Here is a 144,179-nt window from a genome sequence, read left to right on the forward strand (position 1 = left end):
AAATTATGTGAAAAATGACTATAAATTTTGCATCATTTCGCCTCTGTAAAAAATAAACCTCCAAGGGAATATTTTAGATTCCACACGATTTTGAAAAGATTACTTGCTTTTGGATGCCTGAATTTTTGTTGTTCAAATGAGGGAACATACCACACCATCGTGTTCCCTACGAAATTCTAGTTCTTTTGAATATAAAGTTGACATGTTTCGTCACTGTGAAAGATCACCCCCACTAGGGAATCTTTTAGATTCCTCAACGCATCAAATAATATTTTGTGGAATATTCTAGGGTATATCCCCATTGAATATACTTGCCTCAGTAATCATGCCCATCTTGGGCCAGTTCCACATGCGCACTGTTCTGCTCCCGCTTCGGTCACAGCTCCATTGACTTGGTTTCCCAATCAAATGAGCAAAGAAGGTTTAAATATGTGTGGGATGGGAAAATGTCACAACACAAGGCCCACTTGGGCTACTGGTGGGCATCAAAAATAGGAAGGAAGAGGTCCTAATGTCAAACCCTAGCCCCACCACTTAACACAATTTTTTTGTTTTGTTTTAAAACAATTTTTTTTTGCGGTTAGATTAGGTGGTGGTTTGTTTAAACATAACCGGTTGGCGTGAAGTGTGATGTGTTACAGTGGTTAAATATGGTTGCGGAGTTTATGTTTGGAGTTTTGTGGGGTTACCGTGAGGGGCAAGCTGGTCACTAGCCGATGTGGATTCAAGTCTCATTGGCTCTAGTTTATCGCTCATATATATATATATATATATATATATATATATATATATATATATATATATATATATATATATATATATATATATATATATATATATATATATATATATATATATATATATATATATCTATATATATATATATATATATATATATATATATATCATATATATATATATATATATATATATATATATATATATATATATATATATATATATATATATATATATATATATATATATATATATATATATATATATATATATATATATATATATATATATATATATATATATATATCTATCTATATATATATATACATATATAGATATATATACATATAGTGGCTGGGGTGGCGGCCCTCCATCCCACCCATATTAGCCAAACCAATTCGATCGGTTTTTGCGGGTCATTGGAAAAATTAACGAGGCAATAAATTCTCCCATTCCGGCGACCAGAAACCAGCTACTAAACAATTTCCCAGTTGTTGCCTCGTTAGTGGCTACCACTAGGCCCAGTTTGGCCAGAAATTTGACCGCAAATATCTTGAGCATAAATACTCGGATTTGAGTGTCACTTTCACTGTTGGAAATAGGATGATGTGCACTATGATCTGGTCCTGGTTTCACTTCAATTTGAGGACTTTGATTTTTGAGCTTTTCCATAGCCATTACTGAATTTTGAGCGTGTCTGGAGCCACTTTGATGACCTTCTTTGAAAGATTTTATCAATGATGGCACATTGAACACTTTTAATAGATATTAGATTTTCATCTATTCCTAGCACACAAACCTTCACAAAGGGTAAGGCATACACATCTAGTGAATTCTGGAAAATTATTTGTTTCCAACAGTCGGTTGAATGCTTCTTGTCAACGCCCTTAGTGCAATAATTCAGTCCACTTAGGTATTTTGTTCCCAAGACATCCGTTGTTATCCTGCATGGAGGGAAAGATTTCATACGTTCAAAATAAAAACAAGTATACAATCTAGAAAAACAAAATATATACATGAACAAGGAATGTAATTAAGAAGCTTTGCAATATATAAGAAGGCACACACTCATATAATGACTATAAGTTATAACATATGAATTTTGAATTGTATAACTACATTATGTTACACTTTCTATTATAATAAATAATTAGGGACAAATAAATTATGCCTGGACTTTAACTTGATGACAAAAGCGGGTTCCACAATTCATACACCTAACTGATTGGGTCTTCAGTGGTGGCCCTGGCTTGTTTTCCTCAACCAATTCTTTCCAATCATTCTTATGTGGTGCAACATCTCTATATGCAAGACTCTCACTCTCATATTAGAAAACCATGGTGCTTCACTACATTATATATTTTTGTAGGTCTTTGTGCCACCACTTTTTGTTCACTTTGTTGAAAACTAGATAGAAATGTTAGCACCATCACCAAGCCATCACACTCAACATTTATACAACTTAATATTTGATGACATTGTCAAATCATTTGAAAGAGTCAAGGATTTTATATGGTGGGGAATATTTGATGATGATATACATGTTATACGATTGAAATTAAAATAAACAAAAAATGAGTTGAAGTACATGAAAATGTATCTTCTAAGCCCTGTCATTTTTTTATGTTGATTTGAAGCAATTTTTCTCATCCTATTCAATTTATTGAAGGCATGTTTCTTCATCCAATTAGCCTCCTATGCTTCCTTCACAATATTCCTAGCCTTCATTTCTTGCAACACCCTTTTTTAGTATCATGGGAATACTTTCACAAACTTTGGGAGGAAAGCTTCAAAATCAGCAAGGACATCTCTTGCTAGCTAACGGTTAGAGTGACTAATGAGCCTCATAATTGGGTAATTATATGGGCCTTAATTCACCTCCTAGCTTAGTCAAACCAACTATTCTCACAAATTATTGCATACTTTTGATTATATTTTGTTTATGAGATGAGTTAGAGTTGGATATTTTGCTTTGTGGTGTAATGTGCATTTAATGCAGGATTAAAGGATAAAAACAAGGAATTTTGGCAAAGACCTTGGTCAAAACTCGAATGGGACAAGGGAGAGGAATTATAGGAGGTAAATCCTCCTCATTTACTACCCCCCATTCGAATATTCCTCCATCAGCTCGGAGTGCAAACAACCAAATCATGAGGACTAGAAGGCATCCGAGCAAGTGAAAGTCTGATGGGCCTCGAAAATGCCCATGTTTTCATCATCCAATATCACCATTCATACCCTAAAACCCTAGGTCTTTAACCCGTTCCGTACCCTAATTATATCATTTATCGCCAAATCACATCCTATGCCTCGTTGTTGATTATCATTGGTTTTATTAGATTTTATATGATTAAAGATGATTATGCCATGATTTACTAATGATGGTTTCGCTAAGCTCATTTTCATAGGGTTCCATCACCAAGTTTCTTCACGGGCCAGTAAAGTACAAAAATGGCCAATTTGGGGCTTTTGACACTTTTGGCATGCTTCCTGAGAAATTGAGAGAGGTTATTGTAAAAACTAATGTTGTAATACGTTTCTATAACCTGGATTGTACCCAAGTCACTTCTGCGGGTCTCTAGAAGGAAATTCACAAATTTGCCCAAATCTATAATAATGTTCAAACTGCAAAATTCCACCTCGATTTTCGTGCAGACGAAGGCAAACAAAGAAAATCTGGCACATGGGTTTTGGTCCCCACTATAGCCAATTTACTAACCCTAAAATATTTTTCTAAATTTCCTTACGGTTTAGAAGATATGTTGAGTTCTCTGAGGCCAATTTATATAAAAATAGCCAGATTTGTGCTTAATAGTCAAATTCGGATCTTCCTATTTTTATGCCACAGTTACGGTTTGATAAGTTATTTTCCTCCATCCATGCATTGATCAACATCAAAATAAACCATTAGCTATTCGAAGGCCATCTAGAGAATTCAAACACGACATGAATTTGTTTGTTGTCCCATTTCATTTGGAATGTAATTAATCTACAACATGTATAAAAGCAGAGCGGCAAGCATAAGAAGGGAGGCAACAAACCGAAGTTAAAGACTGTTACTGTGTATCTCTTGAATTATTATTTTTGAATCAAATATGTTTCCAATGGTCATGCATTGAGTTCGAGTTAACTGTTCGATGGTTTCTCTGTGAATGACGAGTTAATTGTGATCAACATCTTTCACTTGCTGTAAGTTAACCAACTCCCAGGTGTGGTTGGGCCCACCCATCTGCGTTTAAGCTTTGTAACATTGCGTAGAAGTACCTCTGTGTGATAGATATTTCTTCAATTATATGTGATTTCTTATTAATTTACATGCTGCATGAAGAATTTCTGAGTTTCAAATAATTGCATTGTGATGATGTTATGATGTTTTAAAAACCATCTACTTTAGAAATCCAATCTAAATCTATAGTGACCATCGCTATTGCTTTCTGGATAGGGACCTACTTTGTTCATAAACCTTGCACATCGTATTGGACTGTGATTGTCATAAGTGTACATGAACTTTATCAAATTACATTATCACCTAATGCTTATGAAGAGTTAAGTTATTTATTGATAATGCACAGCTACTTTCAAATACTTAAATCAGATAATGTATTCATAGATCAGAGATGAATGGAGTCTAAGTTAATTTAAATGGGATCAGTCAATTTCAACATCGTTTTCTCTTGTTTCCTCTAGTGATTGAATCGATTGACTCTCTTTTGGATTGTTCCTGTAGGTGTGTGCGACATAGGAATTACTTGTTTTAAGTTAATCATTTGAATGATGTGATTGGCATGAGTTTGGTTTAATGTAAATCGATTGGTTTGATGTTAGGATTTCTGCATGAATGTATATACAATAGGAGCACTGCTTTCAGAGTATTGATTGGAGTAATTTGTCATAGCTTCAGTTAATTTCCTTTGTTAGATAGATTTCTTGATTCCTAAGTAGATTGTGTGATTAATTTTAGAACACAAAAGATTGATCTAGTGCTAGTAGTTAAAGCAATTTCATTTGTCTCATTCAGATTGTTGATTTCTCTATTTTGTTTGAATGCTTGGTTATGTTTTTCATAGCTTAGATGCCTAAGTGGATTTCAAAAATAGAGTATTAATTTGTTAAGATTTCAAATAGGGTTATTTTCAGTTTGAAGGTTGATGCGACTGTAGGGTAATTTAGAGTACAGTTTCTAAGAGTTATTCATTGATTGCCATGTTTGAGTAAGATAGTGCTTGAAGTGTTCTCATTGCCATAATCAATTAAGGACCTGTATGCATTTTGATTAAGAATACAAGTCAAGTTGGTAAGTTAAAAGAGAAAAAAAGTGTCCAATTTAGTACTTAACCTTAAGATCTTTGGTGTTGACAAATTAGTTAATGAGTTTTCAGTACAGTTTAGCTTGTCATTGCAAGTAGTAGATCTTCTGGTGTGGATTGTAAGAATTCAAACTGAAGTGTTTTGATTGATTGAGTTTGTATACAGTATGTTTAATTAAGTATTCATTATCATAACCTGGGATTTGTGGTAAAAAAGGTCAAGTTATTTGTTAAAGTCCATATTTCGGCTCAAATTCCAAATAGGGTAGTTCATAGAAGTTTGAAAGTTTTTAAATCAAATTTGATTTTTGAGTCTGCTTGTGTTAGCTAGATGTTTGATTTCTTTTAAGTTTTAAAGCATTACTAGATTTATTACCCAGCTGATCATTATACAGGAAATGTTAAAACTTTGACTAAGAACTGAATGTAGAAAGTGCAATATAACTCATGTTTATGACCCCAGATTGATAATTAAATATTAGGAGGATTAATTATCGATTAAAACTCCCAACATTTCAGCACCGTTGTCATAGAAGTTGTCATCTCTTATTTAGGTAACCATTATTATCAGATTTTCAGGATCTTGTAGGACTATCTGAGGGAGGAGAGAGTATGGTAAGACGTGAGTGAAGAGCCACACATCCACTTTTGTTTGGGTTGCTCCAAAGTATGACCAATTACTGCTTGTTCTTGAGTTTTTATTTCCTTTATCTTTATGCGTAGAAGTAGAAGCAATTTAATTTCATTTCCACATCTCATGTAATTCGCAAAAGTTTGTAAATCTCACAGACTTAGTAAGACAAATCTACAGGAACCATAGCTAAGCATCATAGGCCTTAGAATAGTCTAAAACACTTTGTGAGATATTTAATTTCCAAATTGTTTTGATTTTAATAGATTAAATAGTATTCTGATTCGCTCTCAAGTGTGGTGAGTTTTATTTCAGTCAACATAACTTTTAAATTCATCTTCAGATTCCAATGTTTTAACGTTATATCTCTTTGGGGTGTTGTAAGAACCCCTGTTACTAATATGTGTGTGGAGACAGGGACTATCAATCAACCAGATGGACTTGAAGATGATAAATATGAAGGACCTCTCACAATCTCTAGCAGCAACTGGGATCTTGACCTCTACCTCTCAGGAAGAGAACTTCTTGACAATAGTCAAGAAATTATCCATTTCTCCACCACCACAAAAGGATTTGGAGGTATCTTTTGATTTCCATGACCAGTCATCTAAGGAAACAAATGAATCATGCACTACAAACAATGGAGAACATCCAGTAGAACCTAAAATCGAGGAGTTCTTAACATGTCTATTAGTAGATATGGAATGTAATCAAGAGACTACTCACCCTACGGAGAACAATCAACATGACATGGAAGAAGAGGATGAGCAGCATGGGCCAAATCAAGAAATGGACCAAGAATACCATGATTACATCAAATATTAGTTCCGAACAATGACTCAAGCGAGGCAATATTCTCCTCTTCTAAAACTCTTGTTGTCATATCAAGTACATTTGTTGGTTTTTCATGCTCATGTACACTTCCAAGTTTATATGTTAAATCTGAGCATGAATATCTATTTGTACCTACTCTGCACATGGCTTCATTGGAAGTACTCCTTCACTTGAAGGAGTTTATCTCCCTTTCTTTAGCATAATAGGAAAGTTTGTATTGTAAATAAATAAATGAAAATAGTAAAGAGAAAATAAGTCCTATTGTGAAAACTAGCTTGTCTGGTGCAACTGGGTAGGGACTTTGCTTGAAAGCCAGGTAACTAGCGAGAAAAGTTCCCAATAATGTTTGTAAATTTGTATGAGTTATTAAAATAATGTATATTTCAAATCATTATGTCTTATAATCGTGGTTGTTGATGTGGGATCCCTTAAGGCCCACCTGCCAACAAGCTTTGTCCCATCGACGTCAAAAAATTATCTGGGACCAAGGCTAGGGTTAGATAAGGTACTTAGGAGCCCACATGCCTTAATGGAAGGTATCATTGTCATCTACCAAGTGAATACATTAATGTTTCTTGGTGAATGAGTTTTGTAGTCCATTCGACTTCGATAAATCTATTCATGGCTAGTAGAATGTACTTAGTGCCTTGATTCCCATTGACATTACAGGTGGGATATCTCACATTGGTTAACAACTTCTTCAATGGTCGGTAATCCAATGATTCTTTCTTATGTTCGACATTGACACCGTTTATTCACATAAGTAGGATTGCACATGGTGTGTAGCAGTTAAATACTATATGGTTTTGTTATCTCAGTACAGATTTGCAGTAGTATGGACATTTGTAGCAGCATTTTCTTTTCTTGTAGTAGTCATATTGTTTGAATAAAGGTTTCCATATAGCAGCTTGATCATCATTTGCAACAGTCATATTCCTTCTTTGTTTGGGGACATACAATTCCTCAGGCATGGGGGGAGAAGGGGACCTTCATTTTTCAGCCTCCTTTATTATCTCCAGTTCAGCCTTCTTCAATAGATCCATATACACATTAGCAGCAGTCATTCCAACTCCAGCCTTCAGCTGTGTTCCAGTTCGTCTTCCACTTCATCTTGTAGCACAAGACACACCAATGATAAAGTTAAAACTTGAGGTAAATTTAGCTTATGATTCTCTAATTCATTGGAAGGTTAAAGAAAATTAATGATTCACCACTTCTCATTCCATGCATTTCATATTTCATAAACCATCATCCTTTTATTATCCTTCCATTCACTGTGCATATACTCTGATTACAAGACCATGTTAAAAGAAAAAACTGTATGGTGCATTGATAAAGAAGCCTCTATGATGTCTTCTCCTTCCATGATGAAAAACATTAGGATGAAGTCATTACTGTTATAAAATGATAAAGGAAACCGCCTATAGACATTGGTCTTATGAAGACAGAGTATCAATCACCCATTCACCATCTCCATCACTCATCTATCCTTCACTCGTCCCTTTCTTGTCCTCAATTTGTATTGCTCAATAAATTAGTGTGACCTATTAAGTATGAAGAGTGTTGCACCATAAGAACCAACACCTCCAAGCATTTAAGTAAGTGCTACTCTACAAGAACCAACACCTGCAAATATCCAAGTAATGTTGTCCCACAAGAACCTATATATGAGCAAAGTATTTGTTTGCATGAGGACATGTAAAATCTCAGGCATGGGGGGATGATGGGCCTCGAAGATTCCCATGTTTTCATCATGCAATATCACCATTCATACCCTAATACCCTAGGTATTTAACCCGTTCCATACCCTAATTCCATCATTTATCGCCAAATCACATCGTATGCCTCATGGTTGATTATCATTGGTTTTATTAGATTTTAGATGATTAAATATGATTATGCCATGATTTACTAGTGACATTTCGCTAAGATCATTTTCACAGGGTTCCATCGCCAAGTTCCTTCATGGGCCAGCAGAGTTCTCTAAGGCCAATTTATATAAAATAGCCAGATTTGTGCTTAACAGTCAAATGCGGATCTCCCTATTTTTATGCCACAGTTACGGTTTGATAAGTTCTTGTCCTCCATCCATGCATTGATCAACATCAACATCAACCATTAGCTATTCGAAGGCCATCTAGAGAAGTCAAACATGGCATGAATTTTTTTGTTGTCCCATTTCATTTGGAATGTAATTAATCTACAACATGTATAAAAGCAGAGCAACAAGCATAGGAAATGAGGCACCAAACTGAAGTTAAAGATTCTTACTGTGTATCTCTTGAATTATTATTTTTGAATCAAATATTTTTCCAATGGTCATACATTAAGTTCAGTTAATTTTTCGATGGTTTCGCTGTGATTGATGCGCTAATTGTGATCAACATCTTTCACTTTCTATAAATTAACCAGCTCCCAGGTGTGGCCGGGCCCACCCAACTAGGTTTAAGCTTTGTAACATTCCATAGAAGTACCTCTGTGTGATAGATATTTCTTCAATTATCTGCGATTTCTTATTATTTTACATGCTGCATGAATAATTTCTAAGTTTCAATTGATTGCATTGTGATGATGTTATGATGTTTTAAAAACCATTTACTTTAACAATCCAAATCTAAATCTCTAGTGATCATCGTTATTTCTTTTCATATAGAGACCTACTATGTTCATAAACCTTGCACATCGTATTAGACTATGATTGTCATAAGTGTACATGAAGTTTATCATATTACATTATCAGCTAATGCTTATGAAGAGTTAAGTTATTTATTGATGCACAGCTACTTTCAAATACTTAAATCGGATAACTATTCAGAGATCAGAGATGAATGGAGTCTGAGTTAATTTAAATGGGATCAGTCGATTTCAACATCATTTTATCTTGTTTCCTCTAGTGATTGAATCGATTGACTCTCTTTTGGATTGTTCCTATAGGTGTGTGCAACATAGGAATTACTTGTTTAAAGTTAATCATTTGAATGATGTGATTGGCATGAGTTTGGTTTAATGAAAATCGATTCTTTGATGTTAGTATTTCTGCATGAATGTATACACAATAGGAGCACTGCTTTCAGAGTATTGATTGGAGTGATTTGTTATAGCTTCAATTAATTTCCTTTGTTAGATAGATTTCTTGATTGCTAAGTAGACTGTGTGATTAATTTCAGAACGCAAAATATTGATCTAGTGCTAGTTGTTAAAGCAATTTCATTTGTCTCATTCGGATTGTTGATTTCACTGTTTTGTTGACTGATTGGTTATGTTTTCCATAGCTTAGATGCCTGAGTGGATTTCAAAAACAGAGTATTAATTCGTTAAGCTTTCAAATAGGGTTATTTCGGTTTGCAAGTTGATGCGACTGTAGGGTAATTTAGAGTACAATTTCTAAGAGTTATTCATTGATTGATTCTCATTGTCATAATCAATTAAGGAACTGTACAAAGTTTGATTAAGAATACAAGTCAAGTTAGTAAGTTAAAATAGAAAACATAGTGTCCAGTTTAGTACTTAACCTTAAGATCTTTGGTGTTGACAAATTAGTTAATGAGTTTTCAATACAGCTTGGCTTGTCACTGCAAGTAGTAAAGCTTCTGGTGTGGATTGTAAGAATTCAAACTCAAGTATTTTGATTGATTGAGTTTGTATGTAGTCTGTTTAATTGAGTATTCATTATCATAACCTGGGATCTGTGGTAAAAAAGGTCAAGTTATCCGTTAAAGTCTAGATTTTGGCTCAAATTCAAAATAGGGTAGTTCATGGAAGTTTGAAAGTCTTTAAATCAAATTTGATTGTTGAGTCTGCATGTGTTAGCTAGATGTTTGATTTCTTTTAAGTTTGCAAGAATTAGTATATTTATTACCCAGCGGATCATTATACAGGAAATGTTAAAACTCTGACTAGGAACTGAATGTAGAAAGCGCAATACAACTTGTGTTTACGAGCTCGGGTTGACAATTAAATATTAGGAGGATTAATTATCGATTAAAACGCCCAACAAAGTCAAAGCACCTGTTTATCTTGAGTTTGGGAGCGAGCCTACCTAATTTTAAGGGAGGCATTGGAAACTTCAGATGTATAAGTAGAGAGGCCTGGGACCTCAGTGGGATTCATATTTTTTATTGTAAAACTTTACTCTATTTTCGAGCTCAAGACTTGTGATAGTTTTTGATGTAATCCATTATTTTGATAATAAGAATGAGTTTTGGGGTGAGCCAGCGTTGAGTTAACTCAGAGGGCTGAAGCTCTTGGGTTAGGGCCCAACCCTAGCAGCCAAGGCTCCTCTTTATTGTACATGTATGCTAGCATAGATTCATGGTTTAATCGTTCATTTTCTTAAGTAGTTGCATTTCCATTACAAAAGTGGAGTGTAGATTGGTTTTGTTTTAGTTTGCTTCCATTTCTTCCTTCTTTCAATTAGCAGGTTAGGAAGGAGAAAAAGATCACCATAAGGTTGTCAGTAGGTGTCTCAGCCTCACCTCCTACCTCTGGGACCATGACTTCAGGAAGAGACCCTTCAGCAACCCCCATTTCATCATTATCTTTTTCCATCACTCTCTTTCTGTAATAAGATCTCACTCATATTCTCATTTGCTTCAGCACTTTCTTCCTGCATAATATATGTAGAAGCTAATAAATTACATCTTAATTAGATTATACCCATAGATTTCCTTACCGTCTGATCCACAACAACCCTGACCAATTTCTGTCAACCACATGTCGCATATTCATTTCAAAGTTTGACTTTAGGAGTTCCAAATCTCCACCATTGATTTGTTTTGCTTGATCCAATGGCTATCATGTCACCCACTCGCTAACTAGCTTGGCCGATATCCATCGTTGATCAATCCTACATGATCCAATGACTATCGTGCAATATCGCATGAATTCTTGCACAACCGATATCCGACTGAGAGCACACGAGAAAAGTGGTTTTCCCATGCTACCTGTCACCCACTTAGGCTAATTGCGTAAAATTTAGGAATTCCACTTACAACTTTGAGGGCACGCAAGAAACTGCCTACCACCTACGAAGACCGCTCCATTATTCTGTACGTTTTCCACCCTTCTGCCGACACGTGACTTGATTTGATCCATCAATCTATTCACTTAATCTCTGTGATAAGATCTTCGCCGCTCATCTTCCGTTAATCTTGTTCGTTGATCAATCCATCCATCTATTCACTTAATCTCTGTGATAAGATCTCTGCCACTAATCTTCCATTAATCCTATTCATTGATCAACCCATTCATCTATTCACTTAATATCCTACCATAAGATCTTCGTCGCTCATCTTTTGTTAGTCCTATCATTGATCTGCTTGATCCAACGGTTCCTATGCACTGTTGCTTCATTATGTCTCCCTTTAGCTAATTTCGATCTTTGATTTCTCTTCTACTTGACTCCTTCCTGAACTTTGTTCTGCATATTATTTAAACATTGCCACTCTTGAGCTTTGATTTTGTTATTCAATCAAACTCCAACATTTTCTGATCATCGCAAACACCAAAAAATCAAAAAAGTGAAAACAGATTTAGTTTAGTTTCCTTGCTGACAGATTATTATGGTTTGATGCTATTTACTTTTGTAACTTACATAGAAGCATTAGGTTAGCGTTGATTTAGCAATTAATCTTAGCATAGTTGTTTAAATGGTTAATTACGATATGGTGTGATTTAGCATTACATGTTGTTTTCTTTATTACTGCAGTAGTGTAGCTGATGAAAAGTGATTTTGGGGTAAGGCCAAAACCCCTTTTCTTTATAATATCGATCCTTAGGCCTGTGGGTTATGGACCCACAAACCTTATCGGAAGAATTTATTCAGTCGCTTAGGCCATAAGCCTTTAAACCCACGGACCATACAACTATCGGAAGATTTTAAATATGCGTTTAAGCCTCGAAAACCCTGGCAACACATATATCGGAAATACACGGGAATAATGGAAATACAAAGGAAAAACCCCACTAGAACACAATAGCTAGATCTAAAAATAATTAAAAACCCCACTATAAATCATCGGGTCCACTCCTTCAAACCATTTTGTAGTGCCACTCCAATCTCCGATCTCCTATCGGAGAAACCTCTGATCCATCGACTATTGACGTATCACCATATCGCTTAATCAACCGTCAAAGTATCGGGCCATCGGCAATCAACACTTCCTCTAGCCAGACCTCTTCCACTTAAATGCACCGATCTGATATGCCTTACAGACCCGATAAGATTAACGGTTATGTTTGATAAGGTTTCGGGTCTGGCTACCAAATCTCATATCGCTCTTTCTTTTGGCCAAGGTTCATTCCTCCCTTTGGCTGATTGTGATGCGACATTCTGGTTCTTTGATCTCGGCCATTGATCTCCCAGATCTAACAGTACCTGTGCATCACTTCTTCATTTCTCATTCCATTAAGGGATTTTTGTGTTCTAACACGGATATCTGCCATACTCTATTTATGCACGATATCACTCCATACGTAATTCGCTTAATATTGGATCGCCATCGATCCTTAAGTGATCGATGGTCGATCAACAATGCAACATTGAACATTTAACTCTATCATATAAATGATAATTAGACATTACTCAAACATATAGATATCCACACAATGCACACATATATTCACTATACACAGTACGATTACAGCTAAGGCATTTAAGCCTTAGAACAGGTTCTCCCTTGACAACATTTTAATACTCTCGGTTTTACAGTTTCTATCTATCACTCTATATTCCTCCCTATCTCTCATTGAACAATTAGGCTCATAATATATATAAGGAACATTGGATCGGATCACTGTCAAGGATCCGATCATATCCTTTCCACAAAACTCTCAACTAATCACATACATGGTAGATTACATTTAATTTATGTCTTATCACTTCCATCATTTAAGCTCTATTTTAACATAAATTCCCTGGTTTTGCTCTGATGGTCCACGTCCTCTCATTCTCCGCTTTGGATTCCACTTTTGATTAAGGGGGGGTTTAGATGCTTCTGCATCAGACTCTAGAGGCGCAAAAATTAATGACCTCCTGGTCATATGCTTCTCCTTGTCCTTAGCAATTCTACCCACTACTCAGTGGAATTGCCTTCATGATCTTCTGTGAGTTGCAACCAACCTCTGTAGTAACAGTCTTCCTTTGCTACATGATACCTCACCAAGCTCTCCTCACTCAGTCTTTTGGCATCCTTCTAATTGTCTTCTCTGGAACCAATTGAGCACTCCTTGCTCTAGGTTGCTACAAATCTTCTCACCTTTCACTGTCGCTATCTGCACGATAGTAAGATCATAACTCTCCAGCTTTATCAACTGTACCTCGTCTACTTCTGCTTGTACTATTCTTCCTTCTCACAGGAAATCCTTTCCCTGCGCTGATACCATTTGATGAAAAGAGATTTCGGGGTAAAGAAAAAACCCCTTTTCTTTATAATATTGATCCTGAGGCCTGTGGGTTATGGGCCCACAAACCTTATCGGAAGCATTTATTCATTCACTTAGGCCATAAGCCTTTAAACCCGTGAACCATACAACTATTGGAAGCTTTTAAATATGTGTTTAAGCCTCAAAAACCTGAGCAACACATATATTGGAAATACATGGGAATAAAGGAAATACAAAGGAAAAACCCCGCCGTAACACAATAGCCGGATCTAAAAATAATTAAAAACTCCACTATAAATCATCGGGTCTGCTCCTTCAGACCATTCTACAGCACCACTCCGATCTCCAATTGCCAATTGAAGAAACCTTCAATCCATCGGCTATCGGCATATCACCATATCGCTTAATCAGCCATTCGAAATCGACACTTCCTCCAGCCAGACCTCTTCCACTTGAATGCGCCAATCCAATATGCCTTATGGACCATATAAGATTATTGGTTACATTTGATAAGGTTTCAAGTCCGGCTACGAAATCGCATATCGCTCTTTCTTTTGGCCAAGGTTCATTCCTCCCTTTGGATGATTGCGATGAGACATTCTAGTTCTCATTTGATCTGCCTGTTTATCTCCCAGATCTAATGATTATTGTGAATCACTTCTTCATTTCTTGTTCCATTAATGGATTTCTGTGTTTTAGCACATATATCTACCATACTCTATTTATGAACGATATCACTTCATATGTAATTCGCTTAATATTGGATCGCCATTGATCCTTAAGTGATCGATGGTCGATCAACAATGCAACAATGAACATTTAAATCTATCATATAAACGATAAATAGACATTACTCAGACATATAGATATCCACACAATGCACACATATATTCACTATACACAGTACGATTACAGCTAAGGCATTTCAGCCTTAGAATAGGTTCTCCCTCGACTACATTTGAATACTCTCGGTTTTATAGTTTCTATCTATCACTCTATATTCCTCTCTGTCTCTCATTGAACACGTAGGCTCATAATATATATAAGGAACAATGGATCGGATCACTATGAAGCATCTGATCATATCCCTTCCTCAAAACTCTCAACTAATCGCATACATGGCAGATTACATTTAATTTACGTGTTATCACTTCCATCATTTAAGCTCTGTTTTAACAGAAATTCCCTGGTTTTGCTCCAATGGTCCACATCCCCTCATTCTCCACTTTCGATTCCTCTTTTTATTAAGGGGGGGTTATATGCTCCTGCATTAGACTCCCGAGGCACAAAAAGTTATGACCTCCTGGTCATATGCTTCTCCTTGTCCTTAGCAAATGTACCCACTTCTCAGTGGAACTACCCTCATGATATTTTGTGAGCTGCAACCAACCTCTGCAGTAACAATCTTCCTCCACTACATGATACCTCACTAAGCTCTCCTCACTCAGTGTTTTGACATCCTTCTAGTTCTCTTCTCTGGAACCAATTCAACACTCCTTGCTCTAGGTTGCTGCAAATCTTCTCACCTTCCGCTGCCACTATCTGCATGACAGTAAGATCATAACTCTCCAGCTTTATCAACTGTACCTCTTCTCCTTCTCCTTGTACTTTTCTTCCTTCTCGCAGGAAATCCTTTCCCTGCTCTGATACCACTTGACGAAAAGAGATTTTGGGGTAAGGCCGAAACCCCTTTTCTTTATAATATCGATCCTAAGGCTTGTGGGTTATGGGCCCACAAACCTTATCGGAAGCATTTATTCATTCACTTAGGCCATAAGCCTTTAAACCCTTAGACCATACAACTATCCAAAGCTTTTAAATTTGCGTTTAAGCCTCAAAAACCTGGGCAACACATATATCAGAAATACACGGGAATAATGGAAATACTAAGGAAAAACCCTGCCGGAACACAATAGCCAGACCTCAAAATAATTAAAAACCCCACTATAAATCATTGGGTACGCTCCTTCAAACCATTCCACAGCGCCACTCCGATCTTCAATCACTGATCGGAGAAACCTCCGATCCATCAGCTATCGGCGTATCACCATATCTCTTAATTGGCCGTCGGAGTATCGAGCCATCGGCAATCGGAACTTCCTCCAGCCAGACCTCTTCCATTTGAATGTGCTAATCTGATATGCCTTATGAAACCGATAACATTATCGGTTATGTTTGATAAGGTTTTGGGTCCGGCTACCAAATCGCATATCGCTCGTTCTTTTGGCCAAGGTTCATTCCTCCCTTTGGATGATTGCGATGTGACATTCTGGTTCCGATTTGATCCCAGCCATTGATCTCCCAAATCTAATGGTTCCTGTGCATCACTTCTTCATTTCTCGTTCCATTAATGGATTTCTGTGTTTTAACAAAGATCTCTGCCATACTCTGTTTATGCATGATATCACTCCATACATAATTCGATTAATATTGGATTGCCATTGATCCTTAAGTGATCAATGGTCGATCAACAATGCAACACTGAACATTTAACTCTATCATATAAACAATAAATAGAAATTACTCAGACATATAGAGATCCACACAACATATATTCACTATACACAGTACGATTACAACTAAGGCAATTTAGCCTTAGAACAGGTTCTCCCTCAACCACATTTAAATACTCTCGGTTTTATACTTTCTATCCATCACTCTATATTCCTCTCTGTCTCTCATTGAACATGCGAGCTCATAAGATATATAAGGAACATTGGGTCAGATCACTGTGAAGAATCTGATCATATCCTTTCCTCAAAACTCTCAACTAATCACATACATGGAAGATTACATTTAATTTAAGTCTTATTGCTTCCATCATTTAAGCTATGTTTTAACATAAATTCCCTAGTTTTTCTCCGATGGTCCATGTCCTCTCATTCTTCACTTTGGATTCCTCTTTTGATTAAGGGGGGGTTAGATGCTCCTGCATTAGTAGCTCTCTTAGAATATATTTTCTCTCCCTTCATCAAATAATTAAGCTTCTTCTGAAACTATATAAGTTTGGCTTGGAACCCCTAGGGTCTCTTACGAGATGAACAGTGACAACAGGCAAGACCTTCACTTTTACTTGTGCATATAGCATTGTCACCTCCAAGTCTGTACGAACCCTGAGTTGATAAGTAAAGCTAATAGCCCAGGAGTTGCAGCATCCTTGCTGCAATACTAGCGCTCATCACTTTTTGGCACCGTTGTCGGGGAGGTGCTTGGTTTTCTTCTATTTCTAGTCTTCAATTTTTTGCCATTAGTTTATTTCTGCAAAAGTAATCTAGTAGCTTCCTTTCTTTCAGTTTTCATTATCTGCTTTCCTTTCCTAGTTGATTCATTTCTTTTTACTTTTTTCAAAAACAAAAAATATTTTCATTAGGCATATTTAATTTCAAAAGTAGAAAATTTCATTGCATTATGGTTTTCATTCAATCATAAAAACAAAACAAAAATTCTCCAACACCAACCCACCCCCCATTGGATCACATGGTGTAGTAAGAGCCACATCACCATTCACTTTTGCAGGTAGAAGAAGAATATGGCAAATAATGTAGAAGAAATGGTTGGAGATGATGACAATGAGGAAGATCCTCTTGGATCTCCCATTCAAGATATAGATGGAAGTGTGCACATGAAGAACATCTCTCCATCTTTTCTTCCAAAATTTCATGGTCTAAGGTCAGAGGATATGGAAACATTTCTCTTTGAATTTGAGATTGTTTGTATATCTTATGGTTACTTATTAAAAACTCAAAAATTGAGATTGTTTCTGGCAACATTAAAGGATAGAGCTCTTGAATGTTTCATGAGTTTAGGGACTTATCCATAAGATATGGAATGATATCCAAAAGATATTCCTAGAAAAATATAAAGATCATGATCTTAAAGAAGAAATCTTTAGAATGAATCAAAGAGAAGATGAGAGCCTTGAGGATCTAATATAGAGGTTCATGTATAATGTTAAGAGGGAAAAGCTACACCATTTAGGATCTGACACACTAAAAACCCTCTTACTTAGAAAAATTAGGGATGAATGGACTAATCTCCTTAATATCATGAGTAGAGGTGATGTATACCTATTACCATTTGATGAAATTTGTGAAAAATGGAAACACATATCAAGAGGAAAAGAAAGAGTAGGAAAATTAGCATCAAGATCAGTAAGTCAAGCTAAAATTGGAAATTTGTTGGATGATTTTAAAACAGAAATTATTAGCAATCTAACCAAACAAGTAGAAATGTTAAGAATACAAAATGAGCAAAAAGAATATGTTTGTGTTGTCCATGCAAAATAAAATGATGTTAAATGTTGTTTCTCATTACCAAGGTCAAAGTAAGTTCACCAAGAGGACAATGGCGCAAGTCAATTTCCAATGCAGCAATGTTATGTAGCCCCAAGAGTACCATGGCAGCCTATTCAGCCTGATATGATGCAAGCACCTAATTCACAATTCCAAGGTTATGCATATCCACCTCAAAGTAATTGGAACACACCCTTTCCTTGGCAACATTGGTCATATCAACCCCAAAACCAATCTTGGCAACAAGGTTGGCAAGGAACTTATGGGAGCCATCCATAATATCCTCAGTATTTCCCTCAATATCCTCCATACCAAACTCCATGTTATCCTTACCATTCACCTCCACCACAACCACAACCCCATCCACAACCATCTCAAATATACACTCCCACTCAACTAGTTGTTCCACCATTCCCAAGCCCACACATTGAAGTAGTTCATCCCACTTACAATGCTGAGGTAAAACAATTCCAAACATCTCCTCTTGAGATCAATGGTATTCACCATAGCTCAAGAAGATTATTTCAAAAAAGAGTTCATCTTGATATCATTAAAGGACTACATCCAAAAGAAGAAGATTCAAATAAGAAGACCACAGAACCATGGGCTATGATTGATGAAGAGCATACATCAAAATCAGAGATCGAGAGAACTCCCTCATGGTTACCATCAAATCCTATATGTATTCAAGAGAGAAATCATGAAAAAGAGGAAGATTTGAAGGTCATGGTAGAAGAAGACATGAAGAATGATCCATATCAGCAAAAGGACCAAGGACATCACAACTATATTGAAATATGGTTCTATACAGTCACTAAGTTGCAGCATCACTCTCTTCCTCAACTATGCTTGATCCTTTCAAAGGTACATGTCAACACATACATTTCGAACCTCCACATCATTTTTTCTATCATCTTGATGTGCAAATGGCTCCATTGGAAGTATTCTTATACTTGAAAGTGATTTTTGTTTTCAAGTACGGTCGTGTAGAAGAAAAAAAACACACAAAATGAAAAATAAGAGAAAAAAATAAAAATCTCAGGTGAAAACCTCCTTTGAGGCCCCTCAGATTGGCTCATTGATTGAAAACCTCCATGAGGCAACCAATGGGTTGGGGAAAAAAATAAAAAGAAAAAAGAAAATATCCTAGGTGAAAACCTCCTTTAAGGAACCTAGGCAGACCTATTAGTTGAAAATCTCATTAAGGTGGCTGGTAGGCCTAAAAGAAAAAAAAATAAAATAAATCCTTGCTCCATGCATCTCTTTGATAAATGCATGTACTCTCCAACATATACAAGCAACAAGAACAAGTTTGTACCAAAAGGAAAATTGGTCAAGCCTAGTCAAAAGAAGTCAAATTTTGACTTTCTCCTACTTCGCTCAAATGCTCCAACAAGGCCAAGGCCATGTCAATCCATCACCCTCATCTATTTTCACCATCCACCCATCATTCTCAAGCTTCTACCACTCATTTTCCTTGTTGTCCTAAAAAACTACAAGATGCTTTGTTTTACTACAGGATACAAAAATACATAGAGCATAAATTTGTTTTGTCATGACTTGAAAACCATGCATCCATTTGCCAAGTTCTTTTAGGGGGAGATTCATATGGATGATGGTAACATGCTTAAGCAATTTCAACAAATTTTAGTGGATGGTTTCCAAGAAATTGGCCTCCATCACCTTCAGCCATTTTTAGATTTTCTCGAGATCTATGCAGACTTTCTATCTAGGATGAATCTGCTTGCAGGTGAAGAAGGAATGGTGGATGACCAATTACTAGATGAGAATTTGTTTGATATTTCAGTTATCTTCCCATGGTTTTCTGATATAGAAAACTATTTGGTATCAGCGCAGTTCCCACCAAACTTTCCCTCCAAAGAAAAGTGCAAGATGGCTAGGAAAAGCGCCCCCTTCACCTCAATTTGGGACAATCTTTTCAAACTTGGCCTAGATCAAATCTTGAGAAGGTGTGTAAGGGAAGAGGAATTTTTTTACTTCCTTCTGACCTGTCATGATGGGCCTTGTGGAGGCCACTTTGTAGCAAAGAGGACAACATTCAAAGTGTTACAAGAAGGCTATTATTGGCCCACTCTTCATCAGGATGTGAAAATGTACATTAGTGAGTGTGATTAGTGCCAGAGGATGGGAAAGCCTACTCCAAGAGATGAAATTCCCCTACAACCTCAAGTGACTTTCGAGCCATTTGACAAGTCGGGCATGGACTTCATTGGACCTATCAACCCTCCTTCAAATAAAAAACAATACATTATTGTGTGCACTGATTAGTTGACTAAGTGGGCTGAAACCACAAAGATTAAGGCAGCAATAAAAGAAAAGATGGCGGAGTTCATAAGGGAGAATGTATTCAAAAAATTTGGGTACCTTGGAGATCTTCAGTCATAGACACCTGTAAAAGCCAAGAAACCATTAGAAAACAGCAGAGGAGGAAGAAGAATGACCATGCAACAAATAAACAACGCAACACCTATGATCTTCGACAACTGCAGCATGGCATCGAGACCACAGGTAAGTATCCTGCTCACTTGCTCATATGAATCATTTGATCAAAAATTGTAAGGGTTACGAGGTAGTTGGTTTATAAGTGAAAAGGTGGCCAGTTAACTTGGCTTGCGTTCCTATATTTTGTTATGACAAAGCGATCCTTAATTGAGGCAGGAGCATAGCTATAAACCAATCACATGATGACCGTATGTGAGATTCATATTGGCTTCGCAGATTCTGCACTTCAGTCTCTGATCTAGATCTCAGGGTGTTTCACTAATCCTCATCATGATTTCCTTGAACCCCACTACCGATTGTGTTTCAGACTTAGGCCTATCGAACTCCTTGTTTAGAGCAATCTAAGTGCCCACTAATGATGCCACCGGATTATCCGTGCAGTACTTAATGTACCATGTCAACGTGTGATATTTTAGAGTAGTAACCAAATGCACTTTCTTCATATGATGATCTGTAATATTCGTTGTTTTCCACACGGCCTTCACAATGAACAAAATTTGCTCTGGGTTGTCATTTCCCAAGCCCTTGAAAATGGGCAATTTCATCGTATTCAACATATTGAGCGGTGGTGGAGGTGGTGGTGGTGTGGGCGACAGTGTATGCTATGGAGTGAAGGTGGAGGTGGTGTGGATGGATAAGGTATTCGTGGAAACCCTTGCCTTATTATCTGGACAATGCTCTGGGGTGAACCTATGTTGCTCACTCGTTGTCACTCAAAGGAGGCTCGATCAACGGACTATATTCAGGGCCTATCCCTGAAGAACTTTCGACTTTGCGTAGCTCCAAACATCAAGGTAAAGGCATAACCCTATTTTCACACAAGAGGATCTTAATCCAAGTATTCAAATATCTTAAGTACTTACGTCGTAGTCCCTTGAAAAAAAGTCGCTCTGCTTCATTGTAACTGACTGAGGTATTGACCACGAATTCTGTCATGAATCATCCTATGACTCGATCAAGCCAGTGATCGAAGACATGTACGATATTATGTTCAGAAGCTTCCAATCTCCGCGGTCCACACTATTGGACCGTCAAGCCTCCACCTTCCTCGACCGTCTGCCAATTTAGCGATCCATTCATATAGTTCGATGGGGAAGGTGCAGAAGAAGATTTCATGTATCTCTGTGTATAGGTATCTTTCCAACCACTGTTCTTTCCTCACGTGTGGACTTCTGTATCTTGCGTCGCAAACTCGTGGATCTTTCTATCCAACCACTCAATTTATTTCTTGGTCATATTCCAGTAATGCAACATCACACATCGCTTATGAAGATCCCTATCCCGGAAATAGAACCATTTGTTGGCCTAGTGGGTCCTGACCCAGGTTTAGAGTTAGTTTCGCCAAACAAATCCCTACACTATTGGCACTTTCGGCATTAATCTATGGAGCGTGGATTGAAGCCTCATTCGAAACAGTATGGGGGAATGCTAGAACCAAGTTTTCACACCCAGAGATGAGCGTGATGTCATTTTATGCCCTAAATCTTCCTTCACGCAGATCAATAAGCCTTTAGGGCTTATCTATGTAACTACCCTTAATCAACTTCTATACCTCTGTGAATGATTATGACTGTCTTCCACAGACCCTAAATAGGTGAATCCACTACTTACACGCATCAAACATTACTTATAACCCAGCAATGAATTAGATCAGATTAAATGTTTGATAACTTCAACATACAACAAGATAATCTTCACGTAAACAGTTAACAGTAATTGCGTTCATATAATAGTATAAATCATGGAAAGTCATGTATCAATACATCATTATTTCATAAACCCATTATAACATAACGCACATTCACATAAACAGAAGTAAAGAGATAAACACAAGTATTTCGGAAAAAATATTCTTTATTAATACTCAGTTCTATTTATAGACCCAGAACTTCCCTGCGCACTCAGCTGCGGACTCTACTCTAGGCCTCTATGCACACAGCTACAGAGCCTTTCTTCCTACTCTTCTTTGCTAACTCTTTAGACTTCTCTCATAATCCAAACTTCATTACTTCTCTTCTTGTTTTTTAGACATCCTAAGACACATCTATTTATACAATCCCATGGTCCGTGGACAACGAGTAAATCTTCAAAAGCCGACTCAAATTACATAAAATAAGGGTGAAACCCTTTACGACTCTTTAATTATCTACACTGTCCATGACCACAACTTGCGTAGACTTTACATCTTTATACAATAAAACTTGGCCTTTTGCCCCAAAATTGACCCTAGGAGACCCCATCCCAACACTTTACAAGAAGGGTACCTATGCGTAGAGTCAGCCGATGACAACATCATATTGAGAAATCTTAAGAACATCAGGTTGAACATTGCATCTCTCCCCAATGAGCTTCTTCATGTGCTGCAGGTAGGGGTGATGGAGGAATTGAGAGCCAGGGAGCAGCATGCTCTCAACTTGATCAGTGAATACAGGGTGAACAATGAGCATATGTTCACCGAGAAAACAAAAGCTTTAAAGGACAAGGAAACGCTGCAAGCACAGAGTTCTCGGGTGGAGTCAGAAGTTGTAGAGGCATGTAGAACAGTGCTGGAACTTCACACTCCAAAGGATGCACAACCGGAAGCCAAGATCCAGAAGTTAGCTGCAGGAGTGCGGAAGGCAAAGGAAGAAGTTGGATGAGTTCAATTCGAGCTCAATATGAAAATCACAGAGCTAAAGCTCAAATTACAGCCAACGACTACACCCGAGGTCAGAGAGCAGGATGGAGCCACCATCAAGGAAGGGATGACCACTTTTCATGCCACAGTCACTGACTACTCGGCCTTATTTGAGCAGGCAATGGAATTGGTGATGACTCTGCAGGAAGACCCAAACCTGCAGATATTGAACATAGAGGTTCGAGAGCTGTAGAAGATTCCACAAGATTTTACAAATTTTCCTTGTTGTTGGACACCTGAATTTTGGTTACTCAGATGAGGAAATAGACCACACCATCACGTTCTCTTTGAAATTTTGGTTCTTTTGAGTATACAGATGACATGTTTTTGTCACTATGAAAAATCACTCCCAAGAAATATTTTAGATTCCTCACTGCATTAGAGAATATTCTATGGAATATTCCAAGGAATATTCTCCTAGAATATAACCTCCTTGGTAATTGTGCCAAACCTGGGTGTAGTTCCACATGCGCACTATTCTGCTCCCATTCAGTCACAACTCCATTGGCTTGGTTTTCCTAGTCGAATGAGCAAAGACAGTTTAATTGTGTGGGATGGGTAAACGTCACAAGGAAAGACCCACTTGCGCCATTGGTGGGCCTCAAAAATAGGTGGGCGGAGGCGCTAAGGTTGAACTCCCACCCCACCCCTTAACCATTTGTTTTGTTTTGTTTTAAAACAAAATTTCCAGCGGTTAGATTAGGTGGTGGTTTGTTAAATGTAACTGGTTGGAGCAGAGTGTGATGTGTTACGGTGGTTACATATTATTCTCGAGTTAATATTTGGAGTTATTTGGGGTCGTCCTGTGGGGCGAGCCGATCACTGGTCGACGCGGGTTCAAGTCTCATCATCCCCGAATTATTGGTCAATGTCCCAACAACCTAATCATTTTAATATATACTTATATGATATATATATTTATAGTGGTTGGGGATGGTGGCCCACCACCCCACCCATATTAGTCAAACCAATTCGACCAGATTTTGGGGGTCACCGAAAAAATTAACAAGGTGTTAAATTCTCCCCTAGTGGCCAGAATCTGATTGTCTGAAAATTTCCAAATTGTTGCCTCGTTAGTGGCTGCCACTAGGCCCAGTTTAGCCAAAACTTTGAACATGAATATCTTGAGCATACGAACGTGGATTTGAGTTTCATTCACACCGTTGGAATTAGGATGATGAGCACAATTATCTAGTCCTAGTTTCACTTCACTATGAGGAATTTGATTTTTTATCTTTTCCATAGTCTTATGAATTCTCAGCATGTGTGGAGCCACCTAGATCATTCCTCCCCACTGAGGATGTTTTGGTCCTCCAAAAGCATGAACATAATCTGCAATTGTTGTGTTAAATTGTCTGCACCACAAGTGTCCTGACATGCCACACTTCCTTCTCCTTCACCCTTTTTCTTCGGAGCCATAAGTGATGAACCAACATCTGTGTCCTCTAAAAAACTCTAGTACAATATTCTACAAACTACATGCTCAATTACATGACCAATCATGAACCAAGCATCCCCATACTTGCCAAGAGTTTATAACACACACTCTTTGGTCAATTTTACATCAGAATAGAAATCAATACCCAAGCTATCAATAAAAAGGGCAAAAACATCATCATTTCTTTAACAAACGATGGAAAACACATCATCACTTTTACAAGTATTCACAACACATGATTTATAAAATGCAACCATGACAAGCTACCATATCTAATAAAACCACCTCTCACTCATCAAAGTGAATGGATCATCATCTCCCTGTGGTGGATTTTCTTGTTGAACAACATTTTCAACTGGTTCCTGCATGGGCACTTTGTCCTTGAGCATTGCTTTGGATGGAGCCTCTAACACATGGCTCTTTGATGTCCACCTCTATTGCAGTGATTGCAAAAATTCTTCTTCCTCTAGACTTGCTTAACCTTCTTCCTTCCCTGATGTGGAAAAGGCCTTTAACATCTTGTCCTCTTTCTTATTTCCATTCTCTTCCAACACTCAAAAACCACAAAAGCTACATGGTTTTCTATGCCATGATTTCTGCTCATTATTAACAATATGCTTGTAATCAAAATGAACTTTAGAATACTGAGACTTTTTATAACTCTCTTGGTTGTCTCTGGTGCAATCATGGTGATGAGAGCTTGCCTTAGCTCTTCCTCTCCAATGTGCACTATCATGGGAGGGTTGTGATGAGTTCCAATCATCCTCTTTCTCTAATGGATTCAACAATGTCTTGGAATATTTTGATACCTTTGAGCACTCTCCTTCAATGTATCCCAAACCTTGAAATCGAGGTCTTTGTACAATATCTAATGACTGAGTCATTCCTTGTCCATTAAAACCAAGTCCTCCCCCTTTATACCCCATCTTGGTAAGGAGTCTCATGCCAGTTCTTGAAATGGGTACCTCCATGTTTCCAACAAAAATAATGTCATGTAAAAATGAAACTGAAGAATTATCAACATAGTTTACCTCAGCTTTCAATTCTGAAACAAGTGATGATGACTTTGCTAAGCCTTCATTGCACTTCAACTTTTCCAAGGCCTCTTCTATGGCTTGTAACTAAATTTGAAATCTATGCTTCTCCTCTTTTTCTTCTCATAGAAGTCTCCTTAATTCAGCATTCTCTGCTTAAAGGCTCTGAAGAATCTCCTCATCTGAATGATGAGAAGACGATGAAGAAGATGAATGTTCACTCGAGGGGGTAGATGGAGCATTGTCCTCCACTCTTTATTTCTCCTATTCCTCCCTTTCCATATTCTCCTTATAATCTACAGACATTATTTCCACCATGTGTGCCATCCTTAGGAGGTCCTTGTAGAGATCTCTATTTTTCTCCATTCACACTCGCAATTCACATCAACGAAAAGATCTCTTGATACCAAACTTGATCTGAATCTCTTCAGCTACCTGAATTAACCAATATATTTTACTTCTATGACATTAATAGAGTTGCATATGAAAGAGTATGAAAAACCACATGTGCATACTGTAAAGAGGATGAGACATAATAATGACCATCAAATCAAAGCACACACAAACACATTGATAACGGAATTCACCCAGTGTGGGTTATGTATCCGAGCCCGATGTCAAAAGTGGAGAGGCCACTTCATTAAATGATGCAAGGTGATGATGGGTACATAGTACATTATTTTTCATTACAAGGATAAATTCCCTCAACCAAAGTGGCATGTCTCTCCATGAGACATTCTACCTATAGGAAAGCTCACTCAGATGGGCCCTCGTTCAACATGACAAGGTAACAAATTCTCGCATGAAGTGGCATACAAGTATCCGTCAACATAATGATATCAAGGATCTAGAGAAACAAAACATAAACTCTACAAATTAGAAGAAAGACATGGCATAACTTCATCATATACCTCCACTTTTGGGATGGCCCGAGAATGCAAAGCTTAACTGATGAAATGGACTGCACCATTGAATTTGTGGCACAAAATCATGTCAAAGGACTATAAACTTAGCCCCTTTCTAACACTATCAAATTATGGACCCTCGGGAATCTTGAAGATTACCTCAAATATTCTTTATGAAGATCACTGAATAATGAACTACTTGGATCAATATTTTGAGCACACCATTGTGCTCCCTGTGAAATTCTGTGAAAAATGACTATAAATTTTGCATCATTTCACCTCTGTAAAAAATAAACCTCCAAGGGAATATTTTAGATTCCACACGATTTTGAAAAGATTACTTGCTTTTGGATGCCTGAATTTTTGTTGTTCAAATGAGGGAACATACCACACCATCGTGTTCCCTACGAAATTCTAGTTCTTTTGAATATAAAGTTGACATGTTTCGTCACTATGAAAGATCACCCCCCTAGGGAATCTTTTAGATTCCTCAACGCATCAAATAATATTTTGTGGAATATTCTAGGTTATATCCCCATTGAATATACTTGCCTCAGTAATCATGCCCATCCTGGGCCAGTTCCACATGCGCACTGTTCTGCTCCCGCTTCGGTCACAGCTCCATTGACTTGGTTTTCCTAATTAAATGAGCAAAGAAGGTTTAAATATGTGTGGGATGGGAAAATGTCACAACACAAGGCACACTTGGGCTACTGGTGGGCATCAAAAATAGGAAGGAAGAGGTCCTAATGTCAAACCCTAGCCCCACCACTTAACACAATTTTTTTGTTTTGTTTTAAAACAATTTTTTTTGGCGGTTAGATTAGGTGGTGGTTTGTTTAAACATAACCGATTGGCGTGAAGTGTGATGTGTTACAGCGGTTAAATATGGTTGCGGAGTTTATGTTTGGAGTTTTGTGGGGTTACCGTGTGGGGCAAGCTGGTCACTAGCCGATGTGGATTCAAGTCTCATTGGCTCCAGTTTATCGCTCATATATATATATATATATATATATATATATATATATATATATATATATATATATATATATATATATATATATATAGTGGCTGGGGGTGGCGGCCCTCCATCCCACCCATATTAGCCAAACCAATTCAATCGGTTTTTGCGGGTCATTGGAAAAATTAACAAGGCAATAAATTCTCCCATTCCGGTGACCAGAAACCAGCTGCTAAACAATTTCCCAATTGTTGCCTCGTTAGTGGCTACCACTAGGCCCAGTTTGGCCATAAATTTGACCGCAAATATCTTGAGAATAAAAACTCGGATTTGAGTGTCACTTTCACTGTTGGAATTAGGATGATGTGCACTATGATCTGGTCCTGGTTTCACTTCAATTTGAGGACTTTGATTTTTGAGCTTTTCCATAGCCATTACTGAATTTTGAGCGTGTCTGGAGCCACTTTGATGACCTTCTTTGAAAGATTTTATCAATGATGGCACATTGAACACTTTTAATAGATATTAGATTTTCATCTATTCCTAGCACACAAACCTTCACAAAGGGAAAGGCATACACATCTAGTGAATTTTAGAAAATTATTTGTTTCCAACAGTCGGTTGAATGCTTCTTGTCAACGCCCTTAGTGCAATAATTCAGTCCACTTAGGTATTTTGTTCCCAAGACATCCGTTGTTATCCTGCATGGAGGGAAAGATTTCATACGTTCAAAATAAAAACAAGTATACAATCTAGAAAAACAAAAAATATACATGAACAAGGAATGTAATTAAGAAGCTTTGCAATATATAAGAAGGCACACACTCATATAATGACTATAAGTTATAACATATGAATTTTGAATTGTATAACTACATTATGTTACACTTTCTATTATAATAAATAATTAGGGGCAAATAAATTATGTCTGGACTTTAACTTGATGACAAAAGCGGGTTCCACAATTCATACACCTAACTGATTGGGTCTTCAGTGGTGGCCCTGGCTTGTTTTCCTCAACCAATTCTTTCCAATCATTCTTATGTGGTGCAACATCTCTATATGCAAGACTCTCACTCTCATATTAGAAAACCATGGTGCTTCACTACATTATATATTTTTGTAGGTCTTTGTGCCACCACTTTTTGTTCACTTTGTTGAAAACTAGATAGAAATGTTAGCACCATCACCAAGCCATCACACTCAACATTTATACAACTTAATATTTGATGATATTGTCAAATCATTTGAAAGAGTCAAGGATTTTATATGGTGGGGAATATTTGATGATGATATACATGTTATACGATTGAAATTAAAATAAACAAAAAATGAGTTGAAGTACATGAAAATGTATCTTCTAAGCCCTGTCATTTTTTTATGTTGATTTGAAGCAATTTTTCTCATCCTATTCAATTTATTGAAGGCATGTTTCTTCATCCAATTAGCCTCCTATGCTTCCTTCACAATATTCCTAGCCTTCATTTCTTGCAACACCCTTTTTTAGTATCATGGGAATACTTTCACAAACTTTGGGAGGAAAGCTTCAAAATCAGCAAGGACATCTCTTGCTAGCTAACGGTTAGAGTGACTAATGAGCCTCATAATTGGATAACTATATGGGCCTTAATTCACCTCCTAGCTTAGTCAAACCAACTATTCTCACAAATTATTGCATACTTTTGATTATATTTTGTTTATGAGATGAGTTAGAGTTGGATATTTTGCTTTGTGGTCTAATGTGCATTTAATGCAGGATTAAAGGATAAAAACAAGGAATTTTGGCAAAGACCTTGGTCAAAACTCGAATGGGACAAGGGAGAGGAATTATAGGAGGTAAATCCTCCTCATTTACTACCCCCCCTTCGAATATTCCTCCATCAGCTCGGAGTGCAAACAACCAAATCATGAGGACTAGAAGGCAACCGAGCAAGTGAAAGTCTGATGGGCCTCGAAAATGCCCATGTTTTCATCATCCAATATCACCATTCATACCCTAAAACCCTAGGTCTTTAACCCGTTCCGTACCCTAATTATATCATTTATCGCCAAATCACATCCTATGCCTCGTGGTTGATTATCATTGGTTTTATTAGATTTTATATGATTAAAGATGATTATGCCATGATTTACTAATGACGGTTTCGCTAAGCTCATTTTCACAGGGTTCCATCACCAAGTTTCTTCACGGGCCAGTAAAGTACAAAATGGCCAATTTGGGGCTTTTGATACTTTTGGCATGCTTCCGGAGAAATTGAGAGAGGTTATTGTAAAAACTAATGTTGTAATACGTTTCTATAACCTGGATTGTACCCAAGTCACTTCTGTGGGTCTCTAGAAGGAAATTCACAAATTTGCCCAAATCTATAATAATGTTCAGACTGCAAAATTCCACCTTGATTTTCGTGCGGGTGAAGGCAAACGAAGAAAATCTGGCACATGGGTTTTGGTCCCCACTATAGCCAATTTACTAACCCTAAAATATTTTTCTAAATTTCCTTACGGTTTAGAAGATATGCTGAGTTCTCTGAGGCCAATTTATATAAAAATAGCCAGATTTGTGCTTAATAGTCAAATTCGGATTTTCCTATTTTTATGCCACAGTTACGGTTTGATAAGTTATTTTCCTCCATCCATGCATTGATCAACATTAAAATAAACCATTAGCTATTTGAAGGCCATCTAGAGAAGTCATACACGACATGAATTTGTTTGTTGTCCCATTTCATTTGGAATGTAATTAATCTACAACATGTATAAAAGCAGAGCGGCAAGCATAAGAAGGGAGGCAGCAAATCAAAGTTAAAGACTGTTAATTGTGTATCTCTTGAATTATTATTTTTGAATCAAATATGTTTCCAATGGTCATGCATTGAGTTCGAGTTAACTATTTGATGGTTTCTCTGTGAATGACGAGTTAATTGTGATCAACATCTTTCACTTGCTGTAAGTTAACCAACTCCCAGGTGTGGTTGGGCCCACCCATCTGCGTTTAAGCTTTGTAACATTGCGTAGAAGTACCTCTGTGTGATAGATATTTCTTCAATTATATGTGATTTCTTATTAATTTACATGCTGCATGAAGAATTTCTGAGTTTCAAATAATTGCATTGTGATGATGTTATGATGTTTTAAAAACCATCCACTTTAGAAATCCAATTTAAATCTCTAGTGACCATCGCTATTGCTTTATGGATAGGGACCTACTTTGTTCATAAACCTTGCACATCGTATTGGACTATGATTGTCATAAGTGTACATGAACTTTATCAAATTACATTATCACCTAATGCTTATGAAGAGTTAAGTTATTTATTGATAATGCACAGCTACTTTCAAATACTTAAATCAGATAACGTATTCAGAGATCAGAGATGAGTGGAGTCTAAGTTAATTTAAATGGGATCAGTCAATTTCAACATCGTTTTCTCTTGTTTCCTCTAGTGATTGAATCGATTGACTCTCTGTTGGATTGTTCCTGTAGGTGTGTGCGACATAGGAATTACTTGTTTTAAGTTAATCATTTGAATGATCTGATTGGCATGAGTTTGGTTTAATGCAAATCGATTGGTTTGATGTTAGGATTTTGCATGAATGTATATACAATAGGAGCACTGCTTTCTGAGTATTGATTGGAGTAATTTGTCATAGCTTCAGTTAATTTCCTTTGTTAGATAGATTTCTTGATTCCTAAGTAGATTGTGTGATTAATTTTAGAACACAAAAGATTGATCTAGTGCTAGTTGTTAAAGCAATTTCATTTGTCTCATTCAAATTGTTGATTTCTCTATTTTGTTTGAATGCTTGGTTATGTTTTTCATAGCTTAGATGCCTAAGTGGATTTCAAAAATAGAGTATTAATTCGTTAAGATTTCGAATAGGGTTATTTTAAGTTTGAAGGTTGATGCGACTGTAGGGTAATTTAGAGTACAGTTTCTAAGAGTTATTCATTGATTGCCATGTTTGAGTAAGATAGTGCTTGAAGTGTTCTCATTGCCATAATCAATTAAGGACCTGTATGCATTTTGATTAAGAATACAAGTCAAGTTGGTAAGTTAAAAGAGAAAAAAAGTGTCCAATTTAGTACTTAACCTTAAGATCTTTGATGTTGACAAATTATTTAATGAGTTTTCAGTACAGTTTGGCTTGTCATTGCAAGTAGTAAATCTTCTGGTGTGGATTGTAAGAATTCAAACTGAAGTGTTTTGATTGATTGAGTTTTTATACATTATGTTTATTTAAGTATTCATTATCATAACCTGGGATCTGTGGTAAAAAAGGTCAAGTTATTTGTTAAAGTCCATATTTCGGCTCAAATTCGAAATAGGGTAGTTCATAGAAGTTTGAAAGTTTTTAAATCAAATTTGATTTTTGAGTCTGCTTGTGTTAGCTAGATGTTTGATTTCTTTTAAGTTTTAAAGCATTACTAGATTTATTACCCAGCTGATCATTATACAGGAAATGTTAAAACTTTGACTAAGAACTGAATGTAGAAAGTGCAATATAACTCATGTTTATGACCCCAGATTGATAATTAAATATTAGGAGGATTAATTATCGATTAAAACTCCCAACATTTCAGCACTGTTGTCGGAGAAGTTGTCATCTCTTATTTAGGTAACCATTATTATCAGATTTTCAGGATCTTGTAGGACTATCTGAGGGAGGAGAGAGTATGGTAAGACGTGAGTGAAGAGCCACACATCCACTTTTGTTTGGGTTGCTCCAAAGTATGACCAATTACTGCTTGTTCTTGAGTTTCTATTTCCTTTATCTTTATGCGTAGAAGTAGAAGCAATTTAATTTCATTTCCACATTTCATGTAATTCGCAAAAGTTTGTAAATACGACAGACTTAGTAAGACAAATCTACAGGAACCATAGCTAAGCATCATAGGCCTTAGAATAGTCTAAAACACTTTGTGAGATATTTAATTTCCGAATTGTTTTGCTTTTAATAGATTAAATAATATTCTGATTCGCTCTCAAGTGTGGTGAGTTTTATTTCAGTCAACATAACTTTTAAATTCATCTTCAGATTCCAATGTTTTAACGTTATATCTCTTTGGGGTGCTGTAAGAACCCCTATTACTAATATGTGTGTGGAGACAGGGACTATCAATCAACCAGATGGACTTGAAGATGATAAATATGAAGGACCTCTCACAATCTCTAGCAGCTGCTGGGATCTTGAACTCTACCTCTCAGGAAGAGAACTTCTTGACAATAGTCAAGAAATTGTCCATTTCTCCACCACCACAAAAGGATTTGGAGGTCTCTTTTGATTTCCATGACCAGTCATCTAAGGAAACAAATGAATCATGCACTTTAAACAATGGAGAACATCTAGTAGAACCTGAAATCGAGGAGTTCTTAACATGTCTATTAGTAGATATGGAATGTAATCAAGAGACTACTCACCCTACAGAGAACAATCAACATGACATGGAAGAAGAGGATGATCATTATGGGCCAAATCAAGAAATGGACCAAGAATACCATGATTACATCAAATATTAGTTCCGAACAATGACTCATGCGAGGCAGTATTCTCCTCTTCTAAAACTCTTTTTGTCATATCAAGTACATTTTTTGGTTTTTCATGCTCATGTACACTTCCAAGTTTATATGTTAAATCTGACCATGAATATCTATTTGTACCTACACTGCACATGGCTTCATTGGAAGTACTCCTTCACTTGAAGGAGTTTTCTCCCTTTCTTTAGCATAATAGGAAAGTTTGTATTGTAAATAAATAAATGAAAATAGTAAAGAGAAAATAAGTCTTATTTTGAAAACCAGCTTGTCTGGTGCAACTGGGCAGGGACTTTGCTTGAAAACTAGGTAACTAGCGAGAAAAGTTCCCAATAATGTTTGTAAATTTGTATGAGTTATTCAAATAATGTATATTTCAAATAATTATGTCTTAAATCGTGTTTGTTGATGTGGGATCCCTTAAGACCCACCTGCCAACAAGCTTTGTCCCATCGACATCAAAAAATTATCTGGGACCAAGGCTAGGGTTAGATAAGGTACTTAGGAGCCCACATGCCTTAATGGAAGGTATCCTTGTCATCTACCAAGTGAATACATTAATGTTTCTTGGTGAATGAATTCTGTAGTCCATTCGACTTCGAGAAATCTATTCATGGCTAGTAGAATGTACTTAGTGCCTTGATTCCCATTGACATTACAGGTGGGATATCTCACATTGGTTAACAACTTCTTCAATGGTCGGTAATCCAATGATTCTTTCTTATGTTCGACATTGACACCATTTATTCACATAAGTAGGATTGCACATGGTGTGTAGCAGTTAAAGACTATATGGTTTTGTTATCTCAGTATAGATTTGCAGTAGTATGGACATTTGTAGCAACATTTTCTTTTCTTGTAGTAGTCATATTGTTTGAATAAAGGTTTCCATATAGCAGCTTGATCATCAATTGCAACAGTCATATTCCTTCTTTGTTTGGGGACATACAACTCCTCAGGCATGGGGGGAGAAGGGGACCTTCATTTTTCAGCCTCCTTTATTATCTCCAGTTCAGCCTTCTTCAATAGATCCATATACACATTAGCAGCAATCATTCCAACTCCAGCCTTCAGCTGTGTTCCAGTTCGTCTTCCACTTCATCTTGTAGCACAAGACACACCAATGATAAAGGTAAAACTTGAGGTAAATTTAGCTTATGATTCTCTAATTCATTGGAAGGTTAAAGAAAATTAATGATTCACCACTTCTCATTCCATGCATTTCATATTTCATAAACCATCATCCTTTTATTATCCTTCCATTCACTGTGCATATACTCTGATTACAAGACCATGTTAAAAGAAAAAACTGTATGGTGCATTGATAAAGAAGCCTCTATGATGTCTTCTCCTTCCATGATGAAAAACATTAGGATGAAGTCATTACTGTTATAAAATGATAAAGGAAACCGCCTATAGACATTGGTCTTATGAAGACAGAGTATCAATCACCCATTCACCATCTCCATCACTCATCTCTCCTTCACTCATCCCTTTCTTGTCCTCAATTTGTATTGCTCAATAAATTAGTGTGACCTATTAAGTATGAAGAGTGTTGCACCACAAGAACCAACACCTCCAAGCATTTAAGTAAGTGCTACTCTACAAGAACCAACACCTGCAAATATCCAATTAATGTTGTCCCACAAGAACCTATATATGAGCAAAATATTTGTTTGCATGAGGACATGTAAAATCTCAGGCATGGGGGGATGATGGGCCTCGAAAATTCCCATGATTTCATCATGCAATATCAACACTAATAACCTAATACCCTAGGTATTTAACCTGTTCCGTACCCTAATTCCATCATTTATCGCCAAATCACATCGTATGCCTCATGGTTGATTATCATTGGTTTTATTAGATTTTAGATGATTAAATATGATTATGCCATGATTTACTAGTGACGTTTCGCTAAGCTCATTTTCACAGGGTTCCATCGCCAAGTTCCTTCACGGGCCAGCAGAGTTCTCTAAGGCCAATTTATCTAGAATAGCCAGATTTGTGCTTTACAGTCAAATTCGGATCTCCCTATTTTTATGCCACAGTTACGGTTTGATAAGTTCTTGTCCTCCATCCATGCATTGATCAACATCAACATCAACCATTAGCTATTCGAAGGCCATCTAGAGAAGTCAAACATGGCATGAATTTTTTTGTTGTCCCATTTCATTTGGAATGTAATTAATCTACAACATGTATAAAAGCAGAGCAACAAGCATAGGAAATGAGGCACCAAACTGAAGTTAAAGATTCTTACTGTGTATCTCTTGAATTATTATTTTTGAATCAAATATTTTTCCAATGGTCATACATTAAGTTCAGTTAATTTTTCGATGGTTTCGCTGTGATTGATGCGCTAATTGCGATCAACATCTTTCACTTTCTATAAATTAACCAGCTCCCAGGTGTGGCCGGGCCCACCCAACTAGGTTTAAGCTTTGTAACATTCCATAGAAGTACCTCTGTGTGATAGATATTTCTTCAATTATCTGCGATTTCATATTATTTTACATGCTGCATGAATAATTTCTAAGTTTCAATTGATTGCATTGCGATGATGTTATGATGTTTTAAAAACCATTTACTTTAACAATCCAAATCTAAATCTCTAGTGATCATCGTTATTTATTTTCATATAGAGGCCTACTATGTTCATAAACCTTGCACATCGTATTAGACTATGATTGTCATAAGTGTACATGAAGTTTATCATATTACATTATCAGCTAATGCTTATGAAGAGTTAAGTTATTTATTGATGCACAGCTACTTTCAAATACTTAAATCGGATAACTATTCAGAGATCAGAGATGAATGGAGTCTGAGTTAATTTAAATGGGATCAGTCAATTTCAACATCATTTTATCTTGTTTCCTCTAGTGATTGAATCGATTGACTCTCTTTTGGATTTTTCCTATAGGTGTGTGCGACATAGAAATTACTTGTTCAAAGTTAATCATTTGAATGATGCGATTGGCATGAGTTTGGTTTAATGAAAATCGATTCTTTGATGTTAGGATTTCTGCATGAATGTATACACAACAGGAGCACTGCTTTCAGAGTATTGATTGGAGTGATTTGTTATAGCTTCAATTAATTTCCTTTGTTAGATAGATTTCTTGATTGCTAAGTAGACTGTGTGATTAATTTCAGAACGCAAAATATTGATCTAGTGCTAGTTGTTAAAGCAATTTCATTTGTCTCATTCGGATTGTTGATTTCACTGTTTTGTTGAATGATTGGTTATGTTTTCCATAGCTTAGATGCCTGAGTGGATTTCAAAAACAGAGTATTAATTCATTAAGCTTTCAAATAGGGTTATTTCGGTTTACAAGTTGATGCGACTGTAGGGTAATTTAGAGTACAATTTCTAAGAGTTATTCATTGATTGATTCTCATTGTCATAATCAATTAAGGAACTGTACAAAGTTTGATTAAGAATACAAGTCAATTTAGTAAGTTAAAATAGAAAACATAGTGTCCAGTTTAGTACTTAACCTTAAGATCTTCGGTGTTGACAAATTAGTTAATGAGTTTTCAGTACAGCTTGGATTGTCACTGCAAGTAGTAAAGCTTCTGGTGTGGATTGTAAGAATTCAAACTCAAGTGTTTTGATTGATTGAGTTTGTATGTAATCTGTTTAGTTGAGTATTCATTATCATAACCTGGGATCTGTGGTAAAAAAGGTCAAGTTATCCGTTAAAGTCTACATTTTGGCTCAAATTCAAAATATTGTAGTTCATAGAAGTTTGAAAGTCTTTAAATCAAATTTGATTGTTGATTCTGCTTGTGTTAGCTAGATGTTTGATTTCTTTTAAGTTTGCAAGAATTAGTATATTTATTACCCAGCGGATCATTATACAGGAAATATTAAAACTCTGACTAGGAACTGAATGTAGAAAGCGCAATACAACTTGTGTTTACGAGCTCGGGTTGACAATTAAATATTAGGAGGATTAATTATCGATTAAAACGCCCAACAAAGTCAAAGCACCTGTTTATCTTGAGTTTGGGAGCGAGCCTACCTAATTTTAAGGAAGGCATTGGAGACTTCAGATGTATAAGTAGAGAGGCCTGGGACCTCAGTGGGATTCATATTTTTTATTGTAAAACTTTACTCTATTTTCGAGCTCAAGACTTGTGATAGTTTTTGATGTAATCCATTATTTTGATAATAAGAATGAGTTTTGGGGTGAGCCAGCGTTGAGTTAACTCAGAGGGCTGAAGCTCTTGGGTTAGGGCCCAACCCTAGCAGCCAAGGCTCCTCTTTATTGTACATGTATGCTAGCATAGATTCATGGTTTAATCGTTCATTTTCTTAAGTAGTTGCATTTCCATTACAAAAGTGGAGTTTAGATTGGTTTTGTTTTAGTTTGCTTCCATTTCTTCCTTCTTTCAATTAGCAGGTTAGGAAGGAGAAAAAGATCACCATAAGGTTGTCAGTAGGTGTCTCAGCCTCACCTCCTACCTCTGGGACCATGACTTCAGGAAGAGACCCTTCAGCAACCCCCATTTCATCGTTATCTTTTTCCATCACTCTCTTTCTGTAATAAGATCTCACTCATATTCTCATTTGCTTCAGCACTTTCTTCCTGCATAATATATGTAGAAGCTAATAAATTACGTCTTAATCAGATTATACCCATAGATTTCCTTACCGTCTGATCCACAACAACCCTGACCAATTTCTGTCAACCACATGTCGCATATTCATTTCAAAGTTTGACTTTAGGAGTTCCAAATCTCCACCATTGATTTGTTTTGCTTGATCCAATGGCTATCATGTCACCCACTCGCTAACTAGATTGGCCGATATCCATCGTTGATCAATCCTACATGATCCAATGACTATCGTGCAATCTCGCATGAATTCTTGCACAACCGATATCCGACTGAGAGCACACGAGAAAAGTGGTTTTCCCATGCTACGTGTCACCCACTTAGGCTAATTGCCTAAAATTTAGGAATTCCACTTACAACTTTGAGGGCACGGGAGAAACTGCCTACCACCTACGAAGACCGCTCCATTATTCTGTACGTTTTCCACCCTTCTGCCGACACGTGACTTGATGTGATCCATCAATCTATTCACTTAATCTCTATGATAAGATCTTCGCCGCTCGTCTTCCGTTAATCTTGTTCGTTGATCAATCCATCCATCTATTCACTTAATCTCTGTGATAAGATCTCCGCCACTAATCTTCCGTTAATCCTATTCATTGATCAACCCATTCATCTATTCACTTAATATCCTACTATAAGATCTTCGTCGCTCATCTTTCTTTAGTCCTATCATTGATCTACCCGATCCAACGGTTCCTATGCACTGTTGCTTCATTATGTCTCCCTTTAGCTAATTTCGATCTTTGATTTCTCTTCTACTTGACTCCTTCCTGAACTTTGTTCTGCATATTATTTAAACATTGCCACTCTTGAGCTTTGATTTGGTTATTCAATCAGACTCCAACATTTTCTGATCATCCCAAACACCAAAAAAACAAAAAAGTGAAAACAGATTTATTTTAGTTTCCTTGCTGACAGATTAGTATGGTTTGATTCTCTTTACTTCTGTAACTTAGATAGAAGCATTAGGATAGCGTTGATTTAGAAATTAATCTTAGCATAGTTGTTTAAATGGTTAATTACGATATGGTTTGATTTAGCATTACATGTTGTTTTCTTTATTACTGCAGTAGTGTTGCTGATGAAAAGTGATTTTGGGGTAAGGCCAAAACCCCTTTTCTTTATAATATCGATCCTTAGGCCTGTGGGTTATGGGTCCACAAACCTTATCGGAAGAATTTATTCATTCGCTTAGGCCATAAGCCTTTAAACCCACGGACCATACAACTATCGGAAGATTTTAAATATGCGTTTAAGCCTCGAAAACCCTGGAAACACATATATCGGAAATACACGGGAACAATGGAAATACAAAGGAAAAACCCCACTAGAACACAATAGCTGGATCTCAAAATAATTAAAAACCCCACTATAAATCATTGGGTCCACTCCTTCAAACCATTCTGTAGTGCCACTCCAATCTCCGATCTCCTATCAGAGAAACCTCTGATCCATCGACTATTGACGTATCACCATATCGCTTAATCAACCGTCAAAGTATCGGGCCATCAGCAATCAACACTTCCTCTAGCCAGACGTCTTCCACTTAAATGCACCGATCTGATATGCCTTACAGACCCGATAAGATTAACGGTTATGTTTGATAAGGTTTCGGGTCTGGCTACCAAATCCCATATCGCTCTTTCTTTTGGCCAAGGTTCATTCCTCCCTTTGGCTGATTGTGATGCGACATTCTGGTTCTTTGATCCCGGCCATTGATCTCCCAGATCTAACAGTACCTGTTCATCACTTCTTCATTTCTCGTTTCATTAAGGGATTTTTGTGTTTTAACACAGATATCTGCCATACTCTATTTATGCACGATATCACTCCATACGTAATTCGCTTAACATTGGATCGCCATCGATCCTTAAGTGATCGATGGTCGATCAACAATGCAACACTGAACATTTAACTCTATCATATAAATGATAATTAGACATTACTCAGACATATAGATATCCACACAATGCACACATATATTCACTATACACAGTACGATTACAGCTAAGGCATTTAAGCCTTAGAACAGGTTCTCCCTTGACTACATTTTAATACTCTCGGTTTTACAGTTTCTATCTATCACTCTATATTCCTCCCTATCTCTCATTGAACACTTAGGCTCATAATATATATAAGGAACATTGAATCAGATCGCTGTGAAGGATCCGATCATATCCTTTCCAAAAAACTCTCAACTAATCACATACATGGCAGATTACATTTAATTTATGTCTTATCACTTCCATCATTTAAGCTCTGTTTTAACATAAATTCCCTGGTTTTGCTCTGATGGTCCACGTCCTCTCATTCTTCGCTTTGGATTCCACTTTTGATTAAGGGGGGGTTTAGATGCTTCTGCATTTGACTCCAGAGGCACAAAAATTAATGACCTCCTGGTCATATGCTTCTCCTTGTCCTTAGCAATTCTACCCACTACTCAGTGGAACTGCCTTCATGATCTTCTGTGAGTTGCAACCAACCTCTGTAGTAACAGTCTTCCTTTGCTACATGATGCCTCACCAAGCTCTCCTCACTCAGTCTTTTGGCATCCTTCTAATTCTCTTCTCTAGAACCAATTGAGCACTCCTTGCTCTAGGTTGCTACAAATCTTCTCACCTTTCACTGTCGCTATCTGCACGATAGCAAGATCATAACTCTCCATCTTTATCAACTATACCTCGTCTACTTCTGCTTGTACTATTCTTCCTTCTCACAGGAAATCCTTTCCCTGCGCTGATACCATTTGATGAAAAGAGATTTCGGGGTAAAGAAAAAACCCCTTTTCTTTATAATATCGATCCTGAGGGCTGTGGGTTATGGGCCCAAAAACCTTATCGGAAGCATTTATTCATTCACTTAGGCCATAAGCCTTTAAACCCGTGAACCATACAACTATTGGAAGCTTTTAAATATGTGTTTAAGCCTCAAAAACCTGAGCAACACATATATTGGAAATACATGGGAATAAAGGAAATACAAAGGAAAAACCCCGCCGTAACACAATAGTCGGATCTAAAAATAATTAAAAACTCCACTATAAATCGTTGGGTCTGCTCCTTCAGACCATTCAACAGCACCACTCTGATCTCCGATTGCCAATTGAAGAAACCTTCAATCCATCGGCTATCGGCATATCACCATATCGCTTAATCAGCCATTCGAAATCGACACTTCCTCCAGCCAGACCTCTTCCACTTGAATGCGCCAATCCAATATGCCTTACGGACCATATAAGATTATTGGTTACATTTTATAAGGTTTCAAGTCCGGCTACGAAATCGCATATCGCTCTTTCTTTTGGCCAAGGTTCATTCCTCCCTTTGGATGATTGCGATGAGACATTCTGGTTCTGATTTGATCCACCTGTTTATCTCCCAGATCTAATGATTCTTGTGAATCCCTTCTTCATTTCTTGTTCCATTAATGGATTTCTGTGTTTTAGCACATATATCTACCATACTCTATTTATGCACGATATCACTTCATATGTAATTCGCTTAATATTGGATCGCCATTGATCCTTAAGTGATCGATGGTCGATCAACAATGCAACACTGAACATTTAAATCTATCATATAAACGATAAATAGACATTACTTAGACATATAGATATCCACACAACGCACACATATATTCACTATACACAGTACGATTACAGCTAAGGCATTTCAGCCTTAGAACAGGTTCTCCCTCGACTACATTTGAATACTCTCGGTTTTATAGTTTCTATCTATCACTCTATATTCCTCTCTGTCTCTCATTGAACACGTAGGCTCATAATATATATAAGGAACAATGGATCGGATCACTATGAAGCATCTGATCATATCCCTTCCTCAAAACTCTCAACTAATTGCATACATGTCAGATTACATTTAATTTATCTCTTATCACTTCCATCATTTAAGCTCTGTTTTAACAGAAATTCCCTGGTTTTGCTCCGATGGTCCACATCCCCTCATTCTCCACTTTCGATTCCTCTTTTTATTAAGGGGGGGTTATATGCTCCTGCATTAGACTCCTGAGGCACAAAAAGTTATGACCTCCTGGTCATATGCTTCTCCTTGTCCTTAGCAAATGTGCCCACTTCTCAGTGGAACTACCCTCATGATATTTTGTGAGCTGCAACCAACCTCTGCAGTAACAATCTTCCTCCGCTACATGATACCTCACTAAGCTCTCCTCACTCAGTGTTTTGACATCCTTCTAGTTCTCTTCTCTGGAACCAATTCAACACTCCTTGCTCTAGGTTGCTGCAAATCTTCTCACCTTCCGCTGCCACTATCTGCATGACAGTAAGATCATAACTCTCCAGCTTTATCAACTGTACCTCTTCTCCTTCTCCTTGTACTTTTCTTCCTTCTCGCAGGAAATCCTTTCCCTGCTCTGATACCACTTGACGAAAAGAGATTTTGGGGTAAGGCCAAAACCCCTTTTCTTTATAATATCGATCCTAAGGCTTGTGGGTTATGGGCCCACAAACCTTATCGGAAGCATTTATTCATTCACTTAGGCCATAAGCCTTTAAACCCTCAGACCATACAACTATCGAAAGCTTTTAAATTTGCGTTTAAGCCTCAAAAACCTGGGCAACACATATATCAGAAATACACGGGAATAAGGGAAATACTAAGGAAAAACCCTGCCGGAACACAATAGCCAGATCTCAAAATAATTAAAAACCCCACTATAAATCATCGGGTCTGCTCCTTCAAACCATTCCACAGCGCCACTCCGATCTTCAATCGCTGATCGGAGAAACCTCCGATCCATCAGCTATCGGCATATCACCATATCTCTTAATCGGCCGTCGGAGTATCGAGGCATCGGCAATCGGAACTTCCTCCAGCCAGACCTCTTCCATTTGAATGTGCTAATCTGATATGCCTTATGAAACCGATAAGATTATCGGTTATGTTTGATAAGGTTTTGGGTCCGGCTACCAAATCGCATATTGCTCGTTCTTTTGGCCAAGGTTCATTCCTCCCTTTGGATGATTGCGATGTGACATTCTGGTTCTGATTTGATCCCAGCCATTGATCTCCCAAATCTAATGGTTCCTGTGCATCACTTCTTCATTTCTCGTTCCATTAATGGATTTCTGTGTTTTAACAAAGATCTCTGCCATACTCTATTTATGCATGATATCACTCCATACATAATTCGCTTAATATTGGATTGCCATTGATCCTTAAGTGATCGATGGTCGATCAACAATGCAACACTGAACATTTAACTCTATCATATAAACAATAAATAGAAATTACTCAGACATATAGAGATCCACACAACATATATTCACTATACACAGTACGATTACAACTAAGGCATTTTAGCCTTAGAACAGGTTCTCCCTCAACCACATTTGAATACTCTCGGTTTTATACTTTCTATCCATCACTCTATATTCCTCTCTGTCTCTCATTGAACATGCGGGCTCATAAGATATATAAGGAACATTGGGTCGGCTCACTGTGAAGAATCTGATCATATCCTTTCCTCAAAACTCTCAACTAATCACATACATGGAAGATTACATTTAATTTAAGTCTTATTGCTTCCATCATTTAAGCTATGTTTTAACATAAATTCCCTAGTTTTTCTCCGATGGTCCATGTCCTCTCATTCTTCACTTTGGATTCCTCTTTTGATTAAGGGGGGGTTAGATGCTCCTGCATTAGTAGCTCTCTTAGAATATATTTTCTCTTCCTCCATCAAATAATTAAGCTTCTTCTGACTCTATATAAGTTTGGCTTGGAACCCCTGGGGTCTCTTACAAGATGAACAGTGACAACAGGCAAGACCTTCACTTTTACTTGTGCATATAGCATTTTCACCTCCAAGTCTATACGAACCCTGAGTTGATAAGTAAAGCTAGTAGCCCAGGAGTTGCAGCATCCTTGCTGCAATACTAGCGCTCATCACTTTTTGGCACCGTTGTCGGGGAGGTGCTTGAGTAGAATGTGAATACTGCTTTCTTTTCTTCTATTTCTAGTCTTCAATTTTCTTCCATTATTTTATTTCTGCAAAGGTAATCTAGTATCTTCCTTTCTTTCAGTTTTCATTATCTGCTTTCCTTTCCTAGTTGATTCATTTCTTTTTACTTTTTTCAAAAACAAAAAATATTTTCATTAGGCATATTTAATTTCAAAAGTAGAAAATTTCATTGCATTATGGTTTTCATTCAATCATAAAAACAAAAACAAAATTCTCCAACACCAACCCACCCCCCATTTGATCACATGGTGTAGTAAGAGCCACATCACCATTCACTTTTGCAGGTAGAAGAAGAATATGGCAAAGAATGTAGGAGAAATGGATGGAGATGATGACAATGAGGAAGATCCTCTTGTATTTCCCATTCAAGATACATATGGAAGTGTGCACATGAAGAACATCTCTCCATTATTTCTTCCAAAATTTCATGGTCTAAGGTCAGAGGGTATGGAAACCTTTCTCTTTGAATTTGAGATTGTTTGTATATCTTATGGTTACTTATTAAAAACTCAAAAATTGAGATTGTTTCTGCAACATTAAAGGATATAGCTCTTGAATGTTTCATGAGTTTAGGGACTTATCCATAAGATATGGAATGATATCCAAAAGATATTCCTAGAAAAATATAAAGATCATGATTTTAAAGAAGAAATCTTTAGAATGAATCAAAGAGAAGATGAGAGCCTTGAGGATCTAATAGAGAGGTTCATGTATAATGTTAAGAGGGAAAAGCTACACCATTTAGGATCTGACACACTAAAAACCCTCTTACTTAGAACAATTAGGGATGAATGGACTAATCTCCTTAATATCATGAGTGGAGGTGATGTATACCTATTACCATTTGATGAAATTTGTGAAAAATGGAAACACATATCAAGAGGAAAAGAAAGAGTAGGAAAATTAGCATCAAGATCAATAAGTCAAGCTAAACTTGGAAATTTTTTGGATGATTTTAAAACAGAAATTATTAGCAATCTAACCAAACAAGTAGAAATGTTAAGAATACAAAATGAGCAAAAAGAATATGTTTGTGTTGTCCATGCAAAATCACATGATGTTAAATGTTGTTCCTCATTACCAAGGTCAAAGTAAGTTCACCAAGAGGACAATGGCGCAAGTCAATTTCCAATGCAGCAATGTTATGTAGCCCCAAGAGTACCATGGCAGCCTATTCAGCCTGATATGATGCAAGCACCTAATTCACAATTCCAAGGTTATGCATATCCACCTCAAAGTAATTGGAACACACCCTTTCCTTGGCAACATTGGTCAACCCCAAAACCAATCTTGGCAACAAGGTTGGCAAGGAACTTATGGGAGCCATCCATAATATCCTCAGTATTTCCCTCAATATCCTCCATACAAAACTCCATGTTATCCATACCATTCACCTCCACCACAACCACAACCCCATCCACAACCATCTCAAATATACACTCCCACTCAACTAGTTGTACCACCATTCCCAAGCCTGCACATTGAAGTAGTTCATCCCACTTACAATGCTGAGGTAAAGCACTTCCAAACATCTCCTCTTGAGATCAATGGTATTCACCATAGCTCAGGAAGATTATTTCAAAAAGGAGATCATCTTGATATCATTGAAGGACCACATCCAAAAGAAGAAGATTCAAATAAGAAGACCACAGAACCATGGGCTATGATTGATGAAGAGCATACATCAAAATCAGAGATCGAGAGAACTCCCTCATGGTTACCATCAAATCCTATATGTATTCAAGAGAGAAATCAGCAAAAAGAGGAAGATTTGAAGGTCATGGGTAAAGAAGACATGAAGAATTATCCATATCAGCAAAAGGACCAAGGACATCACAACTATATTGAAATATGGTTCTATACAGTCACTAAGTTGCAGCATCACTCTCTTCCTCAACTATGCTTGATCCTTTCAAAGGTACATGTCAACACATACATTTAGAGCCTCCACATCATTTTTTCTATCATCTTGATGTGCAAATGGCTCCATTGGAAGTATTCTTATACTTGAAAGTGATTTTTTTTTTCAAGTACGGTCGTGTAGAAGAAAAAAAAAAAACACACAAAATGAAAATAAGAGAAAAAAATAAAAATCTCAGGTGAAAACCTCCTTTGAGGCCCCTCAGATTGGCTCATTGATTGAAAACCTCCATGAGGCAATCAATGGGTTGGGGAAAAAAATAAAAAGAAAAAAGAAAATATCCTAGGTGAAAACCTATTGGAAATAATACTTCGCTATCAGATCCGACCCTTGCCAAGCGTCCCGAACAGATAACCAGCAATACCAGATCTTCTCACTTCGTCAGACACACAATGCATACCTCACTTTACCTAATGATCTTCTCCTTATATAGTCTTAGGCACTTCACAATACCACGGACCAAAACCATAGTAACACAATACCATCAACTTCAAAACTAGGGATCGACACGCCCGTCTAGACACCACGGTCCAAAACCATAGGCACAACTTCCAAGGACTAACCGCCACGGACCAAAGGTACTTTTCACATGTACGCGCATTTACTGAAGCCAACCTGCGTGTACACGCTGGTTTTCCTTAATGAACCTGCGTGTATCTCTTTCTTGTCCTGCTGTACTGAGATTTGTCCTCTGATCAAGTTGCCATCACTTGTACCTGTCTCTGAGTGAGTTGCCATCAAGGACAACACTTGTATCATAATGCCAACAATCTCCCCATTTGGACTTGATGGCAACCACCACACCAAGTCACTCTCCCCCTTTGACATCAAGGGCAAAGGGCGGACCAAGATATTCTCTTCTTTGGTATACCTTCTGCTGTCTATACTCCCCCTGAGTACCTGCAGAAATCTCCAAATGTGCTCCCCCTTTGTGTATGCCAAAGTGTACCAATCTATCCATGCTCCCCCTGAGCGGATGCAGGTTCTAAGACCAGCAATAACTAACATTTATATGATCTGTACCATACGCATAAGCCTGCAATACCATTTCAACAAGATGTATCATTTAATGCCAACAATGAATAATTTGAAGTATATGCTCCCCCTGAGCGTGAGCCAACCATGACTGAACCATTTCCTGAGTCTGTTATGGTGCCTTTTATGCTTTCCCTGAGCCTGAGCCAACCATGATTGAACCATTTCCTGGGTTTGTTCTGCTGCCCTTTCTGCATATACGCAACTTTGCAGCCTGTAACTCGCGTATATACGCGACTTGTCTTCATTATATCAGCGTATGCAAGATGGAATACTGAAATTCATCACTTTCAGATTCCCCTGTGTCTGTTGTGTCAGCTGTCTGAATTATGCCACACCTTTCTGTCTCTGTCTTCTTTAATTCCTGGAACTGTGATGATGTATGGTCCTCTTGTTTTGAATTTTGAAATCTGCTCCTGCATTCCCTTGCTTTATGCCCATATTTGTTGCATGCATAACATCTTACATATTTCATGTTCCTTCTATCGCAATCAATTTCTTTGTGTTCATATGCATTGCAGGCAAAGCAATATCCTCTGAAATACCTGGGATGTGATGATCTTTTGTAATGGTCTTGACCCATTCTACTTCTACATCTGGCTGCAACATGTCCAAGATTATGACATACATAACATTCAACATTATTCAGTGGAGGAAATAATCGTCTATCACTTCCATAGTTAGGAGTAAAGGATCTTCCTTGAGGAATTTCTTTCCTTGGTTGTTCCTTGTTCAGTATTTCAGATTTCTCATTAGAATTCCTTGCCTCACCTTGTGCACTAGATTCACCTTCAACATATTCATGAAAACCAAGACCAGTTTTGATAGCAGGAGACCTTTGACTATTAAGAATATCGTCCAAGACTTTAGTACTATCTTGAAATCGTAAAATCTTATCCTTTTCTTCTATTTTACCTTTCAAGATATTTACCTCAACTTGATGTTGTTCTTCCTTTTTCAGATACTGATTCCTTAGGTCTTCTTCAGCTTTTCTTCCTTCTTCCACTTGTCGCTTTAGTTTGATCACTTCATGTTCTTGATATTCAAGATCTTCTCTGTTATGTTCTCTTGATTTTTTAAGATCTTCTTTTAGAGAGAGAATCTTTGATTCAAGTCTCTGAATAGTTGTGCTTTGATCCTTTACTATATCCTGTAATTGCTCCCTTACCCCGGTTTCTGTCTCCAATTGTTCTTTTAATTTGGCAACTTCTTCAGTTTCTGCATTCTTCTTTTCATGTGCCATGAGACTTTTAATATCTTCACTATCATTGAATGAACTTTTAATATGGGTATAATAGCTTCTACCATCTTCTTCAGATATCTTTCCTTTGTTATGAGGGCATCTAGCAGCATAGTGACCAACTCTACCACATAGAAAACATTTGAAAGGTAGCTTACCTTTGAACCGTCCAGTTCCCCGTTCAAGATTCTTGACAAAATTTACCTCATCTTCTTCCTCTGACACTTCAAAAGCGGCTTCTGGTGGTACCTCTTGTCGCATTTCAAAAGCAGTTAAGATCCCGTGAAGCTGTGACATGGTGATTTTCTGCACATTCTCCTTTTCTTCTATGGCAGATACTTTAGAATCAAATTTAGCAGACAGAGATCTCAAAACCTTTTCAACTAAGACAACTTCCTCAAATTCTTCACCCAGATCCCTCATACAATTCACAATCTCATCCATACGCAGGAAATAATTAGCTATGCTTTCATTACTATGCATCTTAAGAGTTTCATACCGGATTCTGAGAGTTTGAAGCTTTGCTCTTTTTACCTGATCATCTCCTTCGTAGCTTGTAACGATTTTGTCCCATATTTCCTTAGCTGATTTGAAATGCATGATCTTCATAAATTCTGATTGTGTCAAACTACTCAATAGGACAGTAACAACTTTGGCATTGAGCTCATATTGCTTTTTCTCTGCTGGATCTGTAGGAGTTGCTGATGGGAATTTGTATCCTCCTTCTACGATTCCCCAAACTTCTGCTCCAAGTGATTGTAGATATGTAGTGGTTCTTATCTTCCAGTGAGTAAAATTGTTCCCGTCAAAGACTGGTGGCCTGATGTGTGCCTCTCTTTCTGGATTAGCCATTCTGATGGATCTTTTCCTTCAAGCGATCAAGCTTCCTCTGAAGGACCTGCTCTGATACCAATTGTTGGAAATAATACTTCGCTGTCAGATCCGACCCTTGCCAAGCGTCCCAAACAGATAACCAGCAATACCAGATCTTCTCACTTCGTCAGACACACAATGCATACCTCACTTTGCCTAATGATCTTCTCCTTATATAGTCTTAGGCACTTCACAATACCACGGACCAAAACCATAGTAACACAATACCATCAACTTCAAAACTAGGGATCGACACGCCCGTCGAGACACCACGGTCCAAAACCATAGGCACAACTTCCAAGGACTAACCGCCACGGACCAAAGGTACTTTTCACATGTACGCGCATTTACTGAAGCCAACCTGCGTGTACACGCTGGTTTTCCTTAATGAACCTGTGTGTATCTCTTTCTTGTCCTGCTGTACTGAGATCTATCCTCTGATCAAGTTACCATCACTTGTACCTGTCTCTGAGTGAGTTGCCATCAAGGACAACACTTGTATCATAATGCCAACAAAACCTCCTTTAAGGCACCTAGGCAGACCTATTAGTTGAAAATCTCATTAAGGTGGCTGGTAGGCCTAAAAGAAAATAAAATAAAATAAATCCTTGCTCCATGCATCTCTTTGATAAATGCATGTACTCTCCAACATCTACAAGCAACAAGAACAAGTTTGTACCAAAAGGAAAATTGGTCAAGCCTAGTCAAAAGAAGTCAAATTTTGACTTTCTCCTACTTCGCTCAAATGCTCCAACAAGGCCAAGGCCATGTCAATCCATCACCCTCATCTATTTTCACCATCCACCCATCATTCTCAAGCTTCTACCACTCATTTTCCTTGTTGTACTAAAAAACTACAAGATGCTTTGTTTTACTACAGGATACAAAAATACGTAGAGCATAAATTTGTTTTGTCATGACTTGAAAACCATGCATCCATTTGCCAAGTTCTTTTAAGGGGAGATTCATATGGATGATGGTAACATGCTCAAGCAATTTCAACAAATTTTAGTGCATGGTTTCCAAGAAATTGGCCTCCATCACCTTCAGCCATTTTTATATTTTCTCGAGATCTATGCAGACTTTCTATCTAGGATGAATCTGCTTGCAGGTGAAGAAGGAATGGTGGATGACCAATTACTAGATGAGCATTTGTTTGATATTTCAGTTATCTTCCCATGGTTTTCTGATATAGAAAACTATTTGGTATCAGCGCAGTTCCCACCAAACTTTCCCTCCAAAGAAAAGAGCAAGATGGTTAGGAAAAGCGCCCCCTTCACCTCAATTTGGGACAATCTTTTCAAACTTGGCCTAGATCAAATCTTGAGAAGGTGTGTAAGGGAAGAGGAATTTTTTTACTTCCTTCTGACCTGTCATGATGGGCCTTGTGGAGGCCACTTTGCAGCAAAGATGACAACATTCAAAGTGTTACAAGCAGGCTATTATTGGCCCACTCTTCATCAGGATGTGAAAAAGTACATTAGTGAGTGTGATTAGTGCCAGAGGATGGGAAAGCCTACTCCAAGAGATGAAATTCGCCTACAACCTCAAGTGACTTTCGAGCCATTTGACAAGTGGGGCATGGACTTCATTGGACCTATCAACCCTCCTTCAAAAAAAAAACAATACATTATTGTGTGCACTGATTAGTTGACTAAGTGGGCTGAAACCACAAAGATTAAGGCAGCAATAAAAGAGAAGATGGCGGAGTTCATAAGGGAGAATGTATTCAAAAAATTTGGGTACCTTAGAGATCTTCAGTCATAGAAACCTGTAAAAGCCAAGAAACCATTAGAAAACAACAAAGGAGGAAGAAGAATGACCATGCAGCAAATAAACAACGCAACACCTATGATCTTCGACAACTGCAGCATGGCATCGAGACCACAGGTAAGTATCCTGCTCACTTGCTCATATGAATCATTTGATCAAAAGTTGTAAGGGTTACGAGGTAGTTGGTTTATAAGTGAAAAGGTGGCCAGTTAACTTGGCCACCTTCGTTCAGCCATCACATACAAAATCGAGTGTCGTCTCACACGTGGCTGCAGTCAACTCAAAGACAGAGGAGGAGTAGGAAAAGAAGTGGTTAACTTCTACAGGATACACAAAGGAAATCTATAGGATAGGAAGAGAGGGGTTCAAGATGGAATATCACGATAATTGACTACTGCCACCATTCTAAATAGGGAGGATCTAAAAATCCATCCCCATTTACAAGAAAATGAACTAGAAATGCTCTAAAAGCTAGTGGATATAACAACCGTGGGAGGTGAATTACATACATAGGAAACTTTTTTTTCTCCTAAATTTATAAGTATTGTGTCAAACCTCTCATTTCCTCCTCAAGCCTCACAAGCAAGATGGCAGGAGGGTTTAATAGGAGAAAACCCACAAACACTGTGAGGATACAACAACACCCCCAAGTTCTTGAAATCTTTATAAGACACCAGTGGATGAGGTTTTTCGAAAAATTCACAGGGTATGATGATGAGGTGGCTCAAGAATTTGCTCATTCCCTCACTCCACACAACAAAATCCATGCCACTGTTATAGTTAGAGTGCTCACTATAGATCTCACCCCAGAGCTCATAAGTAGGGTCACCACACTTCCCCTAAAGAAGACAAAGCAGACAGTCAGGTGGAAAAAAGGAAATTCTTTTTAGAAGGTGAAGAACCCACAGAGGACAAAAATGAAGGAGGGATAATCTACCATACCCATGGAGTGAGGTAGGTTACCAACTCATCAAATATATCTCATGTGAGGGTACATACAATGTTGTTTATGGCTACCATTTTAGGATGCTTGAAGAATTAAGATTCGGGGTAGAAAAACCAGTTCACCAAAGACTCAGCATACCCTATTTCTTGATGCAATCACTCATAGACTCCAACGACAAAATAAAGAAAGGGAAACCCAACTAGAATGTATGGCTAGCCTCTCCTTGGATGCCATCCAGTGTTGGATGCCAACTAAAGCCTATGCTCTTTACCTCACAGAACAATGGCCACAATTTCAAATTAAAACACTAGCATAAAGGGGCACCATGCCATTTTAGGAATATAGGTAGTTTGTTGATCTTTGTGATCAAATTACACTAGAGGATAAGGTCAAAATGGTTGAGTTTTACTTTCACAACATGGACCTCACAGACATGAATGTTTGGGATATTAATGTCGAGCTAAGAGATCTACAATTAATGGCTTTGGCATCATGGATGAACCATGAGGAGTCAAGGGCTGCAGAGATGAAAATAATATTAGCCAGAGAGAAAAATGAACCTCTTTTCATTAGATTTGAACAATCAAATACCATGGACCTAATCAACACCCATAATCTAATTACAAATCATCCTTAGCTGTCACCTAGATATCTTGCTACCTAAGAGAAAGAAATTTCACATTTTGAGGATATGTTTAAGCTGCTAGGAGATGATAGTATACATGCCTGCTTAAGGAGATGGAACACACTACCACACAGCTTGAAGATCAAAGAATATCACTCCCCTCAAAGGTTAAGAGAGGCACTCAACAGGACACCTATGTATAAGCAATCAATGCAAAGGTTGAAGGTCAATTGCATAGGCCTAAAACTTAGTCCACCACTACTCATAGGGATGCTAGAAGGGATAAAAGAAGAACAAGAAAAGAGGCCATGGGAAGAAGTAGAAAGGAAAGCAGGCTTCTATGAACAAGAAGAAGAGACCAAAGCAGAGGCATGGGATGTCAAAGAGGCTACTAGAGCCATGAAGGACATGAACATTGACTAAGTTGCTCAGAGGATGAGAAACACTTTCAATAGGGGGGTGATGATGAGCCTCATCATTGGGTAATTATATGGGCCTTGATTCACCTCCTAGCTTAGTCAAACCAACTATTCTCACAACTTATTGCATACTTTTGATTATATTTTGTTTATGAGATGAGTTAGAGTTGGATATTTTTCTTTGTGGTCTAATGTGCATTTAATGCAGGATTAAAGGATAAAAGCAAGGAATTTGGGCAAAGAACTTGGTCAAAACTAGAATGGGACAAGGGAGAGGAATTGTAGGAGGTAAATCCTTCTAATTTACTACCCCCCATTCGAATATTCCTCCATCAGCTGAGAGTGAAAACAGTGAAATCATGAGGACTAGAAGGTAGCCGAGCAAGTGAAAGTCAAAGCACCAGTTTATCTCAAGTTTGGGAGCTGAGCCTAACTAATTTGAAGGAAGTCATTGGAGACTTTATATGTATAAGTAGAGAGGCCTAGGACCTCAGTAGGATTTAGATCTTTGATTGTAAAACTTTTCTCTATTTTCGAGTTGTAAGACTTGTGACAGTTTTTGATGTAATCCATTGTTTTGATAATAAGAATGAGTTTTGTTGTAAGCTAGCACTGAGTTAACTCAGAGGGCTGAAGCTCTTGGGTCAGGGCCCAACCCTATGAGATAAGGCTCCTCTTTATAGTACATGTTTGCTAGCATATATTCATGGTTTAATCGTTCATTGTGGTTAAGTAGCTACATTTCCATTACAGTAGTGTAGCATAGATTGGTTGCATTTTAGTTTGCTTCCATTTGTGCCTTCCTTTAATTAGCAGGTTAGCAAGGAGAAAAACATCACCATAAGGTTTTCAGAAGGTGTCTCGGCCTTACCTCCTCCCTCTAGGACCATGACCTGAGGAAGAGACCCTTCAGCAACCCCCAAAAACACAAATTTCTAGTTCCTACATGAGCTATGGAGTTTGTCGTCTTCATTCAGTACCTAGTTCATTTCATCGTTGTCTTTTTCCATCACTCTCTGTCTGTAATAATATCTCACTCATATTCTCATTTCCTTCAGCACTTTCTTCATGCATAATATATGCGGAAGCTAATAAATCACGTCTTAATCAAATTATACCCGTAGATTTCCTCACCGTCCGATCCACAACAACCTTGACCAATTTCCATCTACCATGTGTCACATATTCATTTCAACATTTGACTTTAGGCACTCCAAATCTCCACTGTCGATCTGTTTTGCTTAATCCAACAACTATTGCATCACCCACTTTCCAACTAGCTTCGCTGATCTCCACCGTTGATCAATCCTGCATGATCCAAAGGCTATCACACAATCTCGCGTGAATTCTTGCACGACTGATATCTGACTAAGAGCATGCGAGAAAAGTGGTTTTCTCGTGCTACATGTCACCCACTTAGGACAATCGCGTAAAATTTAGGAATTCCAATTACAGCTTTGAGGGCGCACGAGAAAATTCTTACCACCTATGAAGACCACTCCATCATTCCGCACGTTTTCCACCCTTCTGCGGACATGTGACTTGATGTGATCCATCCATCTATTCACTTAATCTCCATGGTAAGATCTCCACTTCTCATCTTCCCGTTAATCTTGTTCGATCAATCCATCCATCTATTCACTTAATCTCTGCCACTCATCTTCCGTTAATCCTTTTCATTGATTGACCCATTCATCTATTCACTTAATCTCCTACAATAAGATCTCCGCCGCTCATCTTCCATTAGTTCTGTCTTTGATCTGCTCAATCCAACAGTTCCTATGCACTTCTACTTCATTACATCTCCCTTTCACTGATTTTGATCTTTGATTGCTCTTCCGCTTGACTCCTTCCTGAACTTTGTTCTACGTATTATTTAAATGCTACCACTCTCGAGCTTTGATTTGGTTATTCAATCAAACTTCAACACTGTCCAATCATCGCAAACACCAAAAAACCAAAAAATGTGAAAACAGATTTAGTTTAGTTGCCTTGTTGACACATCAGTATGGTTTTATGCTTTTTACTTCTGTAACTTAGATAGCAACATTAGGTTAGCGTTTATTTAACAATTCTTCTTAGCATAGTTGCTTAAATGGTTAATTAGGATATGGTGTGATTTAGCATTACATGTTGTTTTATTTATTACTGCAGTAGAGTAGCTCTCTTAGAATACATTTGCTCTTCTTCCATCAAATAATGAAGCTTCTTCTGACTCTATATAAGTCTTTCTTGGAACCCATGGGGTCTCTCGCCAGATGAATAGTGACAACAGGCAGGACCTTCACTTTTACTTTTGCATATAGCACTATCACCTCCAATTTTGTACGAACCCCAGGTTGATAAGTAAAGCTGGTAGCCCAGGAGTTGCAGCATCCTTGCTGCAATTCTGGCACTCATCAGTGACACTGGTGTTTTTGTATCATCATCTTCAGTGTCATGACATCATCTTCCTCTTGAACATTTTCAAGGTCTACCAACTCGAGATGACACCTTAAATCAAAATTTCCATCAACATTAAGAGCTTCGGAAATACTGCCACTCATTCCAGTTGCAAAATTCCTCCCAGTTTATCCCAAGATGACCACAATTCCACCAACCATGTATTCACATCCAATATCTCTTTCTCCTTTGACCACTGCTTTCACACCTAAATTCCTCACATAAAAACTCTCTACTACCATACCATTGACGTATGCTTCTCCACCTTTTTCCCCATATTGAGCAACATTCCCAATGATAATGCTTTCTTTAGGACCAATGTAACACCCTCCTCCCCCAAAGTAACCAGCCAATCGAGGTAAATATGTGACAATAAGTTACTATGATATGATTCGACTCTGTATGTGTTAGTTAAGGAAGTGGAACTAACGGAACACATCACAAAGACCTTCCACATCAGCAAAAAAAACTCCCATGAGCCATCCCAACCACTTAGGTAACCAACCCGTGAGACCAATGGAAGTTTTAGTGCATCAAACCCTTGGAAGATCCCTCGATATGGACAAGGGTGCCTTTGGGAGGCTCCAAAATCTCTAATAGCAAGGGCAAGGGAGCTTCTTTGGACTTTTTCCCCCAATGTTGTGCCTGCAACTCTAGGATTTGTGCCACTTTTTCAGGCCCAGATCCCAGGTCACTACCCATAACTTAATGACAGGTTTAGAAATGAAATTTCACAGTAGAACAAAGATACATATTCAAAAACATTAACAAGGACTACACTAGACCCCTACCATCCATGACAGGAATTTCATCAAACATGTCACAAACATGAAAGCTACAGGTCTTAATAATAGAACTGAGCATAGGGGTATCATACTTATTTGAAGATTGCTAAGAAGCATTGATCCATCAACATATTAGCTCCAATTTGATATATTAAGCCATAGATACATTGTTCATTCATTTACAAGTAAAAACATGATATGAGGCAAACATCATGATAGTCATAAAACTCATTCATAACCAAAATATTAACATTAGAGATGATAAGCATAGAACAATCATATAGGCCACATAAAAATAAGCATATTTACCCATCAATACCATAGGAAAGATCTTTTATTTCCACAAGAAAAATGCAACCAAGTCTGGGACTTCGACGTACCACCGAACCATAAGCATGGCTGAGCCAAATCTCTCTTCAGCCAGTCACCCTTGTGCCATATTCCAAGCATGAATGTGGGATCTCATGGAACAATCTATCAAAACTAAACCAGGGCTTCCATATGCCAAACCACCTCAATCCATTAAATAGCGATTCCACCTCACAGTCGAACATCACAAACCATCCCCAAATTGGTCTCTACCTAAGCATTATATGGCTCCAGATCATTTTTTCGACCCAAGGCTTCCAAGACTAGTAACTCAACCCACAACTGCCACCAGGATTCCAGAGAGTTTGTCCAACCAGGGATTCCCAAACTAGTAACTCAACCCACCAAGGGCTTCCAAAGAATTTGTCCAACCAAGGATTCTAGGACTAGTAACTCAACCTAAGCTGTAACAGGGCTTCCAGAGTGTATGTCCAACCAAGTCTTCTAGGAATTAGTAACTCATCCCAAGCTAAAGGAAACATGAGAACCAACTAGAAAAACAAAGAAATGAACCCATAACACCATGGCTATCCTTGGAATGGAAAGCTAGGAAAATCCACTATCAATCCAGGAAATCCTCCATGCCAATGATAGATCATGACCAATAAGCCACATGCATATGCCATGCATGCCAAAACTAGTGAGGAAAACATACATGTAACTCGGTACCTACAAGAAAAACTCGTTGTAGTTTTTGATCCCCATGCCCTCTTATGCTTTCATGCTCTTCCTTTGCCTTCTCGCTCCAAGCATCCAAGTATGCCACACTCTCTAAGAGTGCTCCAATAAAACTCTAAGTGTCCAAGAATATGAGAGAGAGAGAATAGAATGAGAGCTCCTAAACTAAATTGACCAAAAGCTACCAATTGATACTCAGAAGCCTTTTTATCAAATAGGCCTCTATTTTCCTTCATTTTCCCATTATTTTCCATCATTTTCCTCCTCACATGCAATATATGATCTTTCACCTCCCTTTTCTCCTAATTTCCATTACTTTCATAACTAAATGTGCCAAAATTCCACGTTTCCTTTCCAAATATTTTTCCATTGCCTTTGTCAATTTCCTTATCCATTAATCAATCATGAGTGATACCCATCACTATGATTTTTCCCAACATTCTGCTTGCAATATGTGTCCATGACCTTGGTAATTATTTTTCCTTTCTTAACTTTTACATGGATTTTTGATTTGGGCTATTACAAAACCCTCCCCCTTGGGGGAACATCGTTCTTGGTGTTAAACAACACCTACAACCAAGAAGGCTACTATAAGCAAAACATGTTTCCCATGGATCTTTATAACTTAGTTTGTTGCAATATTTACAATGATCATCATGCTAATAAGCAAACCAACATGACAACATAACAAGTATAACATCATATTGACATGACATCCATATCTCTTATTGGAGCTTTATAACATAGCTCATGGCGGTATTTACATCCATATACAAAAAATCACCAAAACATGTACCAAAAACATATACCAAATGCATATACCAAAACATCCACTCAACCAGTGAATAAGGAAGGATACATAGTGCACATCTAATCTACCATATCCCATGTAGATTCATTAGGCCCAAAGTGCTTCCATTGCACTTTAACCTGCTTGATTGCTCAGTTCTAGAGCATGATATTTTTTCTATGCATTATGCACTGCGACTCCGGTTGGAATTCTCCTTTTGGATCCACCTACAATATAGACTAGTTAATCACATGATCAACATATTTAACATACCTCTTAAGCAATGACACATGGAAAACATCATGGGCTTTCACTGTCGGAGCCAGTGCAACTCGATAGACTACTGAACCAATCCTCTCAATAATCCTAAAAGGTCCACAAAACTGGGGTGCCATCTTGGCACATGATCCAATTCACAAGGATCTCTTCTTCAGTTTGATGCGCAAGTACACTTGTTCCCCAAATTGGAGCTCCTTGAACTACCTATTCTGATCTTCATAAATCTTCTACCTATCATGCGTTGCTTCCAAATTCTTCTTGATTACCTACATTTCCCGCTCCATATCTGTCAACATGTCTAGTCCAATCAACACCCTATTAACTCGATCACTCCAACTGATGGGAGTATTATAACTCCACCCATACACTGCCTCAAACAGAACCATCCTTAGTGACTCCTGGTACCCATTTTTGTAAGAGAAATCTACCAGTGGAAGGTACTCTTCCCACTTCCACTGCTAAGGCATCACATACATCCTCAACATGTCCTCCAATATCCTGTTGACCCTCTCTATATGTCCATCTGTGTGTGGATGATAAGATGTACTGAAGGCCAAATCTGTGCCCAAACCTAAAAATAACTCCTTCCAAAACTTTGAACTAAACTTCACATCCCTATTTGACACAATCTTCTTTAGAACTCCATGCAATCTGACCATGTCCTTGATGAAGATCTGTGCTACATCACTCACTAAGAATGTAGACTTCACTGGAATGAAGTATGCTACCTTTGTCAACCTGTCTACCACTACCATGATGGAATCATGTTGTCTCACTGTCCTCACCAAACCTGTGATAAGGTCAATGGAAATGACCTCCCATTTGCACTCTAGAAGTGGAATCGATTGTAGCAGTCCACTTGGATGCTTACACTCTACCTTCACCTACTGAAAATCCAAGAACCTAATTGAAAACTATAATGCATCTCTCTTAAAATTCAGCCAACAATATAATTTCTTCACTACTGTTAGCATATTCTGATAACCTCGGTGACTTGAATATGGTTTCACATGAAACTCCCTCAAAATCACCTTCTTGAGCTCACTACAACTAGTACATATATAATGTCCCCAAATCTAACCAATCCATCTGTCATGAGATGATAGTCCGCATCTTGTGCACCTTCATATGTACCTGTGATGTACCACTACATGTACCTGTACTTGTACTCTGTTGCATCTGTGCACAATCTCCATATACATGTCATCCTGCTGACCTTCATGCAAGATCCTATGTTGTAAATATGTCCCATAGGAGCTCATAGATGCTATGTGATTTACCTATATCAGCCTACTAAGGTCATCTACCACCCTGTTCTCTTTACCTTTGATATACTTGACCTCAAAGTTGAACTCACTAATCGTGGCCAACCACCGAGCCTGCCTACCATTTAGATTCAGTTGGTCAAATAGATACCGCAAGCCACTGTGATCACTCATCAATACAAACCTCCTACCAAGAAGATAGTGCCTCCACATCTTCAATGCATATGTGATCATTTCCAAATCAAGATCATGTGTTAGGTAGTTCTACTCATACTCATTTAGTTTCCATGACACATAGGATACCACCTATCCATCTTGCATAAAGACTCCATCAAGTCCTCTCTTGCAAGAATTTGTACATAAAACAAACTCTTTATCCGAATCCACAATATTTAACACTAGTGAATGTGTTAGCAACTGCTTGAGCTACTCAAATTTGGCCACACAATCCTTTGTCCATTCACAATTCTTACCTTTCCTTTGCAATGAGGTGATAGGATAAGAAATTCGATAGGCATTCTTGATGATCCTCCTATAATAACCTGCTAACCCATGAAATATCTCACCTCATCCACATTCCTGAGAGTTACCCACTCCATGAAAGCTCTTAACTTTTTTGGATCCACTGCTATGCTATCCTTGGAAACCACATGTCCCAAATAGTGTACCTTAGTCTGAAAGAAACTGCACTTTCTAAGCTTAGCATACAACTCATGCTCTCCCAACGATCTCAAAACTGTCATTAAATGCTCGTCACTCTTGTTCATTTTTTGAATATACCAATATATAATCCATGAACACAATAACAAACTTGTCCAAATACTGATGCAACACACTATTCATCAAGCACATAATGGTAGTTGGAGCATTAGTTAAACAAAATGGAAATAAAGCGAACTCATAATGCCCATACCTGGTCCAGAAAGTTGTCTTGTATATTTCCTCTTCTTTAATGTGTACATGATGATATCTAGATCTCATATCAATATTCGAGAACACTGATTCTCCCTTCAACTAATCGAACAAGTAATCAATCCTCGATAATAGATATCTATTCTTCATGGTCATTTTGATTAACTACCTGTAGTAGGTGCATAGCCTAAGAGTACCATCCTTATTCTTCCCAAATAATACCAGTGCTCTTCATGGCAATACACTTGGCCTAAGATACCCCTTGTCAATCATTTCCTTCAACTGTAGCTTTGACTCTACTGACTCAAGTGTACTGATGAGCATCAATATTACAGCAAGAATGCTGCAACTCTTGGGGATACCAACTTTACTTTATCAACCTGGGGTTTGTACAAAATGGTAGGTGACAGTGTTGTATACACAAGTAAATGTGATGGGTTCACTCTTTTTCACTACTAAGCTAGCGATAAACCACTAAGGCTTTTCAATACAAACTTCTATTGATTTAGAAGAAGCTTGACTACCAATGAGGAAAAGAGAAATCTACACTAAAAGAAATATTGTCTACTGTAATAAGGAAAAAGACTGAAATCAAATGCTTAAGCACACCATTTTTCTGACTAACTACTAAGGGGATTTTCTTCAAAAGAATGCTAAGTTAACACATATGCAATCCTACTATCCTGAGCATGCAAATTCAAAACATCAAACATTCTACTACTGTGCATATAAATGAACAAAATAACTATGTTTTTCTTTTTGTCTTTGTTTTATGTGAAAGTGTGTAAGCTAACTTCTTTCGGTGATGTGGCAAGTGTCTTAGGGATGATTTTGAATGGTTAGAAGACTTGGGAGGCAAGTACAGGTCCTTTTCTAGCTTCCTAGGGGCCTTTTCCTCAATTCGGCCTCAAACAAGGCCACTATAGGTCAACCTACAAGATGTCCTAATGTGTTCTATAGGATGTCTTGAATTCCTATAGGATCCTTTGTATTCCTACACGATACAACCAAGAGCAAAAGGAGGGATGTTGAAGGTGATGGAATGCTTACAAAAGGTGGATGGTGGATTAAATGAGGCAAGGGAGTGCCAAAGACACCTGCAAAGCTCAAAACCAAAGTTATGAGATGGCTAGATTTGCTCAACAAGCTTGTAGAAGTATTCTTGTGAAATGATGAAATTGGTGAGGGTTTTAGTGAAAGGAAGTGATGACCATGGATGGATGAAGTCGGAATGAGGTTGTTGATCATGAAATCTCTTTGTACTTTTGAAACTCCTGCACTTCATCAACCATTGATGTTTATCCAAAAATCATTTAAACAAGAAAGATTTCAATTAACCAAGGAAAACATAATTTCATGAGTTAGATGCCTATTTCATGCATGGGAAAAACTTGCAGAATAATATGAAACATTGATGAGATCTAATGTAAGATTGAAGATACAAGAAATGACAATTAAATCCTATTCTTGCAAACTGAACAAATGCTAACTTGAGTAACAAAAAACCCTAAATTCCATGAGAAATCAAAATTCTGTCATTTTGGGGCTGCATAGGGGTTCTTTCCTCAAACCATGATCCCTGAAGGAAGGAATGAGGCCAAATACACCTACTGACACCTTTTTTCTATTCCTTTATCTCTTCTAAGCTACTGCTAAAGTAAAGCACAAATGGAAGCAAACTAATCAAATCCACAACCACTTGTAATGAAGTAATGCTAAAGACAATTCAAACATTAATCTATGAAAGCAACTAAGCATACAAATACAAGAAGAAAATCCTTTGCCACTAGGGTTGGGCCCCAACCCAAGAGCTTCAGCCCTCTGAGTTAATGCAATGCTAGATCAAGGAAATGATCATTCTCATTATCAAAAAAAAAAAATACAAAACAATGTCTTCCACAAGTCTTAAACAAGAAAATGACTAGTGTTTTTACAACAAAAAATGGAATCCTAATGAGGCTATAGGCCTCCTTATTTATACAACTGAAGTCTCCAAGTACTTCCTTAAATCTAGGGAGGCTCAGCTCCCAAACTTGAGATAAACTAGCTCTTTAACTTTCACTTGCTCGCCTGCCTTTTGATCTCCATGACTTGGCTGCTTGTAACTCCGACCTAGTGTGATTGATGGAGAAATATTAGAATGAGTGAGGAGTAAATGAGGAGGATCTACCTTCTACAATCTCTCCTCCTTGTCTCGTTCGATTTTCAGCCCTTAATTAGCCAAAATTTCCATGATTTTCTCTCAAAAACCTATAATTAATGCACATTAGTCCACTAGGCATAATATCTCACTTTGACTCATCTCATTAAACAAAATACAATCAGAATATGTAAGAAATTATGAGAAGAGTTTATTTGAATAAGTTGGAGGTGTATTAAGGTCCATATAGTTACCCAATGATGAGTCTCATCATCACCCCCCTATTGAAAGTGTTTCTCATCCTCTCAACAACTCAATCTATATCCATGTCTTTCATTTCTCTAGTGGCCTCCCTGACATCCCATGCTTTTGTTGTAGTTTCCTCTTCCTATGCATAGAATCCTGCCTTCATTTGTATCTCCTCCCAACACTTTCTTTATTCCTCTTCCTACCTCCCTTCCAACATTCCTAAGAGCAATGGTGGACTGAGCCTCAAGCCAATCCAATTGATTTTGAGCCTTTGGAGAGCTTGCTTGTACATGGGTGTCTTGTTCAGTGTTTCTCTCATTCGCTGAGGAGAATGGTACTCTCCGATTTTGAAGTTGTAGGGAAAAGTGTTCCATATTCTTTGAGAAGATTTCATGTCATCATCCCCTAACAGCCTGAACATATCCTCAAAGTGTGCGATTTATTGCTCTTGGGAAACAAGGCACCTAGGTGCAAGTTGAGGGTCATTTTCAATCAAGTTATGGGTGTTGATAACAACCATTGGATTTGATTGCTCAACTCTTATTATGAGGGGTTTTTTTTCTTCCCTTGCCATTACTTTCTTCATTTTGCAGCCCTTTCTTCCTCATGATTCATCCATGATTCCAAAGCCATCAACTATAATTCCCCTAGTTTTGAATTAGGGTCCCACACATTTAGTTCTGTCAAGGCCAAGTTATGTAGGTAGAACTCAGACATTTTGGCCCTATCCTCCAATGTGCTTTGATCATAGAGATCGATGAATTGTATATAATCTTGGAATGGCATAGTTCCTTTCTGTGCTAAAGTCTTGATTTGGAATTGCAACCATTGCTCATGAAGATACAATGTGTAGGACTTTGCTGGCATCCTGCACTAGATTGCCTCTAAGGATAGACTGGACATGGATTCCAATTGATTCTCTCTCTCTCTTATAGTTGTCCCCTTAACCATGCATTTTCTTCCTCCAATTGATCTTTCATCATTGCCTCTCTGTCCCTTAGGCTGCTCAGTTCTCTCCTCATCTCCTTTACTTTATCCTCCATGTGACCTATATCCTCCACCCCTTTAGATTTGGAAATTTGCATCCATCTATGTGTTATTTCCCTTTCTTTATCAAGCTCAAAGAATAAAGGGATGGAAAATTTATGTGGAATGACCCTACCCCCTTCAATGAACTTGTAGTAGGAGTCAAGGTTAGGTTGAGGACTAGGTTCCCTCAACTCTGGATCCTCCTTCTTTGTTTCTTGTTTCATACTCCCTTCTTTGTCCAATTTATGAGTTTCATGTAGGTTTAGCAGATTTTCCTATAGGATTGCCTCTGCTTCTTGTAGGTCCTTATGTGTCTCCTATAAGAGGCCTTTTCCTTTGGATGAGGTAGATCTAGTGACAGACCTCCTAACATAAGTGATAGGAGACTTGGGAGAGGCTTGTCCTGATGATCATTCTCCTTGATTTTTCATAAGAGGAGTTATCTTTTCCTGTTGTTTTGGTGAGTCTTCAATTACAATAAGAACCTTGGTGGGAGTTTGAGGTTTTCCTTTCCTTATTCTTGTACTTTTTATTGTCCTAAAGTACAATGGAGCTTGTCTCTGTCTCTTCGCTTTTTGCTTGATAGGGGCACTAAGGGTAGTGAGGGCAGCTACTGCCTCTTTCTCAGTGGGTTCTGGAGATACTCTGGGTGATTCCTCCCCTTCTTTTCCTTGCATTGTAGACCTCTGTTATTCCTTGTATTCTATTTCCCCTTTTCCATTTTCCTTTTCACTCTTGTCTTTCTCCTCTTCTTCTCTCTCTAGTTCCTCACTCTATTCATCAGTTTCCTTGTTTTCATCTCCTTCTATCTCTTCTCCACTTTCCTTCTCCTTTTCTCCCTCTTCTTCCTCCTTTATTTCCTCTTCATCCTTATCTATTTATTCTTCATCCCTCTCTGTTTCTTCTTCCTCCCTTTCACTAGTAGTGGGGCTCTTGTCATATTCAAGGGATTTTATTTCTTCCTCTGTCTGCATGTCTTTGAAATTTGCCCATGTGATTGGGAGTCTCAAGTTTTGGAGGGAATCTTCTATGATATTTCTAATTAACCCATGATGGGCTAGCTATTGATGTTTCCTTCCTGCACCTTAATACTCATATATATCACTGATTGAAGAAGGAAGTGGGGTATGCTGAGTCGGTTTTGAGGAGGTGTGTCTGCTCCAAACCTCAACTCTTGGAGAAGCCTAAAATGGTATCCATATAGCACATTGTACCTACCTTCACATGATATATACTTTATAAGGTGGTAGCTAATTTTGATCCAAGGCTTTCTCTTTTGACCCCATTTTTTTCTTCCATTGCTTCCTCTTCTTCTAAAAAGAATTTCTTCTTTGCAATTTGGCTATTACCCTTATCCTCCTTTCTCCAAGGCATCCCTAAAGGAATGGTGGTGATTTTGCCTATGATTTCAGGTGTGAATTCTATAGAGAGGCCTTTCACCACAACAATGGCATGGGTCCTAGTGAGTGGAATGAGGTAGAGAGAAAAGTCTCTGGCCACTTCATCATCATATCCCCTCAATTTTTCAAAGAAACCAATCCAATTGTGCCTTGTGAATATCTCTAGCACAGGAGGGTGTTGATGAATCATCACTATGTTGATGGGTTCCCTCTAATTAAATCCTTGTCATGTTTCTATGATGGATGTGGAGGATTGTATGTGTCTGATACCAAATTTAATGGATGAGGAATTTTAAATGAAACTTATGTGTTCAATTCCCTTAGGCTGCAATGTTTTCCAACAAAATAGAAGGCTTTTCTATATGCTTTTCACTTGGAAAATGTGGGAGAGTATAGAACCTACCTCCTTATCTCTGCCTGAGGAAGCCAACCTCTAGTTTTTCCCTTTAAAGCTGCTCGTTGCCAATCCTGTAGGTGTTGTTTTGTATCCTGTAAGATCTCATGTAGGATCTTGTAGCATTTCCTATAGGATCCTATAAGTGCTCCTGCACTAGAAAAAATGAATTATGTCTTTCTTGTAGACTGTTTTGGGGCCGAGAGAGACTGTGCTAGTGTGTAGCCTCAAGAATGTGAATGCCTCCAATGCATGAGAATCAACGTTTTATTCCTCATATGGGTGATTTTAGTGTGATGTTGTGCTAGCATCCAAAGTACAAGTATCCATTTCTGGACCGTTGGTCCCACTACCACATCATCATTCTCCTTACCTCATAATCAACTCCCACTTTGGGAATCCGTAGCTTAACCACTTTTGACCTCATCTCTCTTTTTCCTTGACTTGATTGTTGCCACATGTGTAGGGACTAATTGTCGTCACCTCGTTGATTGAGTGAAGGTGGCCAAGTTAACTGGCCACCTTCTTCTTATAAGACCAACTCTTTCAAACTTTACATGTTTGATCATATTATGCTAACGAGAGAGTGGAAGTGAGATAAATACCTGTGGTAATGATGCCTTGATGCTATTTGTTGAAGAGTAAAGTCCTTGCTGTGTATTTGCTGCATGGGTTTCTCTTCCTTTTTTATTGTCCTCTAATTTTTTTTCTTTGATGTGTAAGTACTTGTATGGTGATGATAATGATCTTGATGTTGCTGCTAAGCTCTGGAGGAGCTTCTTTGACCTTTGGATCTTCATTCTGAAGTTGACTGCAACCTGTGATTTTTTGTTTTGTGGGATAGGCTACTACAGGAGTTCCTACAGGATGTCCTATTGTTTCCTCTCCCTCAAATGTTTTAATCATTTTTTCACTTCTAGAGCATGAGGATGGTTGGCATGGGTAGAGAAGGGGTCTAGGGATTGGTGAATGAGAGGTAGAGCTTTCAGGTGTTGTCCCCTTGTTCTTTGTCTTCATCCTCGTTTATCTGTGTTTTTTTCTTCTGAAAACTATAATTTTTTTGTTTTTGAAACTGACTTTATTGGATAAATGCAGGGGTGATCATGGTGGAGAGAGGCATGATGATGAGATGGTGAAGTAGAAATTTATTTTCTTGACATGAACAGGTCATCCCCTTGCTCTAGGGTTACTTCCTTTGGGATTCCCAAGCCACTTTAATTTCTATAGGATCATCCTGTAGGTTTTCAGGGAATCCTGTAGGTTTATAGGGAATCCTGTAGAAAACACAGAACCTTTGCAAACTGATTTAAATGAGTAGAAAAATGGAGGGAATGATGGAATGATGAAGGATAATGAATGGAGAAATAAAAGCATGAACTGGATATGTCCCTTTTGATCCTCTCTTATTGCTTCGATCGTCCTCTTGATGACCTGCAAACAATATTTTTACAATTTTTTATTTATTTATTTTTTGAGAGCAACTAGTCTCCCTCCTAGAGGCTTTCATCCTAGCTGCTTTCCCTGGGCACCTCAAAAGATTTTTTCACCTAGAGATATTTTTATTTCTCTCTTTTATTTTTTTTGACACCATTGGGTTGCCTCAAGAGGTTTTCAACCCAATAGTGGGACTCAAGTGCCTCATGGAGGTTTCCACCTAAGTCTCCCAATTTTCTCTCTCTCTCTCTTTTTCTTTTTTGTTTTTTAGTGACTTGATGAGGTAGAAGATGAGACTTGCTCCACCACCATCACTGTCTTTTTGATGCCATTAATGAATTCTTGCTTTGACAATGGCTTCTTATAAACCTTCAATTTGTGCCCATTAACAAGTAAAGGAATAGCCTTTGCATCAATGGTTCTAATCTGTACTGAACCATTATCATGACATTTCTCTATGACATAAGGCGCTAACCATCTAGTCCTTAACTTTCCTTTAAAATATTTATATCTAGAATCATATAACAAAGCCCAATCACCTTCTTTAAATTGTTTGTCCTTGATGTTCTTGTCATGCTAGATCTTCCTCTAAATTTGAGTCACCTATGTGTGCAGGAGGGCCTGCATTCTAAACTCATCTAACCCATTTAGCTAGAGAAATCTCTCCTTTTGTGCATTGGTGAGATCTAGATCTAGTTGGGCTGCCATCCTCAATGTATTATACTCAAATTCAATGGACAATAGGGCCTTCTTCTCATAGACCAACTCATGGGGAGTGAATCCGGTGGTGGTCTTCTAGGTGGTATTGTATGCCCAACTGGCCTCAACTAATCTATTTGCTCAATATTTTCTGCTGCTGCTAACCACTTTGGTCAGAATTCCCTCCAGTGTTCCGTTGGTCACCTCCACTTGCCCATTAGCTTGTGGGGGATAAGGAGTGGATGTTCTATGCTTGACCTTGTGCTAGCTTAACAAGTCTTTAATCATGTTAGATGTAAACTACCTGCCTTGATCTGTGACCAGTTCTCTAGGGTACCCAAACTTATAAAACTCATTTTCCCTTAAGAACTCAACCACTTTCTCCTTTGTTTCTACCTTGATTGCCTTGATTTCAGTCGACTTGGTCAAATAGTCAGTGGACACAATGATGTATTTTTTTTCCTAGATGGAGGGTCAATAGGTCTAATTAAATCCATGCCCCACCTTTCAAATGGCTCAAAAGTCACTTGAGGTTGCAGATGCATTTCATCCCTTGGAGTAGGATTTCCCATCCTTTGGCACCAATCACACTAACTAGTATACCTCCTCACATCCTGATGAAGAGTAGGACAATAATAACCAGCTTGTAACACCTTGAATGGTGTCCTCTTCGCTGCAAAGTGACCTCCATAAGGCCATCATGAAAAGTCAGAAGGATGTCAAAGACTTCCTCGTCCCTGACACATCTTCTCAGAATTTGATCTGGGCCTAGTTTGAAGAGGTTACTCCCAATCCAAGTGAATGGAGTGCTCTTCCTCAAGATCTTGCTTTTCTCTTTAGAGGATAAGTTCGGTGGGAACTGTGTAGACACCAAGTAGTTCGCTATGTCAAAAAACCGTGGAGAGAGAACTGAAATGGTGAATAAGTGTTCATCCAGTAACTAATCATCAACCATTCCTTCCTCCCCTATAGGAAAATTTAATCTGGATAAAAGATATGCAACAAAATTCTCCTTGCCAGGCTTATCAATACTTGTTAGATCAAACTGTTGTAATAAAAGTAACCATCTAATAATTGAGGCATTCACATCAGGTTTATTCATCAAATATTTAATTGTAGCATGGTTAGTATGTACCAATGTTTGGTGACCTGTAATGTAATGCCTAAATTTGTTCAATGAATGCACAACAGCTAGGAGCTCCTTCTTGATCACTATGTAGTTCAGTTCAGCCTTTGATAGATTCTTACTGATGAAGTAAATGGCATAAGGTAACTTGTCATCTATCTGGCCTAGAGCTACTCCTACGGATTTGTGTGAGGCATCAAGATGTATATGAAAAGGAAGGGCCCAATTTTGGACTCGGAGAATAGGTGCAATGGTCAACTTGTCCTTCATGGTGTCTAAGGCCTCTTGACAGCTTTTTAACCATACAAATTCAGAGTATTTGGCCAACAACCCAAATAAAGGAGAAGCTAACTTGCTGAAGTCTTTTATAAACCTCTGATAGTATCCATCTAAACCTAGAAAACTTTTGACATCTCTTGGTTTTTGCGGAGGCAAGACCCTTTGGATTATGGCTATCTTATGAGGGTCCACCTGCAGTCCTTGTTGGGATATTGAATGACCTAGAACAATCCCTGCAGTCATCAAGAACTCACATTTTTTGGGACTAAGGAACAGGTTCATTTTAATGCATTTGTTCAACACCTTACCTAATTTGGACAAAGCCTCCTGGAAATCACACCCATATGGTGTAAAATCACCCATATAAATTTATACTGCATCATGGACTAACTCGACAAAGATACTCAGGACTGCTCTCTGGAAAGTGACAGGGGAATTACATAGGCCAAAAGGGAGGACCCTATGGGCAAAAGTACCCCAAGGACAAGTGAAGGTGGTTTTATCCTGGTCTTTCGAGATGATCTAGATTTGATTATACCTGTTGAACCCATCTAGGAAAGAGAAAATATTTTTCCCTACCAGGCCATCTAGCATTTGGTCAATGAAAGGTAAAGGGAAATGTTCCTTATTTGTTGCTTTGTTTAACTCTTTGTAATCAACACAATTCCTCCACTTCCAATTTTTCTTTGGAACCAACACTAAAGGAGAGACCCACTCACTATCTGAGATAGGGTAGATGAATCCTGCATCTAGCAGCTTTTGTAGTTCTTCTTTAACTATATCCTTGAGAGCTGGATTCATTCTCCTTTAGGGTTGTTGGAGTGCTTTGCAACCTTATTTTATATAAATGTGGTGAGTACACACCGAGGGGTGCACGACCTTCATTTCCTTGTAACTCCAAGTAAAGGCATCCAGGTGTTCCTTTAGCATGTTGCACAACTTTTCTTCTTGGTGTACAAAAAGAGATGGGTTGATTTTCAAAGTTCTCTTAGGGTCGATTTCTATGGTTTTGACAGGGGTAGGGTTTGAATCAGCTAAGCATAGATCAATCTGATTGTTGTTATTGGTTTCCTTTACTACTTCTTCTAAGGACAATGTACTGGGAGTTGGACTTTGGAGTATGTGTTCAATCAAATCATCCTCATTCGGTTTTCCTCCTCCCATGGTTGTTTCTAAGGTATAGAGTTGGGCTAAGTAGACTTCATCTTCTTCCTCCTCTTCCAACCATAAAGGTAAGTCATGTTCTAGAGATGGCTGAGCAGGAGGGTATAGGACTAATTGCTTGGACATATGCCCATTTTTTATAGTCATATTTCCAGCCCTGCAACTGATGTAGGCATTGGCAGTGGCTAACCAGGGCCTCCCAAGGATGAGAGGATAACTAGTAAGCTTGGCCTTAGGCTGGAGAACTAGGAAGTCTGCAGGTTACTCCAAAGAGTCAATGGAGACCATCACATCCTCCACAATCCCCTTAGGGGTCACTGTGGAATGGTCTGCAAGTTGCAAGACTGTTGTGGTCTTTCTCAATGAACCCTAGAGATTGAGCTTGAGCATGGTGTCCTTAGTCATTACATTAATGGTAGCCCCAAGATCAATCAAAGTGTGTGGGACAATGGTTCCATTGATGTGCACATCTACTACAGGGATTCTAGGGTCTAAATACTTCGAGCAAATTACCTGCCCCAGCATTAAGTTGGACAGTTGTCCAATGACATTAATGGTAGGTGTGTCTCTTTTTTGCCTCCCTGGATGTTTGAAGCACTTCTCCTTAATAAATGTGTTGTAAATAGGTACATCCTTTATGGCTTAGAGAATTGGAATTTTGACACATATTTTTCAATTCACCCAGAAGTTCATTCTCTTCTCTGGTAGGCTAGACTAAATGGGTTAATCTCTCAAGAAAGGGTGGTGGATTTACTTTAGGCATGCTTTCCTCTCTTCCCTCCTCACCCTCCCTAGGTGGAGGTAGAGTTTGGTTTTCTGGGAGTACTCTCCCAAATCTCAGGTTAATTTCCTAAATCTCCATAGCATAAGCAAGATAGGATGTATCTCCATTGTATACTTGTTGTGCATGTCTGTTGTTCAGGTTTGAATTTGGCTAGGCAAGCATCTCGGGTTGTTTAGGTGGATCAGGGTGTAAAATATGTGGTTGAGTAGGTGGTGAAAGAAATAAATGTGGAGCATTGTTGTATAGGGGCCTCCACCCCTAGGGCGGTGCATTCCACTGAGGCTGTGGTGCAACATATGGCTGAAATGATTGGTTGGTCGGCTAGGAATGGTACTGGGGTGCAAAAGACCAAGGAGGAGGTGTAGACCAAGAAGGATGAGCAGGGGGTCCCCAAGAGGGAATGGATGTGGTGTAGTTGGGTTTGTAATAAGCATGGGATGACCCTTGCATGCCCTGCTGGTATGGCCTAGGCCCATGAGGTCTCCTTTTATTTATGTAGCAGAGTTGTTAAGTCATCCCTTCAGTTTCCTGATACACAACTTTTAGTCCAGGTAGAGAAGGTAACTTGCATGTTGAGTGGTTTTCTTCACAGATCGAGTAGACTTCAATTAGATTCAATGGACATTCATTCGTAGGGTGCCTCCTTGTGCATCTAGGATAGAAAATGGATAAGGCTCTCTCTACTTCCTCTTATTTTCTCTTAATGTGCATAGTGTCCATCTGTAGGGCAAGGGTTTGCAGCATCTCTCTCTTGAAATCTTCCAACATATTTCCAATTTCACCCTTGACGGATGTACTGGAAGAAGATGGATTGCCCATTGGTTGACTACCCCTACCCATTTTCCTAGCTGCCCTAGAATGGTTCCTAAAGACAGTCTTGATATCTTCATAGGGTAGCTAGTAGATGCCCCCTCCTGCTAACAGGTTTAGGGTATCTAGAAGATCATTCCTTACCCCTCTAAGCAGGACTAGCTTCAGTGACTCAGGATCGCGTGTGCACATGGCCCTTTTGTAGCTAAGCTGGAATCTTTCTTCATAATCCTCTAGGGATTCATCATGTCCTAAGGTCATCTTAAAAATTCATTTTTAGTGTCTTTGGACCTACAGTATTCTCGATACTTATTGTTGAAGGCTTGCTACATCTGAGCCCAGGTTGTGATGCTATCCCCAGATAAGCCCATGAACCAGCACAAAGTTTCATCCTTGAGAGTGTATGGGAATAGTTTCAACTTCTGCACATCACTGGTGTAATCATAGGTTCTGCATATGACAACAAACTCAAACAAGAAAGTGTCTGGATATTCTGAGGTCAGGCCATGTAAATGAGGAAGAGAAGAGGGGCTTATATTCTTCATCTTGGTATCCCCATTAGTTTATTTGATGGGAAAGGCACCCTCAACTCTTTCTCTGTTTCCTCTATCATTTCTATTTTCAACCATTGGGTCAGGTTGGAATGGGTTCTTCTTCTTCTTCTCCCCCTATAGGCTCTTCAAATATCTCTCGTATTTCACCTAAGGGGTTCTCCAATTCACATCCATTGAAGAAGTGGGAAGGTTGGTTGTTTCAAGCGGTGGCAGTATTTGGTAGAAATTTTCCTAAGTTATCCCTATTCCTACGAGGCATGAAATAAGTGTTTTTGTTTTGTTTTATGTTTTTTCAAGCTTTGAGAATAATTGAAAAATTGAAATCACAAACTGAATGGATATTAATTGACTCAATGAAAAATAATTGCTTGCATGAAATCCCACTTGCAGAATGGAAAAGAAAGCAAAGAATGCAGAATGGAAAAGAAAGAAAACTAAATTACTTTTGCAGAAATGAAACTAATAGCAGAATTTCAGAGATAAGGAATGGAAGAAAGAAAGTAGAAATCAAATATTACTCAAACACCTCCCTGACAATGACACCAAAAAGTGATGAGCACCAGTATTGTAGCAAGAATGTTGCAATTCCTGGGGCTATCAACTTTACTTTATCAACCTAGGGTTCGTACAAACTTGGAGGTGACAGTGTTGTATACACAACTAAATGCGATGGGTCCGCTCTTTTTCAATGCTAAGTTGGAAATAGACCACTAAGGTTTTTCAAACTAGACTTCTATTGATTCAGAAAAATCTTGAATACGAATGAGGAAAAGAGAAATCTACACTAAAAGAAATCTTGTCTAATGCAGTAAGGAAAAAGACTGAAATCAAATGCTTAAACGCACCATTTTTCTGACTAAATTCTAAGAGGCTTTGCTTCAAAAGAATGCTAAGTTAACATGTACACAATCCTATTTTCCTAAGAATGCAAATTCAAAACATCAAACATTCTACTGATGTGCATATAAAGGAACAAAATAACTTTGTTTTTCATTTTGTCTTTTTTTTTTATGTGAAAGTATGAAAGCTAACTTCTTTTGGTGATGTGAAAGGTGGCTTAGGGATGATGGTGAATGGTTAGAAGACTTGGGAGGCAATTAGGGGTCCTTTTGTAGGTTCCTAGTGGCATTTTCCTCAATTCAGCCTCAAAATAGGCCACTACAGGTCAACCTACAAGATGTACTAATGCATTCTACAGGATGTCATGAATTCCTACAAGATCCCCTATATTCCTACAAGATACAGCGGAAAGAAAAAGGAGAGATGTTGAAGGTGATGGGAGGCTTAGGGAAGGTGGATGGGGGATGAAATGAGGTAAGGGAGTGCCTAGGACTCCTGCAAAGCTCAAAACCAAAGTTATGAGATGGATGGCTTTGCTCAACAAGCTTGGATAATTATTCTTGTGAAATGATGAAATTGGTGAGGGTTTTAGTGAAAGGAAGTGATGACCATGGATGTATGAAGTTGTAATGAGGTTGATGATCATGAAATCTCTCTGTACTTCTAAAACTCTTGCATTGCATCAACCATTGACATTTATCCAAAAATCCTGTAAACAAGAAAGATTTCAATTAACCAAGGAAAACAAAATTTCATGAGCTAGCTGCCTATTTCATGCATGGGAAAAACTTGAAGAATAATATGAAACATTGATGAGATCTAATATAAGACTGAAGATAAAAGAAATGACAACTAAATCCTATTCTTACAAACTGATCAAACGCTGGCCTAAGTAATAGAAAACCCTAAATTCCATGAAAAATTTGAATTCTATCTTTTTGGGGTTGCATATGGCTTCTTTCCTCAAACCATGATCCTTGAAGGAAAGCGTGAGGCCAAATCCACCTACTGACACCTTTTTGATGTTCCTTTATCTCTTCTAATCTACTCTTGAAGTAAAGCAAAAATACAAGCAAACTAATCAAATCCACAACCACTTGCAATGAAATAATGCTAAAGACAATTCAAACATTAATCTATGAAAGAAACTAAGAATATAAATAAAAGAAAAGGAGCCTTTGCTACTAGGGTTGGATCCTAACCCAAGAGCTTTAGCCCTCTCAGTTAATTCAGCGATGGATCAAGGAAATTCTCATTCTCATTATCAAAATAGAAAATTACATAACAATGTCTTCCAAAAGTCTTGAACTTGAAAATGACTAGTGTTTTTATAGCAAAAATTCGAATCCTAATGAGGCTCTAGGCCTCCTTATTTATACAAGTAAAGTATCCAATGTATTCCTTAAATCTAGGGAGGCTCGGCTCCCAAACTCGAGATAAACTAGTTCTTTAACTTTCACTTGCTCGGCTACCTTTCGATCTCCATGGCTGGGCTGCTTGTAACTCCGAGCTAGTGTGATTGATGGAGGAATATTCGAATGAGTGAGGAGTAAATGAGGATGATCTACCTCATACAATCTCTCCTCCTCATCTCATTTGAGTTTCAACCCTTAATTAGCCAAAATTTCCATGATTTTCTCTCAAAAACCTGCAATCCATGCACATTAGTCCACTAGGCATAATATCTCACTTTGACTCATCCCATTAAACAAAATAGAATCAAAATATGTAAGAAATTATGAGAAAAGTTGATTTGAATAAGCTAGGAGGTCTATTAAGGTCCATATAGTTACCCAATGATGAGGCTCATCATGTACTCATCTTGTAAGGTGTGTTTGATGCTAAAGATGCCCCTAGCACCAACTCAATGGAAACGTCTACTTCCCTGTGAGATGGAAACTATGAAATATATACAAGAAGTACAACCTGAAATTGTTGTAGTACTGGGTACCTCCTCTAAACATCTGCATCCTCAACTTCCTTACCTTTATCACTAGAAATGGGCATTTCAAATAACAAAAACCCTTTCCTGCAACTACGCTTGGCCTACATAGTTGTCACCATTCTAATTGATGTTGCTTTCTTCATACCCCACAAGACTCTTTGTTACCCATTTTCATCCAAGAACTCAATGGAATTTTCATAACAATCCACCTACTTTCTATGAAGGTACAACCAATCCATGCCCAACAACGTATTGTATTATCCCAATAGAAATACATTCAAATATGTTGAGGTAGGCATACCATTCAAATCAAATGTACAAGCTCTTACCCAGTGATGAACTCTCTTCTTGGTACCTATAGCCAACTGCACTAACCAAGACTCTTCATGCACTTATTTATTCAAACCACACTTATCCAACAGGTCAATATTAACATAACTATAATTAGATCCAGAGCCAATCAAAAGAGAAAAAACTTGATCACAAAGCTTACCATCCATATCAAAAATAAATGCCTGGTGATATTCCTATCTGTTATCTAGTGCTGCATAAATCCTAGGAATACTCTGACCAACATCTCCCACTATCTATGCCTCTTGAGCACTATAGATTTTTGGTCTACCACCTGGATGTTGTGGAAAATCTCTCCTATGATGCTCTCCTCCACAAGTCCAACACTGCAAAGGCTTCCAGCCTTCATCCTTATTCTGCTCCTCAGATTGATGTCCCAGTCCTTTTCCAGATGTATTGAACTTCTTAAGTGGTGAACAATTCTCTTTGTTACTGTCGCACGGAATGTGTCGATCTTGCGGACAAGATAGACCTTCCTAGAATCTAAAGAAGACCTAACGACAAGCAAACCAACCAGACACTATCTTTCTCTAAATATGCTTTAGTAAACAATAGCAAACAAGTGTTTTTAGGGCCTACCTTTAGTCCAACGCAAGCTTGTGGATGCCCTCGCTCCTTTGATCCAAATGAACTCCTTTTCGTGAATCTGTAAACACATTAAATAGCACCTGTAAAACCAATTGCATAAAACATATTTAACATGAAAGTCAAGGAGTCCATGAAACAAATAACATAAGATACTTGTTGAGAAAAATGAGTTTGATTGTATTAATTCAAAAGAAGAAGAACCTTACAACCTTTGCCTTGACGTTGTACAAGCTCCTCCCAGGGTCCAACAAGATGTCTCCTCTACTTTGACAAGTTTCACTCACTCTCCAATGGAACCAAGAGGTATGTGATCTCTCCTTTCAAGCTCAACCAAAGAGTCTCAATTTCACCAGCATTTACCCTCAAAATGTTCAGCTTCTAACCTCCCTAGTCCTCACCCCAATGCCTGTATTTATAGTGCAATGGAGGGAAGTTACTGGGTCCTCCTTCAAAGGGATAAATCCTTCCTTCAAAGGGATAGCTCCTTTAGTCAAGGGATTAGCTCCTTCTCTTTTGGGATGCATGAACCAGCTCAGAGCGAACAATCCACGTCAAAATTCATTCTAGAAAACTCTAGAATTAACCCAAAGTGAGTTTTTTAAGATAAAAATTGCGCCTTTTGACTTTCACAGGGGTCCGCACCTGCACCGTTAGGAACAGAGCGGGTAGGTACGTAGCTTTTGTACATAGAAGGTGCGGGACCGCAGGTGACCATGAGAGAAAGTGCGGAACCAGAGTTACATTGATTTTTAATGTCTTTCTCCCACTTCCAAAGCTTGATTTGAAGAGCTGAGGTCCTAGTCTTTCTTAGGAGGACAGTACAAGTGATGATAGACCCATACTGACTGCAAATAATCATGGTGACGATATTTTTGTGTAACAGATTGCCCCCTAAAGTGCGAAGTCTGTAGTAGATGAGGATTTCATTTATCATATAGGAAGAGTGAAGTACTTTATCATTTCGAGGATTATCTTGTGGAGAGCCCAGTCGGAACCTGTAAAAACATTCAATGCAAGATATATATATGAGATCATATCATCGCTGAGGTAGGCATTCCCATACTCAGATCAAAACTAACTAGAAAACCTATCTATTGTCTGATACAGGAATGATCTTGTAAAACATCATAAGTATAGACTCGTGTGAACACAGTATGGACGCAGCCATTTGTTTATGAATAGTCCACAACGTAATGAATACAAAATTCCTCGCAGCCTGGATGGTGGAAACTAGATCCAGGGTCTTCATTTCTATATCCCGAAATAGTACGATTCTATCCATGCGAATAAATGTGTTGATGTCGAACATGGTAGAAACCACTTGATTACCAGTTAATGATGTAAACTGTTAACAAGTGTGAGAGAAACCACCAGTGATGTCAATGGCTCTCAAAGTACCCAGTACAATCCATGAGATGTGAGTAGATGTGTTGATGTCGAACATGTCACAGAATCCTTCGATCGAAAGTCAATGATGTAAACTGTCGTCAAAGGCGAGAAACCTGCCATTGAGGCATGCAAATTTCAAGGTACTGATGATTCCTAGATCATCTTTCTAGATAATGTGCTGATGTCGATAGAAAGCGATCCGTCATAGGCAAGCCCACAACACGAAATCATAGATCAAGTTAAAGAAATTTAGTTGCAAGGACTGACTCAGGGATGGTCAAGATGGATGACAGATATTTTGCAGATGAATGGCTTATTGGCAGTGACCTCTTGAACACATAACGACACAACAGATGGCTTGGTGATAATTGACCCAAAGTTAATACCCAGAAACTGGCTGAAGACTTTCAATGTGGTTTGATCAACTGTTAGGCAAAGGATTTCCCAACCCAGGTGAATAAAAGTGTCGTGTTCAAGAGTGGTTACAAAGTATGACAAACAGACTCATTTTCCTCTCTTTTCCCCCACCATTTCTGGCAAGTACCTATTTATTTTTTACAAGCTTGAGGAGGATAACATTTGCTTGATTATAAGCTCATCCTTCGGATGAGTCCAACTTAGTTTAGATTTGAACCCTAAGAAGGAGTGGTTCGTTCCTATTTGTAATTGAACAGGTCCTTTACTGTGAAATTTTAACGAGTCCAGTATAGGAGAAACTCAGCGTTTTTCAATTTTTAGAGAGTTTGAAAAAACTTAAGAAGACTCCAGGGTTGACCTTTTTCGTAAATTTGTGTCTCCCAAGCCCGAAAAAGTATAAAATAATATTTGAGAGAACCGCTTGATCTTTTACGACCAAGGAGTACTTTTCGTTATTAGTGTCACTGATCCGAAAAAGTAAAAAAGCGATCAACCACACGTCGTTTTATAACCAATATCGAGTTCGAAACGACAAAAATCCGGCAATCTTTTCATGTTTTTATGGTCGGAAAAGAGCTGTAAGTGGACCGTCTTTTAATTCCGTTTTAACGAGTGTAAAAGAAATGCTCGGCGATCTTTTCATGTTTTAGGAGTCAGAAAAGAGCTTAAAGGTGACTCTAAGGTTTCACTTTTTCGTAAACTTTAACGAGTTCGAAAAAATTATAAAAATGTACTCATGGTTTTCATTTTTTCGTAAGTTTTAATGAGTTCGAAAAAATGATAAAAATGTACTCATATGGCCGACTTTCAATTTAATTTACGAGCAGGAAAAGACGGAAAGAACTCGACATTTTCATTTGTTTTACGAGAATGAAAGATAGAAAAATAATATCGGGATTTTCATGAGTTTAACGAGTCTTGAAAATAACTAAAATTGACTCGAGATAGGTTTCATTTTTACAAAAGCTTGAAATGAAGAAAAATTATGCTTCAAAGTAGTTTCATTTTTACACAAGCTTGAAACAGAGAGAAAACTGTGCTTGATGCCCCCCTAAGCATAACTGCTAGAGCGCATGCCCCCCAGCTTCATTTCATTCAACCAGTTGGATGAAATGAAGGTTGAGTTACGAGATCATTTGAAAGACTCGACCTAAACTGTAAGAAAATTATGCAAAAAACTGAAATAACTAACCTAAATATACAACTTAACATTTATGAGATCTAGTCAAACTCTCGACTCAATTAGAGGAGGATTTGTTTCATTTTTTAATGAGATTGACACAGGAAAAGAACTATGCTCGGATTCGGTTTCATGTTTACGCAAGCTTGAAACGAAAAACTATGCTTGTTATAAGTTCGCATGGCCCCAACATAATGACGCAAATCAAGGTACATGCCCCCCAAGCTTCATTGCATTCAACCAGGTGGATGAAATGAAGGTTTACTTTCGAAATCTTGGAAAGACTCGTGGGAGCTGTTTCATTTTTTAGTGAGGTTGACACAGGAAAAAAACTATCCTCAAAACCCTTGTTTCATTTTTTAAACGAGCTTGACACAAGATAAGGAATTATGCTCATAACTACTCTCTACAATCTACCTAACAAGGAACTATACTCTCAAATCCTTGATTCATTTTTTAACGAGCTTGACACAAGACAAGGAACTATGCTCTAAAATCCTTGATTCATTTTTTAACGAGCTTGACACAAGACAAGGAACTATGCTCAAAAATCCTTGATTCATTTTTTAACGAGCTTGACACAAGACAAGGAACTATGCTCAAGTCTACTCTTCTACAATCTACCTATATAACCTAAAAATCTACCTGATTCATTTTTTAAGGAGGTTGACTCAGTAAAAAGAACTGTCCTCATGACAGCCCATTTCATTTTTTAACGAGGTTGATACAGGAAAAACTTTCCTCACCGCATCCAGTTTCATTTTTTAACGAGGTTGAGACAGGAACAAACTATCCTCAACCCTGATTCATTTTTTAACGAGGTTGACTCAGTAAAAAGAACTATCCTCTGACCAACTGATTCATTTTTTAACGAGGTTGACACAGTAAAAGGAACTTTCCTCGAACAACTGATTCATTTTTTAACGAGGTTGACACAGGAAAAGAACTGTCCTCATACTCACTGATTCATTTTTTAACGAGGTCGACACAGTAAAAGGAACTTTCCTCGTACAACTAATTCATTTTTTAACGAGGTTGACACAGGAAAAGAACTGTCCTCATGGCAGCCTGTTTCATTTTTTAACGAGGTTGATACAGGAAAAAAATATCCTCGCAGTAGCCTGTTTCATTTTTTAACGAGGTTGATACAGGAAAAAACTATCCTCATGACCACCTGTTTCATTTTTTTAACGAGGTTGATATAGGAAAAAACTATCCTCGCGACTCACTGATCATGGCTTCCAACTGGAAGAAAGACATGTCAATGGACACACCTCGATCATGGCTTCCAAGAGGTCTTCATCAGAAGGAAGAATAGTTCTCTGGAAGGAACACATGTCAAGGGACTCCAAAGGGATAAGAACATCGCGTTCAAGTAATCCCATAGAGTTCTCCATGTCAATTACCGGATCTAAATCAAAGGAAGATGAGCAAACAATGAGAGGCTCATGTACATCGGTAACTGAAAACATGGGACCAGTTGCCACATAATTAACCCGTGGCGGGGTAGATACCACTTGAGAATCAGGAACATTTAGGGCTGTCATATTATTGGTAGTTGAAACAAGACTAAGGAACGAAAGCTGGTCTACAATGACAATATTTCCATTGTGAGGGAAAGACATCACGCGAAAGAGTGTCGATACGACAGCTTTCATTGCATAAACATAGTCTCACCCAAGGAGTAAATTGAAATCCAAGGGACCTCGAACTACCATAATATCAATACAAACAGTTTTACCTTCCAAGGTAATGGAAAAATTAGGAAGGATCCCTAAAGGTTCACTAATGGTTCTGTTAAAAGCTTTTAGATTCTGCATAATAGGCGCAAGCTGAGGGGAACCCAAAGCTTTCCAAGCAGTTGAGGATAAAATACTAACAGAAGCACCTTCATCTACCCGTGTGCGATGCATGTCCCTACCGCCAGCCTTGACAATGATTTGGAAAGGGATGGAGGAAGGAAGACGAGGTTCTGTCAGTCTATTCCAATCAAAGGAAAAGACCTCAGTACTTGGAGGGGGTTCCATAGAAACAGGTGAAATGCCCCCCGGCGTAGAGGAATCTGATGTAACAAAAAGAACATGAGCGGTATGAAGTTCACTCTCTAAAGGGAAAGTGGGATCGACCGAATGTGAAATTGAATCGACCACTTGATCAACTAATGGATCATCAACCTGAGTGACATGAGTTTCACTCTCCAATGGAAGAGTGTGATCGACTGTACTTGAAATTAGATCAATCACTCTGTCAGTTGACGGTAGGTTGGGAGAAAGTTTACGGTAACCAGTTGGAAATTCTTGATATGGAACAATAAGGTTTTCCAACAATTTTGAGGCTTCATCCATGTGAGGGCAAATGTGAGTTTGATGACTCCCTTTTCATAACTTGCAAGGAAACCTAACTTTACCCTTTTTCCCAGGAACCTGACTATCACTGATTGATGGATCAATGGAAAGTTGATGAGATTTTTCTGACCATACTTCCAAGACCTTTGGAATACCAGGACAATTGACAAGGAAGTGGTCACCTTTACAAAGCCTGCAAGGGTATTTGGGTTTACGATGCATGTAGGAGTTTTCCTCAACACAACTAACACTTACAGGTGTGGTTGGTTGGTTGACTTCTTTCTTATCTTGCTTCTTCTTCTTCTTTTTCTTCTTCCCTTTCTTCTTCTTCTTAGCCACCTGGTTACTAGCATCAAGGCTTTTACCAAGCGAAGAGGAAGAAATGGAGGAAGAAAAATTAGGCGAAGAAGGTAAAGGGTCAACAGAAGGTTGGTGATGTTGAGATGGTGAACTCTGTTGAGGTGAAGCATTCGGTTAAGGTGGAAAAATTGGAGTATTTGGGGCCAACGAAGTTGAAAATAACCATATCGGTAAACCTATTGTAAATCCAGGTAATGACAAAGTAGCCATATAAGGAGGACCAACATTTCCAAAATAAGGAAAGGTACTAGGATTCTCGTTAAGAGGGGTTCCTTGGTCGGTAAATTCCGGAACACTTGCCATTATATTCAACTTCAATGAATTTAAAACTAAAATTCACAATTCACAATTCACACTTAACAATTAAAATTCACAATTCACACCTATGGTCTCTAAAAGTAAAAACAAACAAATTAACACGTGCTATCAAATCTAGGAGTCAAATCACACACAAACAGTAACTTTCCGTACCGAAAACACTAGTTGGTGATGAAATCCAATGTCGTAGAATTCAATATAGAAATGGCGGTTGGAATAGTTACCCGAGCAACCTGCTTAATGAATAGACTGGCACAAGTTCCTCCACTTAACCGTCTCCAGTGAAGAGAACCCCCCAGAAAATCCAAGTGAGTCTAGCCGACGTCTGCTCCAGGTATAGTGGGATCTTCCCACCACTGTCACCTTAGGAAGAATCCTAAAGAATATGGCCACTAAGGTTACCAACTGAAACAAATATACCTGGGGGAACAGTCTACGATCCGATACGCACACAAGGGCAGAGTAGCAAGCTCAATCCCCTTGAAGGCTCCTTGACATAATCCAAGGTTTACCAACAAGTGAACCTAGGCTCCTCGACAATGGTTAATCCGAGGTTTACCGTTTTTAATACGTGAATATCTGGCATCGTTCCCAATGAGGAAGGATTGATTCCCACACTGGTTCGAACACGATCTCGTGCTTTTCCTTTAAGAGGAGCTTTCCCAGAGCATAGATGCAACAATTGGATTTCTTCCCTACCACAAGATACAACTACTTGTTTGTTTTTACTGTCTTGGAGAGTTAATTACTCTCCTACTCCAAGACACTAGCCTAAGCTAGATTGGTGGAAAGAGCCCTAAAAATGTAAAAATTACTAGATGAATTTTAATTAAGCGCTGTGTTATTTAGGCTATTATTACTCAAAGGGGTAAATGGATACGAAACCAATGGTGTTATGACCCAACTCAAAACTGAATGCAATCGAATATGATAATGTAATCTTTTCAATTCGATGAATCCTAACTAAAGTAAGGAGAGAGTTTCCATTCACTTCCAACAATGCAAAAAATTGATCACTAAGAGAAAATATAACAAATTCTCTAATGCACTAATTTCATCAAGAAAAACTAATGCAAATCAATTCCAAAATAGTTTTTTTTATTTTTATTTTTTTGTAAATTCAAATCAAAGAAAACTGATCTAAATCTACGATTGATTTTTCAGAATGTAAACTATGCAATTGTAATCTATGCACAATTCACTTGAAAAGTATGCAAATGTAATCTATGCACATTTTTCATTCGTATTCTGAAAATGAGAATTCTAATTATGCAAATGTGATCTATGCAAGAGAATTCTCAAACACAAGACGATTCTAATGTAATCTAAGAACCAATCAAGTGCAAGTCGAGAAAATTGGGTGAGAGTTCCAAAGATCAAAAAATAAAAACACTCAAAGGCGATTAACACTCATACACAATTTAGCCCCCCCCCCGGCGAATGAGGGGGAAATTTTTTTGCAAAAACAAAAGCAAAAAGATGCAAAATTGTGAAAAGACTAAGACAAACCTCCAAGTAATGACCAAAGGAAATCAAATTTAGAATTTCTTAAAAAAGAGACTCAAAACACCCAATTGATAAAAGCTTAAAGCAGGAATGCCAATGGAATTAACCAAGGAAAGTTTCTGGCAAGTCACATGCAGGTCTAGGCAGTGGCTAAAACCTATAAACAAATTCTAAACTGATAAAAAAAGAGAAAAATTTAAAATTTTTCAAATTTTTGATAGGGTACGCAGGCAACCTATTTACACAGGTGCGTCCACGCTCTGTGCACAAAGGAAAAATGCGTACAAGTACGCACTGTGCTTAACTTATAGGGTGCGTACCTCTCCCAAAACTGTGAAAAATAAAAACTGACTCAAAATTAACTAAATTCACCCAATCCCACAATCATCAAGTCAAAAACAGAAACAGAAAATACAGTTTCTTAGGTCAAAGTATAGACAAGGAAAACAATCAAGTCCCCAGTGGAGTCGCCATTTTGTCGCACGGAATGTGTCGATTTTGCGGACAAGATAGACCTTCCTAGAATCTAAAGAAGACCTAATGACAAGCAAACCAACCAGACACTATCTTTCTCTAAATATGCTTTAATAAACAATAGCAAACAAGTGTTTTTAGGGCTTACCTTTGGTCCAACGCAAGCTTGTGGATGCCCTCACTCCTTTGATCCAAATGAGCTCCTTGTCGTGAATCTGCAAACACAAACAAGGCAAACACATTAAATAGCACCTAAAAAACCAATTGCATAAAACATATTTAACATGAGAGTCAAGGAGTCCATGAAACAAATAACATAAGATACTTGTTGAGAAAAATGAGTTTGATTGTATTAATTCAAAAGAAGAAGAACCTTACAACCTTTGCCTTGACGCTGTACAAGCTCCTCCCAGGGTCCAACAAGATGTCTCCTCTACTTTGACAAGTTTAACTCACTCTCTAATGGAACCAAGAGGTATGTGATCTCTCCTCTCAAGCTCAACCAAAGAATCTCAATTTCACCAGCATTTACCCTCAAAATGTTTAGCTTCTAACCTCCCTAGTCCTCACCCCAATGCCTGTATTTGTAGTGCAATGGAGGGAAGTTACTAGGTCCTCCTTCAAAGGGATAAAGCCCTCCTTCAAAGGGATAGCTCCTTTAGTCAAGGGATTAGATCCTTCTCTTTTGGGATGCGTGAACCACCTCAGAGCGAAAAATCCACATCAAAATTCCTTCTAGAAAACTCTAGAATTAACCCAAAGTGAGTTTTTTAAGATAAAAATTGCGCCTTTTGACTTTCACAAGGGTCCGCACCCGCACCATTAGGAACAGAGCGGGTAGGTACGCAGCTTTTGTACACAGAAGGTGCGGGACCGCAGGTGACCATGAGAGAAAGTGCGGAACCAGAGTTACATTGATTTTTAATGTCTTTCTCCCACTTCCAAAGCTTGATTTGAAGAGCTGAGGTCCTAGACTTGCATAGGAGGACAGTACAAGTGATGATAGACCCATACTGACTGCAAATAATCATGGTGACAATATTTTTGTGTAACAGTTACCTAGATCCTGATTTCTTGCTTGCTTCTTGTCCCATTTCCCCTTTTTATTATCATTTCCCTTCCAATATTTGTTATTATCAGACATACACTTTGATTGCTCATAGAAATGATTTAATTTTTGGATGGGCTCCTCCAATGATCTAGGCTCATTGAAATCAATCTCGTTTTTGAATGAAATCGATAATCCACTAATGAATCTCTTAATATTTTCCTTCTCCTCCTTTAGGTAAGGAACATACCTCAACAACTCCAAGAACCTACTAGTGTACTCCTCATCTTTCATTGATGCCATCTTTAGCTCATAGAATTCTTTTTCCCTATCATCAAAGTATCTCTCTAATAGATACTTATTTTGAAATAGCCTCTCAAACTCACTCCAAGTCAAGTCCTCCTCATGAAAACCTCTGAAATTCTTCACATCTTCCCACTAAATATCTTCTTTACCTTTGAGACTGAATTTAGCTACTATGGCTTTCATGTTCTCTTGAATAGTCATGCAACCTAAATAACTTCCTCACACCAAGAAACCATGCCTTTACATCTTGTGATTTCTTAATCTTTCCACCAAATGTAGGTGGCTTTTCTTTCTTAAACTTGTCCGACAAATATCCCTATCACTCCTCCTGTAAGAATGATAATGATGTCGATCATAATGCATGTCTATCACCTCTCCTATCTGGAGTATCAAATTACCTACCATTGTTGATCGTGTCCTCTCTATCCAACCTGTACTCACCATGAAAATTACTTCTATATGCCCCATTAGTTATGTCCTCCTACTCATGGCTTATCTAAAGTGGTCCCTGTCACTGCAATTCTGACAAACTCTAAAGTATCACTACATTTAACTCTGCTTGTTTCTCCTATGCCTGTATGATTTATGTCATTGTATGCCTTACAACTCCTTATTTATATCTTTAATATTCTCAGTGTGTCTAACAAATTAGAAGAGTGCCCAACACCACGTTGCTCATTTGATCCATAGGGAAAGTCTGAGTAATTGTAGTTTACCATCTTGCTAGTCATCTTTAATATTCTTCCTGCAAGGTATATCATGTCAGCCAAACCAAATCACAATAAACCAACATACCTTAGCATAATTCGACAAGGATACCTCATCTACAAGATCAACAAATCAACTTAATACATGTATAACATAATCATGACAACATATAGAAATATAACACATAAAAATACAAGCATATAACCATCATTCCAGCTAGATTCCAGTCATCAATGCATGACCATATCAACTACACCTACCATGACCACATGCATGAAAATAACCACCACATCAATGTACACTTGAACACATGTGAATACTAATATGCATAATCAACCATACACTCATGACGACACACGCCACAACAACACCATCAACTTCCCATGGAAACCTCACTCCAAACATAACCCATACCATACAAATGTAATAAGCACATGGTCTTACAACACAAGAAACACATATGAAATTGACATGAATGCATGACCAATACACAACCCATCTAATCTGAGCGGTGAACCATGCTTTGATACTAATTTGTAACACCCTCCTCCCACATCTACCCAAGTAACCACCCAATCAGGGTAAACATGTGATGAGAAGTTACTATGATACGATTCGACTCCCTATGTGTTAGTTAAGGAAGTGAAACTGGAAGAACACATCACACAGACCTTCCACATCAATAGCAAAACTCCCAGGATCCATCCCAACCACTCAGGTAACCATCCCCTAATGCCAACTGAATTTTTAGTGCATCAACCCCTAGACGCTCCCCTAATATGGACAAGGGTGCATTTGGGTGGCTCCAGACTCTCCCACAACAAGGGAAAGGATGCTTCTGGGGACCTTTTTCCCATTGTTGTGCCTATGAATTTAGTATTTATGCCACGTTTTCAGGCCCAAAGCCCAGGTCACTGCCTAGAACACAATGATAGGTTCAGAAATGAACTTTCATAGTAGAAGAAAGATACATTTGAAAAAAAATTAACAAGGACTATATTGGACCCCTACTAGCCATGACATGCATTTCATTAAACATGTCACAAACATGAAAGCTATAGGTCTTAACAAAAGAACTAAGCATAGGGGTCTCATACTTATATGAAAATCGCTAAGAAGCATTGATACCTCAACACATTAGCTGCAATTTCATCTATTAGGCCATAGATACATTGTTCATTCATTTACAAGTAAAAAAATGATATGAGTCAAACATCATGACAATCATAAAACTCATTCCTAACCAACATATAAACATCAAAGATGCTAAGCATAGTACAACCATCTAAGTCACATAACAATAATCATATTTACCCTTCAATACTACAGGAAATATCTTTTATTTCCACAAGAAAAATGCAACCAAGTTTGGGAGGTCCACGTACTACCTGACCATAGACATGGCTAAGCCAAATATCTCTTCATCGAGTCATGCCCATGCCATATTCCAAGCATGAATGTGGGATATCATGGAAAAATCCATCAAAACCCAACCAGGGCTTCTAAAGGCCAAACCATCTCAACTCATCAAACAGTGGTTCCACCTCACGGTAGGACATCACAAACCATCACTAGATTGGTCACTACCCAATCCTTCCAAGGTCCCAAAGGGTTTGTTCCAACCAAGGCTTCTAGGACTAGTAACGCAAACCAAAAATTTCATTGGGATTCTAGAGTGTTTGTCCAAGTAGGGCTTCCAGGACTAGTAACTCAACCCACCAACGGCTTCCAGAACATTTTTCCAACCAAGGCTTCCAGGACTGGTTCCTCAACCGAAGTTGTTACATGGATTCTAGAGCGTTTTTCCAACCAAGGCTTCCAGGAATTTGTAACTCAACCCAAGCTAGAGGAAACATGAGAACCAACCATAAAAACAAAGAAATTAACCCATAATACCATTGGTATCCCAGAAATGGCAACGATAGGAAAATCCACTGTCAATCTAGGAAATCCTCCACACTAATGAAAGATCATGACCAAAAAATCACATGCATATGCCATTCATTCCACAACTTCCTACTCTTCCTTTTCCTTCTTTCTCCAAGCATCGATGTATGCCACACTCTCCAAGAGTGTGCCAAGAAACCTCTAAGTGTCCAAGAGTATGAGAGAGAGAATAAAATGAGAGCTCCAAAACTGAATTGACCAAAAGCTACCAAATGATCCTCAAAAGCCTTTTTATCAAATAGGCCTCTATTCTTCTTCATTTTCCCATTATTTTCCTTCATTTTCCTCCTCACATGCGACCTATGACCTTTCACCACCCTTTTCTCCTAATTTCTGTTATTTTCATAAATAAATGTGCCAAAATGCCACTTTGCCTTTCCAAATCCTTTTCCATTTCGTTTTCCTTACTTATCCATTAACCAACCACCAATGATACCGATTAGTATGATTCTTCCCAACATTCAAATTGGAATATGTATCCCATGACCTTGGTAAATATTTTTCCTTTATTAACTTTTACATGGATTTTTGACCAGGGTTGTTACAACCAAACTAGCTCTTTCTAGGAGGTTAAACCACGATCTTGCCTCCTGATAAACCCTTACAAAATAATCACTTATGTCCCATTCCAGCTCTAGGGTAACACCTAAACATAGGAATTCTCCAAGTCTCTGACTTGCACTACCTATTATTTTACATGAATCATGTATGTGGGAAAATTCGTCATATCGTATATTTTTGTAACTTCATGACTAGGAAATGTACCAAAGCTCTATTGAAATTCCTTATGGGAATTTGCATGTAAGAAGGTATACCCTTCTCTATAGTTTCCTTTGAAATCATGATCAACTTGGTCCAGGGCCATATCCAAACCATAATCTTGAGCCTAAACACAATATTGGGAAACTTCTGGGCAAATCTACACTATAGGCCGAAGTAGCAAATAAATATCGATATTTTCAAGCTTCTCATTACTGTATATAACCTTTATCCATATCTATAATATCTACATGGCTGACTGTCTCCTTTACAATTTTGAAACCCATCTCAAACATAAATTCACGAACCTCTTCAACAAGCATGAAGAAGAAATTAATGATATGTTCTAGTTCTCCTGCAACTTTTTCCCTTAAAATAGGAGCTTGAGTAGCAATACAAACCATACATGCTCTTCTATGACATTTGTGCATCATGATGCAACCCAGAATGATAAAGGGTGATGTACTAAAATCAAACTCTTTTGCACCAAGGAGAGAATTTATGCCAACACCTCTTCCTATTTTCATTTGACCATCTATTTGTAGAATTGTATGACCACGCAAGTCATTAGCCACCACTGTTTGATGAGTGTCTTCTAGCCCAAGTTCCCATGGTAGCCCAACATTTTTTTATTTTTGTCCAGCATGATGCTCTAGTACCACCATCATGTCCTTAAATAAATACATGATTTTCATGGCCCTTTACTACACCACTTGTTATCACTCCATCTACAACTTCAGAGACTAACTTTATGTTGATTCTAGCTCCTAGATGAGGATTTTGCAGCAAAATACATCAAAATAGTTAAATATGTCTTTCTCACCTTCCAACACTGCAAACCTCATATCTTGAACATGAAACCTTACAACATGAAAATCCCCCCAGTGTTTGGTTCAAAGGAAGGTAGATGGTTTTGACCAACTTTGGTTGATAGTCCTTTTAGGAGATGTACATTTCGCTTTTCAGGCTAACAAACATTGGAAATTGTGTGTGGTTCAATATAAGAGGGATTGTGAAGAAAGATAATACTCAAAGAAGCCTCCAGAGTCTAGAAATTGAGTACATGCACATCAAATTATAGTCTACAGTTAAGATGAAAGTTGTTCCTATGCATTTCATGTCAGAAAAAAATGGCCCTACTAGTATTTAAGAATAAATTATGAAATGCATTTTGCACAGATTAGTTGATCAAACTACATATAAATTTCAGGAACAAAGCCTTCTAATCTTCAACTAGAATTCCAAATCCATCTCCTTCAAGGATATCCTAAGGCATGCCAAATTATTAGACCACTGTAAGAATTCTTAGAACACTTGAACATGTTATATTTTATCGTACTTGCATATTTAATTCCTCCACAATAGTGCAATTCAACTAATCAAATTGTTCTACTTCATCGACAAAAGTATACATGTGAGCACAACATAGTCCCTCGTTATATTGTTATAAGATCACAATCCCAATATTTCAAAGGGGAAAAAGTCACAAGACCCACTTCATGGAAATTAAAATACATGCTATTCAACATTGTGAGGTCATAGAACCTGTAACACACCCTTGCTAAAATAAAGTTCTGTAAAGGTATAAAGGCCACAAGATGGAATATAAAAACGACTCACTACACAGTTACAATAAAGGAAGAAAAATGTTCAGGTATATTTGGCCTTCCAAATTCCATAATTGCTCCGATTCCAATAACCAAATACCACATGCACATACACACATATCAAAAAAGGGTTATACAAGCACAAAAGCTATGATTTGTTGTAATCTAGGCTTCATTCAAGCATAAAATCTTTGGTTTGTTGTAATATAAGATTCATTCAAGCACAAACGTTGTGGTTTGTTATAATGAAAGCATCATCTACAATATTCCCTATGTAAAATTATGGGCATGTGCACCATTTTATGTTATTTCCTTATATATGATATGAATCTAGCTTTGTATACTAGAATAAAAAGGAAAATATTGGACACAGAGAAACTTAGTTTTCTAGCACCTTGCAACAAAAAAATCCACGAGTTGAAAGAACTTGAAATTTGAATATAAAAGTCATAAGCTCACAGACCAAATGAAAATTAAATTCCAGACCATTTGGTATCTCAAAGGTTCAAGTTCCTTGTAAAATAGTCCTAATCAGATTAGTCAAGTTCCTTAAGAAAATTCACCAGTACACTTGGTTGATGGTTTGCACTAGAGGCAAGTACAAGGCAAAAGGAGAAGAGAGAGGAGGGCTCAAATATTAGATGTTTATAAATGGAACATGGTATAAGAGAGGGCCAAGGAAGCCCATTCTTACCTTGAAATAATTTCCTTGATCCATATTTATTTGGAATTAGAGAAGGAAATGTTATCTTTTTTTGTTGTAATTGTGGTCACCTACATACTCACCTAATGGTCAACTTGTTCATTAAACATTCTGAGGTGTAGAAGAAGGGACACAATGGAAGTAAATCACTCTACCTTTTGAAAGTATTATGTAGCATGATGTGGAGGCCCCTAGTAACAAAATTTGAAGCATTAGTGAGTTGATCTTAGTTCTCTCATATTTCAAGGATGGTACACTCTCATATCAACATTGCTATGAATATAAAATAACACATAAGTACTTCCTCATGGTGTGGTTTATTCATGATAGGAAAAAGTTTCTCTAGAGCTATTATGTTATATGATGGGCAGTCTTAGCTAGTGATCTGATGCAAGGTTTTGTGGCCTATTTGGCATAAGACTCTTGCTATTCTAGAACAGAAAATGGAAGCCATTATCATTACTTCGTATATCCCTTTCTCCAATGTGATGCTCATCAAATTAAGAAAGAGTTAAGTTTGTATTTGAAAAGAAACATCCAACAAGTAGCATATTATTCCTTTTGTTCACCTTCATCTGTAGGAATTTACAGGGTAAGTTCCACAGAAAGAATACCAAAAGGACACCGCTCACAACCAGATCTCAAATCAATACACCAGTATTTTTGACGTGGTTAAAACCCTCAGAGTGCAAGGAGGGAAACAGTCCACGGCCTGTCCCAACGTGGGTACTACAGGCAATTTATTAATCAAAGAATGAAAATTTACATAAGCTTCTCTCATGCACGGATTACCCGAACAATGACCCTCCATGCGCTTTAAATAGAACTCATGGACCAATCGGGTGTCAAGCCACGGATCAAGTGTCGGTAATACCGAGGTGAGAGTGAACCGTCGGATCACTACATATCGTGACCGTCGGATTGTAAGTTACAAAATGTACAACGGTAAAGAAACACACTTTACCTAACTCTATACTAGACCAAGTTGAACTTAACTATATCCTATGTGTCGGAATATCCTAACATCCCCCCTTAAGAACAACTTGGGATAGGATTGAAGGATTTACAAATATGACACAATAGGAGAAGGAAGGAGGCACTAGAGCCTATCCCCCCTTAGTGACAACTTCCTGAACTCCAAGCATATATCGAAGTTTAGTGAACTTCGCCTCTGTGAGAGCCTTTGTGAAGATGTCTGCAACCTGATCATCTGTTGGACAATATTGCACTTCAAGAACATGGTCATGAATGAGCTTTCTGATGAAGTGCATGTGTAGTTCAATGTGTTTGCTGCGCTGATGCTGGACTGGATCTTTGCATAGCTGAATGGCACTTTGATTATCACACCAAAGTGTGGTTGGATGCTGCTTCTCAAAGCCAAACTCTGATAGGATCTGAGAAGCCACAAGGCTTCCTTACTAGCTTCCACGGCACCACGATACTCTGCTTCTGCTGACGAAAGAGAAATGGCAGCCTGTTTCTTACAAGCCCATGTAATAGGTCCTGAACCAAGAGTGAAGACATAACCGGCAGTAGACTTCCGATCATCAGGGTCACCAGCCCAATCAGAATCAGTGAAACCAACTAACAGAGGAGCTGCTTTGGCACTGTAATGAATCCCAAACTATACTGTACCTCGAACATAACGAAGTATTCTTTTAGCTGCTTTCCAATGACTTTCACGGGGGTTTTTCATAAAACGAGCAACAAGGCCAACAGCAAAGGAAAGATCAGGACGAGTATGGGTTAAATACAAGAGTTTTCCGACAAGTTGACGGTATAAGGTAGCATCAACTTCAGGAGAAGTACAAGAGACTGAAAGTTTGACTCCAGACTGAAAGGGAGAAGGGGCTGGCTTACAGTCTTCCATGTGAAAATGACGAAGAATATCACAAGCATACTTGGACTGGGAAAGGAAAATACCCTCTTGGGATTGCAAGACTTGAAGACCGAGAAAATAGTGTAAGTGTCCTAAGTCTGTCATTTCAAATTTCTTTTTAAGGCTGGACTTCACATGGTTTATAAGGTTGGGATCACTACCAGTAAGAATAAGATCATCAACATAAAGAACAAGGATGATAAGAGAGTTGCCCACTTTCTTGGTGTAGACAGTATTGTCAGAATGACACCTAGAAAAGCCAGATTCTAAAAGAAAGCTATCCATTTTGGCATACCAAGCCCGAGGAGCTTGCTTGAGGCCATAAAGGGATTTCTTAAGTCGACAAACAAGGCTGGAGTCTGTTTGTATGAAGCCAATGGGTTGTTCCATATAGATTTCTTCTTGCAAGTCCCCATGCAAGAAGGCAGATTTAACATCCATTTGATGGACTTCCCATTTTAAAGAGGCAGCAAGGGAAAGAACAAGGCGGATAGAGTTCATTTTGGCAACAGGGGAGAAGGTTTCAGTGTAGTCAATGCCTTCGACCTGTGAAAAGCCCTTAGCAACGAGACGAGCTTTATGTTTATCAACTTTCCCATCTGGTCCATACTTGGTTCTGTAAACCCATTTACATCTAACAAGTTTGCGTCCCTTTGGTAGAGGAACAAGATCCCATGTATCATTTGTCATTACTGAATGATATTCTTCATTCGCTGCTTCCCAATGTGGATGGCCTGAAGCTTCTGCAAAAGTGTCAGGATCATGATTTACTGGAGCTTGAGCCAGTAAAGAAGAGGCTCTTTCAAACTGAGAACGTGTACGTCGCTGATCTGTAGGATCACCGGCAAGATCACCTGCTGCATCCCGAGTAGCACGGACCCATCTTGGAAGTTGAGGATCCTGAGAAGGTGGGGGAGGATTATCATCCTCGCTTTCATCATCTGAAGAAGAAATGTTTTCAAAAGTAGAAGAGAGAGGAAGAGGTGGCACATCCACCGGACTAGGCTCGCAGGCCGATTTATTTTCATCAAATTTTACATCTCTTCTAATGATAACATTTTTGGACTTAAATGGAATAAGTCTATAACCTTTTACATCTTCAGAATATCCAACAAAAGTACATTTCTCACTCTTAGGTTCTAAATCTTTATGCTTTTCATCTGGAATATGGGCCCATGCTTCACTTCCGAACACACGAAAGTGACTTACATCTGGTTTAATGGAACTCCAAGCTTCTTCTGGAGTGATATTCTCTAGAACCTTAGTAGGAGTGCGATTGATTATATAATTTGCACAATTAATTGCTTCGGCCCAAAAACTAAGACTGAGTCCTTTAGATTGCAGCATACAATTAGCCATTTCCTTTAAGGTGCGATTTTTCCTTTCAGCTACACCATTTTGTTGTGGAGTGTATGGAACAGTATGTTGCATTTGAATTCCATTTTCGGTGCAAAAGTTGATGAATGTGTTTTTAACATATTCTCCACCATTATCAGTTCTTAGCTTAAGAATTTGATGTCCAAATTGTTTTTCAACAAATGCTTTGAAGGCCAAAAAAGTGTTAAATACTTCGCTCTTGAGTTTTAAGAAGTATACCCAAGTGCGTCTGGAGAAATCATCAATGAAAGTTAAGAAGTACTTGCAGCCAGAGAATGAAGCAACAGGAAGAGGACCACATAAATCACTGTGCACAAGCTGTAAAGGGGCTGAGGCGTGCCAAGAGGCACGTTTGTCAAAACTGTCCCGATGATGTTTTTCGAGTACACATCCGGAACAAACACCATCTCTGCAAGATACCATAGGAAGACCTGTCACCATATTTTCTTTACATAGATGCTGAAGGGAGCGATAGTTTAAGTGACCAAATCGCTCATGCCAAAGTTTGCTCACTTCATCATTATGAGCAACAAATACTGAGGGAAGATTTGATGACCCAAAGTTGTGAAACTTATACAACCTTTTGGAATCATCAGCAAGACCAGTAGCTAGAATCTGTTTAGGATCTTTTAGATCCTTGATTACAACATCATGAGGTGAAAATTCAACAATTTTACCTTCACCTGAATGAGTTATCTGATAGACAGATAGAAGGTTGCAGGATAAGGTTGGAACACATAATACATCATTAAACTGACCATTGTCTAGATGAACAGTTCCAGTCCCTACAACATTAAGAGATCTATCATCACCAATATATATATTTTTGGTGTTACATTTATTTAAAGAAGAAAACATGGCTTGGTTTTTGGCCATGTGACAAGAGGCTCCAGAATCAATGAGGCACTCATGAGAATGAGAAGAAGAAGAAGATACATTTAATGCATAACCAGACTGAGATGATTGATAATGACATGCAGAAAGTGCCATTCCGGAAGTTGAAGTTGAAGTAGGCTCCACATGGATGTTATGTTTCTTCATTGCGGCTTCCAAGGCTTCCATCTTCTTAAAGCATTTAGATTCTAAGTGGCCATCTCAATTACAAAAGTTACAATGTCTATCAGTCTTCTTCCATTTGTTTTTATTGGTCTTATCATTTTGCTGAAATGATCTTTCATTTTGAGGCTGAGATGGTTTAGGGCCATTCTTTTGAGGATATGACTTCTTAGGATTCTTTGAATTTGGTTGCTGCTGGGCGGCTAACGCTTTCGTGGAAGAGTTTCCAAGATTAAGAAGACCAAGGTGTAAGAGTTTTTCTTGTTCTCTTATTAAGGAATCACAAAAGGAGTCAAAGGAAGGGGCCTTGTATTCTTGTCCTTGACAAATGAAAGCTTCCCTTGTAGAATGGAAAGTGGAAACAAATACAGAGTAGGCTGGTCCCAACTTAGTAAGGATGGAATAAATAAGGTTACCATCTTCTTTCTTAACTTTAACACCTTCCAAGAGATATCTAAGGGTCTTGAATTTGGACAAGAAATCTTCAATGCAAGAAAAATTATTAGGATCCAAAGTAAGCAGCTCATTTTCAAGTTGATGGGCTCTAATTTCATTTTTAATCCCAAAAACTTTAGCAAGTTTTTCTAATGCTTCATGAGGAGTCTCAAATCCTGCAATGTGGAATCTAAGATCAGGAGAAATAGACATCCCTATCAAACCACGTGCTTGATCTTGTCTATTTTCCCATTTTCTCGCCTTGTCTTCATCTTTTGGTTTCTTCTCTTGGTTTGTGGCTATTCTGAAGAGACCTTTACTTCTAAGTAAATCTTCCATGTATTCTACCCATTGGAAGTAGTTAGTGCTGTCAAGAATGACTTGGCATGGACTTTCCATTTTTTTTTAAAAACTGAAGCTGAAGATGCTGAAAGTAAGTGTACCAATGGATAGATCTCGAAAAAATAGGCGGTTTTAAAAAAAACGGCTCTGAAAAAGGCTTCCGGATGAAGAAGTTATGGCTTTTTGAAAAAAAATTGTTGACGTTGCCGGCAAAGTGCGCGAATGTGCGGGAATGAAAAAATCCGCCCCCACAAAATGGAGACTTGAACCCAAGACCTCTACTCTCTTAAAATGGCTTTGAACCAATTGATCTATACAAAAAATTTGAGAGAGAGAGAGAGAGAGAGAGGGGGGGGGGGGGCTTGGTTTGCGTGCTTGCCTTGAGAAAGCTTTTTTTCCCTACAAAACACAAAACACAAAACCCAACACGAATATGCAAAGAAAAACGAACCTTGCGGCTCGAAGTTAGCTTTAGCCAAAAAACTAGAAAATTTAAAAAAAAAAAAAAAAAATCTCAAGGTTAGCTTTAGCCGAAAAACTAAATATTTTTCTCAATGTTTCTGATTTTCCGAGATCACACTAAGGTGCAGGGAAAAGAGCATACACATGAGAAAAATCCTTCCTTTCTGTTTCTGATTTGCCCAGATCGCACAGAGTCGCAGGGCAAAGAGCATACACAGAAATGAAAGGTATAGATCCGGTTAAAAAAAAAGGCTAAATAAACTAAGACCGAAATAAGCAGAGAGAAATTAACAGTAAACTGCAAAAAAAAACACTGTATACCTCCCGATCTGAAAAATGACGCAGCTAGGGCTACCGGAAACCTTTTCGCGTGAAACGAAAGGGGTTCCTCACTGGAACAGATGCTCCGAACGCAACAGAGCAGTCCTCTCGGCCCGAAAGCAGTCAGAAACAGCAGATCTAGGAAACGACAGCCGCATGCAGTTCTACCGGCTTCAGATTTGGATCACCAACGGACGCGGCCCTCAAATAGCTCTGATACCATGTAGGAATTTACAGGGTAAGTTCCACAGAAAGAATACCAAAAGGACACCGCTCACAACCAGATCTCAAATCAATACACCAGTATTTTTGACGTGGTTAAAACCCTCAGAGTGCAAGGAGGGAAACAGTCCACGGCCTGTCCCAACGTGGGTACTACAGGCAATTTATTAATCAAAGAATGAAAATTTACATAAGCTTCTCTCATGCATGGATTACCCAAACAATGACCCTCCATGCGCTTTAAATAGAACTCATGGACCAATCGGGTGTCAAGCCACGGATCAAGTGTCGGTAATACCGAGGTGAGAGTGAACCGTCGGATCACTACATATCGTGACCGTCGGATTGTAAGTTACAAACTGTACAACGGTAAAGAAACACACTTTACCTAACTCTATACTAGACCAAGTTGAACTTAACTATATCCTATGTGTCGGAATATCCTAACATCATCTGATTTGTTTGTACAAGGAGGGATCATTTCTAGAGAATAGTTTTATAACCTAAAAGATGTTGGGCCTCATTATGTAGGGTGCAACTCCTTGACATTGTCAAGAGGTATGTTTTAAGCGGGATTCCACTTAGCACGCAATCCTAGGTTACTTATTTTCCTAACAAATGTAATTGTTTTATTTTTATTTTGTGGTTGATGCATTTATGGGGGGAGGTAGTTATAAAAACCTAAGTTTATTTATTGCACCCTTAACCATTGTTTCCTGTTCTTGGAGAGATAGTTGCGTCATTGGAGAACGAGCCTTAGTTTCCTTTGCTATTTTGATGTTGTAATTGGTTTTCATTTAGGATGAGTGATGAATCACGTAGATCAAAGGATTTCTCCCCTAGTTAACACCTTCACACATTATTTAAGGTCACTCTATTTGCTAGAGCTTGTTGTATCTTACAATGGCCAATTTTACCATCCTACACAAGTTTTTAAGGTGTGTTCTTAAGGGGTGAATTGGCTACTTCCTTGGAGAGTATGCGCTAGATCACCTTGATCTATTGGGGGTATGTTGACTTACTAATAATGATATGGGTGAGAGTATGGAGAGATAGTTGGGTCATTGGAGAAAGAGCCTTAGCTGCCTTTACTATTTTGAGCTTGTAATTGGTTTTCATTTATGATGAGTGATGAATCACCTAGATCGAAGGAGTGATCCTCTAGTTGGCACCTTAGCACGTTATTTAAGGTCACCCCATTTGCTGGAGCTTGTTGTAACTTACAATGGCCAAGTTGACAATATTTCACACATTTTTAAGGTGTATTATTAAGGGATGAATTGGATACTTACTTGGCTAATTCTAGTCTCAATTATGTCTATGTTACATTATGCATTTTATCCTTTGTTGCAATAAGTAATTTGTAGCAATCTATTATCTCTTTGATTGTAATTTATTTGTCTTTCTACCTTGATCTCATTCATTAGTATATTGATATTTGTATAGTAAATAATTTACTCCTAATGGTGCAGTGAAGTTGGTTTCAAAGGATGCATCACCATATAATGTAATAACCATGGGAATCCAAGACTGTAGCATCACTATGTGGACCACAGCCAATCCACGCCCTATTTTTATTTTTGATAAATTTTAGAGCCATCATCTAAACATGATAATTGGTTTGATGCCCCAATCCAACTCTAAAGTTAATGCTATGAGATTCACTATATAAAAAACTTCTCCCTACTCCATAGAACTAAGGGTTATCATTAAAATATGCCCATGCACCATCCTTACCCACTTCTACAACAATGTGCCTAGGAGGGTTAGGTACTGTCATCCAATGAAAACTCTTTTAAAGAATTAATACCACATCAAATAGGAAAATCACATTGAATAGTAATAAGTTGGATGTATTTAAATAATTTGACATTCCTAGCTTGCTAATTACCTAAGTTAGGATATAGGGAAGTGCTTTGTAATCCTTCACTAAAGAGTTTTGACACCAACCTGTTAGACCATTTTCGAGTGTGCCGCCAATTTAGACATTTTTCACCCAAGACAAATGTTTAATCTCCCTTTAAAATTGCATAGTACAGTTATAGTCCATGAAAATATGTTTATTGTTATTTTCACATACCTTGAATAAAATGCACCTATCAAGTATTGCTCTATTCCTTCTAATAAGATTATACCAAATCAAGTCTTTTTGTTTAGTGAAAACCACAAAAAATTCAAGCCTTTGAGGGATATTTAAATACACAAACTCTCCTCATCCACCGCACATGATTCCTCTTCTCCCTATCTAAACTAATAGCAATATATCTAGTTTTTGGGGTATAAACCCCAGAGGGGTTTTCTGACCATATGAGCTTGTATATCTTCTTAGTCAATCTAACATGGCTAGACTTGATTCTTGCCATAAAAAAACCATAGGAATGAGCATCATCACCTATAAAATCTAATGAAAACCACCTTTGAACTCCAAATATAAGTAAGATTAATAAATACAATCTAAGAAAGACTAAAGTATCATGTCCCTCAAAAAATGAATCATATGGTGTCGTGGGTAAACATGGGAAATTAATCCATACGAGGAAACCTTGTTTAATTCATATTGGAAGTTGAATGGTGGTTGAAGAGTTATTTCATAATACCATGTGGTTGATACACTTGTTGCACCACCCTTCATGTTTTATCCAATAGTTATCAACTATACCCATCTCCTAAAAGTCCAATCTATTAATCCCGAGATCAATACTCTTGGAGAGGGATAAAGTTAATTAAAAATTCTCATGACAATAGGAATAAAAGGAGAAAAAGTGGCATATGATAGGTTGGAAATAGTTATGACCAGATTGGAATGAGAATAAGGGATAAGAAGACTGGTAAACAAAGATCCATGTGTTTCTCTCTGGAAAATAGATTAACCTTATCTAATAGTTATTAACTATGTCCATATTCTAATTTTCCAATCTATTGAACTCGAGATCAGTGCTCTTGTGTTAGGATATTCCGACACATAGGAAATAGTTAAGTTCAACTTGGTCTAGTATAGAGTTAGGTATAGAGTTAGGTAAAGTGTGTTTCTTTACCGTTGTACATTTTGTAACTTACAATCCGACGGTCATGATATGTAGTGATCCGACGGTTCACTCTCTCCTCGGTATTACCGACACTTGATCCGTGGCTTGACACCCGATTGGTCCATGAGTTCTATTTAAAGCGCATGGAGGGTCATTGTTCGGGTAATCTGTGCATGAGAGAAGCTTATGTAAATTTTCATTCTTTGATTAATAAATTGCCTGTAGTAGCCACGTTGGCGCAGGCTGTGGACTGTTTCCCTCTTTGAGGGTTTTAACCACGTCAAAAATACTGGTGTATTGATCTGTGATCTGGTTGTGAGTGGTGTCCTTTTGGTGTTCTTTCTGAGGAACTTACCCTGTAAATTCCTACATGGTATCAGAGCTATTTGAGGGCCACGTCCGTTGGTGATCCAAATCTGAAGCCGGTAGAACTGCATCCGACTGTCGTTTCCTAGATCTGCTGTTTCTGACTGCTTTCGGGCCGAGAGGACTGCTCTGTTGTGTTCGGAGCTTCTGTTCCAGTGAGGAACCCCTTTCGTTTCACGCAAAAAGGTTTCCGGTAGCCCTAGCTGTGTCATTTTTAAGATCTGGAGGTATACAGTCTTTATTTGCAGTTTACTGTTATTTTCTCTCTGCTTATTTCGGTTTTGGTTTATTTAGCTTTTTTTTAACCGGATCTATACCTTTTATTTCTGTGTATGCTCTTTGCCCTGCGACTCTGTGCGATCTAGGCAAATCAGAAACAGAACGGAAGGATTTTTCTCATGCGTATGCTCTTTTCCCTGCACCTTACTGTGATCTCGGAAAATCAGAAACATTGAGAAAAATATTTAGTTTTTCGACTAAAGCTAACCTTGAGCCGCAAGGTTCATTTTTTAAAAATATCTAGTTTTTTGGCTAAAGCTAACTTCGAGCCATAAGGTTCGTTTTCTTTGCATGTCCGTGTTGGGTTTTGTGTTTTGTGTTTTGTAGGGAAAAAGAGCTTTCTCAAGGCAAGCACACAAACCAAGGTCCCCCCCCCCCTCTCTCTCTCTCTCTCTCTCTCTTCAACAATTTTTTTTCAAAAAGCCATAACTTCTTCATCCGGAAGCCTTTTTCAGAGCCCTTTTTTTTAAAACCGCCTAATTTTTCGAGATCTATCCATTGGAACACTTACTTTCAGCATCTTTAGCTTCAGTTTTTTTTAGAATGGAAAGTCCATGCCAAGTCATTCTTGACAGCACTAACTACTTCCAATGGATATCCTACATGGAAGATTTGCTTAGAAGTAAAGGTCTCTACAGAATAGCCACAGACCAAGAGAAGAAACCAAAAGATGAAGACAAGGATGCAAAATGGGAAAATAGACAAGATCAAGCACGTGGTTTGATAGGGACGTCTATTTCTCCTGATCTTAGATTCCATATTGCAGAACTTGAGACTCCTCATGAAGCATTGGAACAAATCACTAAAGTTTTTGGGATTAAAAATGAAATTAGAGCCCATCAACTTGAAAATGAGTTTCTTACATTGGATCCTAATAATTTTTCTTGCATTGAAGATTTCTTGTCCAAATTCAAGACCCTTAGATATCTCTTGGAAGGTGTTAAGGTTAAGAAAGAAGATAGTAACCTTATTTATTCCATCCTTACTAAGTTGGGACCAGCCTACTCTGTATTTGTTTCCACCTTCCATTCTACAAGGGAAGCTTTCATTTGTCAAGGAAAAGACTACAAGGCCCCTTCCTTTGACTCTTTTTGTGATTCTTTAATAAGAGAACAAGAAAAACTCTTACACCTTGGTCTTCTTAATCTTGGAAACTCTTCCAAGAAAGTGTTAGCCGCCCAGCAGCAACCAAACTCAAAGAATCCTAAGAAGTCATATCCTAAAAAGAATGGTCCTAAACCAAACAAGGGTCCTAAGCAAACTCAGCCTAAAAATGAAAGATCATTTCAGCCAAATGATAAGACCAATAAAAACAAATGGAAGAAGACTGATAGACATTGTAACTTTTGTAATCGAGATGGCCACTTAGAATCTAAATGCTTTAAGAAGATGGAAGCCTTGGAAGCCGCAATGAAGAAACATAACATCCATGTGGAGCATACCTCAACTTCAACTTCAGGAATGGCACTTTCTGCATGTCGTTGTCAATCATCTCAGTCTGGTTATGCATTAAATGTATCTTCTTCTTCTCATTCTCATGAGTGGCTCATTGATTCTGGAGCCTCTTATCACATGCCCAAAAACCAAGCCATGTTTTCTTCTTTAAATGATTGTAACACCAAAAATATATATGTTGGTGATGATAGATCTCTTAATGTTGTAGGGACTGGAACTGTTCATCTAGACAATGGTCAGTTTAATGATGTATTATGTGTTCCAACCTTATCCTGCAACCTTCTATCTGTATATCAGATAACTCATTCAGGTGAAGGTAAAATTGTTGAATTTTCACCTCATGATGTTGTAATCAAGGATCTGAGAGATCTTACACAGATTCTAGCTACTGGTATTGCTGATGATTCCACAAGGTTGTATAAGTTTCACAACTTTGGGTCATCAAATCTTCCCTCAGTATTTGTTGCTCATAATGATGAAGTGAGCAAACTTTGGCATGAGCGATTTGGTCACTTAAACTATCGCTCCCTTCAGCATCTATGTAAAGAAAATATGGTGACAGGTCTTCCTATGGTATCTTGCAGAGATGGTGTTTGTTCCGGATGTGTACTCGGAAAACATCATCGGGACAGTTTTGAAAAACGTGCCTCTTGGCACGCCTCAGCCCCTTTACAGCTTGTGCACAGTGATTTATGTGGTCCACTTCCTATTGCTTCATTCTCTGGATGCAAGTATTTCTTAACTTTCATTGATGATTTCTCCAGATGCACTTGGGCATACTTCTTAAAACTCAAGAGCGAAGTATTTAACACATTTTTGGCCTTCAAAGCCTTTGTTGAAAAACAATCTGGACATCAAATTCTTAAGCTAAGAACTGATAATGGTGGAGAATATGTTAAAAACACATTCATCAACTTTTGCACCGAAAATGGAATTCAAATGCAACATACTGTTCCATACACTCCACAACAAAATGGTGTAGCTGAAAGGAAAAATCGCACCTTAAAGGAAATGGCTAATTGTATGCTGCAATCTAAAGGACTCAGTCTTAGTTTTTGGGCCGAAGCAATTAACTGTGCAAATTATATAATAAATCGCACTCCTACTAAGGTTCTAAAGAATATCACTCCAGAAGAAGCTTGGAGTTCCATTAAACCAGATGTAAGTCACTTTCGTGTTTTTGGAAGTGAAGCATGGGCCCATATTCCAGATGAAAAGCATAAAGCTTTAGAACCTAAGAGCGAGAAATGTACTTTTGTTGGATATTCTGAAGATGTAAAAGGTTATAGACTTATTCCATTTAAGTCCAAAAATGTTATCATTAGAAGAGATGTAAAATTTGATGAAAATAAATCGGCCTGCGAGCCTAGTCCGATGGATGTGCCACCTCTTCCTATCTCTTCTACTTTTCAAAACATTTCTTCTTCAGATGATGAAAGTGAGGATGACAATCCTCCCCCACCTGCTCAGGATCCTCAACTTCCAAGATGGGTCCGTGCTACTTGGGATGCAATAGGTGATCTTGCCGGTGATCCTACAGATCAGCGACGTACACGTTCTCAGTTTGAAAGAGCCTCTTCTTTACTAGCTCAAGCTCCAGTAAATCATGATCCTGACACTTTTGCAGAAGCTTCAGGCCATCCACATTGGGAAGCAGCTATGAATGAAGAATGTCATTCATTGTTGGCAAATGATACATGGGATCTTGTTCCTCTACCAAAGGGACGCAAACTTGTTAGATGTAAATGGGTTTACAGAACCAAGTATGGACCAGATGGGAAAGTTGATAAACATAAAGCTTGTCTTGTTGCTAAGGGCTTTTCACAGGTTGAAGGCATTGACTACACTGAAACCTTCTCCCCTGTTGCCAAAATGAACTCTATCCACCTTATTCTTTCCCTTGCTGCCTCTTTAAAATGGGAAGTCCATCAGATGGATGTTAAATCTGCCTTCTTGCATGGGGACTTGCATGAAGAAATCTATATGGAACAACCCATTGGCTTCATCCAAACAGACTCCAGCCTTGTATGTCGACTTAAGAAATCTCTTTATGGTCTCAAGCAAGCTCCTTGGGCTTGGTATGCCAAAATGGATAGCTTTCTTTTAGAATCTGGCTTTTCAAGGTGTTATTCTGACAATACTATCTACACCAAGAAAGTGGGCAACTCTCTTATCATCCTTGTTCTTTATGTTGATGATCTTATTCTTACTGGTAGTGATCCCAACCTTATTAACCATGTGAAGTCCAGCCTTAAAAAGAAATTTGAAATGACAGACTTAGGACACTTACATTATTTTCTCGGTCTTCAAGTCTTGCAATCCCAGGAGGGTATTTCCCTTTCCCAGTCCAAGTATGCTTGTGATATTCTTCGTTATTTTCACATGGAAGACTGTAAGCCAGCCCCTTCTCCCTTTCAGTCTGGAGTCAAACTTTCAGTCTCTTGTACTTCTCCTGAAGTTGATGCTACCTTATACCGTCAACTTGTAGGAAAACTCTTGTATTTAACCCATACTCGTCCTGACCTTTCCTTTGCTGTTGGCCTTGTTGCTCGTTTTATGCAAAACCCCCGTGAAAGTCATTGGAAAGCAGCTAAAAGAATACTTCGTTATGTTCAAGGAACAGTACAGTTTGGGATTCATTACAGTGCCAAAGCAGCTCCTCTATTAGTTGGTTTCACTGATTCTGATTGGGTTGGTGACCCTGATGATCGGAAGTCTACTGCCGGTTGTGTCTTCACTCTTGGTTCAGGACCTATTACATGGGCTTGTAAGAAACAGGCTGCCATTTCTCTTTCATCAGTAGAAGCAGAGTATCGTGGTGCCGTGGAAGCTATTAAGGAAGCCTTGTGGCTTCGTCAGATCCTATCAGAGTTTGGCTTTGAGCAGCAGCATCCAACCACACTTTGGTGTGATAATCAAAGTGCCATTCAGCTATGCAAAGATCCAGTCCAACATCAGCGCAGCAAACATATTGAACTACACATGCACTTCATCAGAAAGCTCATTCAGGACCATGTTCTTGAAGTGCAATATTGTTCAACAGATGATCAGGTTGCAGACATCTTCACAAAGGCTCTCACAGAGGCGAAGTTCACTAAACTTCGATATATGCTTGGAGTTCAGGAAGTTGTCACTAAGGGGGGATAGGCTCTAGTGCCTCCTTCCTTCTCCTATTGTGTCATATTTGTAAATCCTTCAATCCTATCCCAAGTTTTTCTTAAGGGGGGATGTTAGGATATTCCGACACATAGGAAATAGTTAAGTTCAACTTGATCTAGTATAGAGTTAGGTATAGAGTTAGGTAAAGTGTGTTTCTTTACCGTTGTACATTTTGTAACTTACAATCCGACGGTCACGATATGTAGTGATCCGACGATTCACTATCTCCTCAGTATTACCGACACTTGATCCATGGCTTGACACCAGATTGGTCCATGAGTTCTATTTAAAGCGCATGGAGGGTCATTGTTCGAGTAATCCGTGCATGAGAGAAGCTTATGTAAATTTTCATTCTTTGATTAATAAATTGCCTGTAGTAGCCACGTTGGCGCAGGTCGTGGACTGTTTCCCTCTTTGAGGGTTTTAACCACGTTAAAAATACTGGTGTATTGATCTGTGATCTGGTTGTGAGTGGTGTCCTTTTGGTGTTCTTTCTGAGGAACTTACCCTGTAAATTCCTACATCTTGGAGAGGGATAACGTTAATAAATATTTCTCATGAAAAGAGGCATTAAAGGAGAAGAAGTGGCAATTGATTGGTTGGAAACAAATAATTATGCCTAAATTGGAATGAGAAGCGAGGGTAAGAAGACTAGTAAACAAAGCTCTGTGTTTAAGAGTATATTGGTGCTTTATGTCTGACAAAAAAAGGTCTTTGTGTCACAATTTTAAGGAAAAAAGATACATGGGGAATGGGGAACATGTCCACCTTGTGGGAGTCATGACATGATGATGTCCCTAAAGGATAAATCATAAGGAATAATATGATCAAAAAACGTTTAACAGATAGTTGTATTTCCCAAGATGTCCAACATAGAGAAAATGTAGACTTTTGGGAGTATGCATGGGTTAGACACCAGCCTCTTGGAAGCATCCAATATCTGGACATAATCAGAATGGTTATTATCAATTTTGGGTAAACCAAAACAAAGGATTATTGGACCAGTCCCAACAAACTCTTTCGGGTCTATCACTAAAGTCAAATGGAAATATCCTTTAACATGGCCAAAAAATGTCTCGACACTCAACTGATGAGGCAAAGGAAATCAAGGAGGATCTATGATTTAGATTCACTAAATTCCAAAGTGAATAAGATGTCTTATGTTGAAATCCCACATCATGAGGATTGTACTCACTTAAAGAAGAATATGGCATGGCTATATTAGATGAGAAACAAATTCTTAGATTAAAGCCTAGAAGAAAATACGGAACCAATGAATATGGCCCAAAGTTGCATCATTTCAGTGGATAGAAATCAAAGGGAAAATAATTACACAAGTATATTTTAAGAGAAGAAGTGTACAATTCCCAACCAATTCTAATGGATGTTAAAGGGATGAATAAACCTATGATTACATCCTGACACAATGTTTTTTTGCGAAAGAGGTATGGGCATCATGGACTGAAATTTTTACAAATGTTACCCCTTTGACAATGAGTTTAGGAGCTAATTTCAAAATGACTAGCCTCACATGGAAATGAGAGATTATAGGTAAACTATATAAATATATTACTCACTTCATATTTTAGGAAGTAAAATATCAACTGGGTTTATTTTGGGTGGTTAGGAGGAATGATTGCTATCCTCCTTGCCCATGTTCAATTCACACAAGTGATATGATGAGATCATATTATGTGTATTTTTGTAATGTATTCAAGACTTCTTGTTGAACAATGTTGAGCCATGAAGAATATCTTACCCTTTCCTACATGATGGAGGGTAAGATGTTTTGCTACAAGGAAAAAAATATGGGAAGTCAAACAAAGAAATAAGGAGCCTTAGCAGAGGTAGAAGCCTCCTCAGTTGAGGGGATAACCCTAACTAAATCTTAAGGATTCCAAAGGATTTAAAGATAAGAAAAACTCCAAATTTTTAATTGGCATCTCAAATATGAAGACCAGAGTCAATAACTGGTTCACTAATGGCAACATACGATGGATTCTGAGGGCTTTATAATGAATTGAGTTTTCCTTCTAAGTTCCAAGTTCTCACACACAATGAAGTAACATAATAAATTGGTGGATTGTGTTATAGGTCTATTTGAGCACATCACTCCTGACAATCAGATTAGTACAATTAGGGCTCATCAAACCCTAATTTAGTTGTTACATGCCCTAGACAAGTCATCAAATTAAATGCTTTCATCCGTCAAAGTTTCCTAGCTTGAAACCCTGCTGAAATGCCTCCTTGGGACACCAGCATAGCCTTGGTCAGGGGTAACTACACTACAGAGTAGGTAGGCCCATTCAAGCCCACAAAACAGTGCACTTAGGCCCTCTTTGACCTGCGTTGGACGAGAATGATCGAAATTGACATTGGATTCTGGGAATATTCTCTCATTCTAGAGCATTTTAGAAGGCTGCCTAGCTCTTATCTCATCCTATGAGGTCGACTTTGGATAGGCTATGGATCAACCATAGAAACTAACTCCAATTTTGGGAAGCCATTTAATGCCCAATTTATGAAATAACCACCTACATTTCCCTTTAAATTGACCACTCATCATAGTGATCATGAGGGTGGAATTTGAAGATTGTATAGAAATACTATTGGTTTGAGATTTGAGTTCATGTCAAGTAATTTTATGCTACTGGATTGGTGTGATTTTGGTGTGATGAGGGTTGGACTGAAGCTGGATGAGTGACACGGGATCGAACCACATTGGGTGTAACTCTTCCTTCTACAATAATAAAGTTGTTTATTCCATTTCTCATATTATTGTTCATATCTATGATGATTATGTGTTTCAATGTTGTTGATTCCATTGGTTTATAGTAGGTAGATCATGTATGCTTTGATCATTGTCGGTTTTGTCTCTATTAACATAGGTACCAATTGAGCAGATTCAGTTCAAGTGGGAGTGACGGGAGCAATTCAAAGGAGGTCAAGGAAGCGAAATATTATAAGTAAGTACCTTCATCTCATCTATCTACTATGGGAAAAGGTTAAACTACTTTCTTTCTGTTCTTCTAAGTGTAGCTACCCACTTACACTTAGGGAAAATGTGTTTATCTGTAGATACAAATTCCATATAAAAAATTGGCGACCATAGTAGGAAATGACTGTTATTCTAGGTAGTTTATCCTCATCATATTATATCCCAGTAGACTTTACTTGACTTCATTGATCTCTTTTCAGTCATTTTGAAGCCTTTTTGGTCGAAATTTGCACTAGAATGCCTATTCTAGGAATGTGCTAGTACCAGTGCACCCTTGGTCAGGGGACAGTGCACTGCAGTGCACCCTTGGCTTAGAGATAGTTCTCTACAGTGCACTGTCTCCCACTCAGACCTGTGTTGATCCCTCTCAAGCCAAAAAGCCCATCTTTTGCTTGATTTTTTCAAATTTTCTTCTGATGTTGTTTGCCGAAAGATCAAAGTTTTTTATTCCTTTGGAATCAATTTTCATTTCCTCTCCTAACCCTACTTTTACCTTGATTGTTTAGTGTTTCTTACGAGATTTATTTATCATTATCAATTCATTGTCAAAGTTCACTTACATTTTGGGTGTGGAGCTTGATTATCTTCTATATTCAAAGGTATCGCCACATTGGACCCCAGTTCGAAATGGGGTGGCAACGCCGCCCGTAAAATATTTGCTGCAGGGGGGGTCCAGGGGGGAGGGGGGCTACGACCTTTGGAGAGCCCCCCCCTGGTGGGGGGTTTTAGGGGTAGTGCCCCCAAAGCTAAAAATAGATGTAAAATTGCCTTGTAAAAGTATAGTAATTTCTAGTCAATCTGGGCCATTCATTAGGCAGATGATCTGACGATAGAACTTATGTTTAGTTTAGGGTTTTTTGCCCTAGAAGGCAACCCCTCTCTTTGTATGGGGGAATTGTATTGAGTCTGTGTAATATATGTGTATTCTCCAAGCAAGAATTGGAGAGGTGAGACTGTGAGAGAAAACAGAGGATATTATAGCGGATCTACTGTAGGTTGTGTCTCTTCATTTTGCTGGATAATAGAAAGGAAGGACTGGCTATTCGGGGTGGACGTAGCCCAAAATGGGTGAACCACATATATCTGTGTCTCTCTTGTTTTATGCATTTTCTTGTTTATATCTGTGCAATATTTTATGTGTTCCATTGCTCTATAATTTATAATTTTCTAACATTACATTGATTAGTCTTTACTTTTATGAAAAATAATTGTCATAAAGTCTTCATTTCTTTGAAAAAGAAATTGTCGTAAAGTCTTATTTTCTTGTGAAAAGCATTGATTGATCATTTGTGTATCTAGTTCCTTTTTGTTCATCTAAACACTAAAGGGATTGAAAAGAAAAACTTGCATTTTTCATATTGTAGTTTTTGAATGCTTGATAGGAATAGATAGGGAAATTGCATTAGGTGTGCTCTTTGCTCTTTGTCAAAGATCTGATTGCTCTATCCCTTACTAGCTACGGATTTCATTGTTAATTGAATGAAATAATGTTTCTCATGTTAGTTGCATTGTAGGAATTGCAAACATACATCACGTGGTGAACCTTGAAAGGAAAATTATTAAGAATATCAACTTAAAAGTTATCTCAAATAACCTAATGGAGCATTGTAACTTAATGCAAAACATTTAGAGGTCTAGGCTAGATACGTGTTCCAGTGTCATTAAACATAGAAACTATGGCTAATTGTCTACAATATGTTCTGAGTGTGATATCTCATTCCACCTACGTAAGTATATCATATCTCTTCCACGTACCTTCGGGTATATAGAGCGGTGTTATAGTACGAAAAGTATAAAGGAATGCTCTCACTGTGCAATTTCGCATTAGACAATGCTAACACGAATTGGGACTCCACATACATTTGGGTATATATGGGAGGACTAAATTAGGTTGCTATCCATCCATAGGTAACTGAGTCAAACACCCTTTATATTGTGATACACCAAAAACAACATTCGAGGAGATTGCCTGAACGTATGTTAAGTCCTTGGTTTACTAAGGCAGTATATTACAGTTCACAGTTACTTGGTAATCCTTTTGCCTACATTATCCCTTTTTTGTCTTGTTATGTTATTTTGATTAAAATAAAATTAATTGACCGTGGATAACGTCCTCCATGTCACTCCTTAGTTTATCTTAGATTGAGACATATGGCAACAACTCTAGAGTCCACAGATCAAGGAATTCATTTTGATCGGAATCCTAGTCCTTTTCCTCCTTTCAGAAATATTAGTGCTCCTTATATGGCTACGCTGTCTCTTCCGAGACTTACCATTGGCTTTCCAGTATGGTTGTTCTCAACCTCCTTGGGCCCGCAACTGAATATTCCTATGACTGGACAAAATCAACCTGCAGTTGATCCTAAAGTTGACCCTTTACCTTATTCGTCGGTTGTTTCTTCCTCCCCTTCTTCCTCTTTGCTTGTTGAAAGTATTGACACTAGTAACCAAGTGGATAAGAAGAAGAAGAAAGGGAAGAAGAAGAACAAGAATAAGAAAATTCAGCAGGGGGGAAACCAAGCAACCATTGCTTCGAATGCAACTTCTGATGAGAAACCATTCGATAATTGTCACAAACTTTGATATCCTTGCAAAATTTGTACAAGAGACCATATTCTTCGAAATTGTTCCGGTATTCCTCAGATCTTAGAATAATGGTCTTCTCATTCACATCATCCTGTGTCATCAACTTCTGGAGATCATGCTGGTGACACACCATCAACCATTGATAGTAAAGTTCATGGAAAGAAGGGTAAAGTTAAGTTTCCCTGTAGGTTATGCAAAGGGAATCACCCAATTCACCTTTGTCCCCATCTAGATGAAGCCCAAAAAGTGTTGGATAATCGTCTTGCTTCTTCGCGGCGACTTCCATCTGGTTATAAGAGACTCTCCCTTAATCCTTCACTAGTTGATGAAGTGACTAATCCAAATCAACCATCGGTCAAACCCACTCTCTCTGAATGTGAATCCCATGAGTCTATACCTGACCAATCACAGGTCAAGGAAAGAGTTGACCTAATTTCACCTTCGATTAATCATACCTTTCCCATAAAGAGTGAGTATGATACCACTCAGGTTATTTTTTTCCTTTAGATTCTAATGAGCTTGGAGGTAACACCCCTATTCCATCAAAACAAGAGGAAACTCCTCCTGTTCTCGTAACTCAAGGGGGTAATTCTCCCGTTCTTACGGTACCCCCTCCAAGTAGTATGGTCACTTCCTTTGATTGGAATCGACTGGCAGGATGTCGTCTTCCTTCTTATGTGCCTTTCCAGATCATAGTATAGGTTTATAATATGATTGTATCTAGCACTATTATAGATGAAGGTGCATCTGTGAGTATCATTTCCTCCACTGCTTGGCAGGCGCTCGGTTTACCGCCACTTATGCTTATTACCCAAAATATGTTGGCTTTTAATAGAGGAACCATTCAACCATTAAGGATCCTTCCTTAGTTTCCTATTACTTTGGGAGGAAAAATTGTTTATCTCAATGTGATGGTAGTCCTGAGCCCTTTAGATTACAATTTACTTCTTGGGTGCAACTATGTTTATGACATGGGAGCTATTGTTTCAACACTCTTTCGAGTGATGTGTTTCCCACATGAAGGCATAATTGTCACCGTTGACCAGCTTTTATTTCCTAGCCCAAATATGGCTTCTAATCAGCCATCTTCCCTAAATGGTCCTTTTGTCCCAATGGTATCTTCCCCACCATGGGTCAATTATGTGGCAACCTATTCCGTGCCTACATCAACTGACGATCAATTCTGTGATGTTGTGCATTATGTACTGGGGGCATTGGAACCATATCTCTCTAATGGATTCCTTACTACATACCCCTTCCAGAGCATTGTTCTCCTATCTGATGAGAACCTCTTGGAATTCGTGACCTCTTATGGGTCGTGATCAAGGAATCATAAGGATAGTTCCTAGTCTTGTGTCAACCTTGTTAAAAAATGAAACAAAGGGTATGAGGATAGTTCTTGGTCTTGTGTCAACCTCGTAAAAAAATGAAACAAAGGGTATGAGGATAGTTCTTGGTCTTGTGTCAACCTCGTTAAAAAATGAAACAAAGGGTATGAGGATAGTTCCTGGTCTTGTGTCAATCTCATTAAAAAATGAAACAAAGGGTATAAGCATAGTTCCTTGTCTAGTGTCAAGCCCGTTAAAAAATGAAACAAGGAATACGAGGATAGTTCTTTTACTATGTCAACCTCATTAAAAAATTGAAACAGGTCCTAGACCATAGTTCCTTGTCTTGTGTCAAGCTCGTTAAAAAATGAAACAAGGAATGTGAGGATGGTTCTTTCACTGTGTCAACCTCATTAAAAAAATGAAACAGGTCCCAGAGCATAGTTCCTTGTCTTGTGTCAAGCTCGTTAAAAAATGAAACAAGGAATATGAGGATATTTCTTTTACTATGTCAACCTCATTAAAAAATGAAACAGGTACCAGAGCATAGTTCGCTGTCTTGTGTCAAGCTCATTGAAAAATGTAACAAGGTCCCCTGGAGAAAAGTTCCAAGTCGAGTTTTTGATTAGATCTCGTAAAATCCCAGTCGAATCTTTCACTTGATCTCGTAAATGAACCTTCATTCCATCCACTTGATAGCAACGAGTAGTCTACTTAGGTGAATGTAATGAAGCTTTGGGGGCATGCACCTAGAATTGAGTCATCATGCTGGGGGCATGTAAACCAATTCCAAGCATATTTTCTAGTTTCAAGCTTGTGTAAAAATGAAACTGAATCCAAGCATAGTTTTTTGTTTCAAGCTTGTGTAAAAATGAAACTAAATCCAAGCATAGTTTTTCATTTCAATCTTGTGTAAACATGAAACTGAATCCAAGCATAGTTCCCTATGGTTCAAGCTTGTGTAAAAATGAACACATTTCCATTTCGACCCTAGTGATTGCCATTCTATTAGCCTCTTCTGTCAGATGAGCCTTGGTTTTTATCCTTCCATCATCACTATCTGCTTGGTCGATCATATGCTTTCACTTGGTTGTTTTACCCTTTTTGAGGAACGGTTGCAATGAGTGGTCTTATTAGCCAGCCTCTTCACATAAATAAACATGTTTTGAGAAGTTCCAACATCACTGGAACCAGTTGCTATCCTAGACACTACTCATTCCTCTAAGTGGAGTCCTCTTTAAGCTCTTTTCAGACTCTTTAAACATGAAAAGATTGCCGAGCGCTTGTCCTTTTCAGTTTGTAAATGGATTGGAAATGAAATCTACTCAGTATAAGTTTAACCCTTTTCCCAATTGAGATAGATTACTTACGAAAGAGGAATATGTTGATCGAACATGGTCAATAGGTTCTCTCTTGCATTATTTTACGCTTTTTCAAACTTGAGAGACAAATTTATGAAAAATAACACGTGGAGTTTTCTTCCTGTCCCTTTTCAAACTCTCTAAACATGAAAAGGACCAATTTCTCATTGTCGTTAAACTCATTACAACATCAAATAGCAACAAACTTGTCCATCATGACAAGGTCGAGTTTCACCTTCGCTAGGCTCGTTAAAACATCACATAGCGATGGATTCACCCGAAGGGTGGAATTATACTATAAGCATATGTTATCCTCCTCAAGCTTGTTAAAAAATAAAGAGGTACTAGTCAACAATGACTGGGGAAAATGGGATAAGGGATAAATCACTTTATGGTAGCAAGTCGCTCTTGAACATGACACTTCCACTTTATCTCTGTGACTATTTGGGTTGGGTTATCTGCTTGATGGTTACAATACCTATGGTCTATCACACCATCTATCACTTTGGTTTTGGGTCAATGCTTTCAATTCATTCAGTGTCACTGACATGTTCAAGAGAATTCACTCAGTAAACTTCATCCTTTGCAATACTCATAAACCTTCATTTTCATGACCACCATTCCTGAACCTTGTGTCGTCTTTAAATTATGTCTTCAAAATCATTACACTCATTTCGTGTCATTGATGGGGGATACATCAAGGCCCTCCTGTGATGAGTTTATTCTTTTTGACATCAGTACATTATCCAAGAAGTTGACTTAGAAACACCCTTCCAGTACCTTGAGGCTTGCATACATCAATGACAAGTTTCTAGCTTTCAGCGATAGGTTGACATCGCAGGCCTTTGACTGAAAGACTTTGTATGGTGTTCGACATCAAAATATCTATTAACACCATGCAAAATGTAATGTAGTACCTTTAGAATCATTATCATTATCAGTGATCTGTCTCGCGTCTATTAATAACTTACATCATTGGCTGGTAATCAGATGGTGTCTTCCCATGTTTGACTTTAGATCACATTTTCAAATGGTTAGACTCGTACATTATCATTTTTTACTTCATGCTTTAGGGGGAAACTATAATAGGTCTATTTGGGCATGTTAGAGCCTAGATTTGCCTTAGGCTGAAAAGGCAAGGTTTTTTTTTTTTTTGATTCTGATCTTCCTTCATAATGTACTTCAATAAAAGCATGTTCCTGGTCCTCAAAAAATTCTGAACAAGTAGATGAGCAGATTTCCTCTTCAAAGAACATTTCAAAAAATGAGACATATGAAGAAGAATCTGAAAGGCAGTCCTGAATGTTCTGATCTTCTGTAGTCTGAATATATTTTTGATCATATTCATATGATATAACAGCCAGATTATCATGTTCCTCATTACATTCATCAATCATAAGAAAAGAAACTTCAGATGGTTCTTGATACTCAAACATGACATTTCTATCATCTACCAATGATTCATCTAAGGAAACTTTTTCACTTACTTGAACGAAGATCTCATCTTGTTTTTCATAGAGGAGATGAACTACCTCCTCATGAAGATCTAGTTCTGGTGAGATGAGAGCATTTAGGTCTGTAACTATGTTTTCTCCATTTGAGGCAGCCTCAACAATACAAATCTCTTTTATGAGATCAGGAACAACATGTTTATCCTCATCACAATCTGTCTCTCGATCTGATTTATCATCCTCATTATCTGAGATTAGAACATCATTTTATTGTGTATCATCTTTTATTTCAACCAGATCTGAAATAAAACTTCTTCTTTCATCATTTTCAGCAATATGGAAATCTTCAACCTGCTGATCTTGATAAGTATCCCCTAAGATTTCTGTATGCTGGTGAAATGAATTTTCATATAATGCTTCCATGATTTCTCTGTCCATCAATTCATTATCTCCATAAAAATTCTCAAGATCTTTAATGAAACTACTAACATGTTCACAACAATTCTACACTAATATTAATGATGGAAAAGATTTTTTATACCTTTCAAAGAATATTTTATGAAAATCTTTTAGACAATAAATGGAAGCAGGTGGCAAACTTTCATACCAAGATCGGGCTTCATCTTCCAGAGTAGCCATAAACATTTTCATCAAACAGTATTTGGGAAAAATGATCTTTAATATATGCACATGACTGTGAAATTTCACCAAATGAAGAGTAGCATCATTACCTTCCACATTTCTGAACATAGGCAAATTCTGAAGCCAATCCACCTTGGGCATTTTATTCAGAAAACCTAGGATGTGATCTCGGCTCATAGGAGCGTATCTTCTTGCAACCCATTCCATCTTGAAAATCTTAAAGCTACTAATCTACCTGCAGTGGAGTCACCATGAAGCATTGATCTCTGGATTTTTCATTGAATGAAGTCGCCAGGTGAATGATTTCAGCCTATCGAATTCTAGACTCATCACCCAAAGTCTAGAACGATCTAATGTACTGGGGGTAATTCACAAGTCAAGTGTCATGTTCACAAGCTAGACCAAAGATTGACTGAAGCAGCGTTTATCTACTTGCGCTAATGAAAAGAAAGAGCGTTTCGAAGGCTACTTAGCATAACTTCAGGCTCCGTCTGTAGCTTATAAAAACAAATGACACTAACAAGCAAACCATTTTTCTTCCCCAGTATGGTCGCCACTATGTTAGAGCCTAGATTTGCCTTAGGCTAAAAAGGCAAGGCTCTAGGTCCACATCAAACCACGCTCAGCCTCGTAGCTAGCCCTACAAGGACAGGAGAGAGCTCTCTCTGGGTCAATCTCAACGAAAAGTGTTTCAATGGGGCTTGAGATGACTTAAAATGGGAACTGATTTTAGGCTAGTAAATTAATATGAAAGAGGTAACTTATTGAATGACTGAATTTTCTAGGCTGTATGGGACAAAGGACAGCATGAGTTGGGAAATTAAATCAAAGACACAAAGTATTTCATGAGGCAAGATAGGCAAGAGGTTTAGCAATCAAATTTAAATAATATGGAGAGGAAAGATTGTTGAGAGGTTGAAAAGGGCATAATAAATGAATCCTTTTCAAACAGAAGGAGAGACACAAAGCATGAATGCCTTCCCAAAGCAGAGCAGTAAACTGGATTCTACCTTTCTTACTTAAAAGCATTCAACTGGAAATGATTATGAATGAACTGTAAAACATAACAAGAAACATATGACACCAAAAGAAGAAACATATGCTAAACTCATACCTCATGAATCTCATGAATCAGAGCTACATCATTTTATTAATTTCTTGGCCAAACTGTACAGTGAAGTGCTGAGTTTTTCTTCCACACTTTTTCCAAAACTTAGCCCTTTTACAAATGATTTACAATACAATAAATAAACTCAGAGGTGGGAAAACAGATTGATGAAAATAGGGAGCTGTTTCAACTGAAATTATAAAGATAGAAAAAGAGCCATTCATCTGTTCTGAAGACAGAACAACGTTCCACTGGAATTTCTCTGATGACCAATTAAAAGGCAAAAACTGTAGCGTGGATCCCATGAAATCGTGACTGAGGACAAAATAGGCAATCGGTTCCTATCTTTCTGCTATGGTAGATATTCTTCGTTTTAATTTTGACTTTCGGTCTTTGACTTTTCACCTTTCCTTAATGCGTCTTCTAGTTCTTTTTCATCATTACAGTTATATCCCAAAAAATATGCGCGTGCATGCATAAGGAGAAGAAGAAAATATAGGCTACTTATTGATATCTTGCCCTAGTCAGGAGAAGTTTGGAATGAAATGGATACTTTGACTGGCAGAGTCAAGACAAAGAATTGTTTGCAAGGAGCTTCAATGGAAGATGGGCCACGCAACTTGTATCTGTGATTCTCTAGAGACTGTTCTGAAGAATACCTGGCTAATGTTTAGGTAGATCTTGATTATCTTAATGACTGTGAAGAAGGCCCAGGCAACAACATGGAGAAACAAGTATGATTTTGGATTTGGAAATAAACTGGAGAGAATAGGGTTTAGATGAAGCCAACTAGAGCCCCAAGTTGCCCATCACCTGTCAATGGCTCTGCTTCATTCGCTGCAACATAATCAGCTTGTTGATATCCAAGATCAACTTCCTCTTCTGCAGTGGAAATCCACTTGTCAGAAAAACGACCAGAAATAAGGCAGACTAAAAGTTGATTGGCTGCATCTACCACTATTTCTTGGCATGTATGATCACACACATGCACAAATCCTATTTTTTCTACATAGAAAAATTTCACCAATTTTGAGAGTATGTTCATGTAATTCCAGAGCATACATGGGCACCTGTGAAAACATCAGGAAAACCATGATGTTGCTTCAATTGATTAATTTGATCACCCACTGTTGTATCAGGAATCATGATATCATCCTTCAACATTGAACGATGAGGAGCGTAACTGCGTTTGGCTGCTTGCATTTGTATGTAGTACTCCTGAAATTCAATTGGACAACCTTGAACAAATTCCATCGTATCTACGGTGTCACACTCAATATAGAGTTTCTTTCAAGCACATTCTCATAATTTTCCATGGTCTAACTCAGGTAAACCCCACCTTATGCAATACAATTGCTTCCAAAGAGATTCTTCTGATGCTGCAGCGCTCATGAACCGACATGCTAATGCACAATTAGTTAGGTCTTTTGGAGAGAGGAACTTGAATATGTTTGGATAAATTTTTTAGGTATCTTACTAGAAGACCCATTCTTCATGTAATGTTTCTGTTTCAAAAGCCTGAGAACTACTTCCTGAAGCTTCTACTTTATGCTTCATTACTGTGCCAACATCATACTCTGCAAGTTCCTCTACATCAACCTCCACTTTGCACTCCTCCTAATCAATAGACTTTGAGGAACTTGATCTTGAATTTTCCTGGCAAATCCGTGCGAGTTAGTGGCAATTTGGAGGAACTGTGAGCAGTTTCAAGCCTCTGGTTGTATGCGACGTGGCAGGCCCAATGCGCCGTGCCTCACTAGTGCACCGCGCTTGTGTAAAAACACACTGAGTGTTCACGCCCAGTGCACCACGTCTTTTGGATGTATCACGACAGAGGCCCAACGTGCCGCGCACACTGTCTTCACCACAGTTTCAACTTTCACACTTAATTTCGCTCCTCCACGTTTCACTTTGGCTTCTTTGATGTATTTGGTATGTGGATGAGATGTTGAAACACAAAAAATATCTTTTATAGCCTGGACTTTGATTCTTTGATTTGCAAAACCCATTGTTTACGTTGCAGAACTTTGGCACTTTCACATTTTGAAATGTACTCTGTTTTCTTGTTTCCTCTGACTTTAGGACTGATGATGAACTTATTTTGTCTGCTTGCAGGGATGATTGGCAGTGGACTTTGGCAAAGGATCAGGGTGGCGCCTGAAACATTTCATGACTAAAAACTTTGAAAAATTACATATTTAAAAACAAATTTGATGATTTCTTCTTCAAAACAGAGTTTTGAAGAAGAATCGTTCTCAAGCATTATTGACGATGGGATTTTGCAATGGAAACTGATTTGGAACCTCTCATGCATCTGCTGGTATTATTTGGCATTTTGAAGACTAAATCGACAAAACCCTAGACCTAAAAAACTCTAAAAAACTCTTTGCTGACCAAAAGACCATCCATGACTATGAATGACTGAAACATTGACTTCGATGAATTTTGATGAACTTTAATGATCAGACACAAGCCAGCAGATACATGACAAGACCCTTCCGTTAGATATTGGCATGTCCCCTAACGGAATGCAAATAAAAGAGCTGAATGAGATACCTAAAAATAAAATGCAATAAGAGAAACGATCTCTGACAGAGGGATGTATAGACCGCTCTAACAGGGCACATCACTCCCGACAATCATATCAGTACAATTGGGCTCATCATACCCTAATTCAATTGTTACATGCCCTAGACAAGTCATCAAATATAATGCTTCCATCCATCAAAGTTTCCTAGCTTGAAACCCTGCTGAAATGCCTCCTTGGGATAGCAGCGTAGCCTTGGTCGGGTAACTACGCTATAGAGTAGGTAGGCCCATTCAGGCCTACACTGCAATGCACTTAGGCCCTCTTTGACCTATGCTAGGCGAGAATGAGTGAAATTGACATTGGATTCTAGGAATATTCTCTGATTCTAGAGCATTCTAGAAGGATGCCCAACTCTTATCTCATCCTATGAGGTTGACTTTGGATAGGTTATGGATCAGTTACCCATTTATCCTCTCATCTATTTCTCTATGGAAACTAACTCGAATTTTGGAAATCCATTCAATGCCCAATTTATGACATAACCACCTACATTTCCCTATAAATTGACCACTCATCATAGTGATCATGAGGATGGAATTTGAATATTGTAGAGAAATATTGTTGGTTTAAGATTTGAGTTCATGTCAAGTAATTTTATGATGTTGGATTGGTGTGCTTTTTGTGTGACGAGGGTTGGACTAAAGTTGGATGAGTGACATAGGATCGAATCGCATTGGGTGTAACTCTTTCTTCTATAATAATAAAGTTGTGTATTCCTTTTCTCATATTCTTGTTCATATCTATGATGATTATGTGTTTCAATGTTGTCGATTCCATTAGTTTATAGTAGATAGATCATGTATGCTTTGATCATTGTTGTTTCTGTCTCTATTGACACGGATACCAATTGAGTGAATTTAGTTCAAGTGGGAGCAACGGGAGAAATTCAAAGGAGGTCAAGGAAGTGAAATATTACAAGTAAGTTCCTTCATCTCATCCATCTACTATAGGAAAAGGTTAAACTACTTTCTTTCTGTTGTTCTAACTGTAGCTACCCGCTTAGGGAAAATGTGTTTATCCATAGATACAAATTCCATATAACAAATTGGTTAGCCAACCAAGCCATTGTTAGAGAATCAGGCCTTGAGCTTATTAAGATTAATAATGTGATTAAGTAAGTGAATGGCCTTAAGTTCCCCATCACATCCTTAATGATGGAATTTATGGGAGTGTGGAACAAATCTCTTACAAAGATGAAATTAATAATAAGGAATATCAATCCACTACAAGACTGGGATTGAAATGTAGGAACAAGGTTGGGAGAGGTGATAAACACAAATTGGGTAGATGGAATTCATTAATGGTAAGGGAACCACGACAAAGATTAGAGGTATAAACCTCTATATTACCTTCATTCAATATCAATTCTAAGTGGTTTGAAAGGAAGAGGAGTGATGGATTCCTCACCATCATGCCATGGACATCTAATGAAGCTAGAAGGAAACCACTATAAATTTCCAGGATTAAAGCATTTTCATGTTGGACTTCTACAAGCATGTTTGAAAATGTTATGCATAATGATAATAAAACTTAGTTAGAAACAAGTTTTGTACATTTTGAAATAGGAAACAATGCCATAATGCAAAATGTTGAGAAACAAATGGATAAACAGGGGTAGGAAAAATAACCTTACAAAGGCAATTATCTTATCACAAATGTTGATTCAACTATGTTGACTTTATGAAATATAAATATTCATTCTCAAAGAAAAACAAATGGAGAACATTGAGTATAAATATATTATGAATCTTCCTCCATTCCAGCATATGGTATGGTTAGTTGCGACTTTCTCATCAAAACCATTCATGGTTTTGGATTCAATGAGTTAGTGGTGAAATGGACTTTTGAATGCATCTCAATTTCTTCCTGTGTACTTCTGGTTAATGAGGAACATTCCAATTTCGTTAAATTGTTAATAGGATTAAGACATGGTTGTCTTTTGTCCCCAATTTCTTATCATTCTAGAAAATACTTTGAGAAAGCTTATCAAAGAAGCAAGAGAATGAAGTATCACCTGATCCATTTCAATATTTGATCTCTTCGTACTTTAATTCCGCCAATCAACTACAGTTTGGGGATGTCATATTCCTATTAGGAGATGCTAGTGTGATAGAAGCTAAACAATTTATCAATATTATCCAAATTCAAGGATAGTTTGGGTCAGTCTATCAACAAGGAAAAACATAGTCCCTCTTTATCCTTTATTTTCAGTTTGAGACTAAAAATAAGAATCTTGAAGGTTTTAGCATTCAAATAATACATTCTCCCTTTCTTGCTAGTTATCATAGAAGGTAAAAATTAAAATCACCTGCCATTGTATTGAGAACATCATGCATGATAGCTTCTCTAAGATTAACATTTTAATAGTCCCTGTTGAAAAGTATGCAACAAGAAATGCTTGTTGAGAATGCAATAAGATGATGGAGCTTAGTGGAAAGGAGTTGCCTTCATTAAGTGGTCCCGCAGACAAGTTTTGGCGCAAAGTCTATTTTTAGACTATGTCTATTTTGAGACATATGGATCATGGTCTATGAGTTGCAATTTGTTGTTTATGGATGATTGGTCATGTTGGGAAAAATAGATGGACTTCTATTTTTGGATCACAACAGGAGTGATCAGAGTCTATTTTTAGACTGCTAGTCAAAAATAGAAAAGTCAAATATTATTGTCTCATAATAATATTTGGAATATAAACTTTACCTTATCCTCTTGGAGCACTTCAGTTTGAGCTACAGATGTGGCACATGCAGCTGTCAGAAGGAAATAGACTTTCTTTGTGGTTCAATTGAGCTATTGCATACAGGACATCAGTTAGAACTCATGTGGTTGAGTTCTGTGGAGTTGGGTGTGGAGTTGATGGAGTTGTGTTCAGTTTGACTTAGTTGAACTAGTTGTATTTAGTCTAACTGGCCAATAGACTAAGTGATGAGTTGTGTGAATTAGTTATTAATTAATTCACTAATTATTAACTCATAATGCAACTGAAGAATACATCAGTTAACTCAGTGCATGTACAGTTCAGTGGAGACAGGTGTTAGAGGTTGAGATTGCTATCAGTTGTGGCTATAGTTGTGCATGAGATTTTGCACAATCAAAGGGTTGAATATGCCCAGTGATATCACCTGTGCTCACGTGATTTCTAGTGTGAGTGATTCTCCAAGGTAAATAGAACTTGGAACGAGTTTGGATTCATTCGTTCTCTTGCAGGATTGTGTAGTGGAGGCAGGCAAGCAGTGGAGGAGATTTGGAGATCAGATCTAAGTTGTATTGTGTGTAACAGGTGGAGATAGTACTGAGTACTTGTGAGGAGTATTGTACTATGTTTGTTACATGTTCTCAATCAATATAATATACAGATAGTTGGGGTTTTTAGCGAGATGCTTTCCCCGGGAAAATACTGTGTTGATATGTGTGATTGATGCTTCTATGTGCGCATGTTATTGTTTCTGCTTCTGTAAATTGATGATCAACATAGAGGAGGTTATGTATTATGCATGTATTCCGCAATAGTGTATAATTGGGATAATCTCTATGAATACGTTTCATATTATTCAAAGAAACCCGAAATATAGGGGTTCGAGTCAGGAAGCTTTATTAGTTGCATGTAGATGCATGCAAAGCCTTGATCAGCAAGGCAACTAATGGAGACTTGGTGGTTGAGAGGGAGGGTATATTACCTCTCCACATGCAGAGCCAGAAGAAGTCTCAGACGATTGTGGAGGAGCCACGATTGGTGCAGCAGCTTCAGGAGGTTGTGGAGCAGCCACAACAAGGGAAGCTGAGAGGAGATCAAGTAGAGACATCTACTCATGCAGAGACCTCCAGTAGGGGGAAAATTCAAGCCAGGTGGGCTGAGGGATCGCATGCAGCCATACCTCCAGGTAGGAGGTTGGGTGATGTGGATTGATCATTCCAAGGAGGAGGGGCAGGATCCTTAAGGTACCCAACCTCTTGGATGAGACCTTGCTACGGGAGCCCCAATGTGGAGTAGCAGGAACTGATTGATTGGGTAGAGACAGATGCAGATGGAGCGGTAGAGAGAGCGACAGTGCAGGGAATCCCAAGATAGTGCATAGCATGTAGGCTGCAGCAATGTGAGAGGCACAAGTGTTTTGAACAGTGCTAGGTGGCACAGAGAGGTGTGCAATGGTGTGAGATGCATGGAGATGTTGCAGTAGTGTAGATGTTAGAGAGGGAGCACTTGTCAGCAATAGGTAGAGCTTCAGCATCAGAGTATGTTCCTAGCCCAACAGAGTGGTCAGTTGGGAGTGTTTTTGTTCCAAGTGTTGTTGGAGCAAAGTGGACCGGGCAGATGTGTTGCATGCAGAAAATTCCAGAGTTACAGGATTGGGTTTGAGAGGAAGCCTTTCTTGTTGAGAGGGAGTGTTGAAAAGTGTACAACAAGAAATGCTTGTTGAGAATGCAACAAGATGATGGAGCTTAGTGGAAAGGAGTTGCCTTCACTAAGTGGTCTGTTACACTAAAAAATGTCACCTTGACTACTTACAGTTAGTATGGCTCAAATCAACAGTCATGCTACCCTCTTAGGCAAGTCTCATGCCTCTGTTATCCATCTCAAACTCAAAGAAGAGAGAAAGTCTTGTAAAAATCATGTTTATCTCTGGGGTCGCAGGTTCTCTCTAGTCTTACCTGCGGGGACGCTGACCATGTTCACAAAATCTGCGTCCATGGACGCTCTGTATGTTAAGGGACAGGTGCGTCCCTCTGTAAAAGGCAAAATGCGCGAGTTTTATCTTGAAAAAGTTACTTGTGGTTACTTCTAGAACATTCTAGAGGTCGGTTTGATGAAATGGATGCGCCTCCAGTTGGTTCATGTATCTCTATTAAGGGGGAACTTATCCCATCAATAAGGGAGCTATCCCACCCATAGAGGGGGATGATCCCATTGATAATGGACCTGAATAACCTCTTTACAGCACTATAAATAAAGGCATTGAGCCAGAAGGAGAGGAGGTTGGAGCTATACATTTTCTTTGGGTAAATGTTGCAGGATTTAGGTCTTCCTTTAGATCATTTTACGAGAGACTGCCCTCATCGGGCCGAGGTAGTGAAAATAGTCAAAGGTTCTCCGACTCCTGCTGTCTTAAAAAATCCATTTCCCGAGCAGGAAAATAAGATGATAGGTTCTTCTTCGAATGCCAGTGAAGAACCCATTTTGATGATGTCTCATGTCAGGATTGCGACTCGATCGCAAGATTATGGTAGTAAGGCTCCTGTTGATGGTAAAGAAGCAGAATCTTCTCACTCTAACCCATCAACCTCAACTCCTGGTTCCGATCCACTACAGATCGAAAAACCTAACCCAGACTTAGTGATTAAGCCGCCCGCCAAGGGTGTACTTCGAAGGTCTGCTTTCAACCCACATGCGAGAGCAGCCCAGAATTACAACATTGTTGAAGACTTAGCTGTTTCACCTTCAGCAATGTCGGCGCTCGAAGTGCTGCAATCATGTCCAGCGCAACGAAAATTGCTTTTGTCGGCTATTGGAGCTGTCGATGTTCAGGACCCGAACCTAATGATCTTTGATCTAGAAAGTAGTACACCGCGTCTCCCCCATCAAATGGCTTTCCAAATTCCAGTGATAGTCAAAAACAGGCCTATTCATCGGACTGTGATTGATGAGGGAGCTTCTACGTGTATTATGTCGATTCAATGTTGGAGATCGCTTGGTTCTCCTTCGTTGAACCAATCCCCCACCATCCTTAAGGCCTTTGATGGCCGTGGGTTCCGTCCGTTTGGTATTCTACAAGAATTGCCTATAGGGGTCGAAGGTAAAACCGTTAGTCTGGATGTGGAAGTGGTTGATGCCCCTCTAGACTACAACCTTCTTTTGGGTCGAAGTTGGTCATATGCTATGACAGCGGTTGTTTCATCGGTCTTCAGAGTCATTAAGTTTCCACATAACGGTAAGATCGTGACTATTGATCAGCTGACATACTTTTCATCCGACCCAACCTCTTTAGAAACTATCCAGCATGTTGGTAAAACGACAATCCCTTATAGGGACATTGGTGTAGGTTTAGTTAAGGATTCCGGTTTACTGGGAACTTTTCCTCTCCCTCCACTCAATGCAGACCCTTCGTTCGCAACAATTCATATGATCACGTCAGAAAACATTATTTATGATGATCCTTGGTATGTTCCCTCTGACTCTGAGCTAGACTCACTCGGTGATGTTATGCCGTTGAGTCCGTATGAGATTGCTTATGAAGCTCTTATGTCTTTTACCGACTTTCATTCAACCGACCAAATGAATGTGGTCAGTGAAGAGTCCCTTTTCACCTCACCCTTAGAACGGATAACGTTTCCCGAAGAAGTGTCATCTGACGAACAACTTCGCGAAATCCTAAGTGTAGATGATCTACCATGGGAAGATCTCCATCACAGATCTTCGTTTTTACCTAAGGATGATGCATTTGAAAATGATTTTTCATCTATCTTTACCGCTGAATATGTCAAAGACGCTCAGGATCCAACGAAACATTCTGATTCAGAGCTGAATTTAGGGAATATTTCTCGTACTATTCCCATTGATATTTCAGTGAAGCCCGGAATCGAGGAGAACATTCATATAGGTGCCGCATGTACTGAAGAAGAAATCCAAACTTACAAGGCCCTATTCCAAGAATTCCGCGACGTGTTTGCCTGGTCTTACGAGGAAATGCCGGGAATTGATCCTGCCATTGTTGTTCATGAAATCAAAACCTACCCGGATGCTAAACCCATTCGGCAACGGTTGCGTCAGATTCACCCTCGAAAAGCAGCTGCAATCAAAGCCGAAGTCGAAAAGCTGTTGAAAGCAGGTTTCATTTATCCGATCCCGTTAACGGATTGGGTATCGAATATTGTTCCCGTCAATAAAAAACAAGGAACAATAAGAATCTGTATCGACTATAGGGATATCAATCGAGCTTGTCCAAAAGACAACTATCCTACGCCTTATATCGATCAAATTATTGATGATTGTGCCGGAAGTGAGATGTTTTCCTTCATGGATGGTTTCTCAGGTTATAATCAAATCAATATTCTACCTGTCGATCAACCAAAAACGGCATTCATTTGTCCATGGGGGACATTTGCTTATTGCAAATTACCTTTTGGCCTTAAGAATGCCGGTGCTACTTTTCAACGGGCCATGTCTTATGCATTTCATGACATCAAGCACATTGTGCAACCCTATCTCGATGATTTACCTGCTCATTCTTTACACCGAGCTGATCACCTTGTCCATTTACGAGCAATCTTTATGAGGTGTAGGCATTATCGAATTCGGTTGAATCCCCACAAGTGTGTTTTCTGTATAGAAACAGGTCGATTGCTGGGATTTGTTGTTTCCAAAACCGGCATTCGCGTCGATCCCTCGAAAGTCGAGGCTATCATCCAATTGCCTCCTCCTTCGAGTTTGCGCCAACTCCAAAGTTTGCAAGGGAAAGCGAACTTTTTACGCCGATTCATCCCTAACTACGCCGAGGTCACTAAAGGTTTTACACGGTTGTTGAAACAGAACGTACAATTCTTTTGGGACGAGATTGCTCAACAATCGTTTGATGCATTAAAACACGCGTTGACCCATGCACCGTTATTGCATCCTCCCAACTACAACCAGGACTACTTCTTATACCTCGCAGCTTCGCATTCCACCATTGGAATGGTGTTAGTCCAAGAAGATGAATTCAAGACAGAGCATGTGATATATTACCTTAGCAGAACCTTAAATCCAACTGAGTTAAAATATTCACATGTGGAGAAATTGGCCCTGGCAGCCGTTCAAGCTGTCCAGCGTTTTCGTCACTACATTCTTCTCCGCAAAACTACTGTTATTTCAGATTGCAACCCTATGATTTATATCTTGACAAAACAACTGCTAGGGGGCAAGTACTCTAAATGGATCGTCATCCTGCAAGAGTTCGACTTGGAGTTTGAGAAGTCCAAGTCTAAGAAATCTTTAGTCTTCGCGGAATTAATGTGTGATTTCCCGAGTGCTGACACAGAGACTGTGGCAGAGGAGTCCATTGCGGACGAATCTTTGTTTCTTATTAGCACTGTAGATCCATGGTATGGGGATATAATCATCTATCTCCAAACCCAAACCTTTCGGCCTGAAGCTTCCAAGGAAAACCGTCGAAAAATTCGGTTTCAATCCCAGCAATACAGAATTATTGGAGATACACTTTATCGCTTGGGGGCAGACTTAGTTTTTCGACGTTGTTTAACTCACGATGAGGCTGAGAGAGTTTTGAATGATTGTCACTCTGGAGCATGTGGCGGTCATATGTCTGGGTATGCCACAGCTCAGAAGGTGTTGCGCGCTGGCTATTTCTGGCCGTCTATGTTTAAAGATTGTATCCTTGCCGTCAGAAAATGCCACAACTGTCAAGTGTTTGATCGCAAGATGCGCGCTCCACCTGCTCCTCTCCACCCTATAATTGCCGTTGGTCCATTCGCCAAATGGGGCATTGACTTTATTACTTGTAACCCTCACTCGGCCGGGGGGCATGCGTATATCATCCTTGCGGTTGATTATTTTACTAAGTGGGCCGAGGCGATGCCTACATTCGACGCAAGCGGCAAGACAGCTGCACTTTTCGTATTCAATCATATCATAACTAGGTTTGGTGTCCCACAAGCAATCATTACGGACCATGGAAGCCATTTTCGAAATGTCATGATGACTGAGCTTACAAGCCAGCTTGGTTTGCGCCACGATAGCTCTACACCTTATTATCCGCAAGCCAACGGTTTGGTTGAGTCAATCAACAAAGTTCTAGTCGTCATGATTCGACGGATCATTGGTATCCATCGAACGAATTGGCATAACATGTTATTTTCGGCGCTATGGGCATATCGAACTTCAGTGAAAAATTCAACAGGTTTCACCCCTTTTCAGCTAGTTTATGGCTTAGAAGCTGTGTTACCTATTGAGTGCGAAATCCCATCACTTCAAATGGCTGTCGAATTACTTCCAGCTACTTCCGAAGAGGAGAAACGGTTGTTATACTTGGCTAAATTAGATGAGACTCGACGTGACGCTACTTTAGCCATCGAGACTCACGCAAAACGAATGAAAGCCCAGTACGATAAAAATGTAACTCCTCGAAGTTTTTCAGAAGGAGACCTAGTACTATTATATGATCAAGCGAACGATAAGCTAGGTGCTGGAAAATTCGTTCCCATGTGGCATGGGCCCTACATTGTAAAGCGAAAGCTAGCAAAAGGGGCTTATGAGTTAGTTGATTTTGATGGGGACTCTTTGGGCAAACCCAGAAATGGACTTTACCTAAAGAGGTATTATGCTTAAAATGATGGATGGAGAAATTTTTAGATAGGTTAGATTTCCTTTCTAGCTAGCAAGTGTGTTAGTTTAGTCAGTGTGCTTAGCTTAGCAAGTGTGGTTTTTCGTCATTATTTTGGCTCATCTTGGTTTTACTCTTGATATTGTAGATGTCGACGCCTCTCCAAACATACATTGAATTTGCTGATGGTGCTTGTCGTAGTACACGGAATATCTCTTCCGCAGCTTGGGTTATCTATTCACCCTCTGACGAGTTAGTTTCTATGCATGGGGTAAGCCTCGGTCAAACAACGAATAACATTGCAGAATACAGTGCAGTGGTTGAATTATTATCCGAATCTATTTCATTTGGAATTCGACGTTTGATAGTGAGGTTAGATTCTGAACTTGTTGTATTACAGCTTAATAGAGTTTATGCCATTAGAAATCCTGTGTTATTAAGGTTGTTTTTGAGAGTGCGTCTCTTGGAACGTGAATTTGATTACATTGAATATCAACATATTCCAAGGTCTTTGAATACATTAGCAGATGCAATTGCTTCTCGAGTGTTGGACAGACATTTATAATAATCATGCAAGTAAATTTAAAGACATTTCATCATACATGTTAAACAAGATAAGCCGGTAATAGTGATATATAGATATAGATAGAAGTGTGTCCAAAAATATATACATCGTCTTCGATCATAGGTTTAACACACCTTATGATCGGCAAAATGATAGTACAAAAAGTCAAAAATGTCACATGTGACTACAAAAGTGACTAGTCAATCACTGGTGGTGCTCTCTGTACGACACCACTGCGCGGGCTACCTTGCGCAGAAATCTCCTAAACGGTCCAGGGACCGCAACTACGAAGCGCTGAAGCCTCATAGGAATATCATCCATAGCAGTCTCAGGTATATCTGCCGTGAGACGCTCTAGATCATGCTCCAAATCAGCTAGTACTTCTGCTGTCGCATCCTGTAGGGCCGGTGCCGGTGCAGCTGGATGTCGTCTGTCGTAAGGCCGGAGATTGGCTGGACGCTGTGGTCCAACATCTGCATTTTTAAAATTTTACTGTTACTTTGAGACGATATATATGAAAAATAAAAAATACATAATTAGAAAACTTGTGAAAATGAAAGTACCTCTGTCATCCCATTGTTCTCCCTGTGGAAGAACCATGTCCGGATCACCTCTGAAATCCATTCCGGCATATGGAAAGTCTTGTATCACAAAAAGCTGGCCCTCTAGCCAGTCGAAGTAACTGTCCGAGAATCGAACCACTGCAGCACCCTCGTCAGGATGCCGGGCCATCACCGCAACCCATCGAACAAGCTTTGGCTCCCGAGGACCCAAGTCATCAACAGTGAGTTGCTGAGGGATCAGCATAGGAACTCTCTCCAAGGCAAAGCTCACGACTAGAGGCCCATATCCAAAAGTTTTTAGTCGTCCGTTCTTTGCCTTGGTTAGTTGGCTCTTCATATGAGCCGACACAGCTTCGCACCAGTTGAAGATGGTGCCTTGGTAACAGTCAACTGCCATCCGCATTTGGGATCCGGAGGCAATGTGCAAGGCGGCCGCGCCACAAATCCTGGTGACCGTAAATGCAATAACTCTAAGTTCCGCCAGAGCGATGTGCTTTATCTCCACGCCTTTTTTGTGGCGAGTCCCTGGTCTGCACCACTCCTCGCGGAGATCATCAAGGGATTGGCCACCCGGCCTGGTCCCCGCAAGGTTGAGTTGCTCACCTCTGTTTGGCAAGCCAGTGAGAAAGTATACATCCGAGGGCTCTATCTCGAGCTGGTGCCCTCCAATGTAAAAACATTGATCTTGAACGTTCCATCGCTCAACCAGCCATTCCAAAAATCTTACCTGGCCCCTCATGCCCGGTATGGTCCAATATTTGTACAATCCACATGTTCTTAAGGCATCCAGAGAGGGTTGGTGGTTAATCGCAGCTTCATCGTCCTCTACGTGCTCTCTCTCTCTCCAGTCTAACATGTTTTAGGTCCTGCACATCAAAAGAGTCAATTAGAAATTAATTTGAGCAAATTTGGTGGTTTTTTGAGAGAGTTGGGGTTTTGAAATGCGCCCTTTGCGGAAGACGCACCCCGGCTTTGTAGCACAGGGCGTCCGGACGCAGCTCGCCTGAAGGCGGACTGCGTCCCCCGACCTTTTTCCCGTGTGAGAAAAAGTCGGGGGACGCAGGTCACCCGAAGGGCACCTGCGTCCGCCGAGGGGCGCATTTTGAACCCAAAACCCCCCCAAAAAATGAAACAGAGACCAAAAACAAAAAACTAAACGGATAAAAATGAAGAGTGGGATGTGTAAAATACCTCGGTGAAGCGGCGTTCGATTCCGACGGTCAGATTTTCCGCAGCAACCACGGGAAGTTTCTTGTCAAAAGCTCCTTTTTCAACCTCAACAGTGAAACGGTAAAAATGACATGGTAAAAGGTCTTTTTATAGGTTTTTTGGATGAATTAGTTCATTTTTTACCATGAAAAGATGTTTTCAAATGTATTTTTGCCTATTTTAAACAGGTATGAGTAATGTGTCGCTTTTGTGCAGGACGAAGGGATTTCGAGGGAAATTGTAATTTTTCACAAACAAAATTTCAGAGTCATCTTTTAAGCCCTTTTCTGACTCCTAAAACATGAAAAGATCGCCGAGTGTTTCTTTTTCACTCGTTAAAACGGAATTAAAAGACGGTCCCCTTTTAGCTCTTTTCTGACCGCAAAATCAGGAAAAGATTGCCGGGTTTTTGTCGTTTCAAACTCGATAAGGAAATAAAACGACGTGTCTTTGATCGCTTTTTACTTTTCAGGTCAACGACACTATTATGAAAGTACTCCTTGGTCGCAAGATCAAGCGGTTCCCCCAGGTATTATTTTATACTTTTTCGGGCTTGAGGGACACAAACTTACGAAAAAGTTCAACGTGGAGTTTCCTTAAGTTTTTCAGACTCTCTAAAAATGAAAAACGCCGAGTTTCTCCTATACTGGGCTCGTTAAACTTTTACAGTAAAGGACCTGTTCAATTACAAACAGGAACGAACCACTCCTTCCTAGGGTTCGAATTTAAACTAGGTTGGACTCGTCCGAAGGATGAGCTTATAATCAAGCATATGTTATCCTCCTCAAGCTTGTTAAAAATAAAGAGGTACTTGCCAGAAATGGTGGGGGAAAAGAGAGAAGAATGAACCTATTTGTCACCTTTTGTCTCAGAAGAAACTTTATTACCACTCTTGAACACGACACTTTTCATTCACCTGGGTTGGGAAATCTTTTACCTCACAGTTGACCAAATCACTTTGAAAATCTTTAACCGGGTTCAGGGATCAACTTTGAGTTATTCGTCACCAAACCATCTGTTGTGTCGTTATGTGTTCAAGAGGTCTGCAAGCAAAACTTTCATCTGCAAAATACTTGTCATCCATTTGACCATCCCTGAGTCAGTCCTTACAGCAACATTTCTTCAACTTGAACAATGATTTCGTGTTGCGGGCTTGCCTGCAACGGGTCGCTTTCTATCGACATCGACACATTATCTAGAAAGATGACTTAGGAATCGACAGTACCTTGAAGTCTGCATGCATCAATGGCAGGTTTCTCGCCTTTGACGTCAGTTTACATCATTGACTTTCGATCAGAGGATTCCGTGAAGTGTTCGACATCAAAACATCTATTCACATTTCACGGGTTGTGCTTGGTACTTTGAGGACCATTGACATTACTGGTGGTTTCTCTCACGCTTGTTAACAGTTTACATCATTGACTGGTAATCAAGTGGTTTCTACCATGTTCGACATCGAATCATTTAATCACATGGCTAGAATCGTACCAATTCGGGAAGTAGAAGTGAAGACCCTGGATCTAGTTTCTACCATCCAGGCTGCGAGGAGTTTTGTATTCATTGTCTATGTAGACTTATCATAAACAGATGGCTGCGTCCATACTGTGTCTACAAAAGTCTATAAAAATAATGTACTGCAAGATCATTCCTGTATCAGAATAGTTAGTCCATTAGTTAAAGTTTTGAATCTGAGTATGGGAATGCCTACCTCAGTGATGATATAATCTTATCCATGTATTTTGTGTTGAAAATTGCAGGTTCCAACCAGGCCATCCACAAGGCAATCCTTGAAATGATAAAGCGCTTCACCCTTCCTAGAATTACAAAACCCTATTCTATTCCAGGCTTCGCACTTTAGGGGGCAATCTGTTACACTAAAAAATGTCACCTTGACTACTTACAGTTAGTATGGCTCAAATCAACAGTCATGCTACCCTCTTAGGCAAGTCTCATGCCTCTGTTATCCATCTCAAACTCAAAGAAGAGAGAAAGTCTTGTAAAAATCATGTTTATCTCTGGGGTCGCAGGTTCTCTCTAGCCTTACCTGCGGGGACGCTGACCATGTTCACAAAATCTGCGTCCATGGACGCTCTGTATGTTAAGGGACAGGTGCGTCCCTCTGTAAAAGGCAAAATGCGCGAGTTTTATCTTGAAAAAGTTACTTGTGGTTACTTCTAGAACATTCTAGAGGTCGGTTTGATGAAATGGATGCGCCTCCAGTTGGTTCATGTATCTCTATTAAGGGGGAACTTATCCCATCAATAAGGGAGCTATCCCACCCATAGAGGGGGATGATCCCATTGATAGTGGACCTGAATAACCTCTTTACAGCACTATAAATAAAGGCATTGAGCCAGAAGGAGAGGAGGTTGGAGCTATACATTTTCTTTGGGTAAATGCTGCAGGATTTAGGTCTTCCATTAGAGCCTTTGTGAGGAGAGATTGTCTTCACTTGATTCTACTTGGGAGAGGGTGAGCTTTGTCAAAGTAGAGGAAAACCCTTGATGGACCCTGGGAGGAACTTGCACAACACCAAGGCCAGGTTGTAAGAGTTTCTTTGTTTCGTTATTAATACAAACTGGTTTATTTTTCTCAATAGCTTGTGTTAATGAGTTATTTCATGTGTTCCTTGGTCTGCATGTTGAATATATGTTTTATTATATGAAATGCAAGTGCTTGGTAATTGTTTGATTGTTTGTGGTTGCAGGAATTGACTTGAAGGAGGAGCTCATCCGGATCGTCAAGAACGGACTTCAACAACAGCGTTTTGGAATAAGGTAAGCCTAAACACTTGTAGTTTTCATGTTGTAAAAGGTGTATTTAGAGAAAGATCACTCCATTTTGTCTTGTTTGTCATTAGAATGTCTTAGACTTCTAGGAAGGTCAGTCGTGTCCGCACCCTTGACAGATTCCGTGTGACAATAGGTAGAGAGGGAGCACTTGTCAGCAATAGGTAGAGCTTCAGCATCAGAGTATGTTCCTAGCCCAACAGAGTGGTCAGTTGGGAGTGTTTTTGTTCCAAGTGTTGTTGGAGCAAAGTGGACCGGGCAGATGTGTTGCATGCAGAAAATTCCAGAGTTACAGGATTGGGTTTGAGAGGAAGCCTTTCTTGTTGAGAGGGAGTGTTGAAAAGTGTACAACAAGAAATGCTTGTTGAGAATGCAACAAGATGATGGAGCTTAGTGGAAAGGAGTTGCCTTCACTAAGTGGTCCCATAGGCAAGTTTTGGCGCAAAATCTATTTTTAGACATATGGATCATGGTCTATGAGTTGCAGTTTGCTATTTATGGATGATTGGTCATGTTGGGAAAAATAGATGGACTTCTATTTTTGGATCACAGTAGGAGTGATCAGAGTCTATTTTTAGACAGCTAGTCAAAAATAGAAAAGTTAAATATTATTGTCTCATAATAATATTTAGACTATAAACTTTATTTTATCCTCTTGCAGCACTTCAGTTTGAGCTACAGATGTGGCACATGCAGCTTTCAGAAGGAAATACGCTTTCTTTGTGGGTCAGTTGAGCTATTTCATGCAAGACATCAGTTAGAACTCATGTGGTTGAGTTCTGTGGAGTTGGATGTGGAGTTGATGGAGTTGTGTTCAGTTTGACTTAGTTGAACTAGTTGTATTTAGTCTAACTGGCCAATAGACTAAGTGATGAGTTGCGTGAATTAGTTATTAATTAATTCACTAATTATTAACTCATAATGCAACTGAAGAATACATCAGTTAACTCAGTGCATGTATAGTTTAGTGGAGACAGGTGTTAGAGGTTGAGATTGCTATCAGTTGTGACTATAGTTGTGCATGAGATTTTACACAATCAAAGGATTGAATATGCCCAGTGATATAGCCTGTGCTCATGTGATTTCCAGTGTGAGTGATTCTCCAAGGTAAATAGAACTTGGAACGAGTTTGGATTCATTCATTCTCTTGCAGGATTGTGCAGTGGAGGTAGGCAAGCAGCGGAGGAGATTTGGAGATCAGATATGAGTTGTATTGTGTGTAACAGGTGGAGATAGTACTGAGTACTTGTGAGGAGTATTGTACTATGTTTGTTACATGTTCTCAATCAATATAATATATAGATAGTTGGGGTTTTTAGCGAGATGCTTTCCCCGGGAAAATACTGTATTGATATGTGTGATTGATGCTTCTATGTGCGCATGTTATTGTTTCTGCTTCTGTAAATTGATGATCAACGTAGAGTAGGTTATGTATTATGCATGTATTCCACAATAGTGTATAATCGGGATAGTCTTTGTGAATATGTGTCATATTATTCAAAATTTCTACAGTCCCAAATATGCAGTTGCTCATAATACTCATAATAATACTTATCACATTGACATGATGTGTTATGAAAAAATCACTCGTCTTTGAAATCACCTCCATCCCCATTATTTTGAATTCAAAGGACTTCCCACTGCTATTAACACTACCCTTCTCACCTTCCTTTTGCTCTTGATGTTTCAAACCTCTATCCATTGTTCATATCATTGCCCTTCTCACATTCGTTTTTCTCTTGAGGTTTCAAACCCTTGTCCATCATGAACAATTGATCCACACCTTCGTCCTAAATTTTGTAGTAGAATATAATGTACAGAGAGGTCCCAGTGTGAGAAGGAAAGGAAAAAGTGTGGGGGGAAAGTAAATTTTAATAGGATAATTTTATATTAGGCAAAAATGTTGTTTTCCATGGTAGCTTATGTTGCTACCATTGAGCTTACTTCTTTTTTTTTAGAATGTTTCCAATATTATGGTTAAATTTTCTTTTTTAATTTTAATTTTAATTTTTTAGCAAAAAGATATCACTTTAAGTAGAGGCTATATCTAATGATTTTGAAAACTGAGAGAGTGATCATTTTGACATGGGGGCATCAATAAAAACTATTGAATAACTCCTTAATATAAGCAAGAATGCTCATATAAAGAGGGAATGGGGACATGAGGTTTACACATAAGGGTGATATCCACTAATCCTTAAGGAGGTGGAAAATATCTTCAAATCTATGAATAATGTTATCAATAAACTCAAGTAGTTGTAGGTAGCCCATTGTTTTCGGGGAACTTCACTTAGAGCTCATTAAAACACTATTAGAAGCTAGCCATAGTTTAGTTTAAATCAGTCGATCACATTAGTCATTTTTAGTTGTATTAATTATTAGCTAGTCGTATATTTTAGTCCAAGACTAAATTAGTCATTTATGCTAGTCTTTTTTAGTTGGGTCATTTAATATTGTTCATTTTTTTTAGTATTTCACTTGGAAAAGTTGTGGTAACTAACTTTTTTATTCACCCAGTTACTAATTTCTCATTTTCTACTAGTGTTCTTCTTCACAAACAACACTGGTGCACCCCAAGGTGACACACTTGGCCTAATGTGTCCTTTATAAAGAATTTTCTTAATATGCAACTTCAAATCCACTAACTCTAGAGTGCTCATATTGTAAGGTTCCTTTGATGTTGGTATTGCTCCTAGTACCAACTCAATAGAAAAGTCCACTTCCCTATGAGGTGGTAACTCTGAAATCTCAGCTAGAAATACATCCTGAAACTAATGCAAAATCGGGTACCTATTCAAGACTCTAGCATCCTCAACTTCCTTCCCTTTTTCACTGAAAACATACACTACAAAAAATACACACCCTTTCCTACAACTACGCTTTGCCTGCATAACTGTAACCATTGTCATTGATGTAGGATTATTATTTCCTTGCAATATTCTCTTCTCTCCATCATCATCCAAGCACTCAATAGCCTTCTCATAGAAATATACCTTAGTCCTATGAAGGTACAACCAATCCATGCCCAAAAGCATATTGTATGAACACAAAGGACGCACATTTAGATGTGTTGATGTAGGCATAATATTCAGCTCAAATGCACAAGCTATCACCCAATGATGAACTCTTTCTTGGTCCCTGTAGCCAAATACAAAAACCAAGGCTCTGCATGCACTTCTTTCCTCAATCCACACTTAGCCACCAGGTTAGGATTAAAATAACTATAGATAGACATAGAATCAATCAAAATGGAAACAACTCAATCATAAAATTTACCTTCCATCTCAATAATGGATGCCTGGTGATCCTCCTTGTTATCAAATGTTGCATATATCCAAGGAATTCTTTGACCAACATCCCAAAATGTATGTGCCTCCTAAGAACTGTAGATCTGAGGTCTACCACCCTAATACAATGAACAATCCTTCTTGCGATTATCATTTCCACAAATCCAACACTACAATAATTCTTTGCCACTACTTTCATTTTTCTACTCTCTAGGCTAAGATTCATGTCCCTTCTCTATTGTATGAACTTCTTGTAAGGAGACACATTTTCTTTCTCACCTACATCCTGAGGCCTTTCTCGCTTCAGAGGCCATTTTCCTTTGGTCTTGCCATTTTCTTTTCAATCACGCTTAGGCTCAGTGTTGCACTCCGACTATTCATAGCAATGCTTCAACTTCCCAATGAATTCCTCCAATTACTGAGGCTCACCATACTCAATCTGATCCTTGAATTCTAATGGAAGTCCATTGATGAACCTTTGAACCTTCATCTTCTCATCCTTAAGATAAGGCACATACTTCAAAAAATCAAAAAAATTTGTCATATAATCTTCATTTGTCATAGACCCCATATTTAATTTGTAGAACTCCTTAGCCTTACTTTCATAATATCTCTTTCACACGTAATTCTTCCATAATTCATGCCAACTCAACTCCTATGTCTTGATGCCTCTGACACACTTCACATCTTCCCACCAGATGTCTACTTTCCCTTTAAGACTAAAATTGGCTATCCTGGCTTTCATATTCTTTGTATAATCATGCAACTCGAAGAACTTCTACATCCCAAGAAACCATGATTTTGTATCTTTCGGTTTCTTCAACTCTCCATCAGAGGTAAGAGGCTTGGATTTCTTGAACTCATATGGAAAGTACCCCCTCTCACTCCTCCTATAAGGATGATAGGGATGATAACGATGATGCCTCTCTGATCCAAAACTAGAATATAACCCATAACCACTTCCTCTCCTATCAGGTGTATCCAACCATCTTCCATGTCTTATTGTGTCATCCTTGTTTGGCTTATGCCCCCCATGAAACCTGCTACCTTATGCCCTATTAGTCCTTTCTTCTTGTCCATAACAGATCCTTGGTTGTCCTTGCCTCTACAAATATGATAAGCTCTGAAGGATCACCGCACTAACCTTGACTTGCTTTTCCTGAGCCGTGCAAATCCTTTCCTATGAGTAAATTATCCTATCATTATCTCCCTTGCAACTTCTAATTTTTTCCTTTAGACTTATAAATCTTATATGTCAAGAGAATACTCTTCCCCATGCTACTCCATTGATCTATAAGGAGAATCACGCAAACTCTAATCCACCATTCTTCTTTTTATCCATGACACAAACATATCAACCTATCGACATCATCTCAACCATCATGCATGATAACTCAAACTGTAACATCGACAACATACATGACAACCATAGCCACTTTACTGCATGCATACGACTGACATGCATGCATAACAATGACATCCCACCCATCTAGTCCAATTGTTTGAACCTAGAAGATATGATACTAATCTATAACATGCAAAGCCATGAATTTACCCACTTTTACAATCCCTTTGGGTAAATGTAAAGTGGAGTGCCACTATGACCTGACCCGATCTCCCAGTTCCTGTTAAGGAAGTGGGGTCTACAATTAAGACTTTCTGACCTTCCTCAAGAACCACAAATCACTCAAAGGCTGAAAAACAACCCCTGGTGACCAATCCCTAAGTTGGAACCCTTTTTCTCTGACCTATACCTATAACCTCACCCTTGAAACTTCCTACATGTGGTTGTGAGCCTCGAACTGCACTCACAAGCCTTACTCCATGCGGTTATGACCCCAGATATCTAGTTCTGTGCCTACGATCCTAGGATGTGAGCCACTTTTCTAGGCTAGTGTTGGGCATGGAATCCCCCCTGAAGCATGTTTTGGGGCTCAAAGCCCATGTTTTGACTGAATAGTGTTGTAAAGCCCCGCAAATTACGAGTGCAGAAGTATGTTAGAGTCATAGGGTTGTTCGCCCTAGTTTGTAATGTAATGTCGGCCCACCCATGGTCTGCGGACCATGGGATTGTATAAATAGAGCGAGGATCTAAGTGTAAGAAAGAACCAAGTATGGAATAGGAACAAGCCCAAGGGATTGAGTAGTAAGTATCTAAGTGTGTATTTGGGTTGTAGAGTAGGAGAAGGCTATGCAGCTGAGTGTGCAGAGGACTAGTTATCCACAGCTGAGTGCACGGACCCCTGTAGCTGAGTGCACGGACCCCTGCAACTAAGTGCGCAGGGTAGAGTCGAGTTTGTAACTGAAGAAGAGAATAATAAAAGAAGTTTTTCCAAAATTCTGTGTATCTGTTCTTGAGTTATTACATGTTTGATATCAATTGAAAATATCTTGTTTCTTTACTGTGCACACTTGTATGAATTATTTATATTGCTAAGTATACTTTACACATGCAAGTAAGCTAAGTTAATCAATTAACGGTGGAATATTAGTAAGGACTTGGGTAATAACAATGTTCGGGCCCTAAGTAGGGATGCAGAACGACAGCTTCTCAAGATGCGAGGAATGGGTAAGTGTGTGTAGCAACATGTGCACAGGGTCGAACTGCGGACCACTTGAACTCATCAAACATCTCCACGGTGCAAAAACCTGGTTCTAGCACCCTCCCATACTACTTCGGGTGAGACCTCAGACCGCGCTCTACTGACTGTTGCAAAAAGGGCCAATAGTAGCGGGTTGTTTTTGGCTAAATCACCTCTAAACTTGGGTCAGGCCCCAACAAGCCAACAAATGGTTGTGTTGCTGGGACTGGGATCTGCATAAGGTGTTAGTGTCAGTGTCTTCACACTATCATTAGTGATCAAAATTCACTCTTTTGCATTTCATACTATGAGTCCCATTTTGATGAGTTGCATTCCATTAGGTCATGGATCTAATGATGGTAGGGTTTATATCAGTTTTCCCTCATGATATGTACTTGATCACCTCCTTTCATACCTTTTAGTGAATCATTCATGCTCATTTTCAATCCATTTCATTAATTGCATAGAGTTTCAGTCTCATTAGGTCTTAGGGTTTTCACCATGGTCAAAATTCAGTGATTATTACCAATAATGGTCATCAAAGACATGAGGAGGTCAAATAATGATCAGAAAGTCATAATTTCTTAATTTGTAAGCTTAATGAAATTCTCACCTCAAAACTAGTTTTGAGGTGAAAACAGAGCATTTGTATATTATTTTTAAATTTCATGTAATTTTATTGTTCTCATATGTAATAAATGGTTCCATGCTGCTCCTAGTCACCCAATGATGTTGCCAAAGTACTGCCACTGCAAAAATTCAAAGAGTTTGAGCATCAGTCCACCTATCAAAGCAAGAAGACCAAGCATAAAAAACAAAGTATTTGGAAAAAGCAAATAGACATTATGAAAGTGGTTTTTCTACATCAAAAATAAAAAGTTGAAAAGCTATATAAAGACCATCCCTCTATTAATCATTTCATTGTTAGAGTTGAAGTTCAAGTGCTAAAAGGAGAGCCAGGAAGCAATTTTTAAGTGTCATTGAGCAAAGGAGTGTAGTTGTTGTGTTTTGGAAGAAATTATGACCGATGTTGTGCATCTAATACCAGCGTTGCCCATCTGGGAGGCGCTGCACACTTGGCAGGGTTTTCCAGTGTAAAATTGCATAGGCACTGTGCACCTGTGTGAGGCATTGTGCATCTGCCCAACCAAGCCCAAAAACTTCACCAAGTTGCTATTTCACCTCAAAACTTCAATTTCTCCCTCTAAACAAGTAAGTACATTACTCCTATCTTATGATCTAGGGTTTTGATTGCTAAGCTTGGTATTTAGCATTTTTAAAATTCAAACCCTAGCTTCTAGGGTGAAACCCTAGTTTTCATCATCTCTCCATTGTTTTACTTACCCTATCCTTGCCATTATTCCCTAGACCAAACCCCATTCCCATTTACATATTTCCTAAATCATACATTTCCCACATTCCCACTTACACTTTCCCCAAACCCTACAATCCCTATTCTCATCAACAAACCCTACCCATTCTCCCTAAAACCTTACTCATCCCTAAAAATCTCTTCATACTCATCTTCATTCCATTCCTCCACCCTGTTTCACTATATTATTCACTAATATAACCACAAGGGTTCATAGCCACAAAAAGCAATGGAAGGAGATAGTGAGTATGAGTTTGAAGAAGACAACCTTAGTGACAGTTACATAGAGAGAAACATACAAGAAAGGAAACCTCATAAAGGATGAAGAATTATCAGAGAAGAGCCCACTAATTTGAGGGAGTTGCAAGCCTGTACACTTTCCATTTCTTGCTTTAAACACCAATCATGCTTTGATTTTTGTGAAATGATAGAAAGAGTCAAATTTCATCATGAGTTGGCAAGGTTGTTTGTGACACATTTGCACGATAATGAAGTATCCCTTGCCGGAATAACATTCACCATATCACCAGTTGTCATCTTAGAGGCTACATGTATTCCAGATGTGGGTGAAAATTGGAACAAAGGTCAGGATATTGATAGAGAGTGCTATGAGCCTTACATCAAGGCTAGATACAAAGACAAAATCAAGAGAGTATTCCCCTTCAAGTTTTTGGAAGACGGGTTTACTCCATTGATGAAAATCATTATCAAGTACTTCACTTGTGAAGATAGGTTCTCCCAATTATATGCCTACCACATTAGACTGCTGATGCATTTCACTAGAGTAAGAATGATGAATATCCCTTACTTCATGTTTAGAAACATTGAGAATATGACACATATTGTAAAGAGGAAGCCATACCCCCAACAGTTGAATAGCACTTTTCATTACTCTTTGATTAAAATCATTGTTCTACATCAGGTGAACCTTCTTAACATGACATGGGAGACTTTCATTTCTCATGAGATGTTCAAAGGCCCACAAATCTTTTCATCAGTACATCATGAAGAAAGTGTACCTTCAGGACATGAAAAGGTCAAAGAGACTGAAACTGTTGGAGTGCCAGTGTTTGTGACATATAAGAGGAGAACTAGGAAACTTTTTGCAGCTGCTAGGCTAGTATTATCTCCACAAGTGTGGAAGGGGTCTCGCCTTCATCTTCAAGCCATAGGCAAATGCTATCTCCACAAGGTGTGGAAGGGGCTTTGCCTTCTTCTTTAACAAAACAGGTATAGGTTGAGCAACAAAGAAAGAAAAAGTAAGGGAAAAAGTAAGGGCAAGAAAAAGATGCAAGAGAAGGATCTTAGTGATGAGAAGGAAAGAGATTTCAATGTTGTTGATCATGAGGAGCCACAACAGCATGTCACTCATCATGGAGTTGACATTATTGATTTGAAAGCTCAGGATTCAAAGACTATGAAAGACATGATCATAAAGGAACAAGAGGCTAAAATACAACCCTTTTCAGATAACTTAGAGAGAGCTAAGTTCATCATCAAGTATTTAGAGCAAGAAAACAAACAATTGAGTGACAAGCTAGTCCTCATGCAGCTACAAATGACAAAGGAAAATAGGCAAAAGGCCAAGGAGGCAAATGTCAAGTTGACTTCAATTCAACAATAGATTGAGAATGATAGGGAAACTTGGCTTGAGAGGATTAATATACACCCGGGCTGATTGAGAAGGCCAACATGGATGAGAAGATGCTTCGCCACATGGCCTACCACTACACGACCCACAAAAAAATTTGCAACATAAGGATGAGGAAGCTTAAGGCTAGGTTAAGGAAGGCCTTAAAGAGTAAAGAGAAGCAAGATAAGTTCAAAATCTTGGCTAAAGCCTCACTAGCCCATCAAAGCAACTAATGATGGTGTCCCATGCCAAATCTGGGCAAGTTTTGATGATTTTTTGTCTTTTTCAAATTTTCAAATTTTGAAAATAGGAAATTGGCCTAGATGTGCAGCGCCACCGGCGCTGTGCTTTTCCCTGGAGAACTTGTTGGAGGAAAGGCTTATATATTTGGATTCAACATGATGAGATCATCAAACCCTAAAAATTTCAGAAAATTTGGAGCAAAACTGGCCCACCAAAAGGTCCAAAAACTATCAAAAAATGACCTCTCAGCCTCTTTTTGGACACACAGAAGCTGCCTTGGGAGATTCAATCTTTGAGGGAAAAAATTACCTCCAAATGAAAAAATTCAAGATTTTCTAGAAACTGGACAGGAATACCTTTTAAATGAGCTATCTTGGGTTTAATTTCGCCAAGGGGAAGGACTCCAAAGTGGGTGGAAAGCAGTGCTACGCATCTAGCCGGTGGCGCTATGCATTGGGCCAGTTTGCTAGAAAATCAAATTTTCACCTACATTCACTACAAGTTGACTTTTTCTCTCTTCATGGATGAATTTATGAATTAATGCCTTGGTATGTAAATTTAATAGTGAAATGATCATAGAGGGTAGATTCATCAGTTTGAGGTGGTTTGGGGGTCAATGAATCAGTTTCTATGCTTATAGATGCAAGTTGTTCCACTACCTATATTCTTGTTCCCTGTTTGGAAATGGTTGTAACAACTCATTTTCTCTTGGATTCGACTCCTGATGGCTAACATAGGTGGTTTGATGTATATATTATGTATCTTTTCTATCATTATCAAAGGTTGGACTCTCTTGGATGCTCTGAGCTACATTGTACACCTTTATCAACAGTTGGCAAGGAAATAAACCAGGATTTGTAGCTATTTTTATGGGATACTTGTGGTAAAGTGTTTTTGCATAGTTTCTTCTTTTATTATTAGTTTTTCTTATGTGATATGTGTGCCACAATCTAATTCATTTCTTCTAGCTGAATGATATCAAGATAGATAGGTAGAATACATTGTTTACAATGCTTTACCTTGGGAAACCATTCAGTTTTTTATGTTTTTTACTATTTGAGAAGGATACATGATCTTTGCATGCCCTC

The 144,179-nt window shown here is 38.4% G+C and overlaps 1 pseudogene; it reads right to left on the bottom strand.

The window, feature by feature from the left end:
* Positions 1 to 23,474: 23,474 nt before the first annotated feature.
* LOC149222386 (F-box protein SKIP31 pseudogene) lies at positions 23,475 to 118,402 on the bottom strand (annotated as a pseudogene).
* Between the last annotated feature and the right edge of the window lie 25,777 nt (positions 118,403 to 144,179).

Source organism: Pinus tabuliformis, chromosome Q (genome assembly GCF_031772625.1).
Source record: "Pinus tabuliformis cultivar Carrire ecotype Pingquan chromosome Q, CPIR1, whole genome shotgun sequence".
Lineage (NCBI taxonomy): Eukaryota > Viridiplantae > Streptophyta > Pinopsida > Pinales > Pinaceae > Pinus > Pinus tabuliformis.